The sequence below is a fragment of the Muntiacus reevesi genome, chromosome 8 (assembly GCF_963930625.1).
Source record: "Muntiacus reevesi chromosome 8, mMunRee1.1, whole genome shotgun sequence".
Lineage (NCBI taxonomy): Eukaryota > Metazoa > Chordata > Mammalia > Artiodactyla > Cervidae > Muntiacus > Muntiacus reevesi.
The window spans coordinates 94,090,897-94,235,075 of NC_089256.1; the positions used below are offsets into that span (position 1 = coordinate 94,090,897).

Consider the following 144,179-nt stretch of genomic DNA (forward strand, 5'->3'; position numbering starts at 1 on the left):
AAAACACAGTAAACTGTTTTCATAATTATCTCTGGGAAAGGGAAATTCAAGATGGGAGTTGGTGTGGGAAGAAAATGTACTGTTCCCTCCATACCCGTTTGAACTTAAAAAAAAATACCATGTGCATGTATTACTTAAAAAACAAACAATTTAAAACTAATTAGAATCATACTACACTCATAGAGCAAGGGCTGAATTAAGAAATTGCCCATAAAGATGCATGTTAATTCCAAATACATTAAAGTAGTTTATCACCAGTGGGAAAAAATTATTGTAAGTTAAAGCAGGGAAATTGTGATGGGAAGAAGGTGAGGTTTGCTGGTGTGCGGAGAAAATCTTTTCTAAGCATTTGGAGAAAGATCTGTGGAAGATGGAATAAGAGAGACTTGGCCCAGGGCTCCAATGTTAGAAAACAATGTGAACCGCTGATGCTGTTGCTTGAAGGGAGATAAATGTTGTGACAGATGCCTGCAAAGAATTTGGCAAGGAATGGGGTTCCATTTGGTATCATGCATTTCAAGGTTAAGCCCTTTTGTGTCATGTAGATGTGGCATATTTTTGGCTCAGTGTGGAACCTTGGGGCTTAGGATTTATATATTGTGGAAGGCATGAAGTCAAGAGGCACAATGATTTGGCCAGTGACATTTGACAGAATTCCTCACACATATGTTCAAGCAGTAGATATCACTGCCAAAATACCAGGAAAGGGTTCCTGCAAAACAGGAAGGAAGGAGAGAGTGGTCATTTATGTTAACACATGTGATAAGTTTGTGCATGGGTCATTCATTTCCCCTCACAGGATTAATTCTATTCTTGAAGTGTTGAGTAAATAAACGTTGTGAAATCATCACAAACATTGTGAAATCGTCCCCCCCGTTCTGCGTACAGACAGTGGCTTAGGAGTGGATCGATAACCCCGTCATCTTCCTGGAACTGACTTAAGCCTGGGCAGAAGTTCTGATGACTTGACTGCGAAACTGGACATCAGAGGGGCTGCAACCAATGCAGCGAGTCCGCACGGACGCCTGCCACAGTTCTTTCCCCTCTATATTTAAAGAGATGGAAGGGGGGGGGCAAACTATAAAACTGTAAGATAAACAGTTTAAAATGGGGGTTTCTGCCTTGTTTTACATGGAGTCTTTGCCACTGAGGAGCACCCTCCAAGGAAGCTATCGGAGCTTAAAGAAGTGCAGTTACTGGCTTGTCTGGACGCGTGTTCCTCACTCAGGCCACTGCATCTGATGGAGTGAGGCCAGCTGTGCTGCATCCGGAGTGTCTCCCCAGGGAAGGACTGTATACCCAGGCCTCTTGGCTCAGTATACACACTGTTTCCACTGGATTTTATTTTTTCAGTTGAAGACAGTTACTTATCTGGCCGAGCCGGGGCTGCGTTGCTGCGCCCAGGCTCTCTAGATGCGGGGAACGGGGCTGCTCCCGAGTCCACGGCGTGGGCCTCGCAGCCGCGGCTCCTCGGTTCTGGAGCACAGGCTCGCGGACACGTGAGCGCCGCAGTTGCGCGGGCTTAGCTGCCCCGAGGCGTGTGGGGTCTTCCTGAACGGGGGATTGAACCCACATCCCCCGCATTAGCAGGTAGATTTTTAATCCCACAAAAATATTTGTTTTTTGGAGAATCATCAATAAAAAAGCTAGAGCATCCACTACAGAGAGCTGGAGAAGAAGCTTCCAGGAAAGACGGAAGGAACTGGGTCTCCAGCCTAGCCGGGAGTGATGTAGGCGCATTCGCCCGTTCTGAGGTCAAGCATTGTTTTGAGCATTTTGAAAACAATATAAGACGATAGAAGGGAGCTGAAGCAGACGCTGGTTATCTTTTGCCTACCCGCCATCCTTTTCTCGCTTACGGGTAATGTATCCCCAGCTTCCTCCTGGGGAACCTTCCGCTTGTACTGTCGATTAAGGTGCTTTGACGGGGCCCCCTGCAGCTCCAGGAGTGGACGCGTGGTGTGGGTCTAAGTCCGTGAATAAACTCCCGGGGTCACAGCGATTGCTTCAGGCGTCAGGAAGAGCACGGGGCTCAGGTGGGGCCTTTAGACTGAAGTCCTGGCTGTGCAGTGGGGCTGGCTACTCAGGAGTGGTGCGCTCTCCCCTGGGGGTCTGAACGAGGAAGGGTGTCACAGGCTGAGACTGGTTTCTTTTTCTGACTGTGGCGGTTTCTCTTGCTTCCCAGCACAGACTGCACTCACCGGGGCCTCGGCAGCTGCAGCTCGGGGGCTCTCGAGTCAGGCTCAGCGCTGGGCGCGGGCTTGGCTGCTCTGCGGCACGCGGACGCTTCCGGGCCCAGGGCTGCACTGCTGGCCCCGCAGCGGCGGCGGATTCCTATGCGCTGTGCCGCCACCGAGGTCCTGCAACAGTGAGCAGCGGCGGTGGAGCGGGTCTGGGATGCAGCACAGTGGAAGCTGCAGGGAACTGGGTCCGCATGAGAGCTGGCGAATTTTTAACTTAGTTATGCCCGAGTCCAGGACTCCAAATTGATATTTTCAGTAATGTGAGTTAAAATATTCCACTTTCTTTATCCAAACCTTTATTTTGCTCCAGTCATTTTGAGAGCTTCTGTCACATGCAATAGTAGGATTCCTACCTATTACTGTAAAGTATCATGAAATTACAAAAAGAAATGTGAGATGTAGGAAGAAATTAAAAGGAAAAACAGAAACTAAACATGACAATTACATTTCCATAAAGACAAATGATTGGGAGCTAAAATTATGAATAAATAGGTGATTTAAAATAAAGATATAAATAATCAGAGATTAAAAATATAACAGAAGAAATGCACATAAAAGACTAAGTGAAATGAAAGCCGCTCAGTCGTGCCCGACTCTTCGTGACCCCACGGACTCTACAGTCCATGGAAGTCTCCAGGCCAGATTACTGGAGTGGGTAGCCTATCCCTTCTACAGGCGATCTTCCCGACCCAGGAACTGAACCAGGGTCTCCTGCATAGCAGGCAGATTCTTTACCAACTGAGCTATGAGGGAAGCTCAAACAAAAGACTAAAACCCATGATATAAAAGCTTAGAATATTAAAATAGAGGGGATAAAGGACTGAGAAAAGGAATTGGAGACAAGACAAAACTGAAGATTAAAAACGTCACAAGAATAAAAAATGGTTATGAAGAAAGATTTTTTTTAAAAGAGAAAACAGAAACAAAATCCTTAAAGAGTAGAGCGAGTGATAGGAAAAAAAAATGTTCAAAGTAAATTAGTGAGAATCCACACAAAGTCCAAGGTGGTGATTGAAGAAATTCTGTTGATGGGATGTCATTCAGTGGGGCAAAGAGCCAGGAAGGCAGAAAGCCCATACATAGGTTGAGCAGCGTCTGTAAATACACAGAGTTTGTCTACTTCATAATGACACATGGCAAAACAGGAAAAAAACCAGCCTTCTCATCCTTGGGAACCTTGAAAAGTTAATGTCACTCATCTCCCTCCACCACCACATGCATGGCAGATCCAGTTCTTTACTAGTTTGTCTGAAAACTTGGCACATTATGCATCAAGCCAAAAGAGCCTAGTTAGAGTTAATTAGAATACTGGCAGGAAAAGCAGGGAGCAACTCAATACATTTTTTTCAAATTATTTTCTTTTATAGAAGAAGTACTTGGAGAATATGCCAGCGAGAAAGTAGCCCAGCTATGATTGCCAAACTGAAAACTGAAAAATGAGATTATTTAAAATGAGCAATTCATGCTCATCAGAAGTCTGAAAATATTAAGTATTATGGAAAATGAGGAGAAGTAGAAACTCATACACTGCCGATGGCAATATGAATTGGTATTCCATGTGAGAGCAATTTGACTATAACTAGTATAATCAAAGATCTCTATACACTTAGATGTATGCTTTAGAGAATGCATACAAATATACATAGACATACAATAATTATTTGTAATAGTCAAAGTGTATATAAAACAAATCAATAGAAAAATGAATAAAAATTATGGTATATTGAATATATAGGACAGTTAAAATGAATAGACTATTATAAGTATCAGTGTGAATATATATGGAAAACATAATGTTAAGTGAAAAAATAAGTTGCAGATTCACAGTATAGGCTAGTGTTTATGTAAATTTTTAAAAACACCCCACATTATTATTTTCACTTTGGGGCAAATACACATGTAGTGAAAGTATAAAAATGTAGAGAGAAACGATATTCAGAGCAGAGGAATAAGGAAGGATGAAAGATTTGGGAAGATTCCAAAGGGACTTTCAGATAGGACCCCAATGTTCTTTGACTTAAATCTGGTGAAGGTGGGAGAGAGTGCAAGAGGGGAGGACCGTCTCTGTTGAAAGCCTTGCTGTGGTGGAATGGCTGCCCAGTGTTTGGTTGGCAGACTCTTTGCGTTCTGGAGCCAGGGCAGACAGCGGGGAGGAGCAAAGCATCTTTCCACCTTCTTTTCAGCCATCGGGTTTTCTACAGTCCACGGCCAACACATTTACGGGTCAGCGACTCTATTTCTCAGTCCAATTCCAAGGGCTTTGCAAATAGTGGCTGTTTCTCTCAGACTTCAGCAGTTAATTGTCAGTTTTAGTTTTTGCTGCTCTGCGTTTCCACCATCTTCTGGGGGCCTCTTAAAGTATCTGTCTGTTTTAGTCTGAGTAGGCTAGACTGATGGTTCTGTTGTACTTAACTTACTGGCTCAATTCAGTGAAGGCTTTTCTAGCTCCCGCAGTGGCAATGCAGATATTCTTGGTCAGGAGGCTTTCTGGGGTAGATTTTCTCCAAGCAGTGTTTGCTAGTTTACCTAGACTAGCTACTCTAGTTCTCTCACCTTTCCAAATAAACTTTAGAATAAACTTGTCTAGGACTTTGATAGAAATTTCATTAAACCTGTATATCAATTTGGGGAGAAGGCTGAATCTTCCAATCCAAGAACTTGGTATAACTCTTATTTAGATCTTATTAATTTCATTAGTTTTATAGTTTTCAGCGTACAAGTTCAGTACATATTTTGTTCAGTTCAGTCGCGCAGTCGTGTTTGACTCTGCGATCCCATGAATCGCAGAGCGCCAGGCCTCCCTGTCCATCACCAACTCCCGGAGTTTACTCAAACTCATGTCCATCGAGTTGGTGATGCCGTCCAGCCATCTCATCCTCTGTCGTCCCCTTCTCCTCCCTGCTCCCAGTCCCTCCCAGCATCAGGGTCTTTTCCAACGAGTCAACTCTTCGCATTTTGTTAGATTTATACTTTATTTTATGCAACTTTAATGATATCAGTGCCCACATATGTTCATTGTGTAAGTATTTAGAAATATAATAGATATTTCTGTGTTTATCTTATATTTTGCAAACTTAACTGAATTTGCTTATTTATAGGAGATTTTGAAATTCCTTGGGATCCTCTTTATAGACAGTCATGTCCTCTGTAATAGGGACACTGTTATATCTTCCTTTCTTATCTGTCTGTTTTTTTCATTTTCTTGCATTGTTGCAGGCTAGACCTTCACGTACTACCTGGAATAAGAGCGGTGAGAACAGATAACCTTTGTTGTTGTTTAGTCACTAAGTTGGGTCTGATTCTTTGCGACTCCATAGACTGTAGCCTGCAAGCCTCCTCTGTCCATGGGATTTCTCAGGCAATAATACTGGAGTAGGTTGCCATTTCCTACTCCAGGGCATCTTCCCGAATCAGGGATCGAACCTGTGTCTCTTGCATCTCCTGCATTGGCAACCAGATTCTTTACCACTGAGCCACCAGCGAGGCCTTACTGGCTTCATCAATGAATTGGGAACTATCTGCTCCTCTTCTACTCTATTCCTTTTGTTGGAAGAGACTTTTAGAATTGGTATTAAATTCAGTAAAGTTTTTCAGTCAGCTTTTCCCATTGTTTAGATTGGGTAATTTTTACTTATTCTATTCTATTGTTTGCTTGTCTATCTAGTCTGCTATTGATCCTATCCACTGAGGTTTTTATTTAGTCAGACATTTTTTTGAATTCTAAAATTTCCACTGGTTCTTCTTTTTAATCTTCTGCTGCTTTGCTGGTACTTTGATTTTTTTTTTTGCTGAGATTTTCTATTTTTCATCGGTTTCAACTGTGCTCCTAATCACTCACTGAAACATGAAAAAAAAAAAAAAAACAACCATGGTTGCTTTACTATTTTTATCAGATAATACATTTCTTTTGTCTCTGGCCTTTCAACTATTGTCTTTTTTCATTTAGGTAAATGAAACCTGGACATCTGGGGTATTATTGTGCGATTCTGGCTCTTGTTTAAACCTTCTGTTTTGTTTGGCTTCCCCCGACACCTCCTTGACAGGATAAAGCAGCGTACTGTCTCATTACTGCCCGGGAGATATAGAAGTCCAGGTTCCTTACTTAGCCTTTGTTGATACCTAAGGCTGGGGTTCTGCCAAAACTGGGAATTCTGGCTCTTTCCTAGGTCTCCACTGATGCTTCCCGGGCAGAGAGGAGCATGAATGCCTCACTGCTGCTCCTCACGTGGCCTCCACTGATTCCATGGTGGCAGGAGTGGCCTTCTCACTGCTGGGTGGTGGATAAAGTCTTCAATCTCTCCAAGGCTTTTGACATCTCACTGCTGTGGAGAGAGAAAGGCTCCGGGGGAAATCCTGGTTCCCATATTGCCTCCCGCTGAACCCACTGGGAGACCTCATTACCTAATGTGGAGATGAAAGTTCTGGATTCCTACCGCACTGTCTTTGACACCATATTTGAGGGTATTTTAGAGTTCTCTGGTATAGCCTGATGGGGGTGGGTGGAGCTGGGTGTGGGGTATGAGGGTGTGAAGGGTGTGGGGTGTGGGAGCGTGGGGGTAAAAGCCTAGACTCCCCTGTCAGACTTTGCTGGCATGGGTCGGGCCTCGGTTTTTATGTAGTGTTTTGCTGAAATAGACTGTTAATTGCCTAAAAGTTTTCTGTCTCTTTGGCGGCTCAGATGGTAAAGAATCAGCCTGCAATGCAGGAGGCCTGGGTTTGATTCCTGCATTGGGAATATCCCCTGGAGAAGGGAAAGCTGACCCATTCCAGCATTCTTGCCTGGAGAAGTCCATGGACAGAGGAGCCTGGAGGGCGAAGAGTAGGACATGACTGAGTCATTAAAACTTTTCTGTCTTGTTAAGCTGCCTCTTTCCTGGCTCCTTGGTTAGGGAGAGTAAGCTTTTGTTGGGGCTTTTTTTTACTCTGTGTCCATTGGTATTTCTATGTCATTGGTTTCCCCAGCTTGAAGTCTGGTGCATATAAAGCAAAAAAGAAAATCCAGGGAACTCATCAGCATATCCTTCCTTGAGTCTCAACATCTGCACATGATCTGCCTTCTTCTCTCCACCCTTTGGGTCTTCTGATTGTTTGCCTGTGTGTCTATATGTAAGTGTGTATTTAAAACTGAGGAATAGTTGACATTTGTTTCAGGTGTACAACATAATGATTCCATATTTGGATATATTGTGAAAGGATCACCATAGTAAGTCTAATTAACACATCAACACACATACTCATAAAATTTTTTTTCTTCTGATGATGGTTTTTAAGATTTACTCTTAAGCAACTTTCAAATATGCAATACAGTATTATTAGCTATATTCACTATATTGTACGTCATGCTGTGTAAGTTGACCTCACTGATCTGTACTTGAACCGTTAAGGTGAGATGATCTCTGATCTCTGAGAATCAAGACCAGCTGCTCTGGGCCCCAAGCATCCTCCCCAAGACGTAAGTTACTGCACCTGGTGGCGAACCGGTGATGAAATGAGAAGGCCGTGTCTCAGTTCCCAGAGGGAGAAAAAGTGAAAGATCGCAAACAGGCGCGGGATGTACTGGTGAACTGCAATTTCAATGCTTGAGGCCCCTTGCAGGCTTAGCTAGAACACGGCTCCTGTGAATCCGCAGTGCTCGCATCCGATCACGGGCAACACGCACACAAGCGGTCCACGGCGTGAGTGGGGAGTGCCGCTCTCCGTGGAAGAATCGGAGCGCTCAGGCTCTTCTGAGCAGACGTGGGAGCAGGCAGAGGGGGTACAGCCCTCCAGGAATCGCAGCCGCAAAGCAGGACCAGGCCGCGAGGGCCTCGCCGTGGGCCGGGCAGCCGGGGAGGCGCAGGATCCCCGGGCACGCATGCCCGCAGCGCGCGGAGCGCGGAGGCCTGGGCTGCAGGTGGTCCCGGCGAGCCTGGGCGAGCTCCGAGGGCCTGGTTTCTGCCCGCCTGCGTTCCCGTTGCCAGGCGCGCCGGGCTGTGTCTCTGCCCCTGGGGACCCCGGCCCTGGTCGCCTGGTTCTCTACCTGCTCCAGCTGCAGCCGCGCGCGAGCCCCGCGCCAGCCAGAGACCAGCCCTGGATTGGCCCTGCCCGGGGCCACCTGCTGGAGCTGCCCCTAATCTGCAAGCACGTCGAGGCGAGCTGAGGGCTGGAGGGGTCCGCGCCCCGCGCAGGGGCCTTGGCCGTCGCCGAGTGTGGAGTCGTCAGCAGTGAAGACGTGAATCCCTTCCTGGCTGCCAGCCACTGCGCCTGGCCGCTGGGCTGCCTTCGGCTCTGTTGGGCTGCCTTCGGCTGGGTCAGGCTGAAACGGCGAACTTGTTGATGCCTGGCCGCTGGCGGGGGTGTGTGGCCGCCGCCGGGCCTGCCTCCTCGTGGGCTCCTCCGCTTTAGCATCCTTTGCGGACTGGGGCGACAGGTGGCCGGGCCAGAGGCCCCGCCCCGGTCCTGCTCTCCCCTTTGCCCGCTGGAGGCTGCACCGCCCTGTCGCAGGCTTCTGCCTCCCCCGTGGCCCATCTGCATCGGGATGCCCACTCTGGACCTGCAAGCCAGCGGAGGGGAAGGGACGGCCAACTCGCCCACCATCCCACAAAATGTGGACACACTTGCAGAGCAGCCTTCACTACTGACTGACAGCTTGTGTAAGTAGGTGTGACTGAGCAGTGAAAGTTCTACGCCAGTCTCTTTGGGGTGAGCGGGTGGACGCCATTGGGTGCTGCCTATTCGCAGGGCGCATCAATACCCCAGATATACTCTGGATGGGGGAGGAGGGGGCTGAGATGGGTGAGGCGTCAAAAGGTAAAAAGCCTCCAGTCATAAATTCAAGGTCGTGGGCATGTAATATACAGTATGATATTAGTCTTGTGTATTATATCCAAGGTTTGTAGTTGTACGTAATAGGAAGATTTGGTAAAAATACACCTAGTCTATCTTCCTGGAGGTGGAAGCTGCTTTTCTTTTTATAAAGATTATTTGTATCTCTACTTACTTAGAATTTGTTTTACTTATTTTTAACTTTACAGAAAGAGTCTCATGCTGAACTCATTCTTCAGGGACTTTTTTTCATGTTAATGAAGTCATCCAGAAGGCAGCATATCCCACTGTACTTTGTTAGATCTGGGTGTTGTGTATATATACTGTTTTATTCACCCAGTAGCCTGTGCATGGATGCTTACGCTGTTTCCAGTGTGAGTAATGATGGTGTGAGCAATGTTTTACATGCATCCTGTCTTACATGTGCTAAAGTTACTCTTGAAATAGATCTAGGAGTGGAATTGTTAGGCTACAGATTATGTCAATCTTAAACTGTGGAAAATAATGCTAGATTCTTTTTTAGCGTGGTCTCACTCATTTAATGTTACTGCTAGTAATGTGTTAGCGATACTACAGATCCTTACTGAGCAGCGCCCTGAAAACTTTCTCCAGGCAGTAAGCTGGGGTAATTGGGGGGCTCCCTCAAATTTCCCCTCTCAAGGATCACTCACTGTCAGTTTTTGCCTTATAACCAGTATATAAAAGTTACTGATCTTTATTTTTGGCTTTTTTTTTTTTTTTGGTTGTTTTTGGCAAATGAGTCAGTCTTGTCCCTGATTCTCCATCTTGTTTGAAAGTAGAAGTGTTTTAAAATCAATCTAGCCCCTGTTTTTCTGTAGAAATTGTCTCAGCTTTTATTTATAAGATCGTTTGTGTGTGTTGTCTCTCTACTTGATTAACTTTGCTAAAGCTTTATTTTGTTAGTTTTTCTAAATAGCCATCTTTTTTTTTTTTTGCTTTGTTAGTCTTCTCTATTTTATCTTTGTTTTCTTTTATCCCTTATCTTGTGTTTTCTCTAGTTTTTATCCTGTTAGTTTTCTAACCTCTTAATTTGGGCAATTAATTTGTTACTTAGGGGGCTTTCATTTTTTCCTCTAATGTTCATATTTAAGGCTGTAAATTTCCCTCAGACTACTGCTCTTACTGTAACACGTGAATTTTGCTATATAGTTTAAAAGCTTTTAAATCAATTCCAGATATTTTAAAATTCTCATTATGACCTCTTTATAACCTTGAGTTATTGATCAGGGTTTAGAATAAAGTTTCAAATAAGTGGGGATCAAAAATTTGTATTATTAATGCCTAACCTAGTTGCATACTTATTTTTATAAAATGATTGAGGCTTTCTTTATGACCTAATTCATGATAAATTTTATTAATAAGTCATGTGTACTTGAAAACAACATTTTGATTCTATTTGGTGGATGCAGAATTCACTGTATGTTCATTAAGTTTTTTAGTTCTGTCCTTCAGATCTTGTATATCCTTGCTGATTTTTTTTTTTTTTTTTTTTTATCTATTTGACTTCTCAAAAGTTGAGAGAGGTATGCTGAAATCTCTTACTATGATGGTGGATTTATTACTCTGTCCCTGCAGTTCCAATAAAATTAACTTTATATGCTTTAAGGCAATTTTATTAGTATCTGTGTATTTAGAATTACTTCATCTTTTTGGAGAATTGAATTAAGTAGTGAACTGAATTATCTGTTCCTAGTAATGCATGTTACTTTAACATTTATTTTATCTGTTATTATATAGTTTCAGCAACTTTGTTTAGTTGTATTTGCTTCATGTTTCATTTTCTATCCTTTTACCCTTTGTGTTTTCCTATGGTTTAGGTATATCTTTTATAAATAGCCTATTTTAAATTTTATAAAATCCAAATTGTGATTTTTATCTTTTAAATTTTTAGTTGATATTTATTAATGCTAATTACCAACATCAGTTCAGTTCAGTCGCTCAGTCGTGTCCAACTCTTTGCGACCCCATGAACCACAGCACGCCAGGCCTCCCTGTCCATCACCAACTCCCAGAGTTTACCCAAACTCATGTCCATCAAGTCGGTGATGCCATCCAGCCATCTCATCCTCTGTCGCCCCCTTCTCCTCCTGCCCCCAATCCCTCCCAGCATCAGGGTCTTTTCCAATGAGTCAGCTCTTCGCATCAGGTGACCAAAGTATTGGAGTTTCCGCTTCAACATCAGTCCTTCTAATGAACACCCAGGACTGATCTCCTTCAGGATGGACTGGTTGGATCTCCTTGCAATCCAAGGGACTCTCAAGAGTCTTCTCCAACACCACAGTTCAAAAGCATCAATTTTTCAGCGCTCAGCATTCTTTATAGTCCAACTCTCACATCCATACATGACCACTGGGAAAACCATAGCCTTGACCAGACGGACCTTTGTTGGCAAAGTAATGTCTCTGCTTTTTAATATGCTGTCTAGGTTGGTCATAAGTTTCTTTCCATGGGGCAAGCATCTTTTAATTTCATGGCTGCAATCACCATCTGCAGTGATTTTGGAGCCCAAAAATTTAAGTCTGATACTGTTTCCACTGTTTCCCCATCTATTTGCCATGAGGTGATAGGACCGGATGCCAATATACTTGGACCAATTTTAAATATCTCAGTTTATTATTTCTGTTTTCTCTTACATTTCTATTTCTTTTCACCCATTTCATTTCCCTCCCACCTTTAAATTGATAGCTATATCTGCTCAAAATGCTGATCTGGGGATTGTTTCTTACTGACCCAGCAAGGTCAGGACCTCTATCTGAATGTAAATTAAAGCGCTGTTCCCTTAATTGAGAAAGTACGTGAAAGTCACGTCAGCTGAACAGGGCGGTGTGGCTGGTGACGCGGTTCGTGTCCCCTCTGGTGCAAATCTTTCTGCTGCTGAGACCTGCTAACAGTTCACAGCCCAGCTTGCTGGACTGCGTTTTGAGAAGGACCATTTAGTGTGTATTCACATCCTTTGTGAGATCCCAACCTTCAATCCTGATAGCATCTAAGCTTTGATATATGGGTTGTTATGAATATGTTTCTTTTTTACTTTGAAAATAAAATTCTTTCTTGCTCTCTCTTTAAAGTAGCAAACAACTTTAAGGTAATAGCCAAGATATTGGGTCTCTTTTATTCATACATCACAGCATCTTTTGTATTTGTTTGCTCTGTTTTTTTAAGAGAACAAACATAGCGTGTTTATTAAGCCTTTACATTTGACTGATATTGGGCAGGATATGAAATTCAAATTTCTAAGTTATTTTCCTTCAATATTTTGGAAATTGTACCCCTATAGTCTTCTCGTAGTTAATGTTGCTTTTCTTGAAGAATACCTGCTGGCTCAGATGGTAAAGAGTCTGCCTGTCGTGTAGGAGACCTGGGTCGATCCCTGGGTTGGGAAGACCCCGGGAGAAAGAAATGGCAACCCACTCCAGTGTTCTTGCCTGCAGACTCCCCATGGGCAGAGGAGCCTGGCGGGCTGCAGTCCACGGGGACACGAAGAGTCGGACACGACTGAGCGACTAACACACACATTTTTGTTTGTTTGTTCTTTTGCTAGCTTTTAGAATTTTCTCTTTCTTAAATTTTAGTATAATGTGTAGATTTTTCTTTCTCCTCTTTGGCACTCTGTAGGTGTTTCCAATCTTAGTCTTGTTATCTTTTAAAAAATCTGGGAGATTTATCTACATTAGGTCTTCAAATATTTACCCCTCTTTTAAAATTTGCTTTTTTTTCTGCGATTTATATTATTTGGATTTTAGCACTTCTGTGTCTATTCTTTATACCTATTGACTTCTTTTTATTTCTAGTTTCTCTGTATTTTCCTTCTTTTCTAAACATAGTCCTTTTTAAAATGTATCTTATCTTTCTGTTCTTTGTTTCCACAGTAATCTTATCTTTAAAGTATCTGCTTGACTATTTTTACAATGTATTTTTCTTTTACCATGTTGATGCATTCTTCTCTTTTAAAAATATATTTCATGAATGTGATTTAAAATTATTAAGTTTAAATCCTTTTGCTTCTGATGGAATCTAGAATACAGATAGCTGTACTTAAATATCTTATCTTCTTGGTTAGTGGACTTGTGTTTCCTGGGCTTTTTTTCACTTTATCAAGCCATGCATGTGTGGGAAGGCCAGAGCCCTGTCTCCGTCACTGCAGCCAGCTCCGGTGTGAGAATAGGGTGTGTGCGTGAGGCCTGGTGTGGAGAGCTCCAGGCAGGGACGCTGACTCAGCCACTCCTCGCTCTGAAAAAGGAAGGCAGCCTTTTGCTCTTTGCCTCTCAGCTTTAGGCGGGGATCTTTCTTAAATGTAACAACTTCCAAAAGTCATTACTTATTCTTTGTTTTACACCATGTCACAGCGGCCTCTGCCTTTGATCTTGCCTTGGGGGGAGGAACACTTGGACCAAGTCTGAGCTGCTGTAGATGGAGGGTAGGTATTCCTTGGCCCAAGAGTACATTTTTCTACGTTATACCGGGCTGCTCCTTGTGCTGGCTGAGGCCACTCCTTCTGTCTTGCAGTAATTCAGAACAGCCTTCTGTCTTTTATTTCAAGGATTTCTTATATCTTTTTTGGTGTCTTTGGTTGATCTTGGGTGTGAGATCCAATAGCTGCCTGCTCACCTTCCTGGTAGGACCTGGAAACGGATCCACCGCCCTTTGCTTTTGTTTTTAGGGGCCAACGTTTTTTTTTTTTTTTTTTTTCCCAGCACAAAGTAACATATAGTTTTGTCTCATGATTTTATTTTTACAAAGTGTTTAGAATATATACATAGAATATCAAATACTATCCCAAAGCTCTTTGACTGTGTTCCATCCCCCATCTTTAGCCACATACAATAACATTTTTTTAATCCTGCAAGCTTTTTTCACCTTATTATATTGAGTGTACTTCTTTTGCTTTATACTTTTTATTTTAATGGTTCTAGTGTTTATTCTTAAAATGGTGCATAATATTCTAAAAATTATATACCAAAATTTATTAAAGCTGTGTTTATGATTACATTATTTTTTGAGTGTATTTAGGTTATTTTTACTTCTTACTACTAGAGATAAGTATAACATCTTTAAAAATATATCTTTTTCTTTTGATTTATTAGTTTAGATTTACTTTAAGAATGAGATTACAAGGTCCATGGATGTAAAAGCTTTATGGCTCTTGATAAGTATTGCCAAATTGCCCTTCAAAGAATGATGCTATTCTTTGAATGGTTTTCTATACACTTATTCTGATGTATACTTAATTGCATATGCACAGACTTAGTTGTATATCACTTAAGACAAATCCTCTTCTGTCTTTTTTACACTACTCTGATTACATTTTTTAAGGATACATTAAATTAAAATGGTGATAGACCATCTTCTCTTTTTTTTTTAAAACCACTATTACTTCCAAATAGCCCTGTAAAATCCTCTTAATTCTAATTCTAATTTAAGTAATTAGGAATATAAATATAAATTAAGACAATGGGTGATGTTTACTCCCTCAAATTCTGCCAATATAGTGAGCACGAATTACTCATATAGTTTGAAGTCTTAGGTCTCCCAGAAATGTAGAAAATATTTTTTGAAGTCAGTGTTACTTCCAGTTGTCTGAAATTATGACTCTCCCCCTCTGTTTAGAACCATATAAGTCCTGGGGTTTTGTGTCATGTGAGAAAGGGTTGGGAATTGAAAAGAACAGCTGGTAGGCTTCTTTCCAGCTCTGAAGCCTAGTACTCAAACTAGATTTAGTTTGATCTAGAAAAATGCAAAAAGGTACCATTTTTACACAATGAAGGCCTGCTACTCATACCTGCTATTTTCTTTAAACAGAGACTCTGAATATCTTGCTTACGTTTTTATTGTTCAGTATAATTTGTAGGATTCCTGGAATAATTATGGTTAATACGTGGTAGGCACTATTTTAGATACTCTGTGTTTAACCCCTGCATTCATTTTTGCTGCATGACAATGTCAAAGACTTGGGGATTTACAATAATAAGCATTCCTTTTCTCCCTAGGTTTTCTGTTGCTTAGGTTGGCTCGTCTGTGGGTTGGGGTCTTGTCTGCTTCCCCAGTACCAGTGTCTGTCTGGGGCATGCTGTCCTCATTGCAGACCTCGGAAATGTAAGTCGGCAGGCCACACCATGCGGACTGACTTAAAACTCCTGCTTGTGTCACATTTGCTCACGTTGTGTCGTACGCAAATCACTTGGCCGAGCCCAACTGCAGTGGGCTGGGATATATGCCCTGCCTGCAGTGGGAGGCAGTGAAAAGTCACATGGCAAAGAGTGAGGACGTGTAACCTTACTAGGAAGTGAGTGAAGAATTGAGAGCAATAATCTTGTATATCATAAACCTCAAAGCAGCTGTGTAGATCGTCTGTTGTCAACTCACCATCACCCCGGCCCTTATATTAAAGGTGCCGATTGCACTGCATTTCAGGGGAGAAGCCTAGCATGTTAATTTGCTTCGGTTGCCATAACAAAATACCATAGACTGGCCAGCTTAAACAACAGACATCTATTTCTCACAGTTCTGGAGGGGAACTGTGATCCTGAGATCAGGGTGCCAGCATGGTTGGGTTCTGGTAAGAGCACTCTGCTTGGCTTGCTGCTTTTTCACAGTGACCTTATGTGGTGGGTAGAGAAAGGCAGCAAGCTCTCTGGTGTCTTCTTATAGAAGCACCAATTCCACTGTGGGGGGCCCACCTGAAAGACCCTTTTTATTAAATCTAATTATTTCCTAAAGGGACTGTCTCTAAATACCATCACATTTGGGGGTTAGGCTGTCAACATGTGAGTTGTGGGGGGGGGACACATTTCAGATCATAGTACCCAAGAGCAATATTTTCTGAAACCCCTAGCCTACTGGGTTAGATTCTGTTAATGAGAAACACTTAATTGGGATATCGAAAATTTGAAGACATTGTCTGTCAGCAGGTGGTCAGGTAAACGGCAAAGAGCATGAAGTTTGCTTTGAATTCTGGCCACTTTTCCCAGTCACTTGCTTTGGTGCTGGGGGCAGCTGAGATGGGCCATCAGCAGAGGTGTTTCCGTGATGCTTAAGTCTTCCCACTTCTGAAAGCAGTGGTGGGTTTCCTGATTTTATAAGCACTTATCATATTTTACTGAAGTTAAGATGCCATCCATGGTGTCACTAAGAAAGAAAAAAGCTACCATTAAAAAGCTAAAATTTTTTAATTCTGAGGATTTTTATTCCACACTTTGGGAAAAAGACTCTTAGACTTATTTGGACAGCTCTCAAAAATATGTGTGCTAAAAAACATATATCACAGCTGTACATACATAAAGATGCAAATATGAGCACTGTCAATTTGCTGTTATTCCTGAAATAACCTCATATTCAGAATTTTGCTGTTGTGAATCATTTTTCTCCACTTAGAGGCCCCGGTGCCTGTGTTTTTCCACCCATCAGCATTGGTGACAGATCATTTCTTAAAAGACTGCTCCATCATTGTCTCCTGTCTTTCTCCTTCCAAGCTGCGAACACCTGCTCTGCCATCCTGGTTGGAGTTAATCTTGATCTTATGTCAACTCATATTCTATTATATCCTCAAAGAGTACTCGAATGGTCTGTGAGGATTTGCAGTGGTTCAGGTAGGCCACTGGGAATAGCCATGAGATTCTGTCCTTCTCAATGAGCTGATTCTTTACCTGTCTTAATACACATTTCTGCAATGTCTCAAGAACAAATCTAATTGATGGGTTGGGTAGATTTTCTGGATAAATCTGTTCAGAGGACTTTGAGCTAGCTCAGTGGTAAACCATTCATGTTTCTTGAGCACATTTACCATAACATTTTGGGGGAAGAGCTTATTTTTGTCATTATCATTTTGCAGTTTGCAATTAAATATGAAACCCGTGGAATGTACAACAACAAGGGTGAACCCTAATGTAAGTGAGGACTTTGAGTGGCAGAGATGTATCAGTGTTGGTTCACTGGTTGTCATAAATATGACCCCGGTGCAGGGTGTTGATGAGGGAGGCTCTGCATGTGTGGGGGCAGGAGTCATATAGGAATGTTCTGTGTTTTCTGCCCAATTTTGGTGTGAATCTAAATTTGCTCTAAAGAATAAAGTCTATTAAAAGTTAAGTTTAAAAACAACTTTCCATTCCCGTAACAGATCAGTTATTGGCAATTATGCATAGCTTTAGGGTTTGGGCTCCTTTTTTTGTTTCAAACTTTGTTTTGTTTTGGGGTACAGCTGATTAATGATGTGATGGTTTCAGGTAAACAGCAAAGGGACTCAGCCATCCGTGTACATGTATCGATTCTCCCCCAACGTTATAGATAGGGAGCTTGGGATGGACACGGACACTGCTGTGTTTAAAATAGATAACCAACAAGGACCTACTGTGTAGCGCGTGGAGCTCTGCTCAGGGTTATGTGGCAGCCTAGAGGGTAGGCTGCTTTTTATAACCTGTGTCATAATCTCGACCTCTTTAGCACTTTTATCAGCGATAGTGTCATCACTGGAGTTTCCTTAGCATTTTCTGTTTGATTAATAAACAACTAGTTTTGTTAATTTCCTCAGTTGAATCACATGTTGCTCGAAATTAAGCAACTTCTATTCATAATCGGCAAAGCTTCTGACAAATTCATCCTTAGGGCCTTAAGGGTAATACTGGGTTGTGCATGGATTATTTGCATCAGCCTCTCTCTCATCTCTTCTGGATGATTTGGCTATTTCTCCTGCCTTTATTTCCCTTTTAGTTTGGGTTCCCCTAAAAGCAGAGCCTGAGGCAAGGACATGGGTGCCTAGAGAGCATACTTAGAAAGCCTTCTCTGAAGGCAGGTGGTCTAGGGGTGTTAGCGTCACCCCTGGGGACATTTACTGTCCCTTGCACCCCAATTTCCAGGGTTTTCTGAGGGAGAAAAGCAGAAGCACCCTTATTGTTTTGAAGAAGGGAAAGAGTGATGACAAGGACAGAGTGATGGCTGCGGGGAGGCGCTCTGCTGGTTTTGTTTTTTCTGTGATGCTTGCTAGGCTAAGATGCATAAAGTTGAGCCTTAGCATGATCTTATGACATGTATTCCCCCAGCTTTTGCTCACATTTCTGCCTCTGCATCACCTGCTTGGGATGGATACTGCCTGCCTCTCCTAAGTGTATCTACTCTGCGTTCCCTAGTTCACTCCAGACCCCTATCGGCCCGCTGTCAATGAATAACTTGGCAATCTCAGGTAGACGTCAGACCCCAGTGAGTCTGGTTGACATGGCATTTGTTTAGCAGAGCCTGTTCACTCCTCATCACACTTCTGCATGTCAGATTCTGAACTCTGGTCCCTCCACCTAGGCATTGCCATCCCTGGAGGCCTTGCTGAAGCAGCCTGCCAGCATTGGTCTTCTCCTTTACTGTGCTGTAGACGTATTAGGTCCTACAGGGAAGGAAAAAGAAGTCTGCAATAGCAGCTGATTTCCAGGAGTACAGCTGTACGCTCAGGAGTAACGCTGCGCGAGGGGTGGTGTCCCAGAGTCACACTCCGGGAGCAGTTGCGAAGGAGGAGGCTCACACAGACTGGACCCTTTAGGAAAATCTCCGTGAGGGGCCCAGGTCTGAGCAGCGGTTTTGAATTGGGGGAGTGATGTTGATAAAGACTCTTAGGACACATTTGTTTGGAACCTGGGCCTTCCAAGCAAGTGCCATTTCAAAATTCGATCTTATTCCCCTCTGGTCACCAAATTGTCTGGTAAGTTAGTTGAAGTCTATAGACCCTAGGAGCAGGCAACTTGGTTGTGGGATTGAGGTTTGAATGTAGGTCTGAATGTACGTTTGCCAAGGAGGTTGGTGACTGACCTGTTGAGCAGTGTCCTGGGAGAGGCTTGGTGGCTTACCTGTGTGTGGAAAGTCTGAACAGGAGTCACAGATTCAGTGGGACCCGTATGAGGGGGAACCTGGTGGCCTGCTCTGTGAGACAGCCAGATTACTGGGGAACTGCTGTCCCTGGCCTGGTGGCTGACTCTGACCAGCTCCTGGGTGGACCTGTAGGACCTGGGTGGACCATGGACCTTCTAGAGCCATGCTTCCCTCTTCTTCATCACTAGGAAAGAGCTGGAACCATTTGCTCTTCCATGGCTATCGTGGGATGAAGCCGAGGGTCTAAGGAGCCTGGGAGGGGCATTAAACCTTCCCTTTGTCTGGTCATTCCTTGTGAGCCTGTGGTGTCTGTAAATTCTCACTTGTTAGGAAACAGTTCACTTTCAAGCTCCGAAGGCCTTGGGTGATGTACCACAAGATCTTCGGGTCACTTTTGGAAGGCGTTGTGCTTGAGGCTCGGACTTGGGTTCAAGTCTTAATGCTGTCCCTCCAGTGAAAACCACGAACCATGGGTAATTCTCTTAGATTCTCTGAGTCTTGATTTCCCTCTTTATATGGTGGTTAATTGTACCTGTCTCATAACACTGTTGGCAGATTAAATCAAATGATATAAAGTGCCTGGGATGGAGCTCCAGAAATGTCAGTTCCTTTCTCATACAGACTAATATGTGATACCTGAAACTAAAGCCTTAAGAGTCCAGTTTAAAATTAATGAAAAACTAAGATATTTAATGAATTATTTTAAAAAGAAACACTGTGAGAAAAATCTTTAGAGTTAAGCCAAGGAATTTTGAAGGTGGAGTTATAGCCTTATTTCCTAAATGCAGTTGTTTTCAGTGACTATTCTATTCATTTTTATATGGAAGAAATATGTCATACAGAAGAGATGGCCTTGGTATAAAGGCATCTGATGAAGTGCAGCTAATTAAACACATAATTTGGTACAGACTGTGTACCCAGCATATTCTGGCACATAAAATATTTACTTTGATAGACTGAAGCTGTTGCTCTGAACTGGGTCTGAGTTGTTATTGAGACTGAGTGTTTTTAATCTAGCAAATGATAATGACTTCATCACTTCTGACTGTGTGTCTGGTTTCAGCCTGGAATGAGATTTTATTGTTGTGTTTTCAGCTTTCTGTAAGAGTGCTTGATAGACTATCTCTGCTGAGTTCCTGTTTTTGAAATGAACATTAAATACTTATTAATTTATATTTATATTCAAAAGTTTAAATCTGTGCCAAACAGAAGCTAGACTCCTAATTATGAATTTTCTTTCTATTTTCAGTTTTATGTGAAAGCCAAGAACTTGTACTGCACCAAGAGTCGATCAGCTCAAAGTTCCTTTGCAAACTGCTTTGATATTTTGGTCTTTGCGCGCCTCACTTCCTGATGCGCTTATACCAGAAGAAAGGTCTAGTTTTGGTCCTATTCTAAACGGATGTGTTTTTTGGGGAAATCTCCCTAAGCCCGTGCTTTAAGAAACCACTCCTTGGCTTTATTTCCGTTTCAAGAGTGCCTGGTGTATTTGTCTGCTTCCGGAGATGCAAGTTCTACTTTAGTTCAACTTTTGTTTCCTCTGCTATGTCTCTGTGTGGCTTTTAGAGCTTCTAGACCTCAGATTTGTGACCTCACAAATTAGGGGCATGGGATGAAGAAATCTGCTCATGTTATCTAAAGCTCACGATTTAAGCTGTAAACGTCTCAGGCATCAGTGTTTCAGTACAGACTGTGGATCAGTTAGTCCAGGGTGGGTGTGGTGCTGAGAGTCTGCATTTTTAACAAGCTCCAGTCCACTCCAGTACTCTTGCCTGGAAAATCCCACGGACGGAGGAGCCGGTAGGCTACAGTCCATGGGGTCGCAAAGAGCCGGACACGACTGAGTGACCTCACTTCACAGGTGATGCTAAGGCCACGGTCTGAGGATTGCACGGAGGAGGACGTGTTCAGACTGCACACTTTAACATTTGCCTGCTGGAATTCGGATGCTTGTTGCTCCATCTCTTAGCTCTGTGACTTAGAGTAGGGCATTCAGCTGCTCTGGCTCTCAATTTTGGCATCTGTCAAAATGGGAGTAATTAAAATGGGATTTAGTTCTGAGGGTTCATTTAAAGAACAACGGTTACAGTTCATGTAAAGTAGTTAACACCTAATAGCAAAATGATAACTACTGATAAAGATAGAGATTTTATCTGGTGAAATGTTTCTCAAGAACTGGAAGGGCCGAGGAAGGCATCCTGATACTTATTTATTTTTGCCTGAGAGGTGTTTCAGTGACCAACTCTTGCAGTCTTCCCAGAGCAGTGCTGGTTTTAGCACTGCGAGGCTCACATCCTAGGAAATGTCTCTCTTCTGAGCAAATAAGAACAATTGGTCACCCTTGGCTCAGACGGTAAAGAATCTGCCTGTAGTGTGGGAGACCTGGGTTTGGTCCCTGGGTTGGAAAGATCCCCTGGAGAAGAGAATGGCTACCCACCCCAGAATTATTGCCTGGAGAGTTCCATGGACAGAGGAGTCTGGCAGGCTGTAGTCCATGGCGCCACAAAGGGTTGGACATGACTGAGCAGCTAACACTTCCCCATGCTTTATATACTTATTTTGAAATCGTCACAGTGACCTCATAACAGGTAGCATTACCTGAATTTCAGAGATGAGCCTTGCTAGTAAGTGGGGAAACCCCTCTTCAGACCTGCCTTTGAGTCCTTCCTGTTCCCTTACATCTGTCGTACGCTCAAATGTTCCTGTATTACTAGTCTTTCAAAATGTATGTAAGAAGCCTATTTGGGTTAGAATAAGATAAAGGTATAAAAGATCTTTAACTCCCGTGAGGTTATTTTAATTAAAAAAAAAAAACAGTAAGTAGTAAATAGGAATATAATGGACACATCACAATCACGATGCGACCCTGGTCCCCAGTCTGAGGAAAGGTGACTCATCTCGGAGCCTTGCTTTTTGTAGACCAGATGAAATGGATAGGTGGGTTAAGATGAAACTTAGAGGCAGAATATTTAAATAATCCTGGGAGACGGTGGGTGTTTGAGGAAGTAGCTAGGGACAATCTGATTTTATTACTTTTTTTCTTCCTGACGCTTTTTTCCTAGTTTTCTGTAAAAATGACCAGACATGTGTTCCTTATCTTTCTTCATTTCTCTGTCTTTGTAAAAGATTAATTGGCGCAGATTCCATTGAGCTTTGTCCAGTGGCAGCATCAGGAGATGCCGAGCATCAGGAAGTCCTCAGATGATGCCGCCGTCCTGCCTGACTTTCTGTGTGACAGCAGAGAACCACGCCAGCTGCAGCCCTCCCCCTCGTCTCCCCGAGACGAACGCCGCTAGCGCCAAGCAGACTTCTGCGGATGCTGGGCGTAGAGTTTGCTCAGTGTTACTGTTAAGAAAGCTACTGTCATTGCTGAAGGAATTTTTAACTCCAAACCAAACCAGCTTTCCTCAGTTGGATGTAGCCACAGTGAACCTGGGCCTTGGCAGAAGTCCTATTTTTATGTTCTAAAAATGGATTTGGACAGACTTTAACATAAAAGCTTTCAGACATTTAAAAATTGAATACATTAATAAATAAAAATATAAGATATAAATAATAAAAAATAAATTGATGCCAGTTACCTTAAAATCTGTAGAATCAATGACATTTCAAAGGAAGGACCCTTTATTACACGTCTTTATTTATGTATATTTTAAACTGTTTTAATGTGTAATGGATTTGAAACATGTAAATCTTTATTCAAACACTTATTTACAAACATTTTTATCGAAAGATAGAAAGTGAAATGGGCATATTTTCCCCATTTCATCTATTTGATTTGTCTATAATTTTAATTGGGGATAAGACATGTGAGTAAATTACTTTTTGTAAATAAACTGCACATGTCAATAAAGATCATTATAATTATTGAGAAAAACAGTCATTGAAAGATGAGTTATTTTAATTGCAAAACATTTATAATTACCCTGTATCAGTGTTTTTCAAAGTGTGATTCCTGGGCCAGCAACATCAGCATTATCTAGAAATTTGTTAGAAGTGAGCATTATTGTGTTCCACCCAGACCTAGTTTCAGAAACTGTGGAGGAGGGGCACAGAAGTCTGTCCTTTAAACTTCTTAGGTAATTTCCATACAGGTTCAAGTCTAACCCATTTAGAAGAGTGTCTGATGGGCCATTAAGATGATACACTTTTGGCAAGGTTCAAGAATTAGAACCTAAATTGATGACTCACCAATTAGACAACCTCTTTCTCTGCCTTCCAGGAATGTGATGACCATGGGACAGTGTGTTCTAAGAAAACGAATTTGAATTTTAAGGATGAAGGTCTAGTTTTAAGTGGCAGCTTTTTGTATGGAAGTCCCTTAAGTACTTTGAGCCATGGTTTCTAATACATAAAATGGGATAATTCTAGCCTCCTCCCAACTCAATATCATAGAGGAGTTGTGATCGAATGCAGACATGCAAGTGAGGGCAATTTTTAAACTACCCGATGCTATACACATGTTAACTTTTCCTATGATCGTTACTGCCGGTATGATTACAATACCCCAGATTTTCCCTTCTCACCCTCCCCCTCTTTGCCCCATTCAATTTAATTGCTCTTGAAATTTGTTTTGCAAAGCAGAGATTAAAAAAAGAAATGGGAGACTTTTCAAATTAGAAAAGAAACCAGCGTTCTTGCCGTTTCTTTTATATATGAAATGATACATACGGATTTTTTCTTTGTTTCATGAACAGTCTTTTAAGCCTTTAATCCACAAGGTAAAATGAATCAGTAGCACACTTCAGTGATACCATGGCAATAATAATGCATTTGGAAAACGTTAAGTGTCAAATTTCCCTCACATATTTCAAAAATTGTTTTACATTTCTCTAGTTTAACCTCTCTTGACACCAGTGAACTTAAGGCTTGTAATTGAAGGATAAGTGAGCAAAAAAGCAGTTCAAGTGATAATATATCCATTTCAATTCCTATTTTCTGGACGGAGACCTTTTATGCTAAGTTCATGTGAGAGTACATTCTTATGACAAAATTATAACCCTCAAATAGATGTTACTCAGGCAGGCTGAGATCTGTCCTGGTATAATGGATTTTGTGACAATGAAATGCAAGATAGTCTCCCAAAAGCTTTGCCTAAGGAATTTCTGTCAGTAGCCTATATGCTGCCGAAATTTTCAAGATGCTATTATGACTCATTTCTGCTCATTATAGAAAAATGACTTGGTATTTTAATCATGAGATACAATTGTGTTGAAAAAGGAGAAAGAAACATAAAGGATAGTCTGTAAAATTGCCATGTATTCATTAGCTGTACTATTTGGTAAATTTTGTTGCTTTTGAAATGGCTTTACATAATAAAACCTTCTAACTTAGAAGATTGAATGTATTTATTTCTCCTAATTTGAGTTTTACTCATAATTTTCTGTTTATCATTAGTGGAATGAAAAGAAGGTGTCCTTTGCAAGGAGAGGTAATCTGAGCTTAAATTCTCTAAGTTCTTTCTTCCTGGAGGGCTAGAATACTGCTGCTTCTCTCTTTTCAGTGTTTTTTTTTCTTGAGGGAAAGTATGTAAAGTTGTCTCATAATATTGTAACATGTGCAATTAAAAATATCACAGCATTTATATGGACCAAATACTTTTTCTTTTTCTCCCTCTGGTTTTACTGAGATGTAACTGACCTAACACTGTGTTAATTTAAGCCTGTTGACTTGATATATGCATATATTGTGAAATGATTACCACAATAGGTGAGTTAACACCTTCATCACTCACATAATTGCTTTTTTTATGATGACTACATTTAAGATTTACTCTCTTAGCTTTGAAGTATATGATATAATTTCGTTAACTGTTGTCACCATACTATACGTTAGATTTCTAGAAATTATTCATGTGATAGCTGAAAGCTTGTACTCTTTGACCAGTATTTCCCCATTCCCCAACCTCCCATGGTTAGCAGTCATTCATTATTCTACTCTGTTTCTATGAGTTTGGCTTTTTTATATTTCACATAGAAGTGATATGTTTTATTTGCCTTTCTCCGTCTGACTTATTTCACTTACCATAATGCTTTCAAGACCATACATGTTGTTACAAATGGCAGAGTTTCCTTCTTTCTTGTGGCTGAATAATACTGTTCTTTATCCATTCTTCTATAGCTCGACCCTTAGGTTGTTTCAGTTTCTTGGCTATTGTGAATAATGCTGCTATGAACATGGGAGTGCAAATATCTCTTTGAGATCCTGATTTCTTTTTCTTCGTGTTATGGTCTGGGTGCGGGTTGGAAAAGAATTTCCAGACATGAGACAGAATGAGAGGGAAATAAAGTTTATTAGAGTGGGAGACGCTGTTAAAACAGCAAGCCAACTCAAGGGAGAACTGACTTTGAGAAGGGGTCCTTAGTCCACCTTTATACCTGGGTACAAGGAATGGGATAGGGGTCTTGTGGGTCATTTGCTGATTGGATGAGGCGCATATACGGGGTGGGGGGAAGAGTAAGGCAAATACCTTCTCCCTATGGGGTAGGAGGGGAGACAGGTTATACTGCTCAGTTCAGTCCAGTTCAGTAGCTCGATCGTGTCCAACTCTTTGTGACCCCATGGACTGCAGCATGCCAGGCCTCCCTGTCCCTCACCAACTCCTGGAGCTTGTTCAAACTCATGTCCATTGAGTCAGTGATGCCATCCAACCATCTCATCCTCTGTCGTCCCCTTCTCCTCCTGCCTTCAATCTTTCCCAGCATCAGGGTCTTTTCAAATGAGTCAGTTCTTCCCATCAGGTGGCCAAAGTATTGGAGTTTCAGCTTCAGCATCAGTCCTTCCAATGAATATTCAGGACTGATTTCCTTTAGGATGGACTGGTTGGATCTCCTTTCAGTCCAAGGGACTCTCAAGAGTCTTCTCCAACACCACAGTTCAAAAGCATCAATTCTTTGGTGCTCAGCTTTCTTTATAGTCCAACTCTCACATCCATACATGACCACTGGAAAAACCATAGCTTTGACTAGACAGACCTTTGTTGGTAAAGTAATGTCTGCTTTTTAATATGCTGTCTAGGTTGGTCATAGCTTTTCCTCCAAGGAGCAAGCGTATTTTAATTTCATGGCTGCAGTCACCATCTGCAGTGATTTTGGAGCCCCCAAAATTAAAGTCTCTCACTGTTTCCATTGTTTCCCCATCTATTTGCCATGAAGTGATGGGACCAGATGCCATGATCTTAGTTTTCTGAATGTTGAGCTTTAAGCCAACTTCTTCACTCTCCTCTTTCACTTTCATCAAGAGGCTCTTTAGTTCTCCTTCACTTTCTGCCATAAGGGTGGTGGCATCTGTGTATCTGAGGTTATTGATATTTCTCCAGAAGAATCTGAAATCCATTAATAGTTACAACATAGGGGAGGGAAGGATGATAAGTGTCTGTTTTTTTCTGTTCCTGCATTCCAAGACTTTCCTTGGTTTTATCTGCTCTTGGGTCCTTGGGTCACCGCACTTTGGATACGTACCGAGAAGGGGAATCATGTCGTCGTTCTCTTTTTAATATTCTGAGGAACCTCCACATGCTTTCCATGGTTGCTGCACCAAGTTCCATTCCTACAATAGTGTCCAAGAGCTCCCTTTATTTGCATCCTTGCCAACACTTTGTTTTCTCTTGACTTTTTTACAGTGGCCATCCTAACAGGTGTGAAGTGATATCTCATTGTGATTTTGATTTGCATTTCCCTCATGATGAGTGTTGCTAATCACTAATGGAAATGTTGCCTTCTTTGGAAAGGTCTATTCAGGTCCTCTGCCCATTTTTTTTTATTCAATTGAGGTGCTTTTTTTTGGCTCTTGAGTTGTATAATCCTTTGTAGATTTTGGGTATTAACTTATTATCAGATAGATGGTTTGCAGATATCTTCTCTCTTTCCGCAGGTTGCCTTTTCATTTTGTTGGTTGTTTCTTTTGCTGCACGGAAGCCTTTTAGTTTGAGGTAGCCCCATTTATTTATTTTTGCTTTTTTTGTTTATGTTTTTAATATCACATTCTCAAATCATCATCAAGACCAATCTCATGAAGCCTTTTACTTAAATTTTCTTCTAGTTTTATGGTTTTAGGTTTATGTTTCAGTCTTTAATCCATTTTTGAGTCAAATGGTTTCCATCTGCATGGAGTATCTTCTTCTATTCCTTCACTTTGAACCTGTGGGCGAACTTAAAGCTGCAGTGAGTTTCTCGCAGGCATCCTATAGCTGGAAGTGAGACTGAAAGTTTTAGTTGCTCAGTTGTGTCCGACTCTTTGTGACCCCATGGACCTTAGCCCACCAGGTTCCTCTGTCCGTGGGATTCTCCAGGCAAGAACACTGGAGTGGGTAGCCACTCCCTTCTTCAGGGGATTTTCCCAATAGAAGGATTGAGCCCAGGTCTCCTGCATTGCAGGCAGATTCTTTGCTCTCTGAGCCATTAGGGAAGCCCATCATATAGTTGGGTCTTGGTTTATTATTCATTCTATGTCTTTTGATTATATAATTTAATATAAAATTTAATTTATTTACATTAAAGTGATTTTTAATAGATAAGTACTTATGGTTCCAAGGCATTGCTTTCTGGCTCTGTTGTTCTTCCCTTGCTCTTTTCCCCTTCTCTTAATGTCTTCCTTTAGAACTGAGGACTTTCAGTGGTGGTATGCTTTGGGTCCCATCACTTATCCTTTGTATATCTACACTAGGTTTTTGCTTTGTCTTTACAATGAGGCTTACATAAATTACCTTGCAGTCTGTTTTACATTGATGACAACTTAACTTCAATTGCATACAAAAACTCTACCCTTTTATTCCCCACATTTTATGTTTTTGATGTCACAGTTGACCTCTTTTATATTATGTATTTATTAACAATTTATTGAAGCTGTTATTTTTTAATACTTTTGTCCTTTAATCTTTATTACTAGAGTTAAATAGCTTAATATGCCACCACATTAAAGATAGTATTGTGAATCTGAGTACATACTTGTCTTTGCCAGTGTATTGTATATTTTCATATGTTTTCATGTTACTAATAGTGCCCTTTTATTTCAACTTGAAGAATTCCTTTCACCATTTCTTGTAAGTCAAGTCTATTGGTGATGGACTCTCAATTTTTGTTTGTCTCAGGAAGTCTTTACTTCTCCTTCATTTCTGAAGGAAGACTTTTCTGGACAAAGTATCTGTGGTTGGCAGTATTTTTCTTTCATCACATTGAATATATCATTCTAATTGCTCCTGAACCATAAGTTTTCTTTGAAGAAGTTCACTAATAGACTTACGGGGATTCCCTTGTAAATAGCAAGCTTTTCTCCTCTTGCTGCTTTTAAGCTGCTGTGTTTGTCTTTAACATTTGACAGTTTCACTATAATGTGTCTTGGAGAAGATTTTTTCCATTGAATTTGTTTGGGGACCTATGAGCTTCATGAACTAGAATGGGCAAATCTCTCCCCAGATATTGAAATTTTCAGCCATTATTTCTTTAAAGAAGCCTTCTGCCTCTTCCTCCCTTTCTTCTCCTTCTGTGATTCTCTAATTTGCAGATTTCTGTTCTTAGTGGTATTTCATAATTCACATAAACAGTCACTTTTCTTCCTAATTCTTCTCTGGTTGGATAATTTCAAAGTTCTTTTCTTCTGTTCAGATTCTTTTGCTTGATTCATTCTGATGTTGATGCTACCTATTGTATTTTTTCATTTTATTCATTGCATTCTTCAGCTCCAGAATTTCTGCTGGACTCTCTTTTTTGTGTGTGTGATTTCTATCTCTTTTAAACGTCTCATTTTGTTTGTGTATTGTTTTCTCCGTTTCATGGGATTATTTTGTATGTATTTTCTTGTAGCTCATTGAGCTTCCTTTAAACAGATATTTTGAATTCTTTCTCAGGTAAATGGCAGATCTCCATGTTTTTGGGGTGAGTAACTGGAATATTATTGTTTTCCTTTGGTGGTATCCTGTTTGCTTGACCTTCAATGTTCCTTGAAGTTTTATGTTGCTGTCGTCACATTTGAAGTAGCGATCTTTACTGACTTTACTGTCCTTCTACCTCTTAGGGCGGGGTGTTCAAGCCTGAACACCTTCCCTTGGTCCTGCAGTGGACCGGGCTGGGGGCCGGCAGCCTGCCTCTCACCTTCCCGGGAGCAGGGCTCAGGGTTGGAGCTCGTGGCTTCCCCTCGGCCGCAGGTTCGGACCTGCCCTGTTCTGAGCACGTGCTTGTGATCTGGAGCGTGTGTTCTCCCCGCTGTTGGCAGCACACCCAGGGAGCTGGCCATGGGGTGTGTGTATCTGTGTCTCTGTGCGTGAGTTTGTGAAGTGCTCGGAGTAGCTCTGCTGGTTGGGGAAATCTGTGGGCGTTATCCCGGGGACTCGTGGGCAAGCCACCGTGATGTGGCTGGAATCGTTCATGTCTTTGATGCCTTCTCCTCTCGGCTGCCGTCCTCCCAGCCGTGCGGCTCATGACTCAGTGTGCTGGGCGAGACCAGAGAGAGCGGCCTCCGGGATGGCGACCCCGCAGCCGAGGAGCCCGGGGCTCCCGCACACGCCTCCCCTCTCCTCTGTGGGGTGAAGCACGGCCGAGAGGCGCTCCCTCGGGCTGGGTTGCAGCGCCTTCGGGGAGCGTGATGAGGGTAAAGTCACAGTGTGCCTCTTCTCCTCTCCAGTGTGTCCAATCCTGGATTTTTTTTTTTTTTTTTTGCTCCGGTGGTTTGTTGGAGCTTCTCCACTGAACTCCTGGGCTTCCATAAAGTAAGTCGCTCGTTGTTCAAGCCAGTATTCTATAGGGACTCCTGGCTTGTGGCCAAGAGGGGCTAGAGGCAGTTCATGGGCCATTCAGGGTCCCCAGCCGGCACCGGGGCCTGCATGTCTATTCCCCTTGGCACATAGAGCTGGATTCTGTGCTCCTAGAGGCACCTCTGTCCCTGGATGGATGCCAGATTGCTGTCGTGGAGGGGGACGTGCTAGTGACATCTTCTTTGGCCATCTTGGTCATGTCACTCTCTATACATTACATTCGAACAAGCACCAGCTTAGGGTCAGAACATCTAGGGAAGCCGGAGGTGGCGCTTCAGAGCAGGGAGACATTCAGGCCACCTATTATAACAAACGCCTTGGCGTGCTATAGTTATTTTGTAAAATTTCAGGACATCTAATTTGCTTGTTTTTCATAATTGGAAATGTTTTATATTTTCCAGCTCTCTAATATACATTTATGTATTTTTTCCTGAATATTGTTTAAAAAAACAAAGGAGAAAATCAATGGTAACAAACAACTACAAAAGAGGCGCAGGTTGCTATACAAACTCTGAGATCCCTGGGTTGGAGTTCAGTTTTATGTGTGCGTATATTTTTCAGATTATGTTCGATTTTGTTTTCGGTTGTGCTTATAACCTTTGAGGATCAATAACCCTTAAATTGGGCTTCCTTGGTGGCACACCGGTAAGGAATTCTCCTGCAATGCCGGAGACACGGGTTCTGTCCCTGGGTTCGGAAGACAGCCCGGGGGAGGAAGCGGCAGCCTGCTCCAGGATCCTTGTTTGGGAACGCCCGTGGGCAGAGGGGCCTGGCAGACTGCAGCTCGTGGAGTGGAGAGGAGCTGGACACAACTAGCTGCTGAGCAGACAAGCGCGCACGCAGCCGTTTATAAACCTGGGCACGGTTTCTAGGTGTGATTACCTCTTACAGACATTTGTATAAATGCGTGTTCAGCTGAGACTGTTTGCTGCTACTGCTTTCTATTGTTTCTGTCCTGGGAAATCAGCGTCAATTTAATACTACCATATTTCATTGGAGGTTTTTGGCATGTTCTCTTTTAGAAAAACTTTCATTTATATTTTCTATGTTAAAGGCAAAAGGCTAGTTTATAGTACTGAGAACCACGTGGTGAAATCAACAAGTTCTCTGTCTTTGATCTTTCCCCCTGTCCACAGAAACCCAACATTCATCCGTTTGAGTGACCAGAATAATTTAAACACTTGGCAAGAACAAGAACCCGAGAACTTGTACATTTTCAGTGATCTCCTGCAAGTTTCTTTGGGAATTTCATCTGAAGAAAATCAAGTGTAAGTGTTTGTTTTAGGTGAGAAACTCGTGTCAGTAAGTCTCATGTTTATTTAGCCAGTGAGTACTTAGGTAGCTATAGAATGTATCCAGTGTGTTGGGGGTGGGGGAGATGCTTCTGTTATGGCTCTTTTTTTAAAAAAAGTTTATTTATTTATTTGTGATCACACACAGGCGCTCTCTAGCTGCAGGGAGTCGGGGCTTCTCATTGCAGAGGCTTCTCTTGCTGCAGGGCCTGGGCTCTGGGGCTCACGGGCTCAGTAGTTGCAGTTCTTGGGCTTAGTTACCCAGAAGCTTGTGGGATCTTCTGGACCAGGGATTGAACTCGAGTTCCCTGCATAGGCAGGTGGATTCTTAACCACTGAACTACCAGGGAAGCCCCTGATGGGGCATTTTAAAGTCAGTTTGAAGTCATAATGCCCACTGGAAACTAAAATTTATTTGCACTACTAAAAATAATCAGTAAGATATTTCAGTTTCTCTTGTAATGAAGACATATGTCTCAGCTACTAGATCATTGCCATAAAAGTGTTCAAAATATGAAACAATGTTTCTTGAGTGAATTTGGTGGTATGAACACTAGAATAGGAATGATAATTTAGAAGACTCTTTGTGAGACATTGTCAAGAATAGTTTAAGAGACAGCTCTACATGTAACTTGGATACACAGTCATTTTACTGATAAATGAGAAATGACAAGGGAAGAATCAACCACTGACTACTCAAGCTTTTCCATAAATACAATGAAATTTTAGTTTTTAAATTTTAATGTAGGTATTTTCTTCACATATTTATTTTCACAATTCATATGAAGTCAAGCAAATACTTAAGATATCATGCAAAAGGTATTTAATTAAGATTTTAATGATCTTGTAAGGATTTTTGATTTTTTGTCACTCAAATTCTTTCTGTCTGATTGAGAAAAGAAATATTAAGCTATATAAAGGCTCAAATAAAATGGTGAGTAAAACTTTTGTGCCTTTTATAAACTAGGTGAACTCTGGATGATATTCAACAATTGGGATTATCTCTCCTATCTCTACTACCTAAAGGCCTAATGGAATTAGAAATATTTTATGTACATTTCAAGATTACAATTTCTTTCAGTCCTTTATCAGTTGAGTAAGTGTGAATGAGTGTATAATTCTGATATGGCATATTAAATGGAACACATTTGCATTCCTGTATTCTGAGCCAGTTTTGAATGGTAAATATTTAGGAATAGGTATTATATTTTTATAAAGGACCATTTAGTCTTATAATCAGGGCTTTATCTTTTATCTTTTTTTTGTCTCTGTTGCATTTTCCTCCTCTATCTGTAGAGCAATTTTATTAGTTTTATATAGGTTTCCCTATATAGGTTTTAGATAGTTCTACATGGGAAAGTTTTACCTACCTTCTAACTGTCAGATACCAAAACCTTGTAGATTTGATGACACTCTTTTGTGGGGCCTTAAAGGAGCCATAAGGAATGTCCCAGATTATTTGTTAACCTAATTTCTCGGAATCTTTTAAGATCCTCTAAATTCTTATACAGATTGTTTTGAGAAGTTTATAGAAAGTCAAGGAACTCTCTACTTAAATCTTCCTAAAATTCTCATCAATCATCTCTTTCTGGATTTCCAGAATGTGGATACCAGTGTTATCATATGATGAGATATAGAAGAATGCAGTTAGGGAAAAGGTATTTTGTAACACTACCTTAAGCAATATGGTTATAGAATATAAACGTAATAAGTTACTCTGATTGACCTTAGTCAACATGACTTTCTCTTTCCAATTCGTGCTATGTTTCCAGGCTTCTTTTCTATCCATTGTTAGACAGGGATTATAGCTGACCAGACATTCTGGCTGTGTCTGTAACTGCCAAGAGGTGTTTTGGCAGGTAATTCCTCTGATTATGACACTTTAAATTAAACTGTTTTGAATTTAATGTACATTACTTTAATGAGAACTGGATTGTTTAAGGCACTGACATTCATTTCTAAATAAACTACTTTATTTCCTTCTAGAACATCCTTTTGCTATTGTGAAGATATAAACATGGTCTACTTATATTAAATATATGTAGGCAAAATATGTTTTTAAAAATTGAAGATATTTTTCTGTGTTAACAGAATGCATAGAAAGAATTAAGGCATGATTATTAATACTAATACAGGAATGTAGAGAACATAATTTATGAAAAACAGAAGGTGAGTTTTGGAATATGCTTTATTTTTATTATCTTGGCACATGAATTGATGAAGCCACATGGTGAAAGTGGTTCTGAAGAAAGTGAAGGTTCTCATTTTCATCTCATGACCCAGGGTCTATTACCTTTCAAAATACTCACAATAATACTTTGTGCTGTGTTACAACTTAACTTAAACTTTCAGCTAAAGCTATTTCTTAGAATGCTATGGAGAGTAAATAAAAGCAAAAAGAACATAGGACTTGAGTGAGCAAGAAAGGGCCTGTTTAGGTGATGTGGAAACCAATCTAGGTATAAGCAAAGACTTGACTTTCTAGTGAAAGGCAGGGGATCTTCACTGGCTTATTCCAAACAGAGAGCAATTCTTTATGAAGTATGCTTGAGGATATACTTGGCAATAAATTTGACAGCTAGCATGGTCTCTTTACACGTTGGCTTTATCTGAGATTCTGGAAGGAGAAAACCAAATCTTCCTTTATCTCGGAGCTCAAAGGCAAATGAGTGTTTGATGCCCAGGTTGTAAGCCCAGTCTAAAGAAGAACCTGATGTTGGGTCTGTAAAACATAAGCAGTAAGTATTTAATTAGCAACAAATGTTAACAGTTTTTTGAAAGGGAAGTTCACTGGTGTAAAATTAGCAGTGAAACATGATTGTATGTACACCTAACCGCAGCATGGATGAGAGCAGTGGTCTGCACAGTATAGAGCGTGCGTGTGTGTTCACTCGGGTCCAGCTCTTTGCGACTCTGTGGACTGTAGCCCACCAGGCCCCTCTGCATGCAAGGCTGCAGTGCTGAGTGAAAAGTGATCATGGCTTTAGAATCCACCACATGCTTTAAATATGTGCTGCATATTCAGAATTACATTTTGCTTGGGTCATTTTGAGTCTAAATTGAGTTCGTTTTCTGGGTGCATGTTGTCACAGAAGGAGGTGGTCTGAGCAAATGCAAGCCGCTGAGGCCAGCTCAGCGGTGGGTGGGTCGCTGAAAACCCAGCAGGGTGGGCAGTGCAGACAAGATTCGAGACCTTAGATTCCTTCTCACAGTGCAGGGCTGCTTCCGCTTATGTTGCTAGGATGAAATATTTCACAGGTAAAAGACAGAGGAAGTTTAAATCAGTTATTTTAAGGATGCATGTAATCCCCCAATCCAACATTTCCATGTCCGTTTTCGTGACATTTTACTAAGAATATTATTAGTTAGAAAGACCAAAAAATATAAACATCTAGAGGTTATATACAAGCTTGATATAAGTGTATATAAATACTATAAATACATTTTTGTACATTTTGACTTACATAATAGAAAAATATATATTTTTGTATATAAAATTACTTATGTTTTAGAAAAAGTAATGAGTTTAACTGATACTAACACTTTAGATTTGAAAGATAAGAATTCAAAGTTGTGATGAAGAAGTAGAGAAAGAATATTTTGTTAGAGAGATAGGGTTGGCTTTAAAGTTATTCAATATGTATTTATCAAACCTTGAATATGTGCAATGCACTTTTTACTGGGAACTGTAGAGGGTGGGTGTACAGGGTACAGAGATGAAGATACGGTTGGTGTGTTTGGAACTTAGACTTGGTGGGGAAAGAAGTCAAATCTGCAAATCAGTAGAGATGTGGCAGACAAAGAATCATAGGAAAGTATCTTGTGAAGAGTCAGAGGAAGAAAGAGATTAGGTCTGGTGAAGGGGATGACATTTCATGCTCACTACCTGCTGAAATACCACCTTCACGATGGAGATTGCATTTAGCCTTCAATTAGTCTTCAATTGAATTTAGCCATCAATTTAGCCTTCCATTAGCCTTGAAGAAAGTCTAGTATTTTTCCAGATGGGGATTGAAGAAAGGCATTCTAGCCAGTGAGCCACAAGGTTGGAAAGCATGGGAGGGCTTAGGGACCAGTGAGATCCAGCTGAGCTGGAAAGTGGAACAGCCAGAATTTGTGGGCAAAGTTCAGAAAGCCGGGTAAGTCAGGAAAGATGTTTTGTTTGGAAACCAGTCAGAGCCATTTCAGCGCTGTGCTTCCGACAGCACTGCAAAGAGACCAGTCAGGAGGTAGTGTGGAGTGAAAGGCTGAGCTAGCATAGAGGCACCACACAGGGGACAGGATTGGTGGGGCTTGCTGTGAGAAATGCCGGAATGGAAGAGTCACAGAATTTGAAGAAAATGATAGAGATTGCAGTCTGGATAGCTGGACAAATCCATGTGCTAGTAACAGAGACAGGAATTCAGAGAGAGCAGTGATGGGGAAAAGAAAGGGTAGAGCAAGGAAGACAAAAGGATATGCTTAGCATCAGTCAGGGGGTAGGCGCCTCCTACCAGGGATCTGGGCGCTGGTGGCCCAACACGGGGAGCTGTGTGGCCTGGAACAGCTGGAGAAATACCGGCGGGTGCCCAGCCTTGACTAACGCCAGAACCCTGCCTAGCCCTGGGCTGGAAGGTGGGGAGCTCCTGGGCGGCTCTGCGCAGCGCCTGCCACACACGGCGTGTGACGCGGACGGGCGTGTGAAGCCTTGCTTCTGCGTTGACCTGCGGGTTGGCAAGTTCGGGAGGCTGATGAAAGCCAGGAGTCGCTGCCGCCTTTCTCTGATTTACTGTGGCTTAGAGGAAGGTGTCTGGGAAGATGGATTTGGAAATTAGCCAGCAGAAGCATCCTAGATGAAATTGGCTTACACACACTTGTTCAGGGTCATGATGTCTTCTTGGTGGATTGATCCTTTTATCCTTAATGTTCTTCTTTGTTTCTATCACATTTCTTTGTTCTGAAATTTACTTTATCTGGTGTTTAGTATAGCACTCCTTCTTTGGTTAATGTTTGTATGATTTATCTTTTCTCAGCCTTCTGGTTTCAACCTGTCTTATATATGATGTGGGTTTCTTGTAGCCAGTGTATTGTTGTCATATTTTTCTGAACCCACCCTGCCAATTTCAGCCTTTTAATTAATATATGTAGGTAAATTATTGATGTCCCTTAAATCTACCATCTTACTGTTTGATTTTTGTTTTATCCCTCCATTTTTTCATTCCTCCATTTATTTTATTGCCTTATTCTTGGTTACATGAATATTTTTAGGATTCCATTTTGATGTATTTATAATATTGCTTTTGAGTGTATCACTTTGTATAATTTTCTTAGTGGTTGTTCTATGTATTACAGTATATACACATAATTTATCACAATCTACTGGTTATCAGTGTTTTAGCATGTCAGGTAATATATAGAAATCCTATGTGTCTTTAGATTCTTTCCCCCTTCCCAGTTTAAAAATACAATTGTCTCAATTACTTCTCTACATATATTAAACCCCACATCAGATGGAATTATATTGATTCAACTATCATAAGGAGAAAGATAGTCTATTTATCCTTCATTCATTCCCTAATCTGTTGTTTTTCTTTCCTTTCCACAGTTTCAGGCCTTGTTATTATTTATTTCTTACTTGGAGAGTTTTCCCTACCCATCTTTGACGTGTAGGTCTGCAGGTAACACATTCTCTTAGTTTTCCTTTGAGAATGTCTTTATTTCCTCTTCATTTCTGAAGGATGTCTTTGCTGAATATAGAATTTATGATCGATAGTTCTTTTAGCACTTGAAAAATGTTATCCGTTCCTTTTGACCTTCTGTGGTTTCAAATGAGAAATCTGCTGCCATTTGAATGGTTTTCTCCCCCTTAGATTGTTTCTGTCTCATTGCTTTCAAGATTTTTTTACTTTGTCATTAGTTTTCAGAACTTTCCTTATGGTGTGGCTTGATGTGAGTTTCTTTGAACTTATTCTCTTTGTGGTTCAGTCGTTTCTGAAGTATGTTGGTATATGTGTTTAGGAAATTTGGGAAATTTCAGTCTTTATTTCTTCAAAGAATTTTTCCAACCTTCTCTTACTCCTCTCCTTCTGATAATTGATGACATGGATGCTTGATCATTTGTTTTTAAGCCACAGGTCCCTTAGGCTTTATTTTTTTTTTCAACTTATTTTCTCTCTTTAGATTTGTTATGTTCTATTGTTCTGTCTTCAAGTTAACTGATTCTTCTCTCCATCATATTCATTCTGCTATTGATCCTCTCCAGTGAGTTGTTAAAATTTAAGTTATGGTGTTTTTCAGTTCTGTAATTTCTATTTGCTTCTTTTTTATACCTTGCATTTCTTTGATGAGATTTTCTATGTTATCATTTGTTTCATGGCTATCTGTAACTGCTCGTTGAAGCATTTTTATGATAATGATTTTGAAATTCTTGTCAGATAATTCTAACACTTGAATCATCTCAGTGTTGGCATCTGTTGATTGTCTTTTTTCATTTGAGCTGTGATTTTTTTTTTTCATTTTTGTCAGGATGAGTGATTTTTGACTGTATCCTAGACACTTTGGCTACGATGTCAAATCTTAATGGAACTCTGTCTTAGCAGACAGTCACCCTGTTTAGGCTCTGCTCTTCTTTAGTGACTTCTGGTTCCAGTGTTAATGTAGTTTTCAGAACCTTTGGCTTGCTGTTTCCATCTCGCTGGCTCCTCTGATGCTGCTGGGCGCCCACTGGCCCCTGCAGGTGACTGCTGCAGGAGTGGAAGGTGGTCCTGGCTGGGCCCTCTGAAGCCTCTGGGTGGCCGACGCAGGCTCCAGCCTGTGAGGGCAGAGAGCGCTTCCCTCTCAAGGAAGGAAGAAGGAAGAGGGGTGCCTGAAGAGAGAACCTGGTGAAATGCCTGAGGAGTATCTATTTTGGGGAAAACAGCTGCTTTGGAGGCAGTCAGCATGGACAGAGCAGAAAAGGAGAAGGAAGAGGCAGACCAGGTGAGTTTGGTGTCAAGGAAGCCAAGGGAGTGGCAAGAATGGTGTATCAACAAGGTCCCGTGTTGCAGGGGGTTTTTGGAGCATGTTAGCTGAGATAAATACACTAGCGTTAGTGATCAAGAAGGCTGCCATTTTCAGCTAGAGTTGAATTTAAGTTCATTAGAAAAAACGAACAGAAAGATAAGAGTTCTATAGCAATGGAGGTAGGGGAAGTAGGGGTTGTGTCTTGCATGATGATTTAGTGTGTGCTAGGCACTTCAACAAACGTGGCCAATTTCTAGCTGTGCCAGCCTCCCATTTGCAGTTAAGTAAACTGCTGTGATTTCAAAGAGTTAAAGAATATGGATATTCCATTTTGGCAAATTTACTTTATGTGACATCTCTCATTAAGATTAATGGTGGTGATCGAGAGTTTATGTAATTTGTGATTTTTCATAATTGTGTGATGTTATTAAGTGTAATACATTTTCTTTTATGATACCACTTTTTGTATCCTTGAAACCTTAAATTTGCAAATAAAAACTGTATTAAGACATAAAATAAATACAACATTGAAAGCTTTTTACTTGTTAAGAATATATTATACAACTTAGTTGAACATGTTGCTTAGCCTTTTATTTATCTCCATCTGCACCCACTAAAATATGTGGATATATTTATAAAACATAATAACAAACACTTGCTAAATACCAAGCACCCTTCTAAGTGCTTTATGTATGGTAACTCATTTCATTAACTCCTATCAAAACCTTATGATTTAGCACCAATTGCTGTTTTACAGAAGAGGAAATTTTGGCACAGAGAAATTAAGCAGTTTACTCAAAGACAACATAGTTAGATGTAGAAAATAGATAGGTGATGAAGATATATTGTATAACAGGGAATTATAGCTATTATCTTAACCTATAATAAACTATAATCTGCAAAAATACTGAATTAATGTGCTGTAAGCCTGATGCTAATATAATAGTGTAAGTAAAAAAATACTTCAGTTACAAAAAAAGGACCCGTAGCTAGTAAGTGGTTGAGTGAAGAATCAAACCCAAGCCGCACGTCTTCAGAGTCTGCGTGACTAACCATTGTACTGTCCGACCCACCATATGCCAATCTGTCGTCCTCTTAATAAAAAGTCTTCATCTAGTTCTGCAAGGTAATCTTCTTTTCTGCTCACAACATTTTCTTAAAATATTGACAATAAGAAGAAAATGTCCTACTCTTTTCAAGGCATGTTAAGCACAAGGAACTCACTGTAACACACTCAAAACAAGTCAGAATAAAATTGAACTGAACTAACCACCTGGTTTCATCCCAAAGAAATCCACATAAAGTGACGCTTGTATGTTTTTAAAAACATATCGATATGCTTTAAACTAGTAACGTGCACTTCTATGTCAACAGGAGTCAAATTCTTTTTTCAGCAAGAGCTGAAGCTCTCGATGCATGGGCATGGACTGAAAAAAATTTTTTTCCCCACATCTATTGTCACTTGTATAATTTCAGTTCAGATGTCTTAGTGGATAGATATTGGATGTTGAGCTACAAATTCGGGGGTCTTGATTTTCTTTTCAAAATGTAGAGTGGTAAAAACACCCTGGAATGTGAAGTCAAGTGGGCCTTAGGAAGCATCACTACGAACAAAGCTAGTGGAGGTGATAGAATTCCAGTTGAGCTATTTCAAATCCTGGAAGATGATGCTGTGAAAGTGCTGCACTCAATATGCCAGCAAATTTGGAAAACTCAGCAGTGGCCACAGGACTGGAAAAGGTCAGTTTTCATTCCAATCCCAAAGAAAGGCAATGCCAAAGAATGCTCAAACTACCACACAATTGCACTCATTTCACACACTAGTAAAGTAATGCTCAAAATTCTCCAAGCAAGGCTTCAGCAATACATGAACCGTGAACTTTCAGATGTTCAAGCTGGTCTTAGAAAAGGCAGCGGGACCAGAGATCAAATTGCCAAATATCTGCTGGATCATCGAAAAAGCAAGAGAGTTCCAGAAAAATATCTATTTCTGCCTTATTGACTATGCCAAAGCATTTGGCTGTGTGGATCACAATAAACTGTGGAAAATTCTGAAAGAGATGGGAATACCAGACCACCTGACCTGCCTCCTGAGAAACCTGTATGCAGGTCAGGAAGCAGCAGTCAGAACTGGACATGGAGCAACAGACTGGTTCCAAATAGCAAAAGGAGTACGTCAAGGCTGTATATTGTCACCCTGCTTATTTAACTTCTATGCAGAGTACATCATGAGAAACGCTGGGCTGGAGGAAGCACAAGCTGGAATCAAGATTGCCAGGAGAAATATCAATAACCTCAGATATGCAGATGACACCACCCTTATTGCAGAAAGTGGAGAAGAACTAAAGAGCCTCTTAATGAAAATGAAAGAGGAGAGTTAAAAAGTTGACTTAAAGCTCAACATTTGGAAAACTAAGATCATGGCATCTGGTCCCATCACTTCATGGCAAATAGAGGGAGAAGCAGTGGAAACAGTGGTTGACTTTATTTTTCTGGGCTCTAAAATCACTGCAGATGGTGATCGCAGCAGCAATGAAATTAAAAGACACTTACTCCTTGACAGGAAAGTTATGACCAACCTAGACAGTATATTAAAAAGCAGAGACATTACTTTGTCAACAAAGGTCTGTCTAGTCAAGGCTGTGGTTTTTCCAGTGGTCATGTATGGATGTGAGAGTTGGACTGTGAAGAAAGCTGAGCCCTGAAGGATTGATGCATTTGAACTGTGGTGTTGGAGAAGACTCTTGAGAGTCCCTTGGACTGCAAGGAGATCCAACCACTCCATCCTAAAGGAGGTCAGTCCTGGATCTTCATTGGTAGGACTGATTTTGAAACTCAAGCTCTAATACTTTGGCCACCTGATACAAAGAGCTGACTCATTTGAAAAGACCCTGATGCTGAGAAAGATTGGGGGCGGGAGGAGAAGGGGACGACAGAGGATGAGATGGTTGGATGGCATCACTGACTCAGTGGACATGGATTTGAGTGGACGCTGGGAGTTGGTGATGGACAGGGAGGCCTGGCGTGCTGTGGTTCATGGGGTCACAAAGGGTCAGTCATGACTGAGTGACTGAACTGAACTGAACTGAACGAGCATAGAGAACAGTACTCTAGAGTTGAGAAACAAGAGCAGAGCTAGTGATTTTGATGTGTAGGAAGGCAACAAGAATGGCACTTTGAAATTTACTTTTTAATTCATGATGTGACCCATAGATAGGTGATATTATTGATTCAAACTCTTTGGTTTCTATCAATTCAGTGAACTATTCTTGCTAACCAGGCACTATCTTCAGTTATTTCTAAGATGGTAAAGGATTGGCTATGCTGTCAATATGCAAATAATAGCATTTCATGATATTTTAATATCAATTTTTGTGTCATCTGAATAGTCTTGCTTCATGGTCTACAGTTTGTTATCTGGAATGCTTATTTTTGATCCTATTTTGCCCCTAAGGGATCAAATCTTTCTATGTTTCAATTTCATAGTCTATGAATGAGAGATTTAGCTTATATCAGTGGTTCTCCACCCTAGTTTCATCTTAGAATTGCTTCAACCACTTTAAGAAAACTCAGATTCCTGAACTTCATCATTGACTAATGAAATCTGAATCTTTGGGGACAGGACCTGATCATCTGTGTGTTATAAAAGCTCCTCAGATAATGCTAATTGGAAGTCAAACTTGAGAACCATAAATTAGATCATCTAGGTTTTCCTGGTTTTAGATTTTACGGTTTGAACTTATTTGCTTGTTAGGTTAAAATTGCAGATATATTTATGTTCTTCTGTGAGGCCAGGGATCTTTCAACAGTTTGGATTTTAAAAATGCTCTCTCGGTCCTCTTTTAATGTCTCCATCAAATCAAAGAGAAAAATACTGGTAAATGCTAGTTGCTTCCCCCAAATCCTGGAGCATGTTAAATGACAATTAGAATACTGGAATGACTAAACTTTAATCGTGGGGTGCATCTCTTCTCTATTCTTACCAAGTTAACTGCTTGGCTACCCCTGCTTCTCATGAATGTTTGATTAACATTTAATCAAATGCTTTATTAAAGCAGTGACTCCTTAGAGTTTTATACATCTGTCAAGTTGCTGTAGCCCGTATATGGAAGAGGCAATTCTTTCTAAATCTGAATTGTTTAAAAAATCTTTATAATAGATAATAAAAAAGTTTAAAATACAACACAGCTGTATAGAATAATAATTCCTCTTTATCCTCCCCCTTTCCATGATAGCATGCAGCGGTGTTATCTGTAGTCATCTCCCCCTCCCAGTTAGAAGGTGACTCTTTGAACGCAGTTGTATCTTTCACCTCTCTCTCAAAGGCCCAAGTGCTGGGCTGTTAGATAGGTGCTCCATAAATTCTTGCTTATTAAATGATTGTGATGCAGTGCAAATGCATAACTCCAGTATGCTTATAATTTTCATAGATGCAAGTACACATCACACACGTACATGTATGTTTGCACATATACATGCTTGCATGCATGTGTGTGTATATATGTATGTATATTGAAAGTGTGAGAGTAATAATTCTTTGATGTCCTAGCTGCCATTTGCAAAGCTTGTTCCTGTTCACAACCCTTTGTTCTTTGCTGCCAAGAATATTTGTTTTCCCTCATTTTGGTGTAGAAAGTACTCTTACATCATACCTGGCTGGTTTGTCTGGCCCTGCTCTTTCCCAGTATCCAGTCAGTAGGCCGACATTCTGTCCTCTGGTTCTTTGCCTCCTTTTGTCCACTCATATAGCTGGGCACGTCACCTGTTCTGAAGTCTTGTCATCCACTTGTGTGTGTGATGAATCCCTGGCCTGGTTATGTTGCAGCAAGATCTGCTTGGATGCTGGCGACGGGCTGTTTCGGTGTATTTTCTCTCAGCCCTTTAGAGCTCACAGCTGGCGGATGTGTGATTGCTGATCAATGTTCTCTAAGAATGGAACTTGTCTGGCTTTTTAAGTCATTTTTCCAATTCCACCAAGGGAGCCTCCAGTAAATGGGCTCTAGAAATTGTTGCGATGACTGCAGCATTTTCAAATTCCACAGCAATTGTTGAGGATATAGACTTTTAGTTACAGTGTATTCTTTCAGCTTGGGCTCGGGAAGTGGTTTATAATGTATGGCCAAGTAGAGTTATTACATGGAACCCACAGAATGCACGTATTTCCTTTATCAATCCACACAATACAAAAGTATAATGGAAATAGTCATTTGTATTTAGTGCTGGTGAGTTGATCCATGAAATGTTTAAAAGTTAAGCAATAGTCTTCATGCTAAAAATGTTGGCTATCATGGCTCTAGAGAGTAATACAGGTTACTCTATATCAAGTCTAGTTTTGTTGTGGTTTCAATCCATGTTCACTTCTTTTGGACAAGTTATGACACCATTTCATTGAGTAAGTTTATAATCAAGTCTGCTTTTGTTCCATGCCCTGTACTAGATATTATATGACCTGAGAGGACCTCTGAAGTGTAATCCTTGCTTTTGAGGAATTAAATTTTGTTAGAAAGTTAAGACTGTAACTTATAAGCAGTTTCATTAAAATTTCTTGTAAAGTTTGGGCATAAGAAGTGAAGCTTGGGAATAGTTTGGAGAAAAGGTGGTTTTTACTAAAGAATTTCCAAACTAAGGTCAGTGGGATCGGAGGAGAAATGGTCTCACTTCCCAGGGTCTGAATTAAGGGTCTTTGGTGAAAACCAAATGAATTTCTTTTTATTACTTGGAAATGGAAAAGCCTAGTTATTTTAGCTGCAAAACCAAATGGGAAATGAGTATATGCACAGTGGTTAAGACCATGGACTTTGTTTTGTTTTTTTAAACCTGGGATTGTATCCCCATTAAGCTGACTACAAGTATTGCATACCTCATAGAATATTGTGAGGAGTAACTGAGATTGTGAAAATCAAGGGCTAAACACAGTGCCTGACTTGTAAGAAATTTAAATAAATAATTAACAAAATGGAAAGACAAAGAAAGTTTAAAAATAGTGAAGAATAAGAAGTGGTGCTGAGACATTAAAAAAAGAAAAAGCAGCAGAACTAGGACCTCGGGACCTCCTTTCTTAAATCACCATGTAGATTTCAGTTGAACACAGTAGGAAATGGCTGATGAGAGCCACGGGAGACTGCTTTTACATGATCAGAGTGGCTGAAGCTGTTGGCCTGCCTATTTACTCCCCAGGAGCTTGGAGAAAGACTGCTTGCATAGGGACAAGGCCAAGGAAGAAAGAGTCCAGTCAAAGCTAAACGATTAAAAAAAAAAAAGGTGGACTCTGCCACAGCTTTGGTGGTGGTGGTGGTGGTAGAGAATAGGAAGGTAGAAGAATTAACCTGTAAATTTGTCTTCATGTAATTATTCCTGACCTTGTCACCTTGTAAAGCTTCAGTATAATTTGCTTCTAGAAAAATCGTATCCCCTCAAAAGGTAGAATCTATCTTCTGGGTTCACATATTATTCAGAATCTCCTGTTAAAACTGAAGTTTAAATTAGCAATAGCAATTCCATATGTTCTAATTCTATTTTATGAATTCTTTAGCTTTCCTTAATATCTGTAAAAGAGAATTAGGGGAAACGACACAGTAAGTAATAGGCAAAACTTACAAATTGTTGATGCTATGGGGCCATAGGTGTAGTGGGTTTCATACGGAGTTGATAGAACATCAGTGGCGATCTTTGCAACTTTGGCCTGGAGAGAAAGGCAGGTTAGAGTAAAATAACCGGACACTATGCAAATGCAGTTAATATACTGGGGATTAAAAAAAAGGTCAGTTTTACTGGTTATTTGCCGTTTGAAGATCAAAATAAAATAAATGACTGAGAAATTTGTGTAAAGTAAGATATACATGTTGTTAATGTGAGTGAGTTAAAGTTGCTCAGTCATGTCCAACTCTGAGACCCCATGAAATGTAGCCCACCAGGCTCCTCTGTCCATGGAGTTCTTCAGGCAGGAATATGGGAGTGGGTTGCCATTTTCCTCTTCAGTTGTTAATGTGAGGCCTTCTAATTGTGAAATTAATTATATACAGAAAGTCATATCTCATTTTGTGTTTCTGTCCTTTGTATTCACTTCTTTTTCTTCTCTCCCTTGCTCCTTCCTTTTTGCCTTCTGGCCTTCTTTCTAAAAAACCATATCCTTTCTTTTTCCTCTGAGGTTTTTTTGACTTCAGATATTTGTCTCTCCCAAAGTCAGATCACATATGGACCACATACTACCTGTGTATTTATTGTATATACACAGAAGCTTTTAATGACTGGTTCAAATCTCTACTCCTACTCAAAATGAAATGTTGAAAACAGTTGACTGAAGTCAGAATGACAATTGTAACCTCTAAAAAATTAAAAAAAAATTTTTTTGAGGCAGTGTAGAATTACAGCTTTTACTGGATATTATATTTGCTAGCCCCATGGGATCTGGGACATTGAATGTTTTCTGCTTTATTTCTTCTGTAGCAGTTAGACATATTTAATATCTCTCATATGCAGAATTTTTTTTTTTAAGCTAACATGGTCAAACTAGTTTTCATAGAAAGGAAAAGAATGCTTCAGTTCAGTTCAGTTCAGTCGCTCAGTCGTGTCCGACTCTGCGATCCCATGGATTACAGCACACCAGGCCTCCCTGTCCATCACCAACTCCCGGAGTCCAGCCAAACTCATGTCCATTGAGTCGGTGATGCCATCCAACCATCTCATTCTCTGTTGTCCCCTTCTCCTCCTGCCCTCAATCTTTCCGAGCATCAGGGTCTTTTCCAATGAGTCAGCTCTTCACATCAGTTGGCCAAAGTATTGGAGTTTCAGCTTCAACATCAGTCCTTCCAATGAACACCCAGGACTGATCTGCTTTAGGATGGACTGATTGGATCTCCTTGCAGTCCAAGTGGATCAGAATTTTGGAGAAAGTATATTTTTTAGCGCAGAAGCTTAAAATTAATATAATTTTCACGTTGATCAAGAAGATAAAAATACAGTGACTCTCCTTAAATCTATTGTCTCGGGATAGGAATAGCAAGATGTATTTGTTGTTGTCTTAGGCTCTTGCTCTCTGTTTTATGTTTTGACTCATGGTAGACATTTAACTACACAGTCATGTGGATAATAATGGAATTCTACTTTGTACGCTAGACCTTTCTTCATAGTGGGTTTATCTTAAAATCACATCAAAAGGTTGTATTTAATGTTTATCACATTAAAAACTAACTTAAGACTGTGATTTTAACTCTAAGGTAGACTTCACTAGTTTTCTTCTTTGGTAGTAAAATGTGAAGTTTTTTCAAAATAACCCAAGTAGTTAGTGATGAAGAGACCCAAAGGCAGTGGTGGTACCGATGCATAAACCACAGGCTTTTCCCACCTACCAGGGCCTTGTGGTTCGGCGGCAGTTCTGACGTGTGCCCGGAGGGAAACAGCAGCATCTGGGAGTATGAATGGAAGGAGATGTAGGCCTTGATGGACTTTAGCTGGCTTCGGATGAAGTCGCGGACAGCCTTGGTCTCTTTCTCGGACTCTGGTGCAGGACCCCGATAGATCTCCTGACAGGGATCACTGGTGTCAGGGAGAGCTGCAGAGGACATGGAGGGTTGAGATCAAAGCCTGTCTCCCTCTCCCCCTACCCCCCAGGACAGCCTCTCCCTCTTCTGATACAGATTCACTTCTTTTTCTTTCTAACATTTTAGGCTTCCAGGTTTATAGGGCTTCCCCAGTGTCCCTGGTGCTGCGGACACTCTGCAGTGCTTTGCACACGGGACGCAGAGTACGTCCCACTTGAATATTCTTGTTCTTAGCCTTGTTTATTTTCCTGCCATTCCTAAGGGTCATGGGAATAATGCGTCAGAAGCAGCCAGGGGCCCGGAGTCGGTTCCAGTTCAGCCTCAGATTTGACTTGTTGGAGGCTGGTGTACATTACCCTCTTTGAGTCTGAGTTACTTTAATCTGTTTCATCAGGCAGCTTTCACTTAGGGATATATGCTTTTATCATATTCATTATGGTAGAATAGAATTGGATGCTGAGGTGGTATTTTCAACAGTATTAAATAAAGAAGAAATTTATGAATTGGGGTACTGGTAGTTTCTCCTTGAATATGTATGATGATAAAGTCATATTTGTGTACCAGCTGTATATCATCTGATGTAACAGGGCCTCTGCTTTTCTATGAAACCTTTCCACTTTCTTTGCCCCAGATGTTTCTTTTCACTAAACATTCGAGGAACTGCCTATTTGCTGGTTCTGACCACTGGTATTTCTCAAATTTTATCAGACCAGGAAGGGAAGGCAGTTGAGACCTCTGTTCAGATGATCTGAATTTCTGGGTCGCACCTGATTTTTGACAAACTAGATATATTAAGTAAGAGATGGTTTTACAAACAATCCTACCCCCTACTTCCTCCCATTTAACAAAACATTCATAATACTTCTAAAGTAGTGGTGATTATCTTTCATTTATTTTTAGTTGTAGCTTTCTTTTAAAATTATTATTTTTAAACTTTTTACTTTCTATTGGGATATATAATTGTATACAGTTGTACTGGTGATTTAACAATGTTGTGATAATTTCAGGTGGGCAGCAAGGGTACTCAGCCACGTATATATACCTGTATTCATTCTCTTCCAAACTCCCCTCCCATCCAGGCTGGCCTGGAACATTGGACAGAGTTCCCTGTGTGGTACGGTAGGTCCTTGCTGGTTATCCATTTTGAATATAGCAGTGTGAACTTAAGGTTGCTGGGGGAGGTGGGATAGTTATGACGTTTGGGATGGACGTGTATCTTTCATTTTTTAGATTAGAAAGTTAGCACTTAGCGAATACCTATCTTTCCTAAAATAAGTAGGTAGTTTAACTAAATTCGGTGTCTACACACCCTTTATAGCTATTTCCCTTGAGATCTTGTCTGCTACTCACAGTTCCATGAGATATTAAAGTTCCTGTTGAGGTCCGTCCCAATGCATTTGGAATTTTGATTCCTGGAACGATTTTTTCTCCACATGCGGTTCTACAAGATTGAATGATGGAAGTGTTTACACAAATTTACATTTTTTAGTTTGATCATTTCAGATTCTGTCTGCAGGTGTCTATAGCTTTATTTGAAATTTATCTAGTTAACCTGAGACTCATTAAAGAAAATATACATTTTTCTTATAACTTGTAATATTTTCAGAAACATTGTTTTTATATTAATATTATAAGACCTTGATTAAAAATACAGTTTTAAAAGCTATTGTTTAGTTCTGAGTATTAAAAAGTAATCCCTGATGTTCTGAAATTATCTGTAGTTTGAATTTTAACTTCATTACACCTTTTACCGTTTACAAATTCGTATATAATATAGGTCAAATTGTGATTGTTGGAGCATAATTTTCAGAAAAGAACTTTTTGTGATAGTATCAGTCTGAAATCTCAAAATTAATCTTAGCAACAGCAGGGCATAAGGAATTCTTATAAAAGACAGATACCTGTGTCACTCTTTTATTGATTTTTTGATATAATTATTTCACCTCAGATTCTGTCCCAAATGGATTGAATACAGTGACTTTGGCTTTGAAGTCAGTATGTTCATAATGTCTCTAAGTGACTTTTATTCTTAGCTATAAATACTTTCACCATATTGTGTGACATACATTGCCTTTATAATTACTGCTTTATTTCATTTTCCTCCATTATTAGCTTTAGGAGCAGAAATTTCATATTATTTCAAGGACTCCTGTGTAACCAGGAAACCATGCTGTCCTTAGTCTAAATTGAGTTTTTGAATTGGAATTAATTGGTTAGCTAAGCCTTAAACTTAATGCCTAACAATCAACGTGCATGCGTGCTAAGTCACTTCAGCCGTGTCCCTCTCTTTGCGAACCTGTGAACTGTAGCCTGCCTCTGCAGGCTCCTCTGTCCATGGGGTTCTACAGGCAAGAATACTGGAGTGGGTTGCCATGCCCTTCTCAAGGGCATCTTCCCAACCCAGGGGTCAAACCTGCATCGGCCCTGTCTTCTGCATTAAGAGATGGATTCTTTACAACTAGTGCTACCTAGGAAGCCCCAATGTGCGTGAAAGTCAGTAAATAATATATTATCTAATTTCAAAAAGGAGATTACAGATCAGTACCTGTGTCCATGACCAAATATATCCATCAACATTGAATACAGGAAGAACATAAAAATTCATCCGGTCCAGGAGCTTAGTCATAATCTTGTTTTTACCGTAAGTTTTGGTTGCCTGTAGGAGTAGGAAAAAATTAAGCTATTGGTATAAAGTTTAGTTACCATATGGAGAGCTGTGGTTATAACTGTAATGACGACAACTCCTTAAGTCATTTGCCCAAGGACACATTATTTCAAACATATTTCACCTAAACTGTATAAAGATAAATGATCCATATAGATGACAGAAAAAATTACACTTAGGATTCAGACTAGTGAAATTAATTTGACTGAATATTGTTTAAAGTGAAAGTCACTCAGTCGCGTCCTACTCTTTGTGACCCCATGGACTATACAGTCCATGGAATTCTCCAAGCCAGAATACTGAAGTGGGTAGCCTTTCCCTTCTCCAGGGGATCTTCCCAACCCAAGGATAGAACCCAGGTCTCCCATTTTGCAGGCGGATTCTTTACCAGCTGAGCCACAAGGGAAGCCTGGATATTCTTTAAAGGATCATTTAATTACCAAGGCTAGTAGCATTCCAAACGTAGAATGCAGGATACATTTGATAGAAACAATGGAGACCAATTGAAAAATTAGCAAATACAATTTAAGTAGATTCTTACCCTCACATTTTTAGGTAAATAGAGATTGAGTGTGTAAGCATAGGAACATGTAAATATTGGAGAGGATTCATGAGTTAACTCTAAGTAGGATTAAAGAAAAAAACCACTCTATTAATAAAAAAATTAGAATATTTAGATTGACCAGTCAACTTTTCTCCCGTCAGATGGAAATTTCTCTGATTATCTGGCCTTTTTTGACTAACTAAAATCTCTCATTATTCTTGGACAATCTCTTCCACGTTTATCTGCACTGGAGTCAAGATGTTTCTTTTCATTAAAAAATAAGTTTGTTTATTTGTGTCAGGTTTTAATTGCAGCAAGTGGGACCTTTAGTTGTGGTAAATGGGATCTAGTTCCCTGAGCAGAATTTGCACCTGAGCCTCCTGCATTGGGAGCTGAGACTCTTAGCCACTAGACCTCAGGGAAGTCCCAAGAAAAGATATTTCTTATAGGCTTGTCTTGTGTGTTCCTTTATGGCTTAAGAAAGCAGAGGTCTCGGCCCTCAGCTGAAGAACTAAAACAACTACAGGGATAAATCAGTTCGACTGGCAGATTCATTCCTGGTGGAAATAAACTTGCCCTGAAAGTGGTTGTGATGTCATATTCCAGCAGCACGTTATATGCAAAAGTTGGCAGAAAAGAGAGAGTTAAAAGATCGTGGGAATTGGAATACAATAGAAATGGAGTGAGAGGAACAACTTATAAACAGGATTTGCTGTTGTTCAGTCATGAGATTGTATCCAACTCTTTTGCTGTCCCATGGACTGTAACCTGCCAGGTTCCTCTGTCCATGGGATTCTTCAGGCAAGAGTACTGGAGTGGGTTGCCATTTCCTTCTCCAGGGGAATCTTTCCAACCCGGGGATCGAACCTGCATCTCCTGCTTGGCAGGTGGATGCTTAATCGCTGTGCCACCTGGGAAGCCCATAAACTGGATTTGCTTTTTAAAAAAGTGAGTTATTTTTCAGTTGAAAAGGAAATGTAAGTATGAAACTTCCAAAAGTGTGTGTAGCCAATTAAATATCTAAGTGGGAGCTAGTGTTCTGTGCTTTGAATTCACCAAAGTAAGGCCAAGTTTGTAGATCTTAAGTATAAAGATAGTTTCACATTTTCCGTACTTAACTATAGGAAAAACCATATTGTAGCCGATTTTTTTTTTTAATTTTATAAGCCATCACCTGGATTTCAAGAAGTTTGAAGGAAGGTGGCAATTTTATAAAAAACCTCAGCAATGGAGAAAATCCAGAGTGTTTTTCCCCTGACAGCACCAGATGTGGGTCTTCTAGTTCCGTGGAGCTGCGCCCATTTGTGAAGGGGTGTTACTCCAGTGAGGCGCTGGAGATTGATGGTCAAAGAGTCGCGTGAATGTTCCAACAGACTCACCTGATAGACAAACCACTGGCAGAAGGCTGGGGAGATCCATTCTCGTGCATGAATGCCACAGTCCATGAAAATAGCCTTTCTTCTTCCATCCTTCCCCCCAACCTTTTAAAAAATAAATCTGAGGTGTTATTTTACATGAGCTCACACACTGATCCCTTGTTGCTAAGAACTCGCTCATGTCTCAAAGCGACTGTTCCACCTCTCTCCTGTTGCGTGAGTTGGTGTGTGTGCGCTTATTTTAATCAGGGAGGACCATGGTATGGATCTTTAAACACGTAATTCATCATCTATTTCACAGTATATTTTTCAAAAATTTTCCTTCATGTCAGAGTGGCTTTTAGAGTTTTAAAAAATCATGTCGACGGATGGCAAAAACCACCACAATACTGTAAAGTAGCCTCCAATTAAATAAAATAAATAAAAAAATCACAATCTACTGTTTTTCTTGTTGTATTGCTGACATCCTTTGGCCTGAGATACAGATTATAAAGCTGCTTCTGTTTCTGCCATTTTCTTTTGTTTTTCTTACTTCATAAACAAGAAGTGGGAAAGACTCCGTAGCTGTGATGCCGTGGGGGGGAGAAATAGGGCTGGATATTTGAAGGGCTGTCATTTGGAGAATTTGTATTTGTTTTGAGTGGTTGGAGAGCACGAATGGATAGGAATTCAGAGTAGGGAAGGGCTTCTCAGTTATTGAGAGGATGCTTTATGGAGCAATGTCTTCGGATGTACAGAAATCCAGCAGCAGCTGAATGGCGGTTGTCAACTCAGTGATAGATGGAATCCCTATCAACACAGTTAAAATGCCTCACTTACTGTACTGGACTCCTACAATTATACGATTCTTGAATTTCTTTTCTTCTTGACATTTAGTTGTACATTTCCCTGAATTTTAATGGACGAAAACCTGTTTTATGCACCAGGGTATCATATGCTCTTGTAATAAAGATACAGGATAAGAAGCTTGTCTGGTTTTGTCCACGGTGTCCGTCAAGTGGGTTATTCATAGACTTTCTTGGTCCCATCTAAAACCATCTGTCACTTCTGTTCTTGAATGGTTGTCTAAAGTTTGCATGTTCTTCAAAGAAATAAGGCTTTTCATTGTCTAAAAACTAGCTAGGGCCTTCCCTGCTGGCATAGTAGATGAGAATCTGCCCGCCAGGGAGGAGACATGGGTTTGATCCCTGGTCTAGGGAGCTCCCACGTGCCAAGGGGCAAGTAAGCCTCTGTGCCTCAACTACTGAGCCTGTGCTCTCGAGCCCCCAGACACGGGCACCTGTGTGCCCTGGAACCTGTGCTCCGAGGCAAGGGAAGCCACTGCAATGAAAAGCCTGCAAAAGCCCCTGCTCACCCCAACTGGAGAAACAGCCCGAGCAGCAGTGAAGACCCAGCACAGCCAAAAATGAACAATAAATACATGAAAACTAGCTAGTTGTATCACAGAGTAACTCTTAAATTCATATTTTTGGACAATAGAATCAGCAGCTCTTGAATCACTTTTTTTTTTCATTTATTTTTATCAGTTGGAGGCTAATTACTTCATACATTCCAGTGGGTTTTGTCATACATTGACATGAATCAGCCATGGAGTTACATGTGTTCCCCACCCCGATCCCCCCTCCCGCCTCCCTCTCCACCTGTTGAATCACTTTTACCTTGAGAACATACAGTGGATTGTCTTCAACAGTAGTTCCAATTTTGATGCGAGAGACCATTTTGGGATGCTTACGCACCATTTTTTCAGTCCAAGCAACAATCTTAGGAACAAAACCGATTTTGAGAGATTAGAATAAAAGACTACTAAGTGGCAGCAAATGCTGAGGGTGACACTTTTCTCTTTGGAAGTGCAGGCATTTCACACGATACCTTGTTCCAGTTATTGTATTTTGCATAGCTGTGCCTGCCTGGGTTATCTTCTTTAACATCAAACTGTTTTTCAACCTCTTCTTGTACATCGTGAATCAAGATTCTGTTTGACAGGGGAAATGATAAAATACACACTTATCGGGGGAAAGAAAAACAGTTATCTTTCATTTGCAGAAATTTTCTCTTCCTTCATATCTGTCTTTGATCAAGTTTATCCTGTCTCTTCATGATTCTTCAACCGTGTCTTTTAGATATGTCGTGTGTCTGGCTTCCTATCTTCCCATTTATCTAGAGCTGTGCTTTTCCTGCTGATGGACTGATATGAGTTTAGAGGAAGAACAGAAGTGAGGTATACTCCTAATTAGAGTTTATTTAGGACATGAGACCAGGTACTGCTCATGAATATTGGTTCTCATTAACATCACTGACAAGCACTTTATTATGCATATTATAGTTAACACACTGTATGCTTGGCTTTTGACTTAGGATGAATCAGGGATTTTTGAGAAAGAAAAATTTGACAACAGATTTGGAATCAAGGGGCGCCTGTTGTGCACTAAAACTCACATGAAGTCTGAGAAGTTTGGAGATTATATTTTGGGTTGTCCCTGCAGCCATATTTAATTGTCTTAAACTCTAAAGAGGGGTTGTGGCTTTTGCTCCACCTGCGTTAAAAACAGAGGAACCAGGCAAAAGAGAGATTTTTATGGTCTCAGAGGTTGATTGGTAACATATGGCAGTATTAATTAGTCACAGGAAGCTCGTATCTAAGAATATTTTTAGACTTACACATATCAATTTAGTTCTTGTGATAACAGCGGCAAAAGAAAATCGTGTGAGCTGAAATACGACCTTCCCACATATGCAGCTGCGTGAGGACTTCAGAATGGTGCCAGATTGCTGCTGATGGGAACTAGAAATTAAGCCTAAGGTTGGAAATTAAGATCCATGTCCAGATGTTATTTTCCTGAGGCCTTCCACTAACCAGCAGCCAGGTTTAAGTAGATGAAACCAAAATACTTTCTCTTAAATATTATTTTAGTGCTCCAAGATTTCCTTAATTTGTTAAAAATATTCCTAAATATAGGTGAAAGTATAAATAATCACCCCTGAGGATTTAATGATGTAAATGACCAATGTTTATTGAGTCATTCTTATGCGCCAGACATTCTGTTCAGCATGATATTTACATTTTCTCACTTAATCTTTACATCAACACTATTAATTTGGTACCATTATAACTCCCATTTTCATAGGTGTTAGGTAGATTTCCAACATTGATATAACTTAAATACAGAAGTTGAAATTTGAGCCTAGAGATGTCTGACTTCAGTACTGTGGGTGTGAACCATTATACAACAGTTATCCATCATAAGGAGGGAAAGCCCTGGGTATTGCTGTCAGATCTAAACTCTTCTTAGTCTACTGAGGCTTGTACGAAGTTTGCTCAGCTGACCGGCTCTCCAGAAAGCCTGAGTCTCAAGATCAGGGAGCAGGTTAGTTCAGAGAAGAGGCAAAATGAATCTTATTTTAACAAATTCATGGCTCCTTCCATCTGCTGCTTTTCGTAGGAATGGAGATTGCTTTGGCAATTTGTGTGTGTGTATGTATGTGTGTGTATATATATATATATATTTTTTTTTTTTGTGGGTGCATAAAAATTTTAGGATTATTTGTTCTAGTTCTGTGAAAAATGTCCTGGGTATTTTGATAGGGATTGCATTAAATCTGTAGATTGCTCTGAGTAGTATGGGCATCTTAATAATATTAGTTCTTCCAATCCAAGGACATGGGATCTGTATCATCTTCAGTTTCCTTTATTAGTATTTTACAGTTTTCGGAGAATAGGTCTTGCAGCACCATGGTTAAGTTTCAGTTCAGTTCAGTTCAGTTGCTCAGTTGTGTCCAACTATTTGCGACCCCATGAATCGCAGCACGCCAGGCCTCCCTGTCCATCACCGACTCCCGGAGTTCACTCAAACTCATGTCCATTGAGTCAGTGATGCCTTCCAGCCATCTCATCCTTGGTTGTCCCCTTCTCTTCCTGCCCCCAATCTCTCCCAGAATCAGGGTCTTTTCCAATGAGTCAGCTCTTTGCATGAGGTGGCCAAAGTACTGGAGTTTCAACTTCAGCATCAGTCCTTCCAATGAACACCCAGGACTGATTTCCTTTAGGATGGACTGGTTGGATCTCCTTGCAGTCCAAGGGACTCCCAAGAATCTTCTCCAACACCACAGTTCAGTTTTTCCACCCTCAGCTTTCTTGACAGTCCAACTCTCACATTCATACATGACCACTGGAAAAACCATAGCCTTGACCAGACGGACCTTTGTTGGCAAAGTAATGTCTCTGCTTTTTAATATGCTATCTAGGTTGGTCATAACTTTTCCTTCTAAGGAGTAAGCATCTTTTAATTTCATGGCTGCAATCACCATCTGCAGTGATTTTGGAGCCCCCAAAAATAAAGTCTGACACTGTTTCCACTGTTTCCCCATCTATTTGCCATGAAGTGATAGGACCAGATGCTATGATCTTAGTTTTCTGAATATTGAGCTTTAAGCCAACTTTTTCACTCTCTTCTTTCACTTTCATCAAGAGACTTCACAAATAGCTGTGAAAAGAAGAGAAGTGAAAAGCAAAGGAGAAAAGAAAAGATATTCCCATTTGAATGCAGAGTTCCACAGAATATCAAGGAGAGATAAGAAAGCCTTCCTCAGCAATCAATGCAAAGAAATAGAGGAAAACAAAGAATGGGAAAGACTAGATACCTCTTCAAGAAAATTAGAGATACCAAGGGAACATTTCATGCAAAGATGTGTTCGATAAAGGACAGAAATGGTATGGACCTAACAGAAGCAGAAGATACTAAGAACAGGTGGCAAGAATACAAAGAAGAACTGTACAAAAAAGATCTTCATGACCCAGATAACCACGATGGTGTGATCACTCACCTAGAGCCAGACACCTGGAATGTGAAGTCAAGTGGGCCTTAGGAGGCATCACTGCGAACAAAGCTAGTGGAGGTGATGGAACGCCACTTGAGCTATTTCAAATCCTGAAAGATGATGCTGTGAAAGTGCTGCACTCAATATCCCAGCAAATTTGGAAAACTCAGCAGTGGCCACAGGACTGGAAAAGGTCAGTTTTCATTCCAATCCCTAAGAAAGGCAATCCCAAAGAATGCTCAAACTACCGCACAATTGCACTCATCTCACATGCTAGCAAAGTAATGCTCAAAATTCTCCAAGCCAGGCTTCAGCAATATGTAAACCGTGAACTTCCAGATGTTCAAGCTGGTTTTAGAAAAGGCAGAGTAACCTTTTTGCCTTTTTTGGGTCAAATTGCCAACATTCACTGGATCATCGAAAAAGCAAGAGAGTTCCAGAAAAACATCTATTTCTGCTTTATTGACTATGCCAAAGCCTTCAACTATGTGGATCGCAATAAACTGTGGAAAATTCTGAAAGAGATGGGAATACCAGACCACCTGACCTGCCTCTTGAGAAACCTGTATGCAGGTCAGGAAGCAACAGTTAGAACTGGACATGGAACAACAGACTGGTTCCAAATAAGAAAAGAAGTACGTCAAGGCTGTATATTGTCACCCTGCTTATTTAACTTCTATGCAGAGTACATCATGAGAAACGCTGGGCTGGAAGAAGCACAAGCTGGAATCACAATTGCTGGGAGAAATATAAATAACCTCAGACATGCAGATGACACCACCCTTGTGGCAGAAAGTGAAGAGGAAATAAAGAGCCTCTTGATGAAAATGAAAGAGGAGAGTGAAAAATTTGGCTTAAAGCTCAACATTCAGAAAACTAAGATCATGGCATCTGGTCCCATCACCTCATGGGAAATAGATGGGGAAACAGTGGAAACAGTGTTAGACTTTATTTTTGGGGGGCTCCAAAATCACTGCAGATGGTGATTGCAGCCATGAAATTAAAAGACGCTTACTCCTTGGAAGGGAAGTTATGACCAACCTAGATAGCATATTAAAAAGCAGAGACATTACTTTGCCAACAAAGGTCCGTCTGGTCAAGGCTATGGTTTTTCCAGTAGTCATGTCTGGATATGAGAGTTGGACTGTGAAGAAAGCTGAGCGCTGAAGAATTGATGCTTTTGAACTGTGGTGTTGGAGAAGACTCTTGAGAGTCCCTTGGACTGCAAGGAGATCCAGCCAGTCCATCCTGAAGGAGATCAGTCCTGGGTGTTCATTGGAAGGACTGATGCTGAAGCTGAAACTCCAACACTTGGGCCACCTCATGCGAAGAGTTGACTCATTGGAAAAGACCCTGATGCTGGGAGGGATTGAGGGCAGGAGGAGAAGGGGATGGCAGAGGATGAGATGGCTGGATGGCATCACCGACTTGACGGGTATGAGTTTGAGTGAACTCCAGGAGTTTGTGATGGACAGGGAGGCCTGGCGTGCTGCGATTCATGGGGTCGCAAAGAGTCGGACACGACTGAGTGACTGAACTAGCTAACTAACTAACTATGTCTTCTTTGGTGAAGTCTGTTTAGATATTCTGCCCATTTTTTGGACTGGGTTATTTGTTTTTTTGATATTGAGCTGCATGAACTCAACGTGTATATTTTGAATATTAATTCCTTGCTGGTTGCTTTGTTTGCAAATATTTTACCCCATTCTGAGGGTTGTCTTTTTGTTTATGGTTTCCTTTGCTGTGCAAAAGCTTTTAAGTTGTTTTAGATCTCATTTATTTACTTTTCTTTTTATTTTCATTACTTTGGAAAGTGAGTCCAAAAAGATTTTGCTGCAGTTTATGTCAAAGAGTGTTCTCTCTCTGTTTTCCTCTAAAAGTTTTAGAGTGTCTGGTGTTACATTTAGGTCTTTAATCCATTTTGAGTTACTTTTTGTGTATGGTATTAGGGGATGTTCTCATTTCATTCTTTCCCATGTAGCAGATCAGTTTTTGTAGCACTACTTACTGAGGAAACTGTCTTTTCTCCACTGTATATTCTTGTGTCCTTTGTCATAGATTAGGTGACCGCAGGTACCTAGTCATCTCTATTGAGATGATCAAATGATTTTTTTTTATCTTTCCTTTTGTCAATGTGGTATATCACATCGAGTAATTTGCAGGTATTGAACCATCTTTGCGACCCTGGAATAAATACCATTTAATCGCAATGTATGACCCTTTTTATATATTGTTGGATTTGGTTAGCTGGAGATATCACTCTCTCTGCCTTCAGACTATACTACAAAGCTAGGTCATCAGAACAGTAGAGTGCTGGTACAAAAAAAGGCACATAGATCAACGGAACATAATAGAGAGTCCAGAGAGTCCATTCCCACCGCTGGTAGCAATGCAAATTGGTACAGACACTATGGAAAACAGTATGGAGCTTCCCCCAAAACTGAAAACAGAACCACCATGTGATTCAGCAATTCCACTCCTGGGTGTGTATCCAGAAAAAAACCACTAATTTGAAGAGATACACCCAGGATATAGAAGCAAACCAAGTGTTCATCAATAGACAAATGGGTAAAGATGTGGTATACATATACTTGGAGTATTACTCAGTCATAAAAAGAATGAGATTATCCTTTTGCAGCAATGTGGATGGACCTAGATAATAATATGCTTCATGAAATAAGTCAAACAGAAAAAGACAAATACTGTATGATATCACTTATTTATGGAATCTAAAAAAATAAATGAACGTGTACATCAGAAAATAGAAAGAGATTCACAGATTTAGAAAGCAAAGTAGAGGGGAGAGGGAAAAGATAGGGGTATAGGATTAAGAGATACAAACTACTTTTATAAGAATAGGTAAGAATATACTGTATAAAACAGGGAATTATAACCATTATTTTGTAATAAGCTTTTTAAAATTAATTTATTTTTTAGTTGAAGGATAATAGCTTTACGGAATTTTGTTTTCTGTGAAACCACAACATGAATCAGCTATTGGTATAAATTTTAAAGAAGTATAATCTATGAAAATGTGGGAACACTATACTATACACCTGAAACTAACATTGTTCTCAAATGTACTTCAGTTTTAAAAAAAGAAGGAATGGAGAACTGTGGGCCAGTGCATGTGTTACCGTGAGTGTTGGAGTGTGTGTGTGTGTGTGTGTGTGTGAGTGCAGTGGGGAAGGATGTGTTAGGGAGGCAGAGTCATGTTATGCTGCCTGATAAATTGGTTTGGCCTCCCTCTCCCTGACACCCACATTCCTGCAGGGTAGGGTCTACTCCAAAAGCATGATTCCAGGTTTCTGCATGATCTCAGTCCTCACCAGGAGCTCCCTCATTGAATCACCTTGTATCCTCCTCGGCACTTAGGGACATGGATTTCCCCCAACACTTGAGGCATATTTCTATGTTAGATAATAGACTTTAAGGCACTAATTTTTACTCAGTAGGAGGGAAACGGCACCGCTGATGATGTGGGTGCCGCTGGTGATAGTGTCTAGTTATCCTGTTGCTCTTTTTCTGTGGGAAAGTGAGCAAACATGCTACTTTAAAGTAAAATCTGTCTTGGCAATTTAATTTTCTGGGAATTAAAAAAATATCACACAGATGCTTTAAACTAAATAGTGGTCTATATGCACTGTCTAATGAAGGGTGTCTAAGTAAATCATTGTGTCAAACCAGCCTCTTAATGTGGTTTTATTCAAACTGGTGTCTGGTCCGACCAGATGTTTCTGTGCTTCGAACCCACTTCTGTTACTGACTGCACCAAGTAACACATGTAATTAATATGCAAATAAAATTATCTGTATAATTAGTGCTTGGAGACAAGATTTTAAATAGTTCTTGTCTGTACAGATCACTTTACATATTTGTATTTCCGAGGAAGGTACCTCTCTAATTATGTGGCTTTCCCACAACTGTGGCTAATTTGGACCAATTTCTAGAAATCATGTCCTAATTAGATAAAACTAATTTTTATAGGTAGTTCAACACTTTGCTTCTTGATGTAAATAGAAAGAAAGTACTTGGCATAAGACAAAGTGAAAAGCACACTATTTGTGAGGATCTGGGTTTCGACCTCTGTTTGAGTCAGACTTGCTCCGAGCTTGGAGAAGGCCAGAGAGGAATCAGGGCTGATGAAGTGGATGGCTGGCCGCCTCCTGCCTTGGAGCCTCCTGTCACCGTGATCTATTCCACCAGCTACGCTCACTGTCAAGCCGTCAGCGTCTTGTCTACAGTATCAGGATATTGAGGAAAATGCACTACTTCATTTTTAACCTGCTGTTCAAATCAAATTATACAAAGTTAGCTAAAATTTATTTTAGCTTGGGCTAGACACTGTGAGAATTAGTTGATCATAAGGAATCTGGATCAGGTTTGTATTAATGAAGTAGAGTGAATATTGTATAAATCGAGTCACATATTTTAGAAGTCTGGCTATCAAGTGATTCAAGAGATGGTCACCAGGAAGTATATAGCGTGGAGGGGTGATTTCTTTTAGAAATAGTCAAGATAGCATATCAACCTCAGCATAAGCCCAGAGTCCATAATGTCCTACTAATTTCTGTGATCTTACAGGTATGTTTATAAAGTGTCTGCTTCTAATTTTAATGGTACAGTTTATAAAATTATAGAAAAACCTATCAATGTATTAATTTAAAATGTTTAGATTCATAATTTTGAATATGTTCTCCCCATATATTAACTTCCGTGGTGGTTCAGTGGGAAAGAATCTGCCTGCCAATGAAGGAGACTTGGGTTCAGTCCCTGGGTCCAAAGATCCGCTGGAAAAGGAAATGGCAACCCACTTCCGTATTCTTGCCTGAAAAAATCCCATGGACAGTGGAGCCTGGCAAGCTATAGTCCATGGAGTTGCAAAAGAGTCAGATATGGCAGTGATTAAACAAGAATAAATTACTTTTGAATGTGTTCTCACCATATATGAATTTACGTGTTTGTTTCACAGCCTTCTTGAAACAATGGCAAAAACAAAGATAGTGACCAGCAGTAATCACACGTAATAACCATAGGCAAGAATGTTTTTGTTTACTTGTCTATGTATCTCCTTCAATAGTATTTAAATTTGTTAGAGATATTGTAGCAATTTAACAAATATGATCAAGTCATGATGAGAAGCAATATACCCTGCTCTCTAACATGACACTGTAGGATCTCTGAACCAGAAGTAGAAGGTTTTTTGAGTTAGCAGCACTGAGTTAGGTAGCAGAGGCATGAACTATTAGATCAAAAAGGAAGAACTAATGTGTAGCGATTTTGAGTGATGGTGTCTCTGTAAAGGGGGCTGCTGGGAAGACAAGGGGTGGGGAAGTTCAAAGAGGACCCCTCAGCACACCAAACTGCTGAATATTTTAAAGCATAAAAGCACACTTTGTCCCCCTGGTATATGTTGGTTTGTGACATTCGTCTCTGAGCTCCCCTCTTATTTGTTGCCCTAGGGCCCAGACTGAGCGTGCATGGCCCATGCCTAGTGCTCGGTAATTTCTCATTTCCTCTCATTTCTCTAGGGGACCACAGCGACTCACTTCTGCCTCTTAGGCCATTTGAGAATTCTCTCCTCTTAGATTTAAGTCTTATTTCACTGTGTTGTTTTGCTTTCTCTGAGGAAGAATTTCTTTCGTAAAGAATTATTTATTATATATTTTACATTCCCACACCTCTGACTCAAAGATAAACATTGTACTTTGGGTCTCTTTGTATGTATCAGGAGAATTCGAATACAAGAAGCTGGTGCGGGCACAAGGGACTGTGCTCAGTGTCATGCGGCAGGCTGGATAGGAGGGGGCTTGAGGGGGAATGGATGCACGCATGTGTGTGGTTGTGCACCTGAAACTGTCACAACGTTGTTACTTGGCTGTCCTCCAGTATAAAATAAAAAGCTTAAATCATGCAAGAAGAATGCAATGCTGGCAGTCATCAGCAGTGCTGAGTTCCGGGCTGGTTACAGTCAGGAGTGACGAGTGTGCCCAGACCACCCATGCCCGCTCACGTGCTCTTTGTCCTTGCCAGGGGTTGGGTTTTAGGGATGGCAGATACCATAACTGTCATTCTTGCAGATCATCATAAACATAAGATAGAACTGGATTGCCGAGGTTGAGCTCATCATTTTTATAAGCAGGCCTCCATACTCTGTTTGGAGGCAACTGTAAGTGTTATTTCTTAGACAGAGCTTTCATTTTGAGGGGCCCAATATAAAATTCTACTCTCCTTTCAATTTCAAGACTCCTCAGACATTGAGTATCTAACACATTTGAATATTTTCCTAGGACTTACTCATAGTGCATTTGGTTTTGATCCAGCGCAGACTGAACCAGCTGGGATTCCTTTGCACTGATTCGGAAATCCACCGTCATGTCAGCAGCGACCTGGTGGGTGGCGTCTGGATACCAGAAGTCCAGCTGTGCAGATGAGTTCAGTGTTAGTCACAGTTGTTTATTTGCTCATGCAACACATATTTATTAATAAATGACCATGTGTCATATGCAGTGAAAGGAATTTGGGGTTCAACACATCTGAAGTATGAACTCTTCTCTTAAGAAACCTATGAGATTTTTGCAAATATATTTAAAAACTGTTGAATATTAGGCAGTGGGGAAAAAAGCTATTGTAATGATCATATTTTTTTGGACATAATATATTCAAATGCAAAAAGAATGATCAGCTTTTGGTTAATCTGTTTTCTTCTACCACCAGTTGGAGTTGTTTCACAACTGACTTAGCCACAGCATCTGCCTCTGGTTGGGAATATGGATTCATATGTGGCTTCTCCCTCCCCAGCTCTTGGGTCAGGCCTCACTCAGAACCAGATGTCCCTGTAAACTCTGGAATTCCTGGAAAGATTGTGTCCAGTGAAGACATATTCTCTAGCCCTGTCATTTTCCCAGCAGTATGTCCCTGGGCAGATTACTAAAACTCTTTGCGTTTCAGTCCTCCTAAGAAATGGGGCTGACAGCCCTCCATTGGGAGTGTCACGGAGGTTATGAAACAGCCATGACATCTGGGCCGTGCAGTATTTAGCAACTGCTGGTTCCCTTCTCTTTATCTTCTGCTCGCTGAGAATTTCAGAAATTTGGTGAACGGAACTGTAAAGATAGAATTCAGATTAAAATAATTTGAGAAGTTCCCAGTTCTTATTCTTGAAAATCATACTCAATCGTGAAACCAAATGAAGTATCATTTCCCAACCTCGGAAATGTGGAGAAAATGCTCACTTTCCACCCATCGTGCCAAGCTTGTGGGCATAGCTGAGTCTGCCTGGCTGTTCTTTAGATGAATCCCGCTCTACTTTCAGGTCAGTCCTGTTCCAGTGTAAGGCCGCTGTGAACCAACCAATATTTGTTGGTTTGTTTTGATCAAAATGCTACAGTATAAATTAGACATCTGTGAGGTATAAGAATGATTTAAAGGTGAGCTAGGCCATCACAATAGCAATCTCTCTATCCTAATAGGGTTACGTGGTGCATGAATTTGTTGTTTTTTTTAGTTGCTAAGTCATGTCTGACTCTTTTGCAGCCCCATGGACTCTGGCCTGCCAGGCTCCCCTGTCCAAGGGATTATTCAGACAGGAATACTGAAGTGGGTGGTCACGCCCTCCTTCAGGGGATCTTCCTGACCCAGGAATCAAAAATGAGTCTCCTGCATTGGCGGGTGGATTCTTTACGGCTGCGCCACGGCTGCACAGGGGAGCCCTGTGCAAAAGTCAGGGCCCAGTGGACTTCATGAGCTAAGCAGCAGGTGCAGAGATGGATGCCAGGGTGGCGGAGGTTCATAAGAGAGAAGCAAGCAGCTTAATGTGGAAGAACAGAGCCATCTGTGCGTTTCCAACGCGCTTACCCATGCCAGGGCCAAGCACAAGGTTGCTTCTAGGAGCTGAAGAAGAGACCCATCTGGGTCATTGGAGTTGGTGAACAGAGAGGCTTTCTCCAGGAGAGACTGCCTGAGCTGGGTCTTGGAGAATAAGTAGCATTTAGCCAAGCAAAGAGGAAAGTACGTTCCTCCCGAGAAAAGGTGTGTAGGGCCGGTGCGGTGAGCGAGCAGTGGTGATGGTGGAGGGTAAGAAAGAGGGTCGAGTACAGAGGTTGGAGATTATGAAGTTCTTGGAATACCACATTGATATCAACAGAAGATGCTTCTACAGTCCTTATTATGACCAGGCCAGCTGAGCATTACCCAGATATTAGCTCATTTAGTTTTTATAGCAGCTTTAGGAAGTAGGTATGATTATTATGTCCCCACTTTACAGAGGAGGAAATTGAAGCCCCGAGAGGCTAAGTAACTTGCCTAAGGACACTGAGCTAGCGTGAAACTAGGATCTGAACCTCTGAAGACCGTGCTGTTTCCACACTAGGCCACCTCTCACTGAAAACCTTCAAACAGAGGTGTCTAATTGTAGAGCAATCAGGTTGCAGTACAGACTTGACTTCGTGGGAGGCAAGACTAGAACCCTGAACATAAGGGAAGTTGTAATTGTCTATTGAAGCTGTCCCTGAAAAAGATAGAGCAGACATAGATTTGGCAGTGACAGGGGAATGAAGAGGAAAGTATGGATTTGAGAAACATCTGGGAATTAGTGTAGGCAGCTTGATTTGATGTGGAAATAAGGGAGTATCTGACTAGACTAAATCTCACATTCCATTCTGGGTTTAAATGTGACATGAAATCTTGGTCACTTAATTTACTGTCTTTGAACGTCAATTCTTCCATTTTAAGCATGTTGAATTGGGACATAGACCTTGCAAATCTAATGGATTGGAAGTGATGTTTGTGAGCAAACTCTGGGGGACAGTGAAGGACCAGGAGTCCTATTGTGCTGCGGTCTGTGGAGCTGCAAAGAGCTGGACACGGCTGAGTGAGTGAATACCAAGAAGGGGCTGGAACAGGGTGTCTTGCACAGAGAAGCCACTGAACAAATGATAAAATGATGACTTTAGTCCATGGGGTTTTAAAAGACAGAGCTAACTTTAAGAGTTTCCTTTCAAAATGGACCTGCTCTTAGAAAGGGACACCTCATGGTATTATCAGACAGTGCATTGATGTTGTCAGTTAAGCAGCACCTCGGTGTGATCATAATCATGATTATGCCACAGAAGTGAGGCCCCTGGTATAGATCCAGGTGGCAGTGAGGAGAATGAGATAGGCAGGTCCTATCAGGGTTGAAAAAGAGGCCATGATAAAGGCCAGGAATGTCTCCCTATTTCACAGTTCTACGTAGAAAATGCTGTTGTTTGCAAAGTTTTTAGATGGGAAAAAGAAGTGGTAATTTGGAGAAAAATGAACAGAAACAACGAAAGGATTAGCAGTGAGTTGAATTATCCAATCATCACCATTTCCCCCAATCTCTGGTAGCTCTGCGGCTGTTAAAAATAAAAGGCAGAAGAAGCAGCTTTTAGGAAATAGAAAAGAAAGATAGCCCTTCATGTGCCCTACCTGGCTGGTCTTGGCTAAGTCCTTGATGACGCTTGCTTGTTTTTCATCCTGCAGCTTCACACGGAGGACCTCGTCCCTGTAAGAACACAAAGGTGAAGCACGTGAGCTGGAAGGACGCCTTTCCCCATGGTCTTCCCAAGCGCAGTCCGGGACACAGGGCCGTGAGGTTTACCCGTCGAAGCGGACAGGGGCGATGGCCAGGGCGGTGGCGATCAGACCCACAGGCAGGAGCAGCCTCATGGCTCCCCTTTGCCTGTCCAGAGACACTCTGCTGGTTTGATGTCTCACCTCTTATCTGGAGGAACAGCTGGTTTCCTCTTTGGGTTCCGGTGGATAGAACGTGCCTCCCACCCCTTGGCCCCACCATCTTCTAGCTGGGAGGGGAGTAGGGTGGAAACATGAACGCTAATTGCCCTCTTTGTGACAGGTGAATTCCATGCTACTCATACACCTTTTACAACTAAGAATTCCCATTGTACAGATGGAAGGGGAGGCAAATTCCTTGGTTAGCAAATAGCTTGGCAGGTGTCTCAGATGGTAAAGAGCGCGCATGCAGCGCAGGAGATCTGGTGTTGATCTCTGGGTTGGAAAGATCCCCTGGAGAAGAGAATGGCTACCCACCCCAGCATGATTGCCTAGAGAATTCCTTGAACAAAGGAGCCAGGCGGGCTATAGTCCATGGAGTTGCAAAGAGTCTGGCATGACTGAGCGATTAACACTTTCACTTTTGCCCAAGGGAGCAGTTAGCAAGTTCACAGACCCGACCTTTGAATCCAATTCTTTGTTCTAAAATACTACTCTGTCGTGTGCTTGACGTAAATGATGGAAGAAATCGGCTTACATTTGCACTTGGAACCTGGGAGGAATTAGGGTATCCGGTCACAGAACCTTGATGGCAAAAACTATGCTTTTGAAGCCCCATTGTAAGTTGTTAAATTAAAAACATTTATATTACAAATTATTTTGAATATACTAAAAATATTAGAAGTAATCTGGAAAACGTTATGTTCACTGTCTAAATTTTACACTTTTGCCATCATTATGTAAATGATGATTATATAAATGATGACAAAAGTGCAATGAAGTGAACCTGACAGAAATTGCTGAATACTCTTGGTAAAGAAGTAAACATTACAGGAATTGCTGACTTACTTCCCTGCTCCTTTCCCCTTTTTTACCCCTCCATCCTCAGAGAGAACCCCTACTCATAAAGCAACTTGAAGATGTATAAAGGGTAAGATAACATGGTTGCTCAAATGTTTGTTCATTGGCTATTCTGGTTAGGGTCTAAATGCTACAGATCCCCAATAAGTGCTTTTTGAAAGTTGAATTTATGAAAGTCAATTATAAGTCATTTTTAAAGTGTCTGGCAGGGGATCTTTAATCTTGACCACAGCTCAGTTAATTATGGATTGGAGAAGGCAACAGCTTTACCCAGAATTATAGGTAAGGTAATATAGTGAATGAATTTGTCTGAGCAGACAGCTTATTAGAATTTCCTTTTAACTCCTTCTTCACATCGACAGATGTATAGACAATCATAAATGAAACTTCTCAGAGTCATAGTTTTATATTTTGTTATAAAAGCAGTTCTGTTGGGGAGGTCCCCTGTCACACGCACGGCAGCGGCAGCTTCATCCCTCTGTGACTTGTCACCCAGGAGGCCCCCTTGCCGTGATCCTGCTGGTAAAGAAGAAGAGGGGATTACGAAGGCCTTCATGTTGTTGATGTTGCAGAGGTGTATAAGCACTAGAAAATCCCAGAGCAGATTCTTGCTCCATTGATTCCAAGGGTGCGTTTGGCAGGAGAACAGAGGAAAAGGAAGAACTTGACTTTGGAGTCAGACGAAAGTAACCTCAGAGTGGTTCCCAAACACTAGCTACTTTACCTTGAGCATGCTGCCTTCCAGACCTTAGTTTCCGGGGCGTGCAAATGGGGCCCTAGCAAGTGGTTATGAGGGTTAAATGAGATGAATATGTATGTAAGGGGTTTGGTGGGTGGGAGGGACAAAAGACATGCCTGTGTCCTCCAAGTGCAAGCCCGCTAAGTCACTTCAGTCGTGCCTGACTCTGTGACCCCGTGGACTGTAGCCCGCCAGGCTCCTCTGTCCATGGGATTCTCCAGGCAAGAATGCTGGAGTGGGTTGCCATGCCCTCCTCCAGGGGATCTTCTTGACCCAGGGATCAAACTCACATCTCTTACATTTCCTGCATTAGCAGGTGGATTCTTTACCACTGGTGCCAGCTGCGAAGCCCATCCTCTAAGTATTACTATGATCGTCAAGTTCTATGAACAGACATACTGGCCGTTATCAGGCTGCAGAACTGATGAGTATCAGCATATATCAGGTGGGAGGTTAAAGTGGTGGCCATGTCCAATAAGGCCAAAATATCTCTGTATTTGTTTTAATATATATTGCTTCAAGTAAAAAAAAATTATGTTATAGTTTTGCTTTTTGGAATTTTGTTTGGATTCTAAAAGTAATAAATATACATGGAAAAATAATTTATCAAAATACAGAGAAGTTGAAAGAAGAAAATAGAAGTCCCTCTTAACTCTAGCATTCTGATGTATTTTCTATGTTAAGCCTTTTTCTATTTGGCTCATTTCAAAACTATAGAGAAAAGGCTTCTATATCTGTTTTTCAGGTCAACTAAGAAGGACACTTTTATTTGGGGATCTAAGTAAGGGTTGGAAGGATCCTGGTTTTTCTTAAGACTTTGGTGATAAATAATCTTTGACTTCTTAACGTCTGTTGTGTACTGACAATTCCTTGTTTCTGGAGTAGGACGTAGGTATGTGATGCTTTAAGACCTCCCATTCCTCCCCAATCTGTGGATTTCAAGAATCTTTTGGAGCTCTTTATCAGAACCAGTTTCATTTCTTGGCAGGCATAGTTCAGTACAACCTTATATTGCTGCATCGAGAGCTATGAGAGGTCTTGGCTTATTTATGGAATAGGATGAGTAGTTGTTAGATGCTGTATCATTTTAGGATTGACTGTGTAAGGTGGTGTGGTGTTTCACCGGTTAAATTAACCTCTTTGAAAAGATATCTAAAGTTGAATGCTTCACACAACAGTAATTTTCCACCTTTCTGGGTCTTTGCACACCTAGGATTTTTGTGTGTCTAGACACAGTTAAAAATATCACTTTATTTTTTAAAGTATGCTTTTCTTCATATATTTCAAACATTATCACCATAAAGGAAATGTCCTAGAAAATGGAAGTGAACATTCTCATGTGATTTACTAGAATTCTTCAAATAAGTCTCTGTCTGTAAATCAAATATAGTAAACTGATGGAATACCTTTAAATATCTCATAAAGGAAATGTCAGAAAGAACGAATTGCTGCCTTTAGTTATGGATATTGTATGTTTAACATGGAACCGAAACTGCCCGTAGAGTGCGGCAGAGAGACATGTCTTTACTAGTTGCATGAAAGGTGGTGTTTCTGGACAGAAATGGATGTGTGATTCAAGCAGTGTCAGATCGGGCTAGAGGGGGTGAGTACCTGCTCAAGTGAGATGACCTGAGAGGCTCCTCACAGGTAGCCAGCAAATAACCTTGTTAATCGTCATGGTTCCTCCTGTCTTCCCTTTATACCTGAAATTCTCTCTTTGATCAGTTCATATAGGTTATCTGGCAAAGCAGATGAATACATGAGATGATTCTAGCAGAACTCCCGTTCTCCAGGCTGGAAAACCAGTCCTGCTCGTCTTGCTTGGCAACACCCAACACGGTCTGAGGAAAGAGCCAGGGGGCGGTTCCGCCGCTGTTTGTGATTGTTGCTCTGCAGAGGCGAGAGCTGGGGCCTGGAGGGGGAGCTTGGAGCCTGTCCTGGGTCCCGAGGGTGGGAGCAAGTCGCAGGAAGGATGAGGCGCGGAGCCTTCACAGCCAGGACTCCTGTGTAGGCAAGGCTGGCAGCGTCCGGTCTGCCGAAGCAGTAGCCTGTGGTCAGCCAGGCGGGAGGGATATGGTACCATTGCCCTGGGAAGGCCTACTGCGGAAACTCCTCTTTCTCTTTTTCTCTGTCTTTGCTGGTCTTTACAAGGCTCGGGCAAGTGACCCTGCTAAGCTGCAGCTCTTCACTTTCAGTTGCAAGAGACAGAGCCAAAGTGTCTCAAGTGCAGATGATCTCAGATACGTGGATTTTATTTGCTTTCCTATGCTCTATTCTTCTTAAAAATCCCTTGGAATTTTTAGAAAAGCCCATTATAGATTCCCAATTTCCGCTTTAAAGCCCTGAACTTAGGACCACAGCATCCCTTAGAGGTCAATGCCACCTGCTAAAGGTGGGGTGAGGGAGCGTCCTGTGGAGCTGTCTATGAATTGGATGATGCACCTGCATCAAGGTAACTTACTGCGGCAACTGTGGCTGAGTTACCTTGCAGTTCACATGGATAGAACTTAAATAGAATGGGGGAAAGATTAATTTCGCTAAATTGCATCTGTTTTTAAAGTTACCATTGGTACTGCTTAAAACTTTATGGGAACTTCTGATTTTGCATTTAAGGGTCTTTGCGGTGCCTCCCTAAATGATTTATTCCTAAATTATTTTGAAGAGGATCGCCTCACAGGTTACAGCAGCTGCACTGCTACCATCTAGCGGACAGTTAATGCAATTACTCATTCTTTGGCTTGACGGCTTCCCAGCAGGCGACTGGTGGATTGTTTTTGAATAGAACACTGTCAGAGCTACTTTCATGTATTATGCTGGATATGGAATCCTGTTTTCCTTGACTCCACATGGAAAACAATGAGGTCATGTTTTGCTTTATGATTTTAAAGTAAGCAACGCCCCCCCCCCAAATTAAAATCTAAATACTTATTATTATATTTTAAAATTTGAACTTTGCTCAGTATGCTTGCTCCTTGGATGAAAACCTGTGACAAACCTAGACAGAGTATTAAAAAGTAGAGACGTCACTTTGCCGACAAAAGTCCATATAGTCCAAGTTATGGTTTTTCCAGTAGTCATGTATGGGTGTGAGGATTAGACTATAAAGAAGGCTGAGTGATGAAGGATTGATACTTTTGAATGTGGGACTTGGGGAAAACTCTTGAGAGTCCGTTGGGCAGCAAGAAGATCAAACCAGTCAATCCTAAAAGAAATCAACCCTGAATATTCATTGGAAGGACTGATGCTGAAGCTCCAATATTTTGGTCACCTGATGTAAAGAGCTGACTCACTGGAAAAGACTTTGATGCTGGGAAAGATTGAGGGCAAGAGGAGAAGGGGGCAACAGAGGATGAGATGGTTGAATGGCATCACCGACTCAATGGACATGAGTTTGGGCAAACTCCGAGAAATAGTGAAGGACAGGGAAGCCTGGTGTGCTGCGGTCCGTGGTGTTGCAGATAGTTGGACACGATCGAGCAGCTGAACAACGACAACACTGCTCCCCATTATTAGCACGTTCAGTTTTAATTCTGGAAAACTCCACGTCTTGTTTGACGTACACATCAGAGTTATTTTTGCCTCTTTTATTTTAGGCCCAGCTGGTTCAGTCAGGGTCCCTGGCACCTTCCTATTTCACTTCCAGTTTACTTCCACACTGTAGCCTGACAGTGTTTTTTTTTTTTTTAAGCCAAGACTCTGATCATGTCATTTAGAATTTAACATCTTCAATGGCTTCTCACTGTTCTCTTAAAATTTTTATTTAAATTAATTTTTGGCCATGCTCTGTGGCATCTGAGTGCCCCAACCAGGGACTGAACCCATGCACCTGCATGACCACCAGGAGACTCGCTTATTGCTCTTTCTTAATTGAATGAAAGGTTCTTAAACTCTGTACTGTTTTACAGGTTTCAGAAGTTTCGCACACATGATGTCATATAATCCCATAGTAACCCCCTTTCCTCCTGCTCTTACATTACCCCTCCCTGCTCCCCTCTCCCAAATAGTAACTGCTAGTCTATTCTCTGCTGTCTGTGAGTCTGCTTCTTTTTTGTTTTATTCACTAGTTTGTTGTATTTTTTCATTTATTTTTTAAAAAAAGTGATATTGTACAACATTTTTCTTTCTCTGTCTGACTTATTTCACTTAGCATAATGCCCTCCCTATCTGCCATGTTGGTGCAAATGGAAAAATTTCATTAATGTTTGTGAATGAGCTCTATTCCATTGCATGTATGTACCACATCTTTATTTTTTCGTCTGTTGACAGACACTTAGGTTGCTAGTATACGGGCAATTGTAAATAGTATTGCTGTGAGCCTGGGGGTGGCGTGTGTCATTTCACATTAGTGTCTGTGTTTGTTTGGGTATATACCCAGGAGTGGATTGCTGGGTCATATGGCAGCTCAATTTTCAGCTTTTTGGGAAACCCCCACACCGCGTCCACAGTGGCTGCCCCAGGGTGCGCGCCCACCAGCAGCGGGAGTGTTCCCTGTTCTCCTCGCTCTTGCCAGCATCTGTGGTTCGTGTTCCTTCTGATGCTAGCCTTTCTGACATGTGTGAGGTCATATCTCATTGCTTTCACTTGCTTGTCCCTGATGATTAGTGATGTTGAGCACCTTTTCGTGCTTCTCTTGGCTGTCTGCATTTCCGCTTTGGAGAAACGTCTGTTTCATTCTGCTGCCCATTTTTAATCCAGTTGTTTATTTTTTGTTGTTGAGTTTTATATATGTTGGGTATTAGCCCCTCATCAGTCAAATGATATGCAAATATCTTCCCCCATTCATTGGGTTGTCTTTTTGTTTTGTTGATGGTTTTCTCTGCTGTGCCAAAGCTTTTAAATTTAGCTAGGTCCCATTCGTTCCTTTTTCCTTTGCTTACTTATCTATGGCAAAGGAGGCAAGAATAGACAGTGGAGAAAAGACAGTCTTTTCAATAAATGGTGCTGGGAGAACTGGACAGCTACTTGTGAAGGAATGAACTTAGAGTGTTCTCTAATAACATATACAGAAATAAACTCAAGATGAACTAGAGACCTAAATGTAAGACTGGATACTATAAAACTCCTAGAGGAAATCACAGACGCACTCCTTGACACAAACTGCAGCAGTATTTTTGGGATCCATCTTCTAAGGATCTAAAATGCTTCTCTTTGTTCTTAGACCAGTGTTCCAAGTCCTTAACCTGACCTCTAAACCCACCTGATATGATCCCCAGCTTGCCCCTCAGCCCTTACACCTGCCCCATCTTCCCTCAGTTCTCCGAGTTCCACCCTTCCTGGCTTTCTTCTTACAGCTTCTGCATAGTTAATAGCGCCTGGAAGGGGTATTCCGTTCCCCCAGATACTTGTTCTTCAGTTTTCAGCACTTCCTGAGCTTTCTCCTCTAGTTCAGTGATATAAGTTAAGTCACTAGCTATCACATAAGAAGTTAGGTCATTATTTGTTTCACGTCTGTCATCTCAAATGGCCTACACAACCATTGAGGGCAGGCGTGTTCTCTGTCTTTTTCATTGCTCGGTCCTCAATTGCTTAGCAAAGTACTTGGCATGTAGTAAACAGCTCAGAAAATAACTTGAATGAACTGATGTGAAAGCTGAACTGTGACGGGATCAATTCACCTATCCCATGTCTTACAGTCCTAGATTTCTCCTACTTCTCCTTCCTCATCAGCCCCCCACTGTGACCTAGACATCTCTGCAATCTGCCGTGATTGGCAGTACACCAGCGACTTCAGCTGCTTGTAGGCTGACCTGCGTCATTGGTGGTGCGCAGCTTGCTCAGCCATTTGTTCATGTCTTTTCCCCCCAATGAAACAGATAGTCTGTCAGGTTCTTCAGTTATACCGATTCACTTTTATTATGATCAATATTAAAGATCCAAGTAGCTTAGTAGACCCAGAAACTTAAAAGAAAGATGAGGATCGGGAAAAAAAATCCAAGCCCACAAAAGTAGGAATTCAGGATAGAAGAGAAACAGAACAAATATTCAGAAATCAAGCTCTTAGCACTCTGGCTCAGTAGAGATGTTCCAGGACATAGCTGGTAACGTGCTTGATGGCCAGCATTGTCTCCTCACAGGTCGGCTGGATCTGGGATTCAGGGAGGAGAAAGCCGTATCTGCCTTTATCCCGGAGTTCAAATGTGAAGGAATATTGGATTCCTTGATCGTAAGCCCAGTCATCAGAGCCTCCAGCAGCAGGATCTGAAATGAGCAAATCAAAGGGGAAGAAACACTTTAGAAAAGAGATTTAAAATCACGCCAGCTTTCTTTTATAATTACCAACGCTTCACTGCACTAGATAGTATAGGTAGGGAAATTTTCTAGTCACCAAGATCACAAATCTACGGGGGCTGTTTTAAAGGTTAGTCCAACCTTATCTCTTGGTAAGGGTAGCTCTTACCTCTACATGGTAAGAGTGACGTGTTTAATACTTCAGGATATGATCAGTAATATACGCATATACTCAGGGTGCTTCTCTGCTGCGGTAAACTGTCTCACTTACATAGTGTGTGAATTGTTTACAACATATATATAGTTTCTGGGAAAATGATGTGTATCTCCTAGAAAAATAAGGAAAACTGCGTGATGCTTGGTGAGAGGAGAGGACTCTGAGCCTCACTGAAACTACTGAATGATGGAGCAGCTGAGGGGCAGAACTGGGTCTTCATTTTGTTTCTTTGGGATCTAGCATATGGCCTGGCCTAGATTAGATATTCATTCAGTTATTCATTCAGCGACAGTTATGGGGTCATTCATTTATTCAGTCGCTTGTTCATTCTTTCATTCAGTCCCAGTTGTACAGTTCTCATTGAACAGCAGGCCGTGTGCTCAACTTTGGAGATACCAGGACAAAGGAAAGACATGGCCCCTGCCTTCCAAGCGCTTATGGTATAATGGAAAAACAGATCTCATTGAACTGGCCTGACTAAAACTTCTATGACGTTCACAGTGTGTGAATAGATGAGTTATTTCTAATAGAACCCCCTTAAGAAAATTGTATACCCCGTCTGATACAGAGAAGTTTAATAAAGGACAAGAATACAGAAAACTGTATTCTACATGAAGCTTTTTTTAAAAAAAAAACAACAAAAAAACCTCATGATTGGAGCCTCTCCATATGCATTGAAGGCCATTGATGGTGAGGCCAGCCATTTTCTCTCTTACATTTCTGGTCCTTTAAGGCCTGGGGCAGAAAAAAATCTTGCAAAGGCAAATATATGTAGAAATTGAAGGTGGAACCTGCAGTATGTGCCTTTCAGTGAAATCAAACTGTAGCACCAAGGCCCTGGGGTCCAGTCCATAACTAACTCTTTGGCCACTTGCTTGCACCCCATGCAAACGGCTTAAGCCTGAAGTAGCCCCTTTGAAACTTCAGTCTGTTTAGCCAAGAAAACCTTGCGCCTGTTGCTTTTCCCCAGCAAGTGTCCTTCCAGGTAGAGCTTCTGCGTCATCGTCCCGGGAAACCATTCCTGACCGGGCGGCCGGGCTGGCGCCTCTTCGGGTGTGCCCTGTCCTCGGCCAGCCTTCGCACCTGTGTGGCCGTGAGCTCCCCCGCCCCTGCTGTGGGCTCTCGGAAGCCGGCCCTGGGCCCCCTCCTTCCTTTTCCCTGCCTCCTGCCTGCCTTCCTCCGGGCGCCTCTTGGGGGCCTGGCGGGGGCGGGTGCTCAGTAGGGGTTTACAGAGCAGCCGTGGCCGTGAGCTGAGCGGGATGTTCCCCGCCTGCTTCTGCCTTCTAAGCAGAGAACTGATTGCACGTTTTATAAACCGTTCGCTCTCAGGGGAAGTCACCCGCGTCCAATGACGGGAAGGACAGGCCCCGGGCCCGCCGAGGCCTGCGCCCGGCCCCGCCGCAGACTTACAGATGGTGGAGGCCCCCGGGCCGTAGGTGTAGGCGGTGCCGTGCAGCGTGGCCAGCTCCTTCACGGCGGCCTTGGCGAGCGCGTTCTGCAAGAGAGCCGGCGGGACGTGAGCGAAGGCATGCGGCGCGCCCCGACCCACACCCCGCTAAGACGGCGAAGGCGGCGAAGGCGGAGCAGTCAGGATTCGGGCTAGCGTCTGGATCTCATGCGGTGCCAGCCCGTTCTGCAGGGAGTTCGCTCACACGATCCACGCGGTTCTGGTGGAGGGATGCCCCCCAGCCCCTCCCCGAGCCCCGGGCTGAGCTTCCGTTCTCGCACACGCAGCGCGTCGTGCTGTGTCGGGACCTCAGCTGCCCTTGCGTTCTCGGCGCCTCCTCCTGCCCGTCTCGGCGCCTCCTCCTGCCCGTCTCGGCGCCCTCTCCTGCCCGTCTCGGCGCCCTCTCCTGCCCGTCTCGGCGCCCTCTCCTGCCCGTCTCGGGGCCTCCTCCTGCCCGGCTCGGCGCCTCCTCCTGCCCGGCTCGGCGCCTTCTCCTGCCCGTCTCGGGGCCTTCTCCTGCCCGTCTCGGGGCCTCCTCCTGCCCGTCTCGGGGCCTCCTCCTGCCCGTCTCGGCGCCCTCTCCTGCCCGTCTCGGCGCCCTCTCCTGCCCGGCTCGGCGCCTCCTCCTGCCCGTCTCGGCGCCCTCTCCTGCCGTCTCGGCGCCCTCTCCTGCCCGTCTCGGCGCCCTCTCCTGCCCGTCTCGGCGCCCTCTCCTGCCCGTCTCGGCGCCCTCTCCTGCCCGTCTCGGCGCCCTCTCCTGCCCGTCTCGGCGCCTCCTCCTGCCCGTCTCGGCGCCTCCTCCTGCCCGTCTCGGCGCCTCCTCCTGCCCGTCTCGGCGCCCTCTCCTGCCCGGCTCGGCGCCCTCTCCTGCCCGGCTCGGCGCCCTCTCCTGCCCGGCTCGGCGCCCTCTCCTGCCCGTCTCGGCGCCTCCTCCTGCCCGTCTCGGCGCCTTCTCCTGCCGTCTCGGCGCCTCCTCCTGCCCGTCTCGGCGCCTCCTCCTGCCCGTCTCGGGGCCTTCTCCTGCCCGTCTCGGCGCCTTCTCCTGCCCGTCTCGGCGCCTTCTCCTCCCGTCTCGGCGCCCTCTCCTGCCCGTCTCGGGGCCTTCTCCTGCCCGGCTCGGCGCCTCCTCCTGCCCGTCTCGGGGCCTCCTCCTGCCCGTCTCGGCGCCCTCTCCTGCCCGTCTCGGCGCCTCCTCCTGCCCGTCTCGGCGCCTCCTCCTGCCCGTCTCGGCGCCTCCTCCTGCCCGTCTCGGCGCCTCCTCCTGCCCGTCTCGGCGCCTCCTCCTGCCCGTCTCGGCGCCCTCTCCTGCCCGGCTCGGCGCCCTCTCCTGCCCGGCTCGGCGCCCTCTCCTGCCCGGCTCGGCGCCCTCTCCTGCCCGTCTCGGCGCCTCCTCCTGCCCGTCTCGGCGCCTTCTCCTGCCGTCTCGGCGCCTCCTCCTGCCCGTCTCGGCGCCTCCTCCTGCCCGTCTCGGCGCCTTCTCCTGCCCGTCTCGGCGCCTTCTCCTCCCGTCTCGGCGCCCTCTCCTGCCCGTCTCGGGGCCTTCTCCTGCCCGGCTCGGCGCCTCCTCCTGCCCGGCTCGGGGCCTTCTCCTGCCCGTCTCGGCGCCTCCTCCTGCCCGTCTCGGGGCCTCCTCCTGCCCGTCTCGGGGCCTCCTCCTGCCCGTCTCGGCGCCCTCTCCTGCCCGTCTTGGCGCCTCCTCCTGCCCGTCTCGGGGCCTCCTCCTGCCCGTCTCGGCGCCCTCTCCTGCCCGTCTCGGCGCCCTCTCCTGCCCGTCTCGGGGCCTCCTCCTGCCCGTCTCGGGGCCTCCTCCTGCCCGTCTCGGCGCCTCCTCCTGCCCGTCTCGGGGCCTTCTCCTGCCCGGCTCGGCGCCTCCTCCTGCCCGTCTCGGGGCCTCCTCCTGCCCGTCTCGGCGCCCTCTCCTGCCCGTCTCGGGGCCTCCTCCTGCCCGGCTCGGCGCCCTCTCCTGCCCGTCTCGGCGCCCTCTCCTGCCCGTCTCGGCGCCCTCTCCTGCCCGTCTCGGCGCCTCCTCCTGCCCGTCTCGGCGCCTCCTCCTGCCCGTCTCGGGGCCTTCTCCTGCCCGGCTCGGCGCCTCCTCCTGCCCGTCTCGGGGCCTCCTCCTGCCCGGCTCGGCGCCCTCTCCTGCCCGTCTCGGCGCCCTCTCCTGCCCGTCTCGGCGCCCTCTCCTGCCCGTCTCGGCGCCTCCTCCTGCCCGTCTCGGCGCCTCCTCCTGCCCGTCTCGGGGCCTTCTCCTGCCCGGCTCGGCGCCTCCTCCTGCCCGTCTCGGGGCCTCCTCCTGCCCGTCTCGGCGCCCTCTCCTGCCCGTCTCGGCGCCTTCTCCTGCCCGGCTCAGCTTCCCGGGCCTCATGCAGGGCGTGACCTAGAGGCCGTGTGTGCCTGCCAAGGCGCTTCAGGCGTGTCTGACCCTATGGACTGTAGCCCCGCAGGCTCCTCTGGTCCTGGGATTCTCCAGGCAAGAATACTGGAGTGGGTTGCAATTTCCTTCTCCAGGGGATCTTCCCCACCCAGGGAGTGAACCCGGATCTCCTGCATTTTAGGCAGACGCTTTACCGTCTGAGCCCCCAGAGTGGACAATTCCAAGCAGGAGTGTAGTTCCAGCGTGGGAGATTTTTTTAGCGTGAAAAGTTAGAGAACACTCCGCTTATTTCAAAATGCAGAAGATTTCAATCCCAGAATTAAGAAAAGTACTATGTGCTAATTTATTTATTTTTTCTTGGAAGCAGCATCACCTTATTGCCCTCCTGGCCCCTACACCCGGTTCCTCAGGGAGAAGGCTCTGCCTGCAGCCCCTCCCGATGTGCTAAAGTCTCCGGTGTGTGCTGAATCACTGAAAAGCAAGGCTTGACTTAGCTGTCTGGAGAATACAGATTGGTGGGTCTGACTGTTTACGGCAGGAGAATTAGACATAATTCATTCTGGCTATGAAACTAGCTGTATTTCATACTTTGGCAATAATGATCTTGTACATATCCCTGAAAAACTGTGAGGTTGGTGATGACATCAGAATAATTCCATTTTTAAAAAGTAGGAACTTCCCTTACTCCTTGCTCTAATATTAAAACTAGTTTAGTAAAGTCTTAAGTTAAATTGATGAGGGCGTGACTGTAAGATTTTAAGAATTTCAGCTCCCAAAGCGTGAATGCTTCACCAATCAAGTGGTAAATTTGAAAATTTAAAAAGAATTATAAATCATGATCTAAAGCCTGATTTTCTGGTCTGGTCCACTGAAATGATGCAATCCGTTTCTTGGAACTAACTTATTAGAGTTTTGAGACAGAAACTTGAACTCGAATTTCAGGGTTTCACTTCCCCTTCTTCCAAAATGGTAAAATAATGCGTGCTTTCTCATCCTATGTGAAATGTTTCCTGTTGTGATCCAAAGGTACTGTCCGTTGTTTAATCTTATTCTAACCAGCATACTAGACTTTGGTCTTCTCTCCATCCCTTAGTATAGGGTCTATTGCAAATTGAAATCAGAATACTCTGCAAACATTACACAATTCTCAGAACACATTTAAAACATCTTTTAGAGATGCGAAACATGGTGAGGTACTAGGGGTTTTTTTGCTAGATAACAGCATGTGGTGGTTTAATCACTAAGTCCTGTCTGACTCTTGGGACCCCAAGGACTGTAGCTGGCCGGGCTCCTCTGTTTTGTGGGATTCTCCAGGCAAGAATACTGGAGCGGGTTGCCATTTCCTTCTCCAGGGGGTCTTCCCAACTCAGGGATTGAACCTGGGTCTCCTGCATTGTAGGCAGATTCTTTACCGACTGAGCTACAAGGGAAGCCCTAGATAAATCGCGTATTTCCTACAATTCTACAGTTTCCTTAACTTTTGATTCAACTAAGGAACTTTCTATTGTTTATTTTTCTGTAAGGTAGAACCTCTGATCCTAAAGAACTCTTATTCCTTCTCTAGCTGCCTTCCTCAGGCTTTTCTTCTGTTCTGCTTTCCAACCCCACTTTAAGCCTTGAATTCTTACTTTTGGTTAGTAGAAATAAGATTCTAATAAGTTCCAGGCATGTAATGTATAGCATTGTGACTGTAGATAGCAAGACTTCATTGAATACATGAAGATGGCTATGAGAGCAGAGCTTTAGTGTTCTCACCGTAACAACAAAATGACAATTATGTGGGATAGCGAGTATGTAAATTAATTAAACTTTTTGCAGTATTTACATTATCAAATCATCACATTGTGCACCTTAAATTTAATTTGTTTTAGCTCCATGAATCTGGAATAAAGGAAATTCTTTACGATTAGTTCCAAATGTGGAAAGTTATGATGACTTTAGGCGATTTAAGACAAGATCATCGTCATTATCTCTTGATCTCCTGCATGTCAGATGACCTTAAGAGTCTCTGTATTTTTATTGGTATAATGTAATATTTGAGTTATCTGGCAAAATCGAAGAGGCTTACTTGTGATCTGTTATCTCTTTTGATTTATCAACTTCTCCATTTAGTCATAACTACCATTAGGGCCACATAAAAATGTTTGGTTTCCTTTCCTCAAAGAAATAAGCAAGTGCTATCTAAGCCTTCAGAGACAACTTTTGCAAACAGCTGCTCTGCCTCCAATGCCGAGGTCACACCTAAGATCGACGTTAACTTAAAACAGCTGCTACTTTGCTCTTGTCACGGGTGCCCATTGAAGGAGCATTTGGTTTGTGTCTCAGCCTTGGCTTTCCTTGTCCTCAGTTGCTCTGTCATCTTGCTGTCTACCTCCTCACTCACCTTCTGACCATCCCCGCATCACCGCATCCTTGAATGGCTCTCTCACCTTCCCGCATGAAGCCTGGCCATGCATCGTTTGCCACGCATCCCCACCTTCTCTCCAAGCGGAGTCGCTCTGAGCTGCTCCCATCCTGCTCCCTGCCTCTCCTTACCTCCATGGCTGTGGGTGTCCTCCCCTTGTAGGAGTCCTCTTGCCCTCTGTGTTCACACGGGGAATTGCTGCTGTTCTTCCAAATTCAGCCTAATGTCACCTTCTTTGCCAAGCCGCCCCCGGCTCTGTAAGGAGCAGCAGCGAGCCCCTCTTCCTTGTGAGGGCTCAGATCTGCATAAGAGTTCCTGTCACCCTGTGCTGTCCTCGTTAGCTTTGCATCTGTTTGTCCCTCAGTGGAGCTTTGGGAGGGGTGGTGGGGGGGGAGAAGGATTCTTGGCTGTTCGTTTTGTATCCTTAGAGATTGCATAGCACCTATCACATGGTTGCTTGATTGCTTCTCTTCCCAGGGCTTCAGTGGGCATGGTCAGTTTGGGGGTGCAGAGTGCTGGGCTCTCCAGAGGCTGGACTGTGACCCCTGCCCCTCCCCGCAACCTGGGTGGGGATTGAGGATGCTTGTGGGGAGAGTAGTGGTACCATGGAGCGGTGGTTGATGGGTTAGTCCATTTAGACATCGACCTCTGCTATGCACTTAGCTTATTTCCTTTCATAAAAAAAGCAGAGTCTGTGGACCCTTTCTTTCAGCCCCTCTAAGGCCAAGAGACAAAAAAGTCAGAACAGACATTAATCAACCAAAATGTCATATTTTAAATTCCAGTTATGGTAACAAAAATCTCTGGAATCACTGTGAGTCTTTTCTTTTGAAGAGTTCAAATACTTTCACAAATGTTACTCATTTATCTTCCCAACACTATCTGTCCACATTTCATCAACACAGAATTTTCTAGCAGAATGGAATGCCACGTGGGGCAGCATGCTTGGTGAGAAGGTTCCAGCCGAGCTGGATGGCTGACCCCTGGCTGTCAGGAATGGTGGAGAGGTGATTCCCGAATTTGCTAGAATATTGGAGAAGGTAACTCCTTTTCCTTGTACATTTCTGTAAAAGGGACTGAGACAGCTGACAGAAGTCCAGCAGAAACAATTGTATATCAGAGACCATGATTCATCTCTTGAAACTCTGATTAATGACACTTTCTATATAACCTGTTGTTTAACGGAGACCTTATGTCCTCAATGGGTTCAACATAAGAACTAACATTTACATAAAACCTTAGACTTTACAAAGAGCTCTTGCTAAGAGCTAGATATTTTTATCCCCATTTTACAGATAAAAGAACTGAAACTCAGAGGGGATGAAAGAATTTGCCCAAGGCCATGCAGCCCTGCAAGTGGCTGACTTGAGCTGGGTTCTTCTTGCTTTAAATCCCGTGCTCTTTTCCACTTCTCCTTGTGGCCTTGGAATACTTCAAAAGAAGCGCTGCTCGAGCTGGTTTTACCAATTGTAAAGAACAGAAGGAAGCTAAATATAAACCAGCCTGAGAGAAAACTTTGCTTTTAGTCCAGGCCAAACATGGCCAGCCTTTATTCATCCTTAGTTAGGAGTTTTCCTAGCACATCTTATGCATGCTTTCTTTTGTCACTTGTCTTCTTAAAAAGAGGCCTTGGTCACATAGCAAAAGACAGAGTCTAAAATGTCACATCTGAGTCAGAGCCCAAGGGACAGAGGGCCGACTCCTGTAACGTCCCCCCAGGCTCTGAGCTCCGGGGGTGCTGGTGAGATGAACGAGGCGGGGGTGGCCTTTCTCAGTGACCTGCATGCCCACGCGGCCCGTGCTCAGGCGGCCCCCGCCTCACGCCTGTGCTCAGGGCCCTGACCGCGACCCCTCGTGCACAGCCCGCCGCCTCTTCTGAGCTTCCCCCGGCCCGTTCGCACAGTCCCGGGGAGCAAGCGCCCCACGCTGGCGCTGGGGTGTGCACCAGCGCAAAGGAGATGTGCTTCAGAACTTGGTTTCTAAGTTCAAGTCCTGAGTTTAACCGTCCCTCTGGGTGAATACATGTGATAATGGGAACCTCAGAATGGTCGGTCGCTGCAGTTTCCTTCCTTCTGTGCTGAGATCCCGGGTAACCTCCACCCAGGGACTGGTGAGGAATTGAACTTCTGTAATTTTGGTGCAAGGGGAGAACCCCCTGGGGCCTCCCAAGGCAGGGACTGAGGAGAAAGCCTACGGGACCTGAAAAAGCAAGTATGCTTCTGAGGAAAAGGAGGAGAGTTACCAAGTGCGGGCTCTGACTGCAAAGCCTTGAGGTGGGGAAAATAGACCAGGAGTAGGGAAGGGTCTGCTCTAGGGGAGTGGAGCCTGTCTGTCCTGGCAGACCCCGTGGGGAGCGTGGCGATGCTTTCACTGATGTGAACTGAACTCTTTCTGGGCTGATCTAAATCTGTGTTTTTTAGCTCTTTAGAATTCAAGTAAAACGTGAAGCATGAGTCAGCTGAAGCTGGAAAGCCCAGAAGTTTTCTTTTTTGATGGCACTGTTGCTTCTTCCAGGTAAATGCCGTGTGATGGGGATGTGCTGTCTTGCACTTCAGCTTTGCAGAAAATTGTCAACTGCGTGTGTGGAGGTGTAAGATCCTGTGAAAAAGCCAGGGACTTTGGCCAGGAATGAGACTTTCCTTATCTTTGCTTAAAGCGGAGTTTCTCAACCTTGGTGCGTTTGACAGGTGGGCTGGGTCTTCCTGTGTGTGGGGGTGAACTGTGCATTGCAGGGGCTTGATCAGCCTCCCCTGGCCTCTATCCACTGCATGCCAGGAGCACTCCCACAGCTAAAACCATCAAGCCCCGCCACCCCAGTCAACATTGCCAAGTGTCCTCTGGGGGAAGGGAAGGAGGCACAATCAGCTTAAAGTCAGATAAAAGATGTAATTATGTTAAAGAAGAAAGTATTGTAGAGAGAAGGAGTGAAAGAGAAGACAGCTGGCTTTCACAGTGCTCTGCCTGCCTTACTTTGTTCTCCTCTCCTGACCAGAGCACGAGGCCCCCTCAGGGCCGCTGCTGGATCCCTCCTGCTCTGAGAACACTTTGCCTCCAGGGTGGCTGGAACCAAAGGCAGCCTGTTGCATTTAAATTTCACGTAAACAATGAAGATTTTTCCAGTGAAGTCTGTCCCATGCGCTATTTGGAACATACTTAAACACTAAAAAATTATTTGTTGTTTATCTGAAATCAGATCTAAGTGGGAACCCTGTATTCGACCTGGCAGTTCTGTTCATCAGGTCACTGGCTCCAGGGCCTGCTGTGTGTGACGCAGGGCTCATTCTGACATCGAGGTCCCTCCATCGTCCGGTCACTCTTGCTTCCAGAGAACACTCATAAGTAGGCAGGCTGAGCCCTGTCCACTCCCTTCTTACCACAGAGCCCCGGTTTCTGCTGAGCACTTAATAGGTGCTCAGTAGAGTTTCTGGCAGTTGCCTTCTGAGTCACCAGACCCTGCAGGAGAATTTTAACAGGCCAGGAAGCCACTTTAAAAATGGCAAATCAGCAACTGTCTCTCCAGTCAAAGAACTTCTGCAGTTGTCATTTAAAATTCTTTTGCCTTATAAGTGAGATTAGAAATTGTGAGAAAGCTCCTGAAGCAAATGTGTGCTTCGAGTCCATCTGCCTTGACTGCCGGCAGCCGGCCGGCCGGCCAGGCTCTGACCCTGTTGGCCTCGCGGTGAGTCAGGGGCTCGGTGACAGCTGCGTAGGGCGCGCTCACGACCTGGTAATTGCCCACCTCCTCATCACAGTATTTCTTCCCTCTGATATTTATGTTTATCTCTAATCATAGTCTTGGTTTATGCTCACATGCTTGAGTAGAACAGTGGGTTTCTATCTTGGTGGCTCATTAACTAAAATTTTAATGAAGAGGTAGTGAGATGTCACTGGGCTAGATGGTATTAGAGTTGAGAAATGGATTTCTATCTTTTGGTCAAGGTCAATAATTTTCCAGAAACTATTAGCCTGTCCTATCTGTCCTGGTTTATGCATGGATACCCATGGAGGGATGGGCCAGAATCATAAAGACAGGGCCCTGAGAAGTCAGGGATCTCAGTTGGCCGGTGTAAAGCCTTAGCAGTGTCCAGGGTTAGAAGTAATAATGGCGTATTTGTGGGATAAAAGACTTTATTTAATGAAAGATCTTTGGCAAACCGGCTATATGGGGCACCAGCATAGACCACGGTCATTCAAATCTGTGTGTGTGTGTGTGTTTGGGAATTGGGGCAGTCTAGAGCATTCTTCTGTGTCCACTAGCTCCATGCCCAAGTCTGCCGCTATTCCTGGTCTTGGCTCAGCTAAGCCTTCATTGTCTAAGTTGGAAAATGAGAAAGCAGAGCCAGAGAAATTTCAAGGTTCCCACTTGAGAAGCTCTGTTCCTGCTTTTCAATTTAGAAGTAGTATTATAGTAATAATTGTTATTAACAGTGCCATGTAGCCCTCTTTGGGAGGAAAGTAGACCAAAGATTCTGAGATTCTCTATGCTCAATAAACAGAAGGATATGGATTAGTTTGGGAGCCTTTTTAATTATGTCTTCTAGTTTTTCTTTCCTCTGATGATTAAGAGGTCACATAAGTCAATATTTCATTACCCTTTAGAATTTTGGAGCTGTAAGTATATTCTTTTCTGAGTCTTAAAACTTTGTTTGAAGATAGTGATAGATATATATTGAAGTCAATACTGAGATTGGACAGTTTATGAAGCCACTTGAAAACTCACAGTACGTTTTGTATTCTTTCTTTAAATAATTATAGTGTGTGTAAAAGCAGTTCCCTGTCAGGAAAGCATATGCATGTAAGATGCACTTATGTTTCCTCAAACTTTTTACTCATCTGCTGGAGATATATTTTTTGGTAGCCTTTGTAATGCATACTATTACTTCTGTACTTTTATTTCATTGGTCTTTTGCCTTCTCATCTCTGCCTTTTTTCCCCCTGAAGGTTGTCCTATGATCTGAGTAACTGTCATGTAATCTCTATGTAAGATCTTTCAGAAATGCAGCCATATACATTTTTATCACAACTCTGATATAAAAGGATTGCTGCTTATGGTATGTTCTAACTTTGGACTGAAACTGCTAATGTTTCTGTCTAAAATAATTTCCTTCTGATTACTTCATTGAAGCATATTTTTTTGCTACAAATGTGATCTTATAAGTTTTAGATGTATAAAGAAAAAGAATCAAATATATGCTAAAATCTGTATGACAGAATCTGCTTTGCATTGCTTTAAGAAAATCTAAGTTATCTAAAATGTAGTGTGGTACCAATAATTCATGTTATTAATCTTTTACTATCTTTTGTTTTCTAATAGTAGGGTCATTTTTTTCTCTAATTGAGAATTAATGTGGAGGCACTAGATTTGGGTGGAACATTCATCTTTCTAGGTCAAGACTTTTACTTTTTTAAAAAAATTGATATCTTTATTACAAATAAAAACCATGCAAAAGCCAGTATCTTTCTTACTGAGAGACTCCAATTCCCATTTGGCTATACATATGTTTGTCTAACACTGTCGCTCTAAGTTGTTCTAGAAAAATGTTCTTAGAAAGTAAGTGAATTGGTTTGATACAAATGAAGAAAATGACTGAAAGGATTTCTGGTTAACTGCTCAAATGATTTACATTATTTTGGGGTGCCACATCCCAAATGAATCAAATAATCAAATAATATGAATCTCAGATGTTTCTGATGGTAAAGGAGTTAGTTGTTAATATACTGTATATTGTATATTGGCAATATACAAGGCTGTATATTGTCAGCCTGCTTACTTAACTTATATGCAGAGTACATTATGAGAAACGCTGGGCTGGAGGAAGCACAAGCTGAAATCACGATTGCTGGGAGAAATATCAATAACCTCAGATATGCAGATGACACCACCCTATGGCAGAAAGCGAAGAAGAACTAAAGAGCCTCTTGATGAAAGTGAAAGAGGAGAGTGAAGAAGTTGGCTTAAAACTCAACATTCAGAAAACTAAGATCATGGCATCTGGTCCCATGACTTCATGGCAAATAGATGGGGAAACAATGGAAACAGTGAGAGGCTTAATTTTTTTGGCTCTAAAATCACTGCATATGGTGACAGCAGCCATGAAATTAAAAGATGCTTGTTCCACGGAAGGAAAGTTATGACCAAGCTAGACAGCATATTAAAAAGCAGAGACATTACTTTGCCAACAAAGGTCCATCTAGTCAAAGCTATGGTTTTTCCAGTGTTCATGTATGGATGTGAGAGTTGGACCATAAAGAAAGCTAAGCACTGAAGAATCGATGCTTTTGAACTGTGGTGTTGGAGAAGACTCTTGAGAGTCCCTTGGACTGCAAGGAGATCCACCCAGTCCATCCTAAAGGAAATCAGTCCTGAACATTCATTAGAAGGACTGATACTGATGCTGAAACTCTAATACTTTGGCCACCTGATGAAAGAACTGACTCATTGGAAAACAGCCTGATGCTGGGAAAGATTGAAGGCAGGAGAAGAAGGGGACGACAGAGATGAGATGGTTGGATGGCATCACCGACACTATGGACAAAGTTTAAGTAAGCTCCAGGAGTTGGTGATGGACAGGGAGGCCTGGCGTGCTGCAGTCCATGGGGTTGCAAAGAGTTGGACATGACTGAGTGACTGAACTGAACTAAACTGATTTAAGATGCTAGGCAAAAGTTTAGTCATAGAAAAAAAATTGTTGGAAATTAACTTTTAAATCAATCTGTGTGATATAAGTGCAAATAAGTTTTGTATCTTATCATGCTAAGTATGCATGCATGCATTGTATCACATATCTTATCATGCTCTAAAAAGCATAGGAAATAGCATGTCCTTTTCCTTGAATTTATTAGATTTGTGGTTATAAATATAAACATCCAAGGTAAGATTATTTTGTAGTTTGTGTTTTCTTTTTGAGAATTCATTATGAATATTTTACTTTTGTATAGTTCTGTTTCACTTCTTTAGAATTTAAAAACAATATTGAAGGATAGAATTTCTAGTATGTATTTTTTTCTATTGCCTCTCTTTCCTTGACTTTAAATGGAGAAGTGATTTTTAGAGAAAAGTATCAGGGTATCACAGTCTCTGGAGGGACGTAGCAAGAATTTTTCTTGAGATTCTAAAGGTAGAACTAACTTGATTCTTTTTTCTAAATGGCAATTTATAGACTTTTAAAGCAGTCCAGATACTAGGTTTTTATTGTGTGGAGTCAATGGGGCAAGAAAGTTTTCATTGCTAAAAGAGTTTAAACTTACTCCTCAAATAAGAAGTATTGCAACATTGTGAAGCTGTTCCATTCCGAAGAACACAACTCATGCAGCTCAATTCCAGAAAAATAAAAGACCCAATCAAAAAGTGGGCCAAAAAACTAAACAGACATTTCTCCAAAGAAGACATACAGATGGCTAACAAACACATGAAAAGATGCTCAACATCACTCATTATCAGAGAAATGCAAATCAAAACCACAATGAGGTACCATTACACGCCAGTCAGGATGGCTGCTATCCAAAAGTCTACAAGCAATAAATGCTGGAGAGGGTGTGGAGAAAAGGGAACCCTCTTACACTGTTGGTGGGAATGCAAACTAGTACAGCCGCTATGGAGAACAGTGTGGAGATTTCTTAAAAAACTGGAAATAGAACTACCATATGACCCAGCAATCCCACTTCTGGGGATACACACCGAGGAAACCAGAATTGAAAGAGACACGTGCACCCAATGTTCATCACAGCACTGTTTATAATAGCCAGGACATGGAAGCAACCTAGATGCCCATCAGCAGATGAATGGATAAGGAAGCTATGGTACATATACACCATGGAATATTACTCAGCCATTAAAAAGAATTCATTTGAATCAGTTGTAATGAGGTGGATAAAACTGGAGCCTATTATTCAGAGTGAAGTAAGCCAGAAAGAAAAACACCAATACAGTATACTAACACATATATATGAAATTTAGAAAGATGGTTAACAATATGAGACAGTATATGAGACAGTAAGAGAGACACGGATGTGTGGCACAGTCTTTTGGACTCTGTGGGAGAGGGCGAGGGCGGGGTGATTTGGGAGAATGGCACTGAAACATGTAAATTATCACATGTGAAACGAATCGCCAGTCCAGGTTTGATGCAAGATACAGGATGCTCGGGGCTGGTGCACTGGGATGGCCCAGAGGGATGTGATGGGGAGGGAGGTGGGAGGGGGGTTTCAGGATGGACACATGTACACCCGTGGCGGATTCAAGTCAGTGTATGGCAAAACCACTACAATGTTGTAAAGTAAAATAAATAAATTAATTAAAAAAAAAAATAAAGAACACTTTAAGCTTTTCTGTTAGCGTTAGTCTTTTAGTGTTTATATATTTAAAGCTAGTTATTAAGCAAACTGGATATATTAGCTATTGTTACATTTAATGTGGCTTATAATTTTAGCTTTAATATTTTATTTAGTAACTCATTGGTGCTTAGTTTTTATGGCTTCGCCTTTTTCCCTTTTGATGTGGTACAGTTTAAACATATTCACATGAATTAAGCAAGCAACGTACCCCCACTTCCTCTCCTCTGGTGGCCAGATATCTAGGACTGAAATGAGGAGCTGTCCACACTCATCTCTGGGACAGCAGGCCTGTGAGCACCCACTGCGGAGAATACTCACAGACTGAGCATTATTGGAAAACTGAAATATTTAATGGTTCCAACTAATGATGTTATGCTTTTGTTTTTTGGCTACAGATAGGGAAAATGGGAAGCATTTTGAAAAATAGCATTTTTTTTTTTTTTTTTTTTAAAGAAAAGGACCTGGCCAACTATTAGCTATCAGTTTTCTAAAAGGTTGAGTTATTTTTCCAGTTTCCTCTTCACAAAATATTTACAGCATTACTTATTTTATTTGGCCTCTAAAAGACTGAATCTGAAAGTACAAAACAACAATTACCAGTTGATTAAGTTTTGGGTCTTTGAATTTATGCATTTAGGTAAGCCAAATGTCTATGTCATTTTCTAAGTGGAATACTTTATTTTTTGGCATAAGTCAAATGCTTTAAATCTTATACTTGTTCTTTTAGATCATTGGTTCCAACTTCTGATAGTCAGATGTTCATAATTAAAAAAAAGTCGTTGAAGGATTCACATATGCTTATTTTTTAAAAAAATATGCAGATATACCATATTTAACATGAATATTATTAAACTCATTATTTAACTTTTCACATGGTTGTATCTTGAGTCTCCAACAAGATTGCTAATTTTTGAGGCAGGGATACTTAATTTTTCATCATATCTAGTAAAGACCTATTCACATCATTTGTTCATTGATTGATTTACATCTGTGTCTCACCTAATCCAACAGTGAAATAGGCATTTTAGGATCTTATCACTTAAGTCAACATCAACCAGATATGCGTAATTCCTATTAACATCTGCCATACTCTGCCTATGTATGTCAAATCCAGTTCGAGGCAGCTTAAAAACATTAACTTTCTGATGAAGATTATGTGTGAAGTGAAGGAACTTTGTTGATTACCCCACATGCATCTGAAATCATATGTGTCAGTGTTGTGGTGAAGCAGGAGGAAGTGGAACTCTTGTTGTTTGGAAGATTAGTGAATGAGCCATATGTTGTGGATCATTCTCTGCATGAAAACCATATTTCTTCTAGCCAGTATATCTAGCCAGTTTCAGATTCCTTGTAAATCTGTTTTACTTCTGTTACCAAAGGTCAACCATGGACCTTCCAGAAATTGTATAATTGTTTTTCCCCAGGAACAGACTTGAACAAAAAAAACCAAAAACTCAACAGCAAAATACTGTATCTGCTACCATGATGACTTACCAACTCAACGTTGTTTTTGGGGAGTTTGTAATCATAGGAGTAAGGGTAGAGCATCATCTGAGAGTAGGAGTGGATTGTCAGGTATGCTTTGATGGAGGACAGATGGCTGCGGATGAAATTAGCCACGGCCTTGGTCTCCTTTTCAGACTCTGCAGCAGATCCACAGTACGTTTCATCGCAGGGGTTTGTAGAGGCACCAATAACTGGAGAAACATGATGCTGTTAATGGCAAGTGGTCATCTACTGATGTTCCTACAAGGCGTGTTTCAAAATTTCAAACAACAAAAAATTAAGTTGTTTTCACAAGAGTTTTTACAATCATCCCATGTATGTGTACATTATAAAGTACATATACTTTTAGTTACAAGATTATGATGCTTTTAAGCTAACAGGGTAAAAAGTTGCATGTGGAATTACCAACATGTCCCTGTGTGCATGTGTGTGTATGCTCAGTCTTGTCTGATTGGGACCCCATGGACTGTAGCCCGCCGGGCTCCTCTGTCCATGGAATTTCCCAGGGAAGAATACTGGAGTGGGCTGCTAGCTCTTCCTCCTTGGGCCTTCCTCTCAGGGATCAAACCCACATCTCTTGCGTCTCCTGCATTGACAGGCAGACTGCTCACCACTGGTGCCACCTGGGAAACCCTAATGTCCCTGCGTAGCACCAAACGATGGGGCCAGTATAGTGTAAGGAAGCTAGTGAGGAGGGGACAAACACCCATGGGAAATTTCTGTGCTACTGTAATCATTTGCTGAGAGTTGAATCACAAAATTATAATTCTATCACATTTTTATTTAAATAATTGCTTGAATAATTATTTAATGATGACTTCCTCTAGGTTGTACATCCCACGAATAGTAAGATTATGTCTGACTTGTTCATCTTATGTTTCCAGCGTCTAACACAGCTGGGAACACAATAGAATAGGCAATGCATCTTTACTGACTGAGTATATAAACTGTTGATTGTCTGTGCTTTTAGAAACCTGGAACTTGAAAGTATAAAATCTTATAGTCTTTCTTGTTTGTGACACTGTTGCGTTTTCCTGTTATTTTACTTCCTGTGCTTTCCACGATGCAAGCGAAATGGTCAGCCTGATACTTACGGCACCAGCCAGCATCAAAGTTTCTGTTGAGGTCTGTGCCTATGCAGGTAGATCCAGCTTTGGTGGAACGGGTCTTTCTCCACATGCGGTTCTGAAAGTGCAGTGTGTGGTTAGGACAAGTGTAGCAGAATGGCTAATTTTAATTTCATCAGCCCCTCTTCGTATTGGCTCTTTTACCGTGGTCCAGGTGTAGATGTAGCCGTCAATGTTGACCACAGGCAAGACGTAGAAGTCTAGCTTGTCGAGGAATTCTGTCATGTGGATCTCATGTCCATAGGTCCGAACAGCCTGTGTACAAATTGCAAAGCAGAATTTTATGGAAAATGGTATGCATTGTGCACTGAAATTTACATAGCCTGGACAAATGTTGACTCTGGTAACAAAAGTGGCTACCGTTTTTGAGGTAGAGATTATTAATATTGAAAAAAAGCAAATAGCAAAGTATTACTAATAGTTTTGTTTAAAATAGCTTCCGATTCTCTGTTTCTAAGTACTCTATTTTATCCACACATAGCTCATTTAGTTATTATTTTTATTTCAACTTTTTAAAGATGGGCAAAATTGTAATAATATGAAAGACTTTTAAAGAACATAAATGCTTGTTTCCTTTGAAATAATAATTGCAATACCTTTTTTTCAAAGTTAGTAGGATATGAGAGTAAGGCCTATTCCTACTAAGTAAGAAGTGTCTGTGGATGGCTTTGCATGTTGCTTATATTATCATCTAGAGATTTGTTTAATTTTGATGAAACTTCCTGTCTCACTAGAGGAAGTGTCTGACATGGAAGAAGAAGGAAAAGGTCTCCCACTGTGAAGTGAGATCACTCTGATGGGTTTTGGAGAGGTTCTCATTAAATTTCCAAATTTCATGATGAAGGAAGTCTTCTTACTCCTTTTTCTTGAGAAAAAGCTCTGTTAAGGGTCTAGCTCTTCCTGCTAAGTGATGTGGACACTTATGTATGAATGAAGGAGCTTATACTGATTTATTATATTCCCTTAGTCACAGTTCCTCACCCCCAGGATCATATTAAATTTACCTTCAGTTCTTCCCTAGGCTTGCTTGAATAGATTTTAAAACATTTAAGGCTTCTATGTAGTAATGGTTTTTAAATACTCTTTGTGGCTCTATACATGTATGTTTATTAAAATAATACATGAGAGAGCAGGTGCTTTTTAAGTTGAAGGAGGTATAAAGTATGTTTTGTTGGTGGTCTATGATTGGAGGTAACCAAAGTAACAATGAAAGTTCTTTATCCTAAAGAGCAGACGGCGAGTGTGCATGCTAAGTCGCTTCAGTTGTGTCTGACTCTTTGCAACCCTGTGGACAGTTGTCTGCCAGGCTCCTCTGTCCATGGGATTCTTCAGGCAAGAACACTGGGGTGGGTTGCCATGCCCTCCTCTGGGGGACCTTCCCGACCCAGGGGTTGAACCCATGTCTCTTGCATCTCCTGCAGTGGCAGGCGGGTTCTTTGCCACTGGTGCCATCTGGGAAGTCCTGTAGATGGTGCAATAACTCACTGAAATTAAATGGTGCCGACTGGACACATGACATGTCTAGAAACCAAGAGCCTAATGAATAGATACAGAAAATGCGTCACACAAAAGAAAGTATATTGTATATCATAACAGTCTCATTTTTAAAGTACTTCAATATTTTAAATGTAATTTTACTTTTGAGATAATTTTAGAAAGTTATAGAAGAGTTGCAAATACAGGGAGTTCTCATATACCCTTCACCCAGGTTTCCCAAATGTTACCATCTTACATAACAATGGTAGAATGATCAAAGTGAAGCAATTAATAACGGTATAAGCTATAGACTTTAACTCAGATTTCACTATTATTTCCCACTAATGTCCTTCTTCTATTGTAGGATCCAGTCTAGGCTCCCACATTGTATTTGGGAGCTCCCATATCTCCTTAGTCTGTTCTTATCTGCGACAATTCCTTTGACTTTTCATTATGACTTTGACATTGTTCATGAGTACTGGTCTGGGTATTTTACAGAAGGTCCCTCAATTTGAGTTTATTTTTTTTACTGATTAGAAGGAGGTTGTTCATTTTGGGAAAGAATACCAAAAAGATGGTTTATCTTCTTGGTGCACAATATCAGGGGTTACATGAAATTGATTATATTTTACACTGGTGATGTTACTAGTGTTGTTAACCTGATCACTTGGTTAAGGTAGTCCCTGCTAGGTTTCTGTACTATAAATTTTACTTGTGTAATATAGTATAATACATTTTTGGGGAGATGCTTTGATGCTGTAAATAACCTATTTCTCTTTAAACTTTTGCCCCATAATTTTTGTATCCACCTGCAGGTTTTCATGAAGTATTTATTATTATGGTGCTCTAATGATGGCTTCCTGTTTTGCTCATTTGTACATCCATTAGCTGTAACTTCTTCTATAAGAAAGAACTGTTCCTTCCTTTTCTTTCTTGACTGAATTATCTTTTTATATCATTTATGGGCTTATGGGTATTTAAAAGGATTTTCACATATATCTTACCTTGACCTTTATAAAGGAGTGAAAAACAGTATCACTTACAGTAGGGGCTCCTATGTGTTATTTTCTTTTATTCTGAAGTGTACATTGATTATTATCTAGCAGATAATGGTCAAGTTAGTGGTTTACCCACAATCACAACTTTTCAATGACCTATTCACTGTACTTAATACCTGTTAGCCTTTTTCCCAAAGGTGGGAGAGAAAATTAAGATGAGTGAAGTTCAAATAAATAGAATTTGCTAACTGTTTTAAAGTTTTGCCTTATCAAGTTTTCTAGGTGACTTTTATAGCTTGGATCTTGGAATTATGATTTTTTTCTGTGCTGCTATTCTCTTTTATTATAACTAACTTATAAGGGATTGATTGAAAAAAAAAAAACACTTTCTACTTTGCTCGGTCAGCAATCGTCCTACCTACTGACCTCTCTGACAAACCACTGGCAAAATGCAGGGGAAATCCACTCTCTGGCATGGAAGCCGCAGTCCATGAAAATGGCAGGCTTGTCTGATCCAGGTTTGCCAACCTATTGCATCAAAAGGAAAAGAAAGACAACGATTCATCACATTCAGAGGTTAGCATTCTCTACCTGTCTGGGCTTTGGACTCCACTGGTGATGCTTGTCAGCAACAAGAGATATATTCCAGGACTAAATTAAATCATAATACTTGCACACTGTGTTTTTGCCTGTCGACACTCACAGTGTTTGAGCTGGAGGCTTACATGGCTGTTTGTTATTTTTATTAAGCTTGACAAGCTCGTATTTTCAGAAGATGCTTGATTACTCTGCTTAATTGTACTCACATGGAGGTTATTTTCTATTGCTATTATTAGGTGACATGACCAAGACAACTGGATAAGTAATTAGAAGTAATCATGATTGTTGCTAACATTGTAAGGTTTTTTTCTTTTCTCCCACTTATTCCTTGTCTTTTTATTTTCTTCATTAGCATTGCATGATAAAAATGGCATTAGAGGACAACAGTAACAAATTGTTGATACGCTGTGTAATGTTGTCTGATAGATATGAAGTTTATGAACCTGTTTAGCAAATGGATTGGCAAACAACATCTGGGAGAGGAGAATTTCATCAAGGTAGATGATCATTTACATTGCTTACAGGAATGTGGTTAAATTTATAGGACTTCTCCTATTTTATTGCATTTTTTCCTTTTGGATAAATCAAAATAATGATTTAAAAATTCACACATGATAGAAGAATCTGGGTACTCTGTTTGATTCCCTGAGGGATGTAGGCAGAGAAAGAGTTATAACAATGTTTGAGATGAACACGTCTGTGAAACAGATGTTACTGTGTTAGAATTCATTGATTTAAAGTGCTCAGACGTGGCAAGGTTATGGTTAAAAAGCATTACCTTGAGGAGGTAGATAGTGTTTCCTAAAAATGTAGTTCCGATGGCACTGCGAGAGATGAGGTCTGGGTTTTCACTGGCGACTTGTTCAGTCCATGCCTCGATCTACCGAATGGAACCATTGATGGATTAGTGGGACATTCTCAGTTCAGTTCTCAAGGCAATGTCTGTCTAAATCACGTATGCTTCATACCGTTTCCCATTGGTTGTACTTCTCATAACTGTGTCCAGTGGCACGGACTCTGCTATCAAACTGAGCCTCCAGCATGGGTCTCAGGTTGCTTATCAATACCCTGTAACAAACCAGAGGAAGCGCTCCTGTGAACGTCAGCGTGTTTCCCCGTGACCATGTGCAACAACCCAGAGTGTCTGCTCGTCAGATGCGTCCTCTTCACCTTGAGCTACTTGTCTCAGGAAGCGAGGAGGTCATTGAGAAGCGTACCAGAGGGTATGAGTGAGGCAGGCTCTCCTTTGGCCCAAACTTGTTTGGCTGTCCTTGGACCTTAAATCTGAGAAACGATCTCCTTGCTGTCTGGGGCCCTCTGGGTCAGGGCCTCGGGCTGCCGCACAAAAGCATGCCCTCGAGCATACCTGTGGTCTTTCTCGCTCAGGACTTCCCTCGTTTTAGCACTGAAAGCCCCGTGTCCCAGCAAGAAATTCATTCCCAGGAAAACTGGGACATCCAGTCACCTGAGGCCTTTCTTTAGGTTTTGAGAAAAATACCTTGATGGGTGGAAATTCAGAAGTATTAACAAGCTGGTATTAACAAGCTGTCTTCTTAGACAGAAGAACAGTGAGTTTAAAGTACGAGCTTCCGCGTGTCTTTCTTTTGGCATGTTTAAAGAAGTCTAAGAGTGGTCCTGTAGCAAGGTGATGTGAAAATTGATGGCAGAGGTTTTGAGGCCTGCTATTTCCTAAAAGTGATTCTTCAGGTGGAAGTGTGCATTATAAGAGGCAGGGGTGAAGGTGTGGGTATGTGTGACTGTGTTTGACTTTGTAGCTTCTGAGTGGAAAGTATTTCGAAGGGACAAAATTTTATGAGCATTAATGTCCTTGGTCATAGCACTGTAAACATTATGGGCAGTAGCTAGCTTGCAGAAACTTCTGTCATCCACAGTCAAGCCTTGAAATGTTTTTATCTGACTCGCAGAGAATTGTAGCCGCACATCAAAAGTCTTCTCCTCCGACTGCCCCAAGGGCATTCTGATGAAGTATGTCAGGGACATTCTCTGAACCTCCCTCCAGGTCTCTCCTCCATTTGGTTAACTTGGGCGTGAACTTGCATCCGTTTATGGAAAAATGCAGTAAAGCAATACTAAATGGTATGGATTTCCTAGCAGGAAGGAAACGCTGTCTTAAGGTCTTAACTCTCTTAAGGTAGTATTAAAAAAAAATAAAATGGAAAAGGAGAAGAGTTTCAAATTTATTGTGTGGAAAGAAAATTTCCCACTAAGCACAGCCATCAGTACTTAGTTAGTGTATTCATTTCTATGGCTGCTGTTTGCACAAACTAAGTGGCTTAAAACAACATGAATTTATTATTTTATGGTTTAGAAGTCCAGCAGAGGTCTCGCTGGGGTAAAAATTAATGTGTCCACAGGGATATGCTCCTTTCCGGAAGCTCCAGGAGAGAACCTGATTCCTTGCCCTTTATAGCTTCTAGAAGCTACCCACATTCCTTGGCTGTTTGCCCTGCTCCATCTTCAAGGCCAGAAGCAGCAGCTCAGGTCCTTCTCGTGTTTCTCCACTCTGATTTCCTCTTCTGCCTCTCCCCTCCTCTCTTAGGACCCCGGGACCACCTGGGCCTGGCCCCTGTGACTCCTAGCCCACCAGGAGTCTGTGGGCTACAGGACTGCAGCCCACCAGGCTCCTCTGTCCATGGGACTTTCCAGGCAAGAATACTGACTGGAGTGGGTTGCCATTTCCTGTTCTAAGGGATCCTCCCTGCCCAGGGATCGAACCTGTGTCTCCTACATTGGCAGGTGAATTCTTTACTACAATGCCAGCTGGGAATCCCATTTATTTAGAATAATCTACCTATTTTAAGTTCAGCTGCTTAGCAGCCTTCATTCCATAGCAACCTTAATTCTATCTACATTCTTAACATTTTTTTCACTATTAACATAACACATTCAGATGTTCTAGAGATTGGAACGTAGTCTTTTTTCTTGGGGGGGGACAGTCATTCTGCCTGCTATGGTTAGGAGCAATGATTATAATATTATGATTATAATTTAATTATAAACACCCAAGTTGGATTGTTAGGAAATAGGGTAGAATTAGAAAGAATCTAGAGTTAGAAGTCAAAAGATCAGGGTCATGGTTTTGCCTCATATGTAGATTGGTTTCACCAAAGTCATTTAATCTCTGGGTCTTGCTTTCATAATTTTTATAATGGGCTATTTGGTTAGCTGGTATTCAGTGTCCTTTCAGTTCTAAAATGCAACAACCTGACTCAAATGCATACATCTTGGTCATTTATATCGGTTTTCTCAGTTTATGGAGAAAAGTTAAACTATATAGTAAAGTTGGGCTTCCCTAGTGACTCATACCATAAAGAATCTGCCTGCAATTCAGGAGACCCATGTTTGATCCCTGGGTTGGGAAGATCCCCTGGAGAAAGGAATGGCTACCTACTCCAGTATTCCAGCCTGGAGGATCCCATGGACAGAGGAGCCTGGCGGGCTACAGTCCATGGGGTCACAAAGAGTCAGACATGACCGAGCGACTAACGCTTCACTTTTTCACTTCACTATCTTCATAAACTCCAGGGAAGCAAGCGTCTAGAATAGAGATAGTTTAGGAAAATGATTTTCAAATGTAACTAAAAGCTAAAAACAAACAAAGCCAAAGCAAGCAAAACAAAAACCTTGAAAACTAAAAATCAGTAGGCAGAAACCTTTAAGAAAACAGCTGTATTCCAAGATCATCAATTTGAAAGAAGAAATCCTGCCTGGTAATTATAAGCTTCTCTAACAGAATGGCAAAACTAAAAATATAAGAGGAAATGGTCACTGACATCCACTTTCCCTTTATCAAGATTTTCCATTTTAAGTGAACAAGTGAAATAATCATCTAGGTCACATGGCTTCTTAATGGGTGCCCAGAGAAAAGAAATCATGAATTAATTGCTCCCAGCCTCAGGACATTCAATAGACATTAGTATCTAAGACCATAACCATGGTGATTTCTGACCTACCACAAGCCAGCTCTAAGTGGAGTAGGAAGTAGGGTTTCCACAGTATGTTGCAATATCTTTACTTTTTCATCCAATCTTCAGATTCAAATAATTTGGGAGAATAAGTGACTACTTGGAGGTTGGTGTTTTGTTTGGTACTAAAAGGAGACATTCTGTTAGAGTTATTATTATGTTAAATATTAAGCATTTTCATCAATAATCAAAACAAAGAAACATAATAAAACCAATTAGATTTAAGATGACACCCAAGAGTAAAAGTGTCCTCTAGTAACTTACAAAAGACTATCAGAATGAGGTTGAAATGTGGTGCTGACTTTTGCCTGAAGGTAGGGGATTGACCTTAAATGAACCCTTCCAGCCCTATGATTATTTGATTTTATTAGATTTAGGATAAAGCACTACTTTAGCTATATTACAAAATATTATTACTAAATAATGAGCTTCTATTCCAGGAGATTAAAACAATGCCTCTTAATGTAACAGGGACTGCATTACAGCTCCAAAGTACAGAGGCATGTACACTATTTTATACTTTTATATGTGTCTTTTGTAGTGCTATCCAACTTCTTTTTCTCAAGTATGCATGCAAATTAGATAACAGACTCCCAGCAGAGCAGGAAACACAATGTCTGAGAGGAGAGACATGAGAGTTTTCTCCCCCTTTTAGGTTCCTAGAAATGGAGTGTTTGGTCACTTCCCAAACTACACACCCACTGCCACTGAAGAACATTACTGTGTACTGATTGTTATCCCAGGACACTTTACTATTCAGATCTGCGATATGCAGAAAAATGTTACAGAGAGAGAGCAACAATCAGTCTCTTCCTGGATTGGGTAGGACGTAGACCCACCAAAAGGTTCTGTCAACGTTCAGAACCATAAGCGTGAGATTTACACCATCCAATTCTTAGTCTTTGTATACCTAGGGTGCAACATAAGCATTTAAAAATAGAGCTATTTTTCTGGTTGCACACATTTTGAATTTCTTCCCATGGTAATTCAGAATCTGATTGAAACTACCAACTGATGCAAGTCTTGGTGAAGAGAGCTGGAATCACTGAAAAATCTGAAAAGTTGTTTTGGTGAAACGTCTGCAGTAAATGGTTCCTGTTACATAGAAGTGAAAGTGTTAATCTCTCAATTGTGCCCGACTCTTTGTGACCCCATGGACTGTAGCCGGCCAGGCTCCTCTGTCCATGGGATTCTCCAGGCCGGAATGGGTTGTGGGTTGCCATTCGCTTCTCCAGGGGATCTTCTCAACCCAGGGACTGAACCTGGGTCTCCTGCACTGCAGGCAGACTCTTTACTCTCTGAGCCACCCGGGGAGCCCATTATGTGGAAAAACTGCAAATTCTTGCTGGCAGGAAACCCTCTAAACACACATTAGCCACCATAGAAGGCAATAATGGGATGCCCAGGGATCGCTTGCAGGCCTGGCGAAGATATTGCCGGCGTGCTTCTACAGGATTTCTGGGGACTTATTATTACTTAATATTTAGAAAGTTATAAGCCACTAATGTGCTAAGCAAAAATTAACAAGATCTTAGTCCTCAGAAAACATCTTGTATTCTACATGAGACAGCGTTCATACACAGTTCCCCAAAAGTTTACCCGGTATAAAAGTGCATGAATTTTCTACCTGCTAAAAAGAGACTGATACCTGATTAGAAGCTGTTCTACCACTTTGTGGTCTGGGTAGAATAAGGTCATCAATTTAAGCCACTAGGGTTAGCTTATAGTCTATAGCTTATGATCTTCCTTTTGTTTTTCTTGAAGACTTTTAAAGAAACTGTCATCTTTTTGAATATTATTGAGGGCTCCTAAAGGCTAAGATTTTAGAAGTCCTTCCTAGTGTAATGAAAAGAGCAAAATATCACAGACATGGATCTCAATCACATTTCAAAACTTACTGTGTTATATCTTTGTTTTAAAAAGATAGTCAATTCTTTCAAAACATCCCACCCTCACGTTCTCCCCCAGAGTTCAAAAGTCTGTTCTGTATTTCTGTGTCTCTTTTTCTGTTTTGCATATAGGGTTATCTCCTTAGGGTCACATTTTGACACTTCCCTCAGGCCGAGGCTGATAGCTAAGCAGATAGATAAGTATGATAATGGGGTTAAACAAAACAGTTTCTGTTGACCTTTAAAAAATGTGTAATCTCCCTCTCTATGCAGTAGTACAAAAAGTAAAATGACAGCATTCACAGCGATAACAATGTCAGTGGCAATTTATTTATATATTGTTTAGTTTCATCTGCACAACAGCCCTTTGAAAGTGGTATTATATTTATCTTCACTTCATGAAAATATGATTCTAAGGATCCTTTCTTTATAAAGACAAGTTCAGGAACGTTAAGCAAATTATCCAATGTCACACAGCCAGGAAGTTGCAGACTCAGGATTTCAGTCTTGTGTATGTTTTCCCCAGAGCACTTGCCTGTTACATTTTGCTTCACCACTTCCCCTGATGGAGGTGAAGATTTTATAGGTGATAATTTTGATATCTTTACTGGTATAAATACTAGTCTGTATTTTTAAGACGTAAAAAATAATAGAAAATTTCTGTTAAAATTATGTAGGTCAGTTTATCAAAATGTCATGGAGACTTGTGCTTGTGGTTGGGGATTGTTGAGTAAATATTTGGTGGTTCAGGACTGGAGCTGGAGACGGTCTCTTTGCTCCTTGCTGACCCACTCTTTGGAGGAAAAACTCTGCTTTAGACTAAAGACTAAAGTTGAATTTTTCTACTTTAGTCATTTAGTTTAGTTATTTCTACCTTCTCTCAAATGAAGATGGAGGGAAGTTCTAAGTCTAAACATCAAGTCTGTTTTCCTAGAGTGTCGTTTTTCTCCTTGTCTTGTCTGGCTAACTCATCAGTCTTTTAATTCTCAGCTGAAGGCCCCTTTCCTAGTATGCCCCCCTGTTATCCTTCAACTTAATCTATTCCCCTGCCTCTCTAGCTCTTCACTCTTCTTGAGACCTGTTAAAGGTATTGCAATCCTTTGTTCATTTTCCTCTGAAGGGGGTGGGTTCTATCTTTTCCCCCAGCATTTATTATATGATAGGTTGGTACTCACTATCTATTTGTTGAATCAGCAGATGAACAACTGCCTTCACTTAGGAGAACATTGTAAACTAGGAGCAGGTCAAATATCTGGCTAAAAACTTGGGATTCTAAAGCCAAGCCTGTTTTTATTAGAGCAATAACTCAACACAAATTCTCTCAGGCTTAACGTCATAAGACTTGAAATTCAGGGCCAGCTCTGCCATGACCTTTGTGTGGAGCCCTGAGGAGGCCATTGTCTTGGTCTTATTGTTATCTTCCCAGGCTGAGAGCATGCATGACAGAGAATTTTCATAACCATAAAACATAAGCTTACTCATATTGTAGTCTGTTCTGCACCAGAAAGTCTTCCACAGCGATGGTATCTTCTGCTTTAATACGGAAGTCAACTGTACTGTGAGGTTTGACTTGTGTGACCGAATCTGGTTTCCAGAAATCCATCTGAATAAGGAATAAGACATATTGTATTGGACACCAATAATTCAATGGATGAATCATCACTAGCAGGCACACTGCCCCAGTGAATTATGATGAATCAAATTATCCATGAAATCTCTTATAAATATCTCCTTTATTTTTGAGTGGACAAAAGTTGGGACCAAGCAGTTGGATGTCAATAAAAGTGTTTACACACACATACATACATAGCATTAATGATCAACAAGCATGAAGAGCATGATTATCTCTCATAATGGTAGTTAATTGCAGTATTCTATAACTGCTCTCTTCTGTTTATTGATTTTCTAGAACAGTTGCTTATTGGTGATAGCAGTGTTTGTGGTAATGGATATATGTGATAAATGAATGACGCTGAATTACCTGGAGCCCAAAATTTAATAGAGAGAAGTAGAGCTTTTGCTTTTACTTTTTAATGAGCTCATTTTACGAGTTTCTCTTGGAGCTCAGTGCCGTACAGATCACACTAATGTGGGAACCAGGGCATCCCTGACCTGTGCAGGATCCGTCGGGGAGGAACATTGTAACTCCCCACAGTGGTCATCTCGGCACCATGGGCAGAAGCACGAGAGTCTCAAGAATCCAATAGTGTGCTGACATTTTCATTTGTTCAATTATTTGTCAACAATCACTGAGGACCTACTATGGGACAGATTTTATTTTCCTGGACTCCAAAAGCACTGTGGATGGTGACTGCATCCATGAAATTAAAAGACACTTACTCCTTGGGAGGAAAGTTATGACAAGCTATGACAAGTCCATATAGTCAAAGCTACGGATAAAAAAAAAAACTATTTTCCAGTAGTCATATATGGATATGAGAGTTGGACCGTAAAGTTCAGTTCAGTTCAGTGACTCAGTCATGTCCAACTCAATACAAGACCCCATGGACTGCGGCACGTCAGGCCTCCTTGTCCATCACCAACTCTCGGAGTCCACCCAAACTCATGTCCATTGAGTCAGTGATGCCATCCAGCCATCTCACCCTCTGTCGTCCCCTTCTCCTCCCACTTTCAATCTTTCCCAGCATCAGGGTCTTGTCCAACGAGTCAACTCTTCGCATCAGGTGGCCAAAGTATTGGAGTTTCAGCTTCAGCATCAGTCCTTCCAGTGATCACCCAGGACTTATCTCCTTTAGGATGGACTGGTTGGATCTCCTTGCAGTCCAAGGGACTCTCGAGTCTTCTCCAACACCACAGTTCAAAAGCATCTATTCTTCAGCGCTCAGCTTTCTTTATAGTCTAACTCTCAAATCCATACATGACCACTGGAAAAACCATAGCCTTGCCTTGACTAGATGAACCTCTGCACCTGAGACTCAGGACACACTCAAGCAAATCAAACATGGGGAGATTTTAGAGGCCATTATGCACAAAAGGAGGATGACATATTTGACAATTCTGATGTTTTTCTTTGTGGGTATGTGGTTTCAAATCTTTTTTCCTTGGGAAAATATTAACCAAGGACATCCTGCCTGTAACAGGTCTCTGATTTTCTGTTCTTTCCTTGAGCTGAATAAAGGCCTAGAAGCCTAAGGTGACCCTGACATTGGATCATTCTCTGCTCTTTGTCTCCCCAGTACCTGTTCAGATATTTATGAGCTAATCTCAGGCTAGAGATGTGGCAGGTGGTGATATTTAGGATTGTTGCTTTGGAACGTGGGAGTCTGGGCAGACATAGAGGTTGTTAAATAGAAACTGATGATATAAAATATTAAGATGACTCAATTTTAGATATGCCTGTGGAGAACCCAGTTGCCTATCTCCTGTCCTGGTGATTTTCCAGCTACTGCAGATGTCTAGAGGATGCTGAATCATGAGTCAGGGTCATAGGGAATGTCAGCACAGGGGAGGTGGGACATTAGGATTACACAGGAGGGATTTCAGAAGAAAGAGAGTGAGTGTGGTTGTCATTAAGTTGCTGAAAGGAGAGAATATTGATAATTTGATAAGGACTGGCTACAGAATGTGATGAGAAGATAAAGATGAGAGGTTGAGAGATAGTGAAGGAAGGATAAAAGCTTATCATGGTAAAGGTAGAGAAAGCAAGAGCTGGTGATGAATTCTAGCTAGCCAGCATTGTGGGAAGAAGGGCCATGAAGACAAGCACATTACAAAAGAAGTTCTTAAAAGTTAGCTCTGGGGCTTCTCTGGCGGCTCAGTGGAGAGTGAGAGTCCGCCTGCCGATTCAGGAGACATGGGGTCTGGTCCCTGATCCTCAAGGGTCCCCCACGCCGCAGGGCAGCTAAGCTCAGGCACCACGTCTGCTGAGCTCACGAGCCACACTCACTGAAGCACATGTGCCCCTGAGCCTGTGCTCTTCAACAAGAGAAGCCGCTGCGATAAGACGCTCGTGCACTGCAACTAGGGAGGAGCCCCCACTTACGCAGCTAGAGGAAGCCCGTGCAGCGATGAGGCCCCAACACAGCCCAAATAAAAAGCACACAGCACCACCGAAAGGGTAACCGTGAGTGTGTGTCCTTCATAAATGTCTGTCATCCCATGGTGGGATGGGAGAGGGAGGTGTATCTTGGTTACAGACACAGAGGTTTAGAATCGGTAAAGGACATAAAGCTCTCCAAGCATATGCAGACAATTAAGACAGGGCCCTACTCACACAACACTGGGACCCTCTAGTGTTGCTCAGGAGACTCCTCCCTGCCAAGATCTACATATCTGTGCTTGAAAGCTCTCCCAGAGCTGGAAAAGGCCTCACGGCTCACAGCAGGCAGGAGCTGCCAAAGAAGCACTTTCCAGAGAAGTGCTTAATCAATGGCCCTAGGAAGCAGGTGTCTAAATATTCCCATCCTCTCCCTTCTCGGGTGGGACCATTTTGAAGTGTGCAGTTTGCACCCTTTCCTAGTTTCTCTGGAGGATGGAGCTCTAGTCATCCTCTCTGCGGGCCGACTTCGCCGTGTCCCTTCTGTCGGCTGCCCGCCCTGCCCTGCGTCACTCCTCACTTCTCTACCCAGGCTCCCCCTGCTTTCCAGGTGAAACCTGCCATTGAATCTTTGTCTGAGGATCTGCTCTGGGAGCACCTATGTTAAGATGTTAGCTTTCTACCTAGAGTAACACAACGTCCTTGGTGATGGTTCTAATACAATCTTGAATATATCTAGTACTACTTCAGAACAACCTAATTGCCTTATAGATGGTTTTCTTTTTGATATTAAACTGAAAGTAGCCTTTCCTAATCTTTTAACCTCTTGTCCATCTGTCTTGGCTCTGCCAAGTATTGGTGTGTGTGTGTGTGTGTATATATATATATATATATATGCACATACATGCATATATAAAAAATATTTATTTTACAAATGAGATAGAGAAATCTCATAAACATGTTTGACAAAGGACTTGCTGATCTAACCTGAGGTCCCTTAAAACCTTCAGTTTGACAAGGAGAAAATTGGTCAGCAAACATACTGACATCCAACGCTGTGGAGTCCTACAAATATGGTGGAGACTTGCTAACCTGGGCTTAGTAGCCAGTGCTTCTTAAGAGACATGGAGCCAAAAATCAGGAGGATCATAGCCCCAAAGATGTTTTTAATGCACTAAGTATGGTTACAAATAATCTTAAAACATTAGCACAAAGAGATAAAGATAAATTTCAATATTTACCAACACTTTGTGAATGAAATCTATGCTTAAAATATGGAAGCAGAGTAAAATATATGATCTGAGCTGTAGGGAATTGAATTACAAGTTAAGGAGTTGCCACTAGTGGTAAAGAATCCACCTGCCAATGCAAGAGACACAAAAGACACAGGTTCAGTCCCTGGATTGGGAAGATCCCCTGGAGTGGGAAATGGCAAACCACTCCAGTACTCTTGCCTGAAAAATTCCAGGGACATAGTAGTCTGATGGGCTACAGTCTGTGGGGCCACAGACAGTCAGACATGCCTGAGCAACTGAGCACATACACACACACAGATAAACAGGCTGAGGTTATAAATTTATAAATCCACATATCTGAGTAACAAAGAACCATAAAGAATGTTTGTTGAAAGATGAAAGAATAACTTTAAGTGATGGCACTGTGAGAATGTCAACTAAACCATCCATCTGGCTAATGACCAAAGACTCCATCCTAAAATGTGATACAAAACCAGCGCAAAACAAGATAAAGTAGTGTATTCGCCTTAAATTCTTTTGCACATAAGAAGAACATGTAAACAGATTAATAATTATGTTGGAGAATTTCTATTCTTCACATATTTACACGTATTGTTTCTTCACATTGTGCTTGACTGTGAATTCAGCATAGGATTAACTCTTCATTTATCTCGATGGAATTTTCCTTTCTTGTTGGAAGAGATGATAACTTCCACTCTGGGTCTAGTTCCAGACAGCGGGGAGGAACTTACAAGTGTAATAGGAGTGATGGAACATTAGAAGGCTGTAACCATGTCACTTTGGTCGTGTACCTGAAGCTAGAGAAACAGTTCAGGAAAGTATAGAGAGAAGAGGATAGCTTTTGCGGTGAATGCCTCTAATAAAGAAACAAGAAGGTGAAAGAAAACCTTTATTATACAATTAAATATGAAAAGAGGGAGGTTGCTAAAGTCCAGTGTGGTCACAGCTCTCTCCAATACATTCAGCTTTTAAAAGGTCATGTTCAAAAGCTGGGAGGAAGGATGCATGGCCAAGGATGAATACAAACACTAGATGCCCTTGTAATGATCCTATCAGGAAGGCTACAGTCCAGAATATGCTACACTTGCAAGATTACTAAGAAGAGTAAAACCTCTTTTTCAATCACATTGGAAATAGAATGAATAAAGAAGAAACATGCTGCCTCATGGCTTGGAGCAAAAGCATAATGTTTGCAGCTGAACAGACGAAGTAACCTTATTTAAAACTCTTGTGTGGCTTGTCTTTTCTAAGGAGTTACACTATCTCTTATTTTTTTCCTACTTCTACTGAGAGATGAAATTACCCTAAGTAAATAATTTTTCACATTAAGATTTTAGCAGAAATACCTTCTTTGGAAAGAGAATTTTGAGGCCCAGAGATAAGGATGGAGAAGGCAATGGCACCTCACTCCAGTACTCTTGCCTGGAAAATCCCATGGACGGAGAAGCCTGGTGGGCTGCCGTCCATGGGGTCGTGAAGAGTCGGACACGACTTAGCGACTTCACTTTCACTTCTCACTTTTATGCATTGGAGAAGGAAATGGCAACCCACTCCAGTGTTCTTGCCTGGAGAATCCCAGGAATGGGGAAGCTTGGTGGGCTGCTGTCTCGGGGGTCGCACAGAGTCAGACACGACTGAAGTGACTTAGCAGCAGCTTAGCAGCAGTAGATAAGGAGAGAAGGGATTATCCTGGTCACGTAAATTGCGTTCAGAATCCTGGATCTCATGGTGGTCATAATAACACACACATAGTTTTTACTATGTAAATTCTTTCCAAGTGCTTTACTTATATTAGTTCTTTTAAATCTCACAAAATTCTGTAAGGTAGATGCTCTTATTCTCCTTATTTGACAGATTGAGACCCAGAGAGGCATCCAAGGTCCAGTTAGCAAGTGGCAGAGCCAGGAACTGAACCCAGGAAATCTGAGTCCAGATTCTCTGCTCTTGACTACTAGAAAATGCTGAATTTTAAGTAACTAAAAAGGCAGAGGATGTGACTGCAAAACTTTTTCTCAGCAATCTTAGAGGAATCAGAGCTTGACGGGATCTCTGAAAAGTGGAGGGGGCATGTCTTGGATTTCATAAATAAGAAGACAGGTGAATCTCAGAAGCAGGATCTCCCAGGGCCCGGCATGGATACTGGCAAAGTTAACTGGAAGCAGATGGGTTGTGAATGCTCAGAAAAGGGAGCCGTGATCCTTGGGAGCCAGCGCAGTGTACAGAAAGAGTGAGTCAAGCCCAATTAACTTCATGTGATGATTGAAAGAAAACACGAGCCTGCCAGAGTGCTGAATCTGGGTCTTAGCAACATGTCTGACCAAGCCTCTGCATTTACATTCTTCTTTATAAGCTGGACAGCACAGTGTTAGCTGTGGGTAACACGACAGTAACATGGATAGCAGAGAAAGCTCATCTGAGATGCCCTGGTTCATCAGTCACTTTCAGTGCTTACTTAACACTGCCTTTGGCATACTGGAGACTCTTGTAATAGATATTAAAATAATGAATCATGGAAGATGCCTCTAATTCTGTACTGACCCTTCACTTACTTGATATTTTTACTCTATCTGTGACAAAGGTAAAAGTCAAGAAGACATGTTTATCAAGCTTGCTGGTGATATGAAGTTAGGGCAAATTATTTCCCTGAGTGAATTCATTTTTAAAACTGTCTCAGTATGCAATAAAGATAATTTTTAACTGACTAAATATATAATAAAATCCTGCATTTAGGTTAAAACATCAGTTAGGCAAGTATAGAAGGAAGAATACCTTACTTCGTGTGAGAGGGTGATTCATGTGAGAAAAAAATACCCTGATAGTTTTGATGGGCATTAGGTTTACTATAAGCTAAGAGCATTCTAACTGTTCAACCTGTGAAAAGAATCTTACACCCCATTAGTAAGTGTCTGCTGACAGTGGCCCTACACTGTATATTAATCAGAGTACATCTGGAGGTCCATTGTCAATTCTGAGAGCTACATTAAAAAAAAGAAATATAGACAGAAAGATTGAGCTGTGTCCAGAAGTGACCACAATGACCAAGAGTCTGTAAACCCGTGCCAAGAGAACTGATAAATCTCAGAAGTGAGACAGGATTTGACTCAGCTGGGTCCAAGGGGTCAAGGTTAAGGTAGTTTTCAGCTCAGCGCAATGGTCTGAATGGTTTGTAAGGCACATGCTACTTTGAAAAAGAAGGATTCCTACTATCCTTGGAAGTACTCAAATAGGTTTTATTAGGGCTAGCAACCAGGGATGCTATTTCCCCTGAAGTTCAAATTTGAGCGGAAGCGTGCAATAGGTGACTTTAAATTCTCTTTCTGATCTAGCCTTCTGAATCTGTTTCAGTTTATGACACTTCTCTACCTTTTTTGTTTCCCTCCACATCTTAAAAGCTAAAAAGATAACTATAGAAAGATAATGGATGGATAGATAGATACTTAGGAACTAGTAGGATGTTTTGGTTTTTATATTAATGAAAAGACAGCATTGGATCAAGTAAACTATTTGTGGTCTACAATAGCTCCCTGCCACTAATACACACACACACGCACACACACACACACACACACACACACACACATATATACACATACTTATATATATATACATATATATATTTTAAAATGTCAGTTTTAATCCCATAATTGGATTTTAATCCCATCATTAAATCCCATAATTTAATCCCCATAATTGCATTTAAAAAAATAAAGTAGCCTAGAGATTTTGGTTTCTTAATAGTAAAATAAAAGTATAAAAATCGCTCATTACTTTTTATCATTTTTACCCCCTTCAAGTCCTATCATTAAGAATGCCTGAATCAAGGTCATGAAAACTCAAGCTGTTTGATTTGAAATGAAAGAAAATCAAAGAGAACAGATGATACATGGGATGTGGAAATGAATTTCAAGTTGGACCAAAGCCCAGTTTTTCTGTAATATCCAAGTTGATCATTTTTCTCTTTTGACTTAGAAGGGAAGTTGCTATACATTAGATGTTCTTTGACCTTTGCAACAATTTTGACTCATCCAGCTGTCCTGCTCAGGCAGCTCTGTAAAAAGTTACCCTAGATTTATGATACTGTAGGGCTTATGGCAATCGAATTTAGGCAGACAAAAGTGGCCTGGTGGCACTAAATGTTTTTCAAGTTTTTATTTCTTGCTACAAAAGTGCTGTAGTTAATATTTCATGTCATTTTTCCCTTGATGGAATCACAGTGCAATCTTAAGATTTTAAAAAATAATCTATGATTTTTAAAATATTGTTATAGGAAACCTATAAGCATAGATTGGCATTTACCTGCCTGGTGCTGGCCAGCTCATGGAGTAAGTCGATGTGATTTTCGTCTTCAACATGGACCCGGAACACCTTGTCACTGAACAATGAGAAAGAGAAGAAGAGAACATGTGAAATGGGGTAATGTGTTCAGATTTTTGGCTAACAAGGAGGGACTTGCTAATTTAAGCCGTAGGCTACTTACCCTTCAAAGTGCTCACCAGAATGGTGAGCAGATGCTAGGGTCACGGTCACGAGAATCAAGAACGCCAACATTGCGCCTGACTAGGTCTTTTAGGTAGGCTTCACCTGCTTTTATAATCCGGGGTGTTCTCTGTGTTCTGATTGCAAATAGGTGCTGTCAGATCTTGATTAATGGTTTTCTTAGCATTGTTGCCTGGGTAGCTGTGTAAAGTCTAGAAGTCTATCTCTCCCAACACCTGTGGAAACAAAGCAAATAACATGAAGTTCAGCCTATCTAATTTGGATGTCAGACCTTGAATATCCGGAGGAAAAGGAGCTTTTTACTTTTTTTTTTTTCGTTTTTCATAAAGTACTATTTTTATTTTATTGTTTCTGAGTACCTTGGGTCTCTGTTGCTGCGCGCAGGCTTTCTCTAGTCGCAGCGAGGCGGGGCTGCTCTCTTGCCATGGGCCACGGGCTCCAGGCGCTCTAGCTTCAGTTGTGGTGCACGGGCTTAGCTGCCCCGAAGCTCGTGGGGTCTTCCTGGGCCAGGGATCCAACCCATGCCCTTCACTGGCAGAATGAATCCCATGCATTGGATTATTATTATTTTTTTTAATACTGAACCACTAGGGAAGTCCCAAGAAGTTTTAAACAAAATCTATTTTGTAGCCTTTAATTTTTTTTTTTTTTTGATTTGAGAAGTACATACAACAAATTCTATAGATTTAAGTATAAAGTTTGGTGAGTTTTGACAAATATATATACCCGTATAATAAACATCCTGGTATCCTAGTCAAGGTATAGAACATTTTCATCACCCTAAGAAGTTCCTTTGAGTGTGTTTACAATCTATTCTGTACTCCCCTCAGGCTACCACTACTCCTATTTCTAGCTTTGTGTGTTAATTTTGTCTATACTAAAGCTTGATATAAATGAGATCATATGGTATATATTTCTTTGTGTCTGCTTTCTTTCATTCGTGATCATGTTTTTGAAACTGATTAGTGTTTTGTTTTTATTATTGTTTTTTCCTTTTTATTAGCAAATTATATTTTATTGTACACTGCAGTTTATTTTCCTGTTGGTGGGTATTTGTATTGTTTCCAATTTTGTATTACTATGAATTAATCTGCAATAAACCTTGTATGCAAGTCTTTCTGTAGGCATGTGTTTTCATTTTGCAGGGGGTGGGTTACATAGTTGAAGAATGTGCTGTGTGCAAAGTCACTTCCCTCGTGTCCGGCTCTTTTGCGACGCCCTGGACAAGCTCTTTTGCGACTCCCTGGACAAGCTCCTCTGTCTATGAGGTTCTCCAGGCAAGAATACTGGAGTGGGTTGTCATGCCCTCCTCTAGGGGATCTTCCTGACCCAGGGATTGAACACATGTCTCTTACATCTCCTGCATTGGCAGATGGATACTTTGCCACTGTTTAAAGCCCCTAATTTAAGAACGGAATTGCTAAATAATAATGTAGGTGAGGGTTTCACACTCTAAGATTCTGACAAACATTTTCCCTCAGTGGTTGCATCATTTTAAGCTTCCTCCAGTATCTAGTTGCTCTGCATTCTCTCCAATGTTTTGGTAGTATTAGTCTTTAATTTGGTAATTTTAGTGAGTGCACAGTGGTATCTAACTGTGGTTTTAATTTGTATTTCCTTGATGCTGATGAAGTTAAACATCTTGTCATGAATTTTTTTAGCCATTTGTAAATCCTCTTTGTGAAGTATATATTAAAATCTTTTGCCTTTTAAAAGAAATGGGCTGTTTGCCTTTTTATTATTATTATTTTTAATAGAATTTGTGTTTTTTACATTTTCCCAAGGAATCTTTGGCTATCCCAAGACCTCCAACATTTGCCTGTGTTTTCTTATGGAGTTTTGTAGTTTAGGTCATTATGCATGATGTAAAGTGTGGATCAACACATTTTTAAAAAATATGATAACCAATAGATACAGTACTGTTTGTTGAGAAGGCTTTTCTTTCCCCATTGAATTACAGTTGGTGTCTGTCAAATTCACTTGGCCATATGTGTGCGGGGTAATTTCTGGACATCATATTGTGTTCGACTGATGTATTTCTCTAATTTCCTACAACCATCACAATGTCTTTAATTACTATACATTATAGTAAGTCTTAAGATCAGATAGTGTACAAATCCTCCAAGTTAGTTCTTTTTCAAGATTGCTTTGGCTCTCAGTGTCAACTTCTCAGTTTCTATGAAAAATCTTGTGGAATTTTGCTTCGTATTGCATTGATCTATAGATCAGTTTTGGAAGAGCTGATATAATTTTGAGTCCTTCAACTTACAAGCATGTTACCTCTGTTTATTAATCTTGGTTTTGTCAGAAAGTGTGAAGGGTCTGAGATCTTACCCTACCTACAAGATGAAAGCTTATCCAGCCGCAGTTCCATAGATGCTGGTGGAAGATAAACTCCTTGATCAGAATCAAAGGACCTTATTATGCAAGCAGAGCAGGAAGCATGAGCTTTATGTTCGCTTCATTTCTTTAACTCTGCAGTTCTATGAGCCCCGGTGGCTGCTGGGTACACAGGTCTGGGTCACAGCTGAGGTATACCAAATGTAGGAAACTCTCAGTCTTATGAGGGAACCAGTGGCAAATCTGCTTAGCTTCTGCCCCAGAGGACACATTAGCATCAATATCCTGAATTGCAAGCAGAACTCTCATTTGCCCTAGAGGGAGATGTCATTCTGTCTCTCAAGCTGTTTGCTATATAAACGTCTTTGAAAAGATAGTTCAAAATAAAAGCTGTTCCAGGACATGCAGAAAATGAGGGATCCATGAAGACTTGTCTCTCAACAATTCCTACCTCTTTCTGTACGCTCTTGACTTCTGCTGGATCTTTCCATGAGTTTGCTACTCTGTTGGTCATTCTTACTAATCTGATTGACAGGGGCTGGGATAAAATCCATTCAGTTTGCCTAATGTGACATTTAATTAGGGTTAATTTCAACGGGACCAGCCTGTAAACCAGCCTGTAGTACTGACCTCAGCTGTGCCTCCCTAGGGTACCAGGCCTAACCAACTAAAGAAATTCCATAACTATCGGTGTCTGTTTTAGAAAGTCAGGCAGCTTTCTTAAATTTCAGTATTGACTGTTGCACTGAGACAATACTACAATTACAACAGGAAATATTAGCTATTGTGTAAATTCCACCATTAGCTGCAAGATGGGAGTCTGCATGTATGCGTTGCTTCAGTCACATCCAACTCTTGCGACCCTATGGACTATAGCCCCCCAGGCTCCTCTGTCCATGAAATTCTCCAGGCAACCAACTGGAGTTGGTTGCCATTTCCTTCCCCAGGGGATCTTCCCGACACAGGGATTGAACCTGGGTCTTCTAAATTGCAGATAGACTCTTTACCGACTGAGCCACTAGGGAAGACCGTGCCTCAAATAGATTCAGGTTAGCATCTTACTGGATTGGCAGTCCTGACGGCAAGATAATTTCTTCTTCCCCCCAAATCTAATAGATCTTCAGAATGAATCTCAATGGCCTGATTTGGTACATCTCTATCCTTGAAGCAGTTCTGTGGTCAGGATGATGGAATGAATGTGCTAAGTCATTTGATCACCTCCAGAACCTTGGAATAAGCCCCAATTAAAATGTTTATAAAACTATTACTGCTGCTGCTGCCTTCCCAGGATGGATCTTGAGCAGTCGTCCCTTGTATTTGTCCCCAGATCCCAAATCAAGTCAAAGTCATAGGTTAGTGCCTAGCTACGAAAGAGGACCTGGTGAGTGGAAGTCTGATTTTAACTTTGATAGTGGGAAGGATTTCTGCCTCCCTTGGCTTCTTAGCTAGAGCTGCCTCCAAACTTAGAGTAGAGGTTTGGATCTGGATGGCTAAAAAAGAATGACAAAATCATTTGTGGATGACTTGTACTTGGGATGATAAACATACTAGAGAATTTATTTCAATTGATGCTTTTTGAGTCCAAGTGGAGGGCAGTTAGGATTTTCAGCTAGTAATTAAAATTTGTTTTTGTTAGTTGTAATAGCTTTTCACAGATACTAAAATTTCTGCTTCCTGTCTCATATTTATATATTTAAATTCTTTTTTATACACAGTTTTGGTGATGAATAAGCCAAGAGACACCTTTGTGTCTGTGTGTGTTTCATGTAACAGCATGAGATTTTGGAGATTCTGTTAACTTCCCTGTGGAGTTATGATTCATCCTATGTGAGGTCTTACTTTCTGGAAAACGACTTCCCCCAGCATATAACTTAGTGTTAAATAGTAAAGGTTTCTAAGGTCAAATGTGTTTGCTTTAAACTAAAATAAACAAACTCTTTTAGTGTAGGGCTTTTTAGAGTTGTTAACATGTATTGTAAATCATCAAAAAAGGACTCGCATGCAGCATTTCCAAAACTTATCTCACAGTAGAGTGCCAGGCTGGCTCAATCCAGCTAAGTTAGAAGATTTAGGACTGTTGCTGGATTCCATTGTGTTTGGATGTGGAACATTTTCTTCAAAAGCCTCACTTAGGACCAGTGGTTTAGGGAACAGCACAGTTTGCGAAACTCCAGACTAAGTTCACAAATAGAACTGCATTAACTTGTGAATTCGTGGTCTGTTTACGTTCAAGGCCAAAACATTTATTGTGACTTCAGTGTTAAGGTCACTGGCTAAGCGTTTTCAGTGTTATTGTAAAATTCCCTGGTTGCTCAGTGGTAAAGGATTTGCCTACAAAACAGGAGCCATGGGTTTGATTCGTGGCTCAGGAAGATCCCCTGGAGAAGGAAATGGCGATCCACTCTAGTGTTCTTGTTTGGGAAATCCTGTGGACCAAGAAGCCTGGTGGGTCATAGTCCATGGTGTTGCAAAGAGTTGGACACGACTTAGCAACTAAACAACGACAGGTATATATTTAGAAGAGTGTTTACAGACATGTTTTGAACACCCACCTTCGATCATAAGCTATACTCTTTACATGGAAGTTTTAAGTGTCAGTGAACATGTACAAATATATATCTATATATAGTTACATTTGATTGTGTAATTTCATATTGAGGTATAACTGATTTTGGAGCTGTATTACACTTGAGTTAAGGTCAGGTCAGTCCCAGAAGAAGAGAGATGGGCCTGCACCCTTTAGGTTTCTGAACAGCACCCTGCCTCCAGGGTGGCATCGTCATGGATATTAGGCTCACCCAGGCCTCACCGGGCAGGCTTCCCAGTGGCTCAGTTGTAAAGAATCCACCTGCAAGTGTAGGAGACACAGGTTCGATCCCAGGGTTGGGAAGATGCCCTGAAGAAGGGAATAGCAACCCACTCCAGTATTCTTGCCTAGGAAATTCCGTGGACAGAGGAGCCTGGCGGGCCCACAGTCCATGGGGGTTGCAAAGAGTCAGACAAGGTTTAACAATTGGGTCAGTTCATTATTCGGGGAAAGCCATTGTCTCAACTTGAGTGCTACCTCAAACCGATGGGTGAGGATTAAATAGAGGACTCTTCACTGTTAAAGGACCAGATGATATAAGGGAAGAGAGAGAAATCAGGGAATGTGCAATTTCTGTTAAATCAGAGAAAACAATTCGAATGACTTGGAGGAGTACCAATACTTTTGCACATTTATTTGTGTCTATTGGATACTAAATATGAGAATTTTTATATAAAAATCATTCACTCAGAAACCCCGTGTCACCACCGTTGTTGCCATCATCATCACCGTATTCTGCCATCAGTTGCTAGACCATTTACTATGAAACAGGAACATTATTGCTTCAATTCTGATATTTTTAAAGTGGTGGAATTTTAGGTGATGGAAGAGTGAAGCTCTTAAATGGGAAGCTAGTTTTGAAAAGAGTTAGCTTTTGTTTCTGTTTGCACCCAATCAAAATAATGAACTGGTTTAGTCAATTCAGTGAGAATTCTGTCTTAACCGATCTGTCCAGTTGTTTGTGAGTCAGCCAGAGTTTCCCTGTAATTTGAGGAGTCTGACTGATTGATGACAGTCTATGGCATTGCTCCAAGGAGGGCAAAACAACCTGAGAATGTTATCCAAGTGTACCAACGTCCTGTTAGCTTTGTGTAATTATATTTAATATTCAAATAGACTGCCTTTTTATAGATATGAAAAGGGAGGCTAGTAAACATCTGCTTGGAGGCTTTTCTTTCTGGCATCTACTGCTGTTGGTGTATTTATCTATGTATTTAAACATGTTCATCATCGTGAATAGGCATAGTCTGCATATCTCTGATGCGAATGTTGTTTGTTACTGAATTGCAGACCAATATTTTTGAAATCTGGGAGATAAACAGGACAACTTCGTCTCATAAATCTTACCACCTGACTCATCAAATTGAAGTTCCTATTGAAACAAGGAAAACATCTTTAATCATGGAAATATTTGGAAACTGCAAGCATATCTCTATTTGGAATTTGGGAGATAATTAAAATGGACAAGTTATGATTGATTAGCTCGTGAAGAATGGGTTCGTTAAAGGCAGTTGGTTCTCTTTTTATCCTTATGTCAACACCCCATCAACAGGAATTAAGAAAACAGCATGACTATGTCCTAGCTCCTTGCTGAGGGCAATTAATCAGAAGAGTGGGGAGATAAATTGGAATGATGCCTAATAAATCAACCTGTTTTTCCATCTACCTTTATCTTTGTTAATTCTTATAGACTATCTTAATAGTTTGATCTTTGATTTGTGTATTAGTTGATAGATTTTAGGGAAAAATGCCCAGGTATTTTGAATTTTTACATTAATAAATGATAATTTTTGAATTTTCATACTGATAGGTTTACTTCACTGGAAAGAAACTTGTAAGGTGTACAATTATTCCTTTAATTCAAATATGAGAAATATTTGTTTTATTCTAGTTTTTAAAGTAGTGGAGAGCTATTTCTATCTTGAAATGCTGTAACAGAACATTAAGACTCCTTAAAACCTTTGGAGGAAAGACCAGGGTTTTAATAAATGAATGTTGATAATATGAAATGCCATATGGGTAGAAAAATAAAAGCATAAAATCAATTCTAAAAAGAAAATGTCAATATTCTCTGACAACCTGTTGACTCGTTACCTGATATGAATCTTCAAAAAGGTTTGTGTTCTACTTTGTATGGCTCCAGTTCAATTTCAATTTATTTTTAAAATCAGTTTGGAAGGGCCGCCGCCAGGCTCACAGATAACACAGCCAAAGCTGTCATTTGGCAGTCTGGTTCCGACTGCCAGGCTGGTTTTCCTGCTCCCGGATTCTCAGTCATGGAGACTCTTGTGTTTCTTTTATATTACTATGAGGTGATTTTATAAGCAAGGCATATGCCAGCCACTCAGGTTGACACTAGAGAAAAGGTTAACAGCAGATTCTCCTGTAGTCATTTGAGAAAGTTAACATTCGAGTTCTCAAAATGATGATCAGTACAATGAATGTTATAGCACTTGGATTTTCACCCTTTAGGAGTGTGTATATTTTAATATTGGCTTATTTTCTAGCCCCTTTGGAGGACTAGGTATTATATTGCCATACTTTTTAAAAATCTTTTTTTTTTCACTTTTAAAAAAATTTTTTGGAGGATAATTGTTTTACAGTGTTTTACATTATTTGACAATGTTGTGTTGGTGTCTTCCATACAACAGCGTGAATCAGCTGTAAGAATACACGTCTCCTCCCTCTTGACCCTCACTTCCATGCCTCTGTGTTGTCACAGAGCGCTGGGCTGAGCTCCCCGTGTTGTGCGGTAGCTTCCCATGAGGTGTTTTATGTACGATAATGTATGTGTTTGAATGCTGCTCTTTCAGTTCGTACCACGTCTGTTCTCTGTCTGCACCTCTATCCCTGCCCTGCAAATAGATTTCCTTAGTACCACTTTTCTAATTCCATATGCACGCATTAGCATGTGATATTTGCTTTTCTCTTTCTGACTTACTTCACTCTATAACAGGCTCGAGGTTCATCCGTCTCACTAGAGTTGACTCAAACTCATTCCTTTTTACATTACCATACTATTAAATAATAAAATTCTTCCAAAGAACTCTGAGAATAATTATAAATAGCTAAATTGACACCTTTGTTGAGATTTAAAAGAAGATTCCAGAATCTTTGATTGTTTAGTTTTTTTTTTTTTTTTTAACCTCAGAGTGTTTTGGTCTCCAAATGCAAGCAGGGGTGAGCTGGCTTCACAATTAATGACCTAATTTTGCAGCACTGCGTGCTGCTCCCCAACATTGATCTGACTGGGAGGCAAGTCTGTTAAACATGATGTCAGCAGGAATTATTTTGACAGCTGCCAGAAGCAGTAACATAAGACTCAGGAGGTTTTCATTTTAAAGTGTGGTAGTCTAGAATATCAGTCTGATATATACATACTAATGGACAATCCAGGGCAGTAGCACAGTATTTAAGAGAAGAATCCATAAGAAAAAGTGACCATATTAATGGTGCATTGGGAGCCAAGTCTGAAACACACAAAAATATCCTCTTTAATGTAAAATTAGAACAACAGAATCCAAGCACATTCTTCCTTTTGATGTCTCTGGTATTGCTTTACTGACATGAGAAGTGATTCCAAACCATATGAAATGCCATCTCTGATACGCGGAGTATTGGCTGCTGACAGGTCCCTCTTAATCTGAAGAGAGTGCTTCTGTGGATGGGCTGCAGTTTTCATTCTCAGGATTGATGATCCAACATCAGATTACATGATAAACTTGCTCAAAGCATGGTCTTGTGTTTTCTGACAGTGTTAGATAAACATTCAGTGCCTGCATTTCAGAGTGGTAACACAAGGATGAATCAAATAGCAAATTAAATTTAGGTATGCCATCTGCTGCCTTTATTTTATGAATTCCAGCCCATAGGATGTTGGCTGGTCATGAATGTATAAGCCATTGTCTTTTATTGTTGGACTTACCACAAACATTGGACAAATGTTCATCCATGCTGCTGGTCTTTTTAGAAAGAGTAAGATTCAGCAAAAATGAATTGTTTTCAGTAGTTGTAAGTTTTTTGTTTTAATAAAAATAACCCTCAACAGAAGAAAAAACAGCATGTACTCATTTCTCCAAGTGCAACATCTCAGCAGGCTTTAGGAACCCATCCACAAGGGGTAAATTGTTTAGTGCGTAATTGTAAGCAGAACTGTAAAAAGCCATATTAGGCTTTCATGATTTTATTCTCTTCTTCTGGTGAAAGATCATTACTTCTCCCTGGGCTCCCAATGGTTAAGCCTCTTATAACGTTTCCATTTCCAAGAAAGTTCTTGATTTCTTCTACTGGTGATTCTTACGCCGTGTCTTTCCTTCACCATGGTTTCTTTAAGAAATGATGTTTTTCAAAATGTTTTTGAGGAAATTTTCTTGTCTCTTTTCGAAACCTAAATTTTAAAAAGTCTCCATTTTGGGAGGACAACAGGTATGCTATCTTTGAGCAGTTTAATATAAAGCATGAATTTATAGACCTGAAGTTACAGTTTGGTGTTATCATCCTCTTAATACCTGTGTCCAGTCCCCTAGCAGCATTTGCTGAGATGCAGTGGTTACCGGGATGGGCAAGAACTGCTTTTCAAGGACTTCTGTAGATTTTTAGCTCACACATAAAACGAGTTCTCTGTTTCTGAGGCTAATAAAAGTCTTAATGATATGTGCAGCCAACAGATGGGACAGAGGGCTATTTTGGCAGTGGGCAGTTGAAATCTGCCCTCGGTTGTTTATATAAGGCTCTTGCTAAAGTCAATAAAAGGTAATTTTCACACACAATTTAGTCCAGAGGATTCAATATGGGAAAGAGTGGCTGGTTGAAGTCCAATGGGCATAAGGGAAGCAGTTGGTAAGTTTTGTCTGATGGCACATTGTAACCGACAGACTGACGAGCTGGTGAAGAGTGATGCAGGAGTGAGTGGTCCACACATCGTGGACTGTGGCGGGGCTTCCGGGGCTGAGAGAAGGGCACCGCTGAGCTAACTCTTCCCCGTCATTTTCTGGCATAAGCCTTGATGATTTTTTTTCTTTGTTTGGCAATGATTTTTTTTTAAAAAGCTCTTTTTCTCTTTTTTTCTGTTCCCAGTCTTTTCTTTTTTTAAAATAGTAATTTTTATTGCAGTATAGTTTCTTTACAATGTTGCATTAGTTTCTACCGTACAACAAAGTGGATCAGCTCTGTCACTCAGACTCACATTTTTTTCTTGGCCGACCCATGCAACATGCAAGATCCTAGTTCCCTGACCAGGGATAAGACCTATGTGCCCTTCATTGGGAGTACAGAGTCTTAACTACTGGACTTCAAAGGAAGTCCTCATACCCATTTTAAGACTCATTGATTTCCTCATTTCAGATTAGCCTTTTGTCCATCAAATGAAAATTTTACAAAAACTCATCCCTCATGAGATTACCATAATGGTATCAAGCAGATTCATAATATAGTGTCCATTCCTGCCATGCGTGTGGCTCAAATCTGCTGATGTGAAAGAGTGACTCCATATATTCTTCCTGGTTATGGGAGGGGATGTTATGTTTAATGCAGATAAGACTTTAAAGGGACTGAGAGTCTAGAGACAGGTTCACAGGTGAAAATTATGGAAGCTGTCAGGACTTTATTCTTTCATGCACTTATTGAATGAATTGTTAATGATTTATGCATAGCTTAATAGCTTCATGTATTTTGGGAATTAAAAGAGAGTCAGCAATGTTTTTGACATGTATTATTTTGTCTGATGTTGGTGATCTCTGAATATGGTTTAAATGTATGCATGGTAGGTATACTGAACACTTTTATATTTTAGCTCATGTTATTGTTCAATCTTTAAAGGCAGGTACTGGAACTCTGGCTTGCCCAATGGCTCAGTGGGTAAAGAATCTGCCTGCAATGCAGGAAACACATGAGGCGCGGGTTTGATCCCTGGGTTCGGAAGAACCCCTGGAGGATGAAATGACAACCCACTCCAGTATTCTTGCCTGCAGAATTCCATGGACAGAGGAGCCTGGCGGGCTACATACAGTCCATTAGTTGCAAAGGGTTGTACATGACTAACACACACTGTAATCTACACACCAAAAATACATGGCAAATGAGAACTAAGCATAAAGTCATGGAATTAATGATATTTTGTTGGGTTACTGCAAGATTTCTTAATCTTAGCATTATTGACATTTCGGTTGGGGTTGTCATTCTCTGTTCGAGGACTGTCCTGTGCATTTTAGTCTGTTTAGCAACATTCCTGGACTCTGCCAGTTAGATGTCAGTAGTAACCCCCTGACTCCCTCTGCATTGTGACAGCTAAAAATGTCTTCAGATTTCGCCAAATGTCCGCATCCAGAGCTAAACCTCTCCTGTTGAGAACCACTGGTCCACTGATGGATGAGCTTGCTTCCAAGTCAAGCTAAGGCTTCTGAGCTTTAGTAAGACTATAGAGCCAGATGAAGAGGCAAATCAGGAAGAAGGCATACGTGTAATATGTTTAGATTAGACATCAGTCTTGACTTTTTGTTGGTTCCATCAGCATTGGTGAGAACTCATTCGAGCATTCAGTCACAAGACAATATCAGTGACAGTGAGATCATTACACGCCAGCCCCGGAGCACAGTACCTGCTCCAGTAGATTATTTTCTGGAACTGAGCAGTGCAGAGAGCTTGGTGGGTTTGTAGGCAGCTGTGGTTTTGTGAGGTGAAGTGAGTGGAACAACTGTGCATGCATGGGAGTCTCACCAGTCGTGTCTGACTGTTTGTGACCCCGTGGACTGTAGCTCGCCAGCCCCTCTGTCCATGGGCTTCTCCAGGCAAGAATACTGCGGTGGGTTGCCATGCCCTCCTCCAGGGGATCTTCCAGACCCAGGGATTGAACCCGCATCTCCCAAGGCTCCTGCATTGCAGATTCTTTACCGCTGAGCCACCAGGGAAGCCCCAGAACAACTGTGCCCAGGGCAAAAGAAACCTTGAAGGTTGGCCTGAGAAGTGGAAGCTGAGATGTCACAAACTAGGAAGCAGCACTTGAGTACAAAGAGGGTGGCGATGACTGAGTGAGGTGCTGTTCTTCACTAGAAGGATCTTGAGTTCTCTTAAGTTCCTTAGTGTTTTTTGCTTTTGAACAAGCACTGGACAGTCTGCAAGCACTCCCAGTCCCCTAGGGAAACCTGAGTTCCCTGGAACAGTCCAGCTGGGCCTGGCGCCCATGACCACGGAAAATGGACGGATGCTTTCCCACTCTTCCCCACATTTCCTGGGCTTGATTTCTTCTGCCCTTTCCAAGTGAAGACAGACTGGGGCAGCGGCAGCTAGGAGCTGAGTACTTCTAATTTCTTTATGTTTTAGTTATGATACTACCTCCACAAAGTGAAGTAAAGAAGAGGGACACATTCTTTACTAAATTCTTGTCTCTTTGTGATCCAGTTAAATGGCGTTTGTTATCCTTGACATTGGGCTTCCGTGGTGGCTCAGTGGTAGAGAATCTGCTTGCAATGCAGGAGACCAGGGTTTGTTCCCTGGGTTGGGAAGATCCCCTGGAGAAGGGAATAGCTACTTGCAAAGAGTCGGACTCTGAGTGACTAACACACACACACACCCCCTCACACACACCCTTGAAATTTCCCTGTAACACATGCTGGACTTCAGTCCACCTAATACTGTTAGGAAAAATCTGTGCAAGCAGCAGGCATCCTTCTTATTTATATTGCTTAATTTTACCTTTCACACATATTTTTAAAGGAATGTGTTTTAAAAGCATATTGTGTTTCTTTAGCTTCTTCTCTGGTGTCTGTTTAGAATTATAAAGAACCAGTATAATTTGCTGATTTCTAAGCTACAGAATTCTTAAAAATGTGTAACTGTTCACTAGGTGATTTAAAGAGGGTGGTTCAAGATGAACAGTGTTTCTTAATTTGAAATGAAACTGTGCTTCAGTGAGAGTCTGAATGTGAATGCTGAGCATATTTCAGCGGTAGGGGGCTGTGGGTGTTTATTGAAAGCCTGCTTGGTTAGCTGCTCAGACCCTTTAATCACAGACTGTTTCAAGTTGGTTTTGGTCTTTCCAGGAGCTAAAGTTGCCCAAGTGCACTAAGCATTTTCAAGCATCTCTGCCCTTGCTTGTGCTCTGCCAGCTGCTTGAAATAGATCTATTTTTAAAAAAAGGTTTATTTATTTGGCTGTTCTGGGTTTTAGTTGCATCATGTGGGATCTTTAGTTACAGCATGTGAACTCTTAGTGGAGGTATGTAGAATCTAGTTCCCTGACTGGGACTCGAGCTCAGGCCCTCTGTATTGGGAGCATACAGTCTTAGCCACTGTAGCCACCAGGAAAGTCTTGGAAATAGCTTCCTTACTGAAGTCCAGCTGAGGAAATTCTTCACCTCCATCCCACAGTTTATCGAATCTAAGACAGATTGTCCCCTTTCCCATTTTAATGCCTGCCAATTTGCTCTGATTCTTACAATGAATAGCAAATCATAATCAAATGGGTGACAATTTTTTTTCTTCAGTTCAGTTCAGTTCAGTCGCTCAGTTGTGTCCGACTCTCTGCGACCTCATGAACCGCAGCACGCCAGGCTTCCCTGCCCATCACCAACTCCCAGAGTTTTCTCAAACTCTTGTCCATCGAGTTGGTGATGCCATCCAACCATCTCATCCTCTGTCATCCCCTTCTCCTCCTGCCTTCAATCTTTCCCAGCATCAGGGTCTTGTCCAACGAGTCAACTCTTCGCATGAGGTGGCAAAAGTATTGGAGTTTCAGCTTCAGCATCAGTCCTTCCAATGAACACCCAGGAATGATTTGCTTTAGGATGGACTGGTTGGATCTCCTTGCAGTCCAAGGGACTCTCAAGAGTCTTCTCCAACACCACAGTTCAAAAGCATCAATTATTCAGTGCTCAGCTTTCTTTATAGTCCAACTCTCACATCCATACATGACCACTGGAAAAACTATAGCCTTGACTAGATGGACGTTTGTTGGCAAAGTAATGTCTTTGCTTTTTAATATGCTGTCTAGGTTGGTCATAACTTTCCTTCCAAGGAGCAAGTGTCTTTTAATTTCATGGCTGCAGTCACCATCTGCAGTGATTCTGGAGCCCCCCAAAATAAAGTCTCTCACTGTTTCCATTGTTTCCCCATCTATTTGCCATGAAGTGCTGGGACCAGATGCCATGATCTTAGTTTTCTGAATGTTGAGCTTTAAGCCAAATTTTCCCCTCTCCTCTTTCACTTTCCTCAAGAGGCTCTTTAGTTCTTCTTCGCTTTCTGCCATAAGGGTGGTGTCATCTGCATACCTGAGGTTATTGATATTTCTCCCGGCAGTCTTGATTACAGCTTGTGCTTCATCCAGTCTGGCATTTTGCATGATGTACTCTGAATATAAGTTAAATAAGCTGGGTGACAATATGTAGCCTTAACATACTCCTTTCTGGAATTGGAACCAGTCTGTTGTTCCATGTCTAGTTCTAACTGTTGCTTCCTGACCTGCATACAGGTTTCTCAGGAGGCAGTTCACATGGTCTGGTATTCCCATCTCCTTAAGAATTTTCCACAGTTTGTTTTGATCCGCACAGTCAAGGTTTTGGCATAGTCAATAAAGCAGAAGTAGATGTTTTTCTGGAACTCTCTAGCTTTTTTGTTGGTCCAATGGATGTTGCCAATTTCATCTCTGGTTCCTCTGCTTTTTCTAAATCCAGCTTGAACATCTGGAAGCTCACGGTTCACATACTGTTGAAGCCTGGCTTGGAGAATTTTGAGCATCACTTTACTAGTGTGTGAGATGAGTGCAGTTGTGCGGTAGTTTGAACCTTCTTTGGCATTGACTTTCTTTGGGATTGGAATGAAAACTGACCTTTTCCGGTCCTGTGGCCACTGCTGAGTTTTCCAAATTTGCTGGCATATTGAGTGAAGCACTTTCACAGCATCATCTTTTAGGATTTGAAATAGCTCAACTGGAATTACATCACCTCCACTAGCTTTTTTCGTAGTGATGCTTCCTAAGGCCCACTTGACTTTGCAATCCAGGATGTCTGGCTCTAGGTGAGTGATCACACCATCGTGATTATATGAAGCGAGAGTTTAGTTTGTAACTGATGGTGATTTAGATGTGATGAAATGTAGCATGTGAATCTGCACTGCCAGTGTGCTGTCCAAGTACAGACCTGCAGCAGGCAGTTGGGGGTGACTGTCTGGGTCTTTGGAGAAGCGAAGGTACCCAGTACGTGCACTCATTCTAACACTGTCCAGAGTCTTAGCCCTTAGTCCTTTGCAGCAGCCCTGAGGCCTGAAGGCACATTCCTGACAGGTTGTGTAAACTGAGGATTGCTGAGAAACCAGTGAGGATGTAACCTTGTAGAGTTGTGTAACTATCGCTGAAATCCGAATTTTAGGATCTTTTTATTACCCCAGATCGATCTCTCAGGGTCATGTGCAGGTAACCACTGCTCCCATTTCCAGCTCCAACCAGTCACTAATTTGCTATTTCCAGCGATTTTCTTTTTCTGGGCATTTTAGATAAATTGAATGCTATAATAAACGATCTTTTTTGCATGGGTTATTTCATTTAGCATAAAATTTCTTGATGTTCATCCGTGTTGTAGTATGTATCAGTGGTGCTGGTTTAGTCACTGTCATGACCGACTCTTTGCGACTGGATGGACTGTAGCCTGCCAGGCTTCTCTCTCCACTGGAGGGTATTGCCATTTCCTTCTCCAGGTGATCTTCCCGACCCAGAGATTGAAGCTGAGTCTCCTGGACTGCAGACGGTCTTTTGCATTGCATAAAGAATCAGTGGATTCTTTACTGACTTCATTCCTTTTAATTGCCAAATAATATTTCCTTGTCTGGATGGACCACATTTTGTTTATCCATTTACCGGTTCATGGGTGTTTGGTTTGCTTCTTCTATTTTGTTATTATGAATAGGAGCATTCACATATAAGTTTGTGTTGATACATTTTTTCATTTCTCTTGGGTAGACACAGAATAATTTCTTGATTGAACTATGGATTCTTGTCTCAAGAGCAGGGATATTCTATCGACATCTTTGCAATTTTCTTTTTTACATGGGGTTGTATTGAAACCTTGAGTAATATACCTAAAAATTAAAATACTAATGAGTATGTGAATATGAGAAGTGCAGCTAAAAGGCTGTTAAAACTTATTTGGCATCTGGTACAATTTACTGTCATTCACTAGTAACTACCTCCAGTCTTCCTGTCTGGAATAAGAATGACATATACATTATATTTACTACTCTGCTAATACCACCAAAAAAGCCTAGCAATTGTCATTTCCAGATTGCTCTGAGGCAACGTAGCAATCTGATTCTTTAAAACTGTGTTCTTGAATGTATCATTTCATTGCCTCCTTTTTTGTCCTTTTGCGGTTGAAGGACGTTTCACATTTGACAACTGGGATTTAAGTCGATTCTTAAAGGGGCCAAGAGAAAAAAGTAATTTATTTTAAAATCTTTTCAGGTCCAGAACCACATGAGAGACAGTTTCTTAATTTGCCAGAGAAGTTAAGAGGTGGGAAAATTTCCCCAACCTTGATTTGCTCTGTTCCCTGTCTTCTTACAACTGCAGAGGAATCTAGAGTCCCGCTTTCCATTTGCACATATTTGACGGTATGAATATGGAAAATGTGATGATGGTGAATGTTTAAATATGTTAGCAATAACACTTACCAGGACATTTTCGCTAAATTATTAGTGGCAGAATAAGACTCATGCCGTGGTCATTGATTCATTCTTTCATCTAGTCACTAATCTAGCCTCTTATTGTTTTTACAGATATTTATGTAACCATCTTCCACATGCTAGACACTGAACCAGGGGCCTCGATTATAACTGTGAACAGCATTTTAAACTGTACATACTAAAGAGAGAACCTATTTTAGCAGATGATTTTCCCAACTAATTAAAAAAGGAGAGTTAAATTGCTTTGCAAGGAGAAACTTGCAACTTTTGATTACTTGATTTAAAGATATGTGGGGATTCCTTTCAAGTCTTTGGTACAATAGCCTGGTCAACATTTTTCCTGAATCAACTATGAGTTTGGCATTGAGCAACTTCTAAGATCAGGCAAAATATGACCAAGGACAAGAATAATCATACTCTAAAGAAAAAGCTCCAAGGCCCCTCAGATAAGGCCTTTTGAATGCCATGTCTCTTATTGAAACCTAAGGAGAAAGATATAAATATTGTTTAAAAATAAAAATGCAAGATTAATTACAAGCATTTCATACAGAATAAAAAATGTGGTTCTGTGTTCTATTCTTCTAAAATTCTTGCACATTTCTTTACACTATTGATCTTGCACAGGATGACACTCAATAGATACTTAGTTAAAAATGACTTGGGTACCAGGTTCCTGGATTGATACTCAGATGAAGAATGATTTTTAAATTTATACTTCTCTGCCTCAAAATGAGCACTCATCAGATGACATCTAGGCAGTGAAACTTTTTATAATCTAGAAAATGCTTCCCTAAGGTTTGAGAAGGATATCTAGAAACTAATGAAGCTATCATCTAAGAGAAAATTCATTTTCAACACAGGCATATATCAAGTTGCACTTCAAATTTATTAAATTCTAATACACAGGGATATAGAGTAGTCCAGGGACCCTCCAAAGACAATCTCACCTTAGGCCAACATCTGTCCTATGTTTTCCAAAGCGTGGACATCCGTAATACTGGTTGAGCCATACTAGGGTCACTCTTATTCTTTCCTAGACTTTTCTTACATAGCATTAAAAAACATTTAGCTCCAGTATTGTAATTTATAATAAGAAATGTTTAGTCTTTGTCCCTATTCCTGGCACAGAGCTTCTAAAAAGTCCTTGGAATTTCCTGAGTGATGAGAGCCATAAAGGGGTCTTGGTATTCATAACAAGCCCCTTTCAACCACGTTTGAGTGATGTTAATGAGGTGACTTTTGGAAAGCACATAAGAATGGGAGCTGGTTACCAGGTGAACTAACCGTGTAATTAGATGGTTGGAACTTACAGACCCACTTGCCTGACCTGGGGGTGGGGAGGGGAATGGAGGTTGAATCAATCACACCAATGGCCAGTGATTGTGTAATGAAGTCTTCCTAAAACCCCGAAAGGATGGAGTTCGGGGGAATTCTAGGTTGGTGAACGCATGCCGATCAGGGAGAGTGGTGCTCCCAGAGAGCATGGAAGCTTCCAGCCCCTTTAGTGTGCATGTCTTCCACCCGGATGTTCCTGAGCTACGCCGTTTTATAATAAAGCAGTTCAGTTCAGTTCAGTTCAATTCAGTTCAGTCGCTCAGTTGTGTCCGACTCTCTGCGACCCCATGAACTGCAGCACTCCAGGCCTCCCTGTCCATCACCAACCCCCGGAGTCCACCCAAACTCATGTCTATGGAATTGGTGATGCCATCCAGTCATCTCATCCTCTGTTGCCCCCTTCTCCTCCTGCCCCGAATCCCTCCCAGCATCAGGGTCTTTTCCAATGAGTCAACTCTTCGCATGAGGTGGCAAAGTATTGTAGTTTCAGCTTCAGCATCAGTCCTTCCACCGAACACCCAGGACTGATCTCCTCCAGAATGGACTGGTTGGATCTCCTTGCAGTCCAAGGGACTCTCAAGAGTCTTCTCCAACACCACAGTTCAAAAGCATCAATTCTTCGGCGCTCAACCTTCTTTATAGTCCAGTTCTCACATCCATACATGACCACTGGAAAAACCATAGCCTTGACTAGACAGACCTTTGTTGGCAAAGTAATGTCTTTGCTTTTTAATATGCTGTCTAGGTTGCTTATAACTTTCCTTCCAAGGAGTAAGTGCCTTTTAATTTCATGGCTGCAATCACCATCTGCATTGATTTTGGAGCCCCCCAAAATAAAGTCAGCCACTGTTTCCACTGTTTCCCCATCTATTTCCCATGAAGTGATGGGACAAGATGCCATGATCTTAGTTTTCTGAATGTTGAGCTTTAAGCCAACTTTTTCACTCTCCTCTTTTACTTTCATCAAGAGGCTCTTTAGTTCTTCTTTACTTTCTGCCATAAGGGTGGTGTCATCTGCATATCTGAGGTTATTGATATTTCTCCCGGCAATCCTTATTCCAGCCTGTGTTTCATCCAGCCCAGCGTTTCTCATGATGTACTCTGCATATAAGTTAAAAAAGCAGGGTGACAATATACAGCCTTGACGTATCCTTTTCCTATTTGGAACCAGTCTGTTGTTCCATGTCCAGTTCTAATTGTGGCTTCCTGACCTGCATACAGGTTTCTCAAGAGGCAGGTCAGGTGGTCTGGTATGCCCATGTCTTTCAGAATTTTCCACAGTTTATTGTGATCCACACAGTCGAAGGCTTTGGCATAGTCAATAAAGCAGAAATAGATGTTTTTCTGGAACTCTCTTGCTTTTTTGATGATCCAGCGGATGTTGGCAATTTGATCTCTGGTTCCTCTGCCTTTTCTAAAACCAGCTTGAACATCTGGAATCTAGTACATAAAAAGTTTCTCCGAGTTCTTTGAACCACTCTGGAAAATTAACTGAACCTCAAAGGAGGTGGGATGGGAACCTCTGCTCTATGGTTGGCTGGTCAGAAACACAGTAACAACCTGGATTTGTGATTGGCATCTGAAGTGGGTGGGTGGGGGAGTGGGTAAGTCTTGTGCGACTGAACCTGTAACCTGTAGGGTCTGATGCGATCTCCAGATAGACAGTGTTAGAACTGAGTTAAATTGTAGGACACCCAGCTGGTGTCACAGAAAATTGCTTGGTGGTATTAAAAACACATGAGAATATCAACCTGTGTCAAATGAGTAAGTGCAACTTAAAGATTCTCTATTTAGTTTTTGTAAGTGGTCAGTTGTGTCCGCCCCTCATGTGACCCCATGGACTGTAGCGCTACCACCGTCCTCGGTCCATGGGCTTTCTCAGGCAAGGATGCTGGAGTGGGTAGCTCCTTCCTTCTGCAGAGGATCTGGCTAACCCAGGGACTGAATGCCCGTCTCCCGAATCTCCTGCAGTGGGAGGGAGATTCATCACCACTGAGCTACCTGGCAAGCCCTTTGTTAGTGCTTAAAATAGTTTTTCTTTGTCAGCTGCCTCTTGTCATTCAGAAATTTTGATTTTTATTGTATCAAATCTTTCCATATTTTCCCTAATGTCTTCTGAGTTTTGAGTATTGCTTAGGAAGATAAGAGCTTCCCTGTTGTGGGTGGTTTAGTCCCTAAGCCATGTGCAGCTCTTGAGAACCTATGGACTGTCGTCTGCCAGGCTCCTCTGTCCCTGAGATTCTCCAGGCAAGAATCCTGGAGTGGGTTGCCATTTCCTTCTCCAGGGGATCTGAACGACTCAGGAATCAAACCTGAGTCTCCTGCATTGCCGGCAGATTATTTACTGACTGAGCTACAGGGGAAGCTGGTTTTGTTAGTGCAATAGCTTCTAAATAGAAAGCGCTGTGTTTGGGTTTAAAATATCAGAAGAGGAATACAACTGTGTTTATTGTCTGCTGGGATTAGATCAGGGATGATCCCTGTTCCATAAATACGCCTCTCCCGCCATAGGCACACAGGAGAAAGTGGGGATTTTGGCGGCCAGAGGAAGCAGGCCCTAAGGATCACTCAGTCTCCCGTTGTCTCCTGGCGCTCCGCATATGCTGGTGGTGGCCAGGTGGAGCGTTTGGCTAGCCCAGCTAATTGCTTCTATCTAGAGGAATGAGCGAACAGTGCGGTAAAGCGTGCTACCTCTAGATACGAATTAAACAGCCCTAAAGTGCACTTAGAAGAAATTAGCAAAGCTCCAGAATGGAAAGTGACATTAAAACATTCATTCTCTTTTTATTTCAATTTTACGATTAATGGAAAATGAATAAATGAAAAGACCAAGTGGAGAGAGGAAATAGTAAGGGATTATTACCACAACACAAAGCTTTTATAGATATTATGTTTGAATGGGCTGAATAAAGGAGATGGATTTTTAATCATTTCCCTAGTTTTAAAGATCACTATTATTTTAAAAAATTATTATTTTGGAAATCCCCAGGCTAAGCCCGTGTACTTTGGATTTCAAAATACAGCAACCACTAAGTTTTTATTTATTCTCACTAATAGAAGCAGTGTTTCCTCTCCTTCTCTCTAGGTGGATGTTATTTATCTTTATGTTGTTTCAAGGCAGATGACTTAGTCCCAGGCATGATATAAGCTACTCATAGTTGAAGTTAAAATTTTAATTCTTGACAATTTTGATGTGTAAAATATGGCACAGCATTGGCACAGCATTGGTATATATCTCACAAAATATATGGAGAACAAAATAGATTCCTAAGGTGGTAGAAGGCATTCCACAGTATACAAAATTCAACTGTCCTTTCTTCTCACAGTATGAAATATTACCTGATCAGTTGGATGGATCCGTTAAAGACCATCACTGTATTATTTATGTATTATTACTCTGTGCCAGGCTTAGAACTAACAGCTAGCCATGGATTGTCTATCTTTCATATTTGTTCTGTGAATTACACCTACATTATATTTGAGGAAAGCGAGGCTCAGAGAAAACTACCTACTCAAGGCCACGCAGTTGGTCAGGGAGCCAAGAACTGAGTTGAAAATGTTTATTTGTACTTGAAACAACAGGAAGGGAGACCTATGTAGTCCAGAAAGGGGAGAGTTATCTGGAAAAAAAAAAGGATGTGATTTCAGGTGCAACTTTCACACAGAAGCCTCTGCCTGCCTCCTGACTGAGTCTTCTTCATGATGAATTAAGAACAAAATAACCCAAAAACCTTTATGTCAGGGGATGGAAGTAATTGGAAAAGATCTCATTTTCTTTGGCTAGGCAGCATAGTATTAAGTGCTTTCCTCCAATTAGCACTTTTATAAATTATCATTATTTTTTCAGACAGTTTTCTACCCAGGTGGCTGAGTTTTTGGTTGCAAAATTAGTTTAGATGGTCTCACACAAAAGTATGTTAAATGTTGTTACACATGCTTTACTGAGATGAAATATTTAACATTTAATGAATTCCCTTTCCTCATTGGTAAGTCTGATATTTCTAGGACAATTTAAAAATAAATTTCATTTATGAGTCTCTTGTTTTCCTAGTGTTCCCATATTTATTCAGTATTTTTTTTTATTAACTTACATGCTAAGGAATTTAATCATCTTCTGGATTAAACATCATGGCCCAGAAGGTTAACCAGAGAATTCAGTGGTCTCTAAGAGAATAATCATATAAGATGCTTCTAGAATATTATTTGAGGAGGAGGGTAATAAGTGCGTATGGATTAGCTAATATAAGTAAGTATGGATTAACTAATATAACCTTAGTTTCTATAGAAAGAATTTGTTGTTTAAATGATAAAAAAAAATGTCAAAATATTTTGCTTTGGAGATTGGATGACTTTATTGACTGAATATTGACTAAAGTTAGCAAATGATTGCCCTTTTCATTCTGAGCTGTGGAGACTGCTCCCTGTCTTTCACGGTGGCAGAGGGGACTGGCTGGAGCAGGCCGCGATGGCCTCATGTTTCGGCCGCATTTCACGGTGCGTCTCTGCCTGTACCCAAACCTCCGGTGTGCGCCATCTGTCAGCTCAGTTCAGTTCAGTTCAGTCTGGTCGCTCAGTCACGTCCAACTCCTTGTGACCCCATGGACTGCAGCACGCCAGCCTTCCCTGGCCATCACCATCTCCTGGAGCTTGCTCAAACTCATGCCCATTGAATTGGTGATGCCATCCAGCCATCTCATCCTGTCATCCCCTTCTCCTCCTGCCTTCATCTTTCCCAGCATCAGGGTCTTTTCCAATGAGTCAGCTCTTCACATCAGGTGGCCAAAGTATTGGAGCTTCAGCTTCAGCATCAGTCCTTCCAATGAAAATTCAGGACTGATCTCCTTTAGGATGGACTGGTTGGATCTCCTTGCAGTCCAAGGGACTCTCAAGAGTCTTCTCCAACACCACAGTTCAAAAGCATCAATTCTTTGAAGCTCAGCTTTCTTTATAGTCCAACTCTCACATCCATACATGACCACTGGAAAAACTATACCTTCGACTTGTAGGGACCTTGGTCAGCAAGTGATGTCTCTGCTTTTAATACTCTGTCTAGGTTTGTCATAGCTTTTCTAAGGAACAAGCATCTTTTAATTTCATGACTGTAGTCACTGTTTGCAGTGATTTTAGATTTGAAGAAAATAAAGTCTGTCACTGTTTCCATTGTTTCCTCATCTGTTTGCTATGAAGTGATGGGACCAGATGCCATGAACTTAGTTTTTTGAATGTTGAGTTTCTCCTGTACCTTTCTTCTTTTAAAGCAGCGTTCAGCATTAAATTGACAGAGAAAAATCAAGGAATTTGTGGGATTCAAAAAAAAATTCATGCTTATTTCTCACTTCTGACTCAAAGTTGGCATATCCTTCAACTGTGAATTTAAGCTACAAGACAAAACATTGTTATATTAGCATCACTCATGATTTTGTCTTTCATACAAATAACAAATGTTTTGATATCATCACAGTGTGATTGTTGCAGATATTACCCCCTGTCACAGGTACTTTGAAATTATGGCAGTTACTGGATGTCACTAGATCTTCTTATTCCTGTTTTAATAAAAAAGGTTATGTCATTCATTTGGCTTTTAAATATTTTAAACTGTATTTTGATATACAGTTTCCTTTTTAATCTCATGAATTTTATTTTATGCATTTAAAAATATTATTCTGAGATGGGATCCATAGACATCATCAGGTAGTAAGGGGTGCAAGGCACAAAGACCTGGAGAAGGGAATGGAAACCCACTCTGGTATTCTGGCCTGGAAAATTCCATGGACACAGAAGCCTGGTGGGTCCCAGTTCATGGGGTTGCATAGAGTCAGACACGACTGAGTGACTAACAGACTCAAAGGCACAAGAAAGGTTAATATCCTCTGCTGGACAGCACAGCTTCCCATGTGAATGCATGTGTGTATGCTGAGTTGCTCAGTCATGTCCAACTCCTTGTGATCCTATGGACTATAGCCTGCCAAATTCCTCTGTCCATGAGATTCTCCAGGCAAGAAGAATACTGGTGGTGGTTGCCACGGCCTCCTCTAGGGGATCTTCTCCACCCGGGGATCAAACCCATGTCTCCTGCATTGGCAGGTGGGTTCTTTACCACTTATTCCCCAGGGAAGCCCTCCCACGTGAATAGCTTCATAATATATCTGAGAAATTTATGCTGTCAGTCCTCAGGATGGCAGTTTGCAGCTGGAGCAACCTCAGACCTATTACACCTTGTCTATACAATTATTAACTTTATGTGTCCTGTGAGATGACGAAGGTTGGAGAGCACTCTTGAGTTGCTCATGACTGGACTCTTTTAACATTGTTCTTCCAGGAATACCACACTTTTACAAATTATCTCCTACATGGTGTAATTATCTTTATTTCAGAGAAAGCAAGGGAATTTCCCAGGCAAGAATACTGGAGTGGGTTGCCATTTACTTCTCCAGGGGATCTTCCTGACTCAGGGGTTGAACCTGCATCTCTTGCATCTCTTGCTTTGGCAGGCCGATTCTTTACCAATGAGCCACCTGTGAAGCTGTCTTAAATATGGGTAGCTCTAAAAGGGTTAATTTCTTATCAGTACCCAAACTTCTTGTGACTTGATGACTTTTCCTTCATGTAGTCTCCCTTTTACTAGGGTCCCCAGTGGTACATGAGGTCAAATTTTAATATATCTAAGGGTCGTAATCCATATGTCCTTTTCTACTCTTGAGTCTAGAATTTCTGTGCATGCCAGTTTCTCCTCAGTTCTTGAACAATAAAATTAATAGAATAAGGGGCATTGTAGTTGATTGGTTTGTTAGTTCTTTTTATGGACTTCCAAAGTTTTCTCTGTGTCACTTGCTGAGTCCCCAGCTTTGCAGTGAAAGGCTTTAAAATAAATGGAATCCTCTCCTCTTTAAACTCTAGCAAACAACGATGGTCCAAGGACTGAACAGAAAGTATCACATTCAAATGAGCAGTGCTGGCCATCAGTGACATTTTCTGTTTTTTGGTATCCTGGAGACTGAAAATCGCTTGGTTTTCTTTATCTAGGCCACAGCTGTCTTGGGCCTGATTCCAATCATTTTGATCTGGTGAGGATTCTTGTTGGCAACAGAGATACTGTGGAGGAGGGCCGTAATGACATGTAGTGACAGCGGAGATGCATTTCCTCATTTTGATCTAGGTGAATGCTCTCGGTAGTATTGCTCGAGACCAAGTGCTTATTCCTTTCACACATCTAGGAGAAGACTTTTTTTTTAAAAGAGACCAAAAGGTTTTTTTTTTCCTCCATTAAACTGGACAGAGAATAGTTGTGAACCAGTGTTGGTTAATCTGTCAAATTATAAAAGATGAACATCAATAAGCAGAAAAACACAAAGTACCCCAATGTGCCCACACTGTTTCAAAGGAATTCTTTCATCAGGAAAGGCTGCATCACAGTAGATTTGTTAGCCTAATTATGATGTATTTCCTTTTAACCAGTCTGTATACAATAATTGATCACACATCTTCATAACAGGCTTCCCTGAGCAATTCATTAGTTCAGTAAAACAGTCTGAGTAATAGCTGGTTCATGCTTGCTTCGTGATCATTTTGTTAGGGAAAAAAAAGAACAGCAGCTGTACTTCAGTGTAGATGACCATCAGAAACAGTTGATTTATCAAAATGAATTGATCTTGGCACCTTCCTATTTGAAGCTTAGATAGAGAAACAAAATTAGAATTCAGCGCAGCTCACATAGCCAGAACAAAGTAACGTTGGCTCATTTTCCACAGACATCATGGCTTGCACTGTGGATAGACAGAAAATTCAGAATTTATCCAGTCATACAGATGAAGCCACACGTCTAAGTGACCAATAAATGGAGTGAAAGCATTCCCTGATCATCTCTGCCCCTATAGGAAAATGGCAGGCCAATACCTTCTTTTAAACTTAGACATAATATCCTATCCCAAAGCATGAAACAGTGATGGTAATACAACACATTCTAGCTTACTGGCAAAATGGTGGATTGAGAGAGTTAAAGGTGAGAAAAATGAGCACACCCCCCCCCCCGCCCCGCCCCAAATGCACAGTTAAGTGGATTCTCACTCTGACTTCCAGAGGGTTGTACTTCGGGAAAATCCTCACTCGCTCAGTGCACATCACCCTGATTTTTAACCATAGATCATAGCTTCACACAGCCACATACTCTCAAAACTTCTGTCCTCCAATTCACTTTCTCTTCGTAAAAACTGTGGCTTAATTCAGTTTAGCAGCTGCCTCCTTACAGCACATGCCTCCCAGATACACAGATTACATCGATAACTGGCCATCTGTGCTCAGTAGTCACCCGTACCAGCTCCATATCTTTTTTTGGCTTCTCTTTCTGAGCTCTCAGTGGGGTACTTGACCCTCAGGTACTGGGCTGCAGTCAGAGATGCAAAGACGTTTGGATCACATACAGGGGCTGCAGAACTGAATGATTCCATGAAAGCAGCCTGTATATGACTGTGACCATTTTTTCTTTTTTTTTAATACAGGGAGATTCTGCAAATACCTAAAACTTACTTTCCAGTTCCCTACCTCATCATGCCTAAGAGGAAGTGGGTTTTCCAGGCCAGTGCTCATTTGTTGTTACCACCAAGCCTTTAAGGTCCCAGTGATGCTCTCGCTCACCCTGCCAGGAAGAAAGCGCAGCTGAATACATGATCAGCTTCCAGCCTTTTTTCATTCTGGAGACTTTGTGGTCTGCCTAGCTATGTTACCCCGGGTGCCAAGTCTGTCCTGTGGGGACCAGTTGGGGAGTCTGGCAGAGAGACAGTGAGCTCGCTCACGTCCTAGAAAAGTCATGGTTACAGGGCGAAGGGAAAACAAACCAAATCCCCAAATCCCACACGGAGAAGCCGCGTTTGGGGCTGAAGGCAGGAGTGAGAGGGCCGCGCCTGGACTCTGCTTGGAGGGTGTTGCGTCCAAGGGAACCGTGTGGAAGGCTCAGTTCTCTTCGGGGGCTCCAGGCCCTGCCTTGGCATCTGTCCTCCTCCACGTTAGACAACGCTAACTCTGAAGAGCTGCCAAGATTTGATGATCAAATGTACTCATGAATCGCAGAGCAATGGATTTGAACCACAGTGAATTTGTTTCTGGAATAAACAGAGAAAAGACCAGAGGTTTGGTTTGTATGTTACTAGTTTGCTTTCTGTGAGAAATAGGCATGACAGCATCCTTCTGTGAGCAGGAGGTGGTCTGGACAAACAAGTGATCATGGTGGCCGAGAGCCTAGGATTGGAGGCACAGCCGGCTCTGGAGCTCATCTGGGTTTCCAACTCCTGGGCCGTGTTTTTAGGATAAGCAGTGAACAGAGGCTGATAATTGCTGAGCAGTGGGGGAGTTCCTCTTCTTAAAGGTCCTCAGTTTATGTGATTTTAGAGTATTTTGAGTATTTCATCCAAACTCGGTTGATTAGTAGTTCTTGTTGCCGATTGATTCCTTCCCTCATGGCCACCCCCGGACTAAAATGTCTTCATGGATATTGTTTTCTACACGTTTGAGGATCGGTCGTGTCGTCATGGGAAGGTCAGAGGGAGACTGCATGGCATGAGAATGGGGCACTGGGCTGGGGGAAAGCTGCCCTGGGGCGGCGATGTGATGTTGGATGACCACTTAACTCTTCTGAAGACAGCGTGCTCCTCTCAATAATGAGAGGATTCTTTTGACAGTAAGATCCTATCGTGACCCTTAGAAAAATCAGACAATGCCTACCTGATGCTTTCAGTTCATAACAATAGGACAACGTTAGTGTTTGTAAATATTGCTACTTGTATTAGCATCAATGTGATATAAAAAGGAAGTGTACTATATATCTTGGAAAAATTTTAAAAAGTTAATGTACTCTCTTTCAGCCCCTTTCCATCCTATTTCAGTTAATAGCTTTTCTATTCCCAGGAATTCTGAGAATAATATATTTTTTTTTTTCACTTTTTAAGGAATGGAGTTTTATTGTCTTCAAGTTCATATATCTTGAAATTGATGAGTTCTCAGATAGAGGTTGATACTACAAAGCTCTAGGAGGCCCATTTCAACCATTCGTGTAGAACTTCTAGTAAGAACATTGTTTGTTAATATCGGGTGGGCTTAAAACGTTGTCTGTGATATGTAACACAACTTTGTTTAAAGGATGATAAAATTTTAAAATGATAAGAAATGTTCAAACATGCCGTGCAGAATAACACATACAACTGATATCTACAAATTATTATTGCCATTTAGTGGCCAAGCCCCGTCCCACCCTTTGCGACCCCATGGACTGTATCGCCTGCGAGCCTCCTCTGTCCGTGGGATCTTCCCGGCAAGAATACTGGAGTGGACTGCCGTTTCCTTTGCATACCCCTCTCAGTCTGAAGAAAGGTTTCACCATGTTTGCTTCAAATCTGTGTCCTCTGTTCTTTAAGAAATGGTTTTCACTGGGCACAGGTGCGTCACAGTGCTGGCCCCGTGTCCTGTGTGTAGCGAGGTGAGTCAGTTCTGTGTGTGCACACATCCCCCCGCTGGCCTTCTTCCCATCCAGGTCGCCGCAGTGCGTTAAGTAGCGTTCCTGTGCTGTCCAGGGCATCCTCATTAGCTGTCTCCTCCAGACTTAGCATCACCCGTGTGTGTCCATCCCAAGCGCCCAGCTCCTCTCGCCCTCAAGGATAATTGTATTTAATGTTAGCAAGTACTGGACAAAACTGGGTATTTCCTGGTGCAGTGTCTTCAGTAGCTTATGAGCGAGGCTGTTCCCAGGGTGTGCGATGCTGTGGCGTTCTCACTTAGCCTGGGGCTTTTCCTCACGTCTTCCTTCTCCCCAGAGTCCAATGTCAGCAGCAGTGAATGCTTAAGTAGGCTCTGCTGGGAAACCTCTCGGTGACCTTGGAAACGGTATTTAACCTTTCCATGGACCAGCACCCAAATTGCAAAGCCGGAGTGACAGCGGCCGCCTCGTCCACAAGTCTGAGAGCGATGACTAAGGAGAGGGGTTGTGAAGCCCGGGGCGAATCCTCAACCTACAGGCGGGTCCGGTAGCCTTACCAACCAGCCAGCTCAGCCTGGCGGCCGTCTGCACACCCTTAGGGCCAGTTCCGTAGCCGGAGTCCAGGTCACTTCCTGCTGGAAGTGGAAAAATCCTCAAATGACAAGAAGTTGCAGCAATGTTCAATGACTGTCAGCAGCAAAACTGTGGGTTTGTTTTGAAGTGCATGTGAGGCATGTGAATGCCCTAAGAGGGTGTTTCTGTGGAGAAGCCGAGGTCATGAGCTGCTAATGTGACTCCTGTCACCAGCACCGAGTTCACAAAGATCTCTTGTAACAAGATGTTTTTTCTTTTCGCTTTCTCTCTTTTTTTTTTTTTTTAGAAGAAAACAGAGATTTGGCATAAGTTATATGACAGCCACAATGAGGCTTTCTAATGTATGAAAGACACTGACAATCAGCCCCACGGGATTTATGTAATTTGAGAATATAGCTTTAAAAATCATATTACTGGAGGCAGTACTTAAGATTAATACAGAGGCCATTTAGCTTTTTATTATATGTTTTATTAGCACTTAGCAGCCTGATTTATGGAAGGAAAAAACTCTGACTACAGTGTTGAAAGAGAAAGACTGCGCTATGCAAATGAACATAGGATGGTGACACTGCCCCCCTCCAGTTTAGGAGAGAAAGTTTGGGAAGCTTGCTGCAGCATGAGGCTCTGGGTTCCCTTGAAGGCGATCTCCCACAGGGGCTAAAGAAGAATCATGGGAGGATCTCCCTGGGGAAGTGGAAATTGTGGGAAGACCAAAAGGAACAAATTTATCGTGGGGTGGGGGGGGAAGTGGGGGGCCATCCCGACAGAGAGAACAGCATCTGCGAGGCCCTAAGGCAAGAAAGAGTTTGGCATCTCTGGAGCAGGTAGGAGAATAGTGAGCCGGGGCATGATTAACAGAGTGAAGCCTGGAAAGTGGAGTTTAAGAGATGTGCGTGCGTGCGTGCTAAGTCACTTCAGTTGTGTCTGACTCTCTGCAGCCCTGTGGGCTGTAGCCTTTCAGGCTCTTCTGTCCATGGGATTCTCCAGGCAAGAAGACTTGAGTGGGTTCCCATGCCCTCCTCCAGGGGATCTTCCCAGCCCAGGAATTCAACCTGCATCCCCTGCGTCTCCTACATAGAAAGCGATTTCTTTACCTCTGAGTTGCTGGGGAAGCACCCAAGAGATGTGCAGTTAAAACTTCTTATTAAAAAGCATAATTTCTTGAAGTAAGTCAGAAAGAGAAACACAAATACTGTATATTAATGCATATATATGAAATTTAGAAAGACGGTAACGATGATCCCATATGCAAGGCAGCAAAAGAAACACAGATGTAAAGAACTGGCTTTTGGACTCTGTGGGAGAAGGCAAGGGTGGGATGATTTGAGACAATAGCAATGAAACATGTATATTATCATATGTAAAACAGTTAACCAGTGCAAGTTCGATGCATGAAGCAGGTCACCCAAAGCTTGTGCTCTGGGATGGCCCAGAGGGATGGGGTGGGGAGGGAGGTGGGAGGGGTTTCAGGATGGGGGGACATGTGTCTACCCGTGGTTGATTCATGTTGATGTATGGCAAAAATCATCACAATATTGTAAAGTAATTATCCTCCAGCTAAAATAAATTAATAAAAAAACATAGTTTCTAAAGCAAAATCTTAGTTTGTTGTATCAAAAGTTATTGTATCTATAATAAAATTGTGTATAAAGAGGGTTATATCCAAGAATCTTTATTATGATTTTGCTAAATTTTAAAACTTATCCTTTTTAAGTTTCTATGGTTTCATTCCTTATCCAGTTTTCTATAAGATTGATCATGGTTTTGTTATTTGTCACACTTTTCTCTAGTGACATGGATGCTTTAATTCTATATCTATTTTATGTTACCTTTTAATTGCTATGTGCCTTCTTAAATTCTTTTTTTTTTTTTTTAAATATTATTTTATTAGTTGGAGGCCAATCACTTCACAACATTTCAGTGGGTTTTGTCATACATTGACATGAATCAGCCATATAGTTACACGTATTCCCCATCCCGATCCCCCCTCCCACCTCCCTCTCCACCCAACTCCTCAGGGTCCTCCCAGTGCACCAGGCTCATGCATCCCACCTGGGCTGGTGGTCTGTTTCACCATAGATAATATACATGCTGTTCTTTCAAAACATCCCACCCTCACGTTCTCCCCCAGAGTTCAAAAGTCTGTTCTGTACTTCTGTGTCTCTTTTTCTGTTTTGCATATAGGGTTATCACTACCATCTATCTAAATTCCATATATATGTGTTAGTATACTGTAATGTTCTTTATCTTTCTGGCTTACTTCACTCTGTATAATGGGCTCCAGTTTCATCCATCTCATTAGAACTGATTCAAATGAATTCTTTTTAACGGCTGAGTAATATTCCATGGTGTATATGTACCACAGCTTCCTTATCCATTCATCTGCTGATGGGCATCTAGGTTGCTTCCATGTCCTGGCTATTATAAACAGTGCTGCAATGAACATTGGGGTGCACGTGTCTCTTTCAGATCTGGATTTCTCAGTGTGTATGCCCAGAAGTGGTATTGCTGGGTCATATGGCAGTTCTATTTCCAGTTTTTTAAGAAATCTCCACACTGTTTTCCATAGTGGCTGTACTAGTTTGCATTCCCACCAACAGTGTAAGAGGGTTCCCTTTTCTCCACACCCTCTCCAGCATTTATTGCTTGTAGACTTTTGGATAGCAGCCATCCTGACTGGCGTGTAATGGTACCTCATTGTGGTTTTGATTTGCATTTCTCTGATGATGAGTGATGTTGAGCATCTTTTCATGTGTTTGTTAGCCATCTGTATGTCTTCTTTGGAGAAATGTCTGTTTAGTTCTTTGGCCCATTTTTTGATTGGGTCATTTATTTTTCTGGAATTGAGCTTCAGGAGTTGCTTGTATATTTTTGAGATTAATCCTTTGTCTGTTTCCTCATTTGTTATTATTTTCTCCCAATCTGAGGGCTGTCTTTTCACCTTACTTATAGTTTCCTTTGTTGTGCAAAAGCTTTTAATTTTCATTAGGTCCCATTTGTTTATTTTTGCTTTTATTTCCAATATTCTGGGAGGTGGGTCATAGAAGATCTTGCTGTGATTTATGTCAGAGAGTGTTTTGCCTATGTTCTCCTCTAGGAGTTTTATAGTTTCTGGCCTTACATTTAGATCTTTAATCCATTTTGAGTTTATTTTTGTGTATGGTGTTAGGAAGTGTTCTAGTTTCATTCTTTTACAAGTGGTTGACCAGTTTTCCCAGCACCACTTGTTAAAGAGATTGTCTTTTTTCCATTGTATATCCTTGCCTCCTTTGTCAAAGATGAGGTGTCCATAGGTTCGTGGATTTATCTCTGGGCTTTCTATTCTGTTCCATTGATCTATATTTCTGTCTTTGTGCCAGTACCATACTGTCTTGATGACTGTGGCTTTGTAGTAGAGTCTGAAGTCAGGCAGGTTGATTCCTCCATTTCCATTCTTCTTTCTCAAGATTACTTTGGCTATTCGAGGTTTTTTGTATTTCCATACAAATTGTGAAATTATTTGTTCTAGTTCTGTGAAAACTACCGTTGGTAGCTTGATAGGGATTGCATTGAATCTATAGATTGCTTTGGGTAGAATAGCCATTTTGACAATATTGATTCTTCAAATCCATGAACACGGTATGTTTCTCCAACTGTTTGTGTCCTGTTTGATTTCTTTCATCAGTGTTTTATAGTTTTCTATGTATAGGTCTTTTGTTTCTTTAGGTAGATATACTCCTAAGTATTTTATTCTTTTTGTTGCAATGGTGAATGGTATTGTTTCCTTAATTTCTCTTTCTGTTTTTTCATTGTTAGTGTATAGGAATGCAAGGGATTTCTCTGTGTTAATTTTATATCCTGCAACTTTACTATATTCATTAATTAGCTCTAGTAATTTTCTGGAAGAGTCTTTAGGGTTTTCTATGTAGAGGATCATGTCATCTGCAAACAGCGAGAGTTTCACTTCTTCTTTTCCTATCTGGATTCCTTTTATGTCTTTTTCTGCTCTGATTGCTGTGGCCAAAACTTCCAACACTATGTTGAATAGTAGTGGTGAGAGTGGGCATCCTTGTCTTGTTCCTGATTTCAAAGGAAATGCTTTCAATTTTTCACCATTGAGGGTGATGCTTGCTGTGGGTTTGTCATATATAGCTTTTATTATGTTGAGGTATGTTCCTTCTATTCCTGCTTTCTGGAGAGTTTTAATCATAAATGAGTGTTGAATTTTGTCAAAGGCTTTCTCTGCATCTATTGAGATAATCATATGGTTTTTATCTTCCAATTTGTTAATGTGGTGTATTACGTTGATTGATTTGCAGATATTAAAGAATCCTTGCATTCCTGGGATAAAGCCTACTTGGTCATGGTGTATGATTTTTTTAATATGTTGTTGGATTCTGTTTGCTAGAATTTTGTTAAGGATTTTTGCATCTATGTTCATCAGTGATATTGGCCTGTAATTTTCTTTTTTTGTGGCATCTTTGTCTGGTTTTGGAATTAGGGTGATGGTGGCCTCATAGAATGAGTTTGGAAGTTTACCTTCTTCTGCAATTTTCTGGAAGAGTTTGAGTAAAATAGGTGTTAGCTCTTCTCTAAATTTTTGGTAGAATTCAGCTGTGAAGCCATCTGGTCCTGGGCTTTTGTTTGCTGGAAGATTTCTGATTACAGTTTCGATTTCCTTGCTTGTGATGGCTCTGTTAAGATCTTCTATTTCTTCCTGGTTCAGTTTTGGAAAGTTATACTTTTCTAAGAATTTGTCCATATCATTCAAGTTGTCCATTTTATTGGCATAGAGCTGCTGGTAGTAGTCTCTTATGATCCTTTGTATTTCAGTGTTGTCTGTTGTGATCTCACCCTTTTCATTTCTTATTTTGTTAATTTGGTTCTTCTCTCTTTGTTTCTTAATGAGTCTTGCTAATGGTTTGTCAATTTTGTTTATTTTTTCAAAAAACCAGCTTTTAGCTTTGTTGATTTTTGCTATGGTCTCTTTAGTTTCTTTTGCATTTATTTCTGCCCTAATTTTTAAGATTTCTTTCCTTCTGCTAACCCTGGGGTTCTTCATTTCTTCCTTCTCTAATTGCTTTAGGTGTAGAGTTAGGTTATTTATTTGGCTTTTTTCTTGTTTCTTGATGTGCGCCTGTAATGCTATGAACCTTCCCCTTAGCACTGCTTTTACAGTGTCCCATAGGTTTTGGGTTGTTGTGTTTTCATTTTCATTTATTTCTATACATACTTTGATTTCTTTTTTGATTTCTTCTATGATTTGTTGGTTATTCAGAAGCGTGTTATTTAGCCTCCATATGTTGGAATTTTTAACAATTTTTTTCCTGTAATTGAGATCTAATCTTACTGCACTGTGGTCAGAAAAGACGACTGGAATGATTTCAATTTTTTTGAATTTTCCAAGACCAGATTTATGGCCCAGGATGTGATCTATTCTGGAGAAGGTTCCGTGTGCACTTGAGAAAAAGGTGAAGTTGATTGTTTTGGGGTGAAATGTCCTATAGATATCAATTAGGTCTAGCTGGTCCATTGTATCATTTAAGGTTTGTGTTTCCTTGTTGATTTTCTGTTTAGTTGATCTATCCATAGTTGTGAGTGGGGTATTAAAGTCTCCCACTATTATTGTGTTGCTATTAATTTCCTCTTTCAT

At 41.6% G+C, this 144,179-nt stretch overlaps 2 protein-coding genes across 2 annotated transcripts; both read right to left on the reverse strand.

Annotated features, from left to right (window-relative positions):
• Nucleotides 1-33,132: 33,132 nt before the first annotated feature.
• Nucleotides 33,133-65,596, reverse strand: CPA3 (carboxypeptidase A3). The gene is made up of 11 exons (XM_065942809.1): nucleotides 65,497-65,596; nucleotides 65,325-65,400; nucleotides 62,172-62,296; nucleotides 52,929-53,031; nucleotides 52,718-52,819; nucleotides 51,063-51,164; nucleotides 49,020-49,130; nucleotides 47,825-47,915; nucleotides 46,283-46,485; nucleotides 44,532-44,616; nucleotides 33,133-33,675 (listed from the first exon to the last, which is right to left on the reverse strand). The coding sequence occupies exons 1-11, from the start codon at nucleotides 65,562-65,564 to the stop codon at nucleotides 33,488-33,490; spliced, it is 1,254 nt and encodes a 417-aa protein (XP_065798881.1). The 5' UTR covers nucleotides 65,565-65,596; the 3' UTR covers nucleotides 33,133-33,487.
• Nucleotides 65,597-73,125: 7,529 nt separating this feature from the next.
• Nucleotides 73,126-109,614, reverse strand: CPB1 (carboxypeptidase B1). The gene is made up of 11 exons (XM_065942811.1): nucleotides 109,544-109,614; nucleotides 109,363-109,438; nucleotides 101,292-101,416; nucleotides 94,907-95,006; nucleotides 94,717-94,818; nucleotides 93,765-93,866; nucleotides 91,009-91,119; nucleotides 90,832-90,922; nucleotides 89,726-89,928; nucleotides 75,083-75,167; nucleotides 73,126-73,425 (listed from the first exon to the last, which is right to left on the reverse strand). Exons 1-11 carry the CDS (start codon nucleotides 109,612-109,614, stop codon nucleotides 73,238-73,240), a joined length of 1,254 nt encoding a protein of 417 aa, XP_065798883.1. The 3' UTR covers nucleotides 73,126-73,237.
• Between the last annotated feature and the right edge of the window lie 34,565 nt (nucleotides 109,615-144,179).

Coding starts and splice junctions, on each gene's coding strand:
- CPA3 (XM_065942809.1), bottom strand. CDS start 65,564: ATGAGGCTGCTCCTGCCTGTGGGTCTGATCGCCACCGCCCTGGCCATC. Junction 65,401..65,496: donor GCCCCTGTCCGCTTCGACGG/GTAAACCTCACG, acceptor GTGTTCTTACAG/GGACGAGGTCCTCCGTGTGA. Junction 44,617..46,282: donor CGCCGAACCACAAGGCCCTG/GTAGGTGGGAAA, acceptor CTTTCTCTCCAG/GCCAAAGTTGCAAAGATCGC.
- CPB1 (XM_065942811.1), bottom strand. CDS start 109,614: ATGTTGGCGTTCTTGATTCTCGTGACCGTGACCCTAGCATCTGCTCAC. Junction 109,439..109,543: donor TCTGGTGAGCACTTTGAAGG/GTAAGTAGCCTA, acceptor CTCATTGTTCAG/TGACAAGGTGTTCCGGGTCC. Junction 101,417..109,362: donor AGCTGGCCAGCACCAGGCAG/GTAAATGCCAAT, acceptor TTCCTTATTCAG/ATGGATTTCTGGAAACCAGA.